Raw genomic sequence first — 144,179 nt, 5'->3', positions numbered from 1 at the left:
TCGTCCAATCGCCTGTGTCGTGTGTCTAGCGATTTCTTCCGCTGTCTGCCGTATGTTTCTTCTGGCCTGTAAGGCAATATACCGGTCATCTGCGGGTGTGGTTCCGCGTGGACGACCACTACTAAACCCCCGGATAGCTGTTCCTGTAGTTTGAAATTGTCTCCAAAGTCGTGAAACGATGCTGTGAGCAATTTCGAACTCTGCAGCCACACTTGTCACACTGCGGCCTTCCTCCAACTTCCCAATGATTCAACCTCGGGTAAAAGCATCCAGATGTCGTCTAACAGATTGATTATTCGCCATTTCTAGCTGAGGCAGCAACTCGGTGTGATTTTAACTGCTATACGGCGTGCAATCTCTTTGCCAGAAATACTGATCTTACACCGACAACATGCTTTATACTACTCAGACACTCCCCCATTACGTCTACCAGCATATCTGCGCATGTGCTACCGTACATCACCTTACTTAATCTCCTGATTGGTCTTTCTGTCCGCTCTGCCTCTTCATTCAACTGATATGCTAATTTTTCGACTTCGTCCTTAAATTTTGCACACCAGTGTAGAACTAAATTGTTAAATGATCTGCGACAACGCTTTAGAAAAAAATACCTCAGTTAACTGGTTGAAAAGCATAATGAAGAACGATCTCGGGAACCGGTAGTTGGAGAAATAGTACTGATGGGGGAAGATAACAAAAAACGTTTATTTTGGCACTTACAGAATTGATCCCTGCACGTGATTGAAAGATTTGCACGGTTAAACTAAAGACCCGGCATGGAACATTGGACCAATTAAACGCCTCTTTCTTCTGGAGATATAAGCCAATGACAGAAACATAATTCCTGACAAGAAACTGGGTGCAGAGGAATCTAATTCTAATGCTGGATGTACATTAAAAGAGAGAATTGCACCTGATAAAATGGTAATGCAAAAATATTTCTCCTCTGGACAACTTGTAAAAGCTTCAAAAAGACTTGATCTTTTAAATAATGTTTGTTCTGAGCTTGAGACTCAACCTGAGTCTCAAAGGAGGGGGAGGATGTTATGAAATGAACTGAAGTAATAACTAGAGTAAGGCGCTGTTGTTCGTGACGTTAGCCTGCGTGCTGAATGTTTCAAATGTTTTGCTTTTAGACAGAAAAAGTTTTTTAGAAAACTGATCTCGGAAGCGTAAGACTGTTATGATGAAAATAAAGAAGTGTTGGCTTATTAAGATTTTTTTGGTCTTTATTCATAATGCACCCAGCCTTCAGTAGAGGCAGCCCGCAATTGAATGAATTGTTTTGAATATATTTTATTTATATATTTTCTGTGTTCTCTGTAACAAAAATAAGTCTGCAGAAAATAATATGCTAGATCAAATTAGAAGATTAGGGAGCAGCGCAGTCAGCTACATTAATTGAAATGCCTTAGAATTAGTAAAGATAATTTTAGTCTAGCTTAATAGTGTCCGTTATACATTACTGGCTGTGTATCACAAGATTCGTGAAGAAAGCCAAGTTGTTTCTCTAAATTTTGTCTTGCTCCTATTGCGTACTGAATTAAGCCTGAATTCTATTAGTTTAGTTATTTACTATACCTACGTTTATTTTTTGCACATGCTTCAAACTAATCCGAGTCCTGAATAAATATATTCCCACATATACTTAAGGTTTTATCTAAGGCCAGCGCTCCATACGGCCTGGTGCAGTTCCAACAGGTCCTAAATTCTGCTGCAAAGCGCTTTCCTAAGTTCTAAATTTTCACCGTGCCCAAACTTTGGATCCCAGTGCTTTCCCTAAATCATAAAAACTTCTCATCCCTTAATTTTGCAGCTCGGTGCTTCCCGAAATTCCAAAAATTTCGTCTTCCCTAAATTCTGCCGCCCGGTGCCGACATATTCTGCCGCCGCTTCTGGGTGTTGCAACTCTCAGGGCTACAACGTGCAGGTTACAAATTAAATAATCACAGCAGGGATTATTAATATAAAGATTTAATATGGATATCTCACACAAGCTGAAAACGTTAAATTACTCTAATTAGTGTATACATATAACTGAGAGAAAAGGGATTTTCCCCGCTTAGTTCGCAATTAAAGAAGAAAATAAGAATAATAAAAATGTCCAATCAAATGCGGCGCTCCTTCTGTCGACTTTGCACAGCCGTTACGTAATCGTCTCTCTGCAACAGCCGTCTCCAACATCCTCCCCCTCTTTGAGTCAACTTCAGGTGGGCTCAAAGACACACAGTGCCTGGTCGAAGAGATCTAATCTCTGAGGCAGCTTGGTCACACGTCCAAATCTTGACACTTTAGCACCTTGCAGGATGTTACTAGAGTCATTTGAAGAATCATTAGAATCTGAATGCTCATTACTAGAAATAGTAGAAATAAGATTAGTAAAAGAGTTATCGTTTATGGGATCAGTGGGTGTGTCTGTTAACTGCACTTCCAATGGAAAGACTCGCTGAATGGGACGAAGCAGCGTACCAGCTTGAGTCTTTAGTTTTACAGTTCTCACCTTGCATCTTTCCCAGGAATTAGTCGAATGACCTTAGCTAAAGGCCAATGCATTCGTTTTTTGATGTCATCTCCTATTAGGACAATTTCACCCAACCATAACTCTGACGATAGATCCTTCTTATTTTGAACCAGAAGGCCTAAATATTCTTTCCTAAATCTATGCCTTAAATTATTAAGCAAGTTTTGACGATGTCTAGACCTTTTTCGAACACCTTTCGACTCGCAGAAATCTATATCGGGAACATCTAAGCTACGATTCTCGATGAGAAACATGGCTGGGGAAAGTGGAATTAAATCATCCGAATTTTCGGACAGATACGTAAGAGGTCTAAAGTTAATTAGTGACTTGCAGTCGAACAATACTGTGTACAACTCCTCGGTTGTAAGAACCGCGTTATCGAGTGTCCTCAACAGTTCCTTTACTACACGAACTAACCTCTCCCACCAGCCTCCCCACCAAGCGGCTGTGGGAGGATTAAAAGTACTATAAAAATTATGGTTCTGCGGCACGCGGTGTGCGGCGTGGGCGTGGTCAATGACGTCACACAGAGGGCGGGGCCAAAGGCAACGTCATCACACTAGAGGGGCGTGGTCACGAGTTGAGTTGAGTTGTTGGCAGACTGCTAATTGAGTTGTAGACCTCCTGCTTTTCATTTAAAGTTAGTTTTTTAAAAATTGGCAACGGGAGATATTTTCTGCATCTTAATTTTGATGAAATGGCAATGCTGCCCTCTCTTGACGAAAAAGTGAATTATATGTTTTTGAAATATATTTTTAAGTCTGGTGTTAAATTATTCAATGCGCGACTCTGAAAACAATGTAAAAGAAACAAATATAAAAAAGACTTTCCTTTAATGATAGAATGATGAAATAAAACTACAAGATAATTTGTTTTTTTACTCAATTTTATTCTGATACTTTTATCCTTTCTAGTTTTCCATGAAACTTCAACTTATTTCTTAGGTTTTCTGTTCATAATAACATATTCATTTACTGTCATATTTTTTTAATACTTCACGTTTCTAATTTGTAATATTTTATTTAATTTCCACATACTATTTTTTTTCATACCTTTCATAAATTTCAGCATACCCTGATTTTTTAACTTATGTTATATTTCACAAACGTTCCTGCACATGCTGTTTATTTGTTACACTACTTAATTTTAGATGCAATTTCACACGTTTTTAACGTTATAATGTTCAATATATTCTGAATTTTAACTTCATTTAATTTTTTTTAAACCATTCTAGTATTCTATACACACTTTAACTTAGTGGTTTGAAATTCTATTCAAAAAGAAACGTTTATTTTTCGTGATCTTAATTCTTTTACTAAATTTTCTACAGAATTTCTAATTTCTTTCACATGTTCAACAATATCTTCCTTACATTACCGAATATTTTTTTTAAAAACTTAAGTCTATAACTCTTAATTGCTTTTTTTACGTTCACGATTTCCCTTTTGTGTTTATATTTCTTAATTCTAGTTTAACTTATTTATTATAATGTTTTTATTTCCGTCTCATCACTTGTAATTCCAACATTTTATCCCTTTTTATTCATTTTAACGATATGAATTGTTTTCATTTACTCCATATTCAAACATTTCCTTACAATTTTTTAAATACTTGTTTTATTTTCCGATCATAATAGATCATCTGCAGGTTTTACTCAGAAATTTCCATTCACAACTTTACAGTTTAATACCATTTATATCTGTTTCGGCCACCAGAGCTCTCTGCCTGTCTGTTAGATATTATTTCGCAATGCGCAGATTGTATGCGTAGTTCGCATTTTGTTCTTGCATTCTTAAAACCGCTAATTGTAACTCTGTCGTTTTACTTTGTGCTGTGTTGTGTTCGAAAGTTCAAACCGCGAATAAAGGTAAAATTTTACAGTCCACTCGCAGTGATGTATTCTTAGGTTTATTAATTTAAAGTTAAGATACCGCTTCGCTATATTATTTGGTCGTCATACGCCGGAGCTTCGAGAAAAACCCGCGCTTGTGAATAAGAATTCTATGTGTCCGTAATGGAGTTGATAATGCATTTTCGGTTTAGAATTCTCAAGACTTACGGAATGGATACAGTGTTCGAGGTGAGTGAAATAGTTAACGCATTTTAATTGCATTTGAGATTTCCTTATTGCTACTATTGTTGTGTTTAAAGTATTAGTAAAATCGAGAATTTAGAATATTTTCAAAATGTCAGATATAGAAAAAAAAACGAAAGAAAATTTTGAAAACACAGTTAACTAAATTCATTGAGAGAATAGATTATGATAACTTAGATAATGCTGAAGCTGAATTAATCTTAGAAAAATGTAAAATTTTTAAGGAAGATTTTAAATCTCTATTTAGAGAAATTTATACAAATTGTGATGATGAAAAAATAGACACTTTCGTTGAGGAAGAACAGTCGATTTTAGAGAAAATTGAGGAGGTTCACTTAAAAATTATTCGTAAGTTAAAGATTTACAAGGTCGTAAATGCAAATGGCGACAAACCTGTCGTACCTGAATCAATCTCTGAAAGTTTAAAGTTACCGAAATTATCTTTACCCACATTTAGCGGAAATTTAACTGAATGGATAACATTTAAAGATTTATTTAACGCTAGTGTTCGCAACAATTCAAATCTTTCTGGAGCTCAAAAATTACAATATTTAAAGAGTTCTTTGAAAAATGATGCTTATCGCATTATTCAGTCAATTCCCATAGCTGATCAAAATTTCAATATTGCTTGGAATTTACTAGAAGAGAGATTTTCTAATAAGAGAGAACAGATATTTGCTTTTATTAAAAGAATTCTTAACGTTTCACAATTACAAACGGAATCTGCATCCTCGATATTAAGTTTAGTAGATAACGTAAACGAAATAACTCGCTCATTGGAAATATTAGATCAAAGGATAGATAATTTTAGTGATACTTTGTTGTTGTATATTATTTTGCAAAAACTTGACGTTTCGACAAAGTTGTGGTGGGAGCGTCAATTAAAAAAAAGATGAAATACCAAAGTTGAATGACTTGATAGAATTTTTGAAGAATTACGCTAGAACATTACAGAACAGTAAACCTTTAGTTAGTAAAACGCATAAATCAGATAAACCAGTGTATAATAGGGTTACTTCTCTGATTTCTAATTCTACCTGCTTATTTTGTAAAGAAGATCATTTTTTATACAGGTCTTCTAATTTTTTTAATTTACCAGTGCAAAACCGAATAGAGTTTGTTAAGACTAATAAACTTTGTTTTAATTGCTTGTCTAATGTCCATAAAGTTAAAATGTGTAAGAGTGCAAACACCTGCAAGCATTGTTTTAAGCATCATCATAGCATTTTGCATTTAGAAAATAATTTCAAACCAAAAAATGCATCTAGATTCCCTTCACCGGAAGCACAAGTGTTTGTTCCGAAATCGCAAATTAAACCAGAAAACAACTTGAGTGAGGGTTCTCCAACTGTTTGTGCAAACAACTATGAAAATAAACATTTTGGTGCCCATCCTAATGGTAAACGTAGTCATTTACTTTTGTGTACTGCTTTAATTAAGGTTCAAAACTCAAACCAGGAATTCATAAATTGTAGATGTTTACTAGATTCAGGTAGTGAAAAATCATTCATTCGTCGGAAAACAGCTATCAATTTAGGATTGAGCATAAAGGATTCGAAGATATTAGTGTCATGCTTAGGTACTTTCAATACAACTACTACTGGAGAAGTTGACTTATTGTTTACACCTCATTTTAATACTAATTACAGAATTTCAACATCCGCTTACATAATAGACAAAATTACAGGAAACATTCCAAGTGTAACTTTACCTTTGAATTTATATGAAAGTTTCGAGGATTTAACTTTAGCAGATCCTACATTTCATGAATCGGGAGAAATTGATATTTTACTTGGAGTTAATGTATTCCTTACTTTAATAAATGGCGAGGTAATTAAAAGGGGCAAAAATCTTCCATTTGCATGTTGTTCTAAGTTGGGATGGATAATTGCTGGAACTACACATTTTGAATTCCCAAACCGTAAGCAGGTTTCAGTCAATACGCTAAACGTAAACATGGAGGAATTAGTTAAATCATTTTGGGATTTGGAACAAATTCCCACATCGAAACCTTTAGCTAAAGAGGAAAGATTGTGTGAAAATCATTTCGTGGAAAATCACGTGCGTAGTGAAAAGGGTCGTTACTCAGTAAAACTGCCATTCAAGCCTAAAAGAAATGAGTTAGGTAATTCCAGACCATCAGCCTTTCGAAACTTTCTTAGTCTGGAACAAAAATTAATAAAAACTCCTGAAGTATATCAACAGTATAAAGACTTCATGTCCGAATATTTATCACTTGGACACATGGAAGAATTATCCGATGATAATCCAGATAAAGTAAATTTTCATTACTATATACCTCATCATCACGTGCTAAAAGAATCCAGTCTTACCACAAAATTACGCGTCGTTTTCAATGCTAGTGCCAAAACTACATCAGGGATATCGCTTAATGACACGCTAATGAATGGTCCCAAGGTACAAGACGACTTATTTACTATTCTTTTGAGGTTTAGATGCTATCCCATAGCCATTACTAGCGACTTATTGAAAATGTATCGACAAGTTCAAATTCATGATGAAGATCGCGATTACCAAAAAATATTTTGGAGAGATGATCCATCGAAGCCGATTAAAACTTACAGGTTGTGCACAGTTACGTACGGCACTACTTCCGCTTCATACCTGGCTACTCGCGTACTCAAACAACTAACAATTGACGAAGGAATTAAATTCCCAAAGGCAGCTGAAATAATATTACACAATTGTTATATTGATGATGCCCTATTTGGTTCAGACACAGTAGAAGACGCAGTAGAGTTAATTTCACAACTGAGTGAACTTTTACAAAAAGGTGGCTTTCAATTGCATAAATGGTGTACTAATGATCGCTCGATTTTGGAAACTGCTTTGAGTGCTCGGAACTCAAATTCTTCATGTACAGTAGTTGATACTAAATCAATAAAATTATTGGGTTTGGAGTGGTATCCAACGCAAGACGAGTTTACTTGCCACTTTGGAAATCTCGAAAACAGAGAGTGTTCTACTAAAAGAATAATTTTATCTTCTATTTCGAAAATCTTTGATCCACTTGGTTGGTTAGCACCTTTTATAGTTGCAGCAAAAATCTTGCTTCAAGACATATGGAAATTACAAATCTCGTGGGATGATCCCTTGCCAGATGAAATCAATCAAAGATGGAAAATCTATTGTGAAGATATCGCAAATCTTGAATGCATTCATATTCCTAGGAGAGTATTATTGCCCAAATCTACAAATGTAGAACTTCATTGTTTCTGTGACGATTCAGAGAAAGCTTACGCCGCAGTGATTTACTTAAAGTCTTCAAATCATTCTTCAATTTCGGTGCAGCTACTAACATCAAAAACTCGCGTAGCTCCCCTGAAAGTAATCTCTATTCCTCGTTTAGAACTCTGCTCTGCAGTTCTATTAGTGCATTTGGTTCAAGCTGTGCAGAATTCATTGCAAATTCATGTTGACAGTATTTACGCATGGAGTGATTCAATGATAGTTTTGTCCTGGATACAATCAGAACCAACACGCTGGCAAACATTTGTAGCCAACCGCGTTTCAGAAATTCAATCAGTCTTACCTTCATCGCATTGGAATCACATAAAAGGAAAGGAGAATCCAGCTGATTGCGCATCAAGAGGTCTTTTGCCTTCAGAGCTTTCTACTCATGACTTGTGGTGGACAGGTCCTCAGTGGCTTAATTCAAATAATATTCCGTTCTCTATCAACTTACCATTTTCAGAAGAGTCTTTAAGGGAACAACGGAAAAATATTTCTTGTTCAATTGTAACAGTCGCTTTGCAAATTCCAGTCCTTAATGAAGTTTCATCATTCGTGAAACTTAAAAGAATCATCGCATGGTGTTTTCGGTTTGCGAATAATTCAGCTAAATCTACCGCAAAAAAGATTAAGGGTTGCCTTAAAACCGAAGAATTGCAATATGCTAGAAATGCAATTGTTAGAGTAGTTCAAATGGATAAGTTTTTTAATGAATATAATCTTCTGAAAAAGAATCAATCGTTAAACTCAAATAGTAAGATCCTTTCTTTGAACCCGTTTATCGATAAGAATGGACTTATACGCGTTGGAGGAAGATTAAGACAATCCAACATCGCGCAGGACAGAAAATATCCTATTTTGTTGCCCAAGAAACATCACATAACACAGATTATAGTGAATCATTTTCATGAATCCCATCTTCATGCTGGCCCCCTGCTATTGCTATCAGTAATTAGTAGAGAATATTGGATAATCCACGCTAGGTCAGTTGTAAGACAACAGATTTGGAAATGTGTGAAATGTCATCGTGTACGAGCTAAAACATCTACCCAGATAATGTCTGATTTACCATCGTCTAGATCTAGGCAAGGTCGTCTAGATCTAGCAAGGCATCTAGGCAAGGTCGAGGAGTAAAACCAATGAAATGCTACATTTGTGTATTCGTGTGTTTTACTACAAGAGCTATACATATTGAATTAGTAGGTAATCTTACATCAGAATCATTTATTGCCGCTTTGAAGCGCTTTGTTTCTCGAAGAGGAAAACCAATAGAAGTGCATAGCGATTGTGGCACAAATTTTATTGCTGCAGATAAGGAATTGAAAAGAGTAATAAACTCCTTGAAGGAAAATGAATTGGTTAATAAATATTGCTCTACTGAAGGTATTAAGTGGATATTTAATCCTCCCGCAGCGCCACATTTTGGAGGATTATGGGAAGCTGCAGTCAAATCTACAAAGTTACATCTCAAGCGAACCATAGGTGAACAACTTCTAACGCAAGAATTTATGACATTGCTAGCTCAAATTGAAGCTTGTTTAAATTCGCGACCGTTGTGTCCACTGTCTGAAGATCCATCAGAATTTTCTGCACTTACGCCAGGCTATTTTTTAATTGGTACCCCGCTAACTGCCTTACCAGAAGAAAATTTACACGATCAAAAAATTCCTATATTGCAACGTTGGAAGCTTGTTGAGAAAATGTTTCAAAGCTTTTGGAAAAGATGGTCCAATGAATACATTTCTAATTTGCAACGACGTTCAAAATGGTTGAAAGTGCAACCTAATTTAAAGGTTAATGATTTAGTTATCATAAAGGAAGACAATTTACCCCCGCTACGATGGAAATTAGGAAGGGTGCTGGAAGTTTTTCCTAGCTCAGATAATATTGTGCGTATCGTGAAGATCAAAACCGCTAACGGAGTTTTCAAAAGGCCAATTCACAAACTTAGTGTTTTGCCTATCAATGATTAAGTTTTTTTCCTAAAGCATTATAACTTTGTACTTTGCTTTAGCTATATAAGTTCCTGAATTGTATCAAGGCTTCTGTGCATCTGTTTTGAGAATAATTTAGTTTCATTGCATAATTTCATATTATGTTTTCTTGTGAATATTTTAATGATACATTTTTGCATAATTTAATATTGTTATGATAATTTCATTTTGAAAAAGCTATTTAGTTTGAAACGATGTTTCAATGCCGGGCGGAATGTTTCGGCCACCAGAGCTCTCTGCCTGTCTGTTAGATATTATTTCGCAATGCGCAGATTGTATGCGTAGTTCGCTTTTGTTCTTGCATTCTTAAAACCGCTAATTGTAACTCTGTCGTTTTACTTTGTGCTCTGTTGTGTTCGAAAGTTCAAACCGCGAATAAAGGTTAAATTTACAGTCCACTCACAGTGATGTATTCTTAGGTTTATTAATTTAAAGTTAAGATACCGCTTCGCTACAATATCTAAATGTATTTCTTTCTCATATAGTTTTAAGGTCTTCAAAGTGTCTAACATTATGTTCAGTTCTAAATCTCGATTACCTTTAATTGTATTGATAATTTTCATTTCTAATTTTACAACCACATTCAGTGTTCCATCGACACATAACAAAATATTTCTTAAATCTTCCGATATTTAGTCTATGTCATATTTCAGTACTTCAAATGAATTTACACTGCTCACACTATTATTTTTTCATGTTTTAGAGACACTGACTATACTAATTTTACTATTTTTCCTTCACTAATTGCATCTATGTCAGCACTCATGATAAACTAGCAATTGTTTTGCATCACATGCCTAAAGAAATTCTTAAAACCAACTTTTTCAATATCGTACTCAAATTACTGTTTTCCAGATGGGAATTACCAGTATTCTTTGGTTTTACTCTGTTACATCTTTTTAAATTTTAACATCTTACTTTTAATTCTAACATACATCTTTTGAACAGTTTTTTCTTTTAATGATAGCCTTACCTTATTTGTTCAAATTAATTCTTTAATTAACCTTCTTTCAGTACCTTCATAATTCACTATGCAATGTCTTTCACTGACATTCTGTTTGATAATACTACAAGTTTCCTTAATTGACAAAAAGCGAATTATTTCTTATTTTAAAATAGAACTACTATATTTTTGCACAAACATTACCTTCATCAATTCAAGACACCCCTTAACCTGTAACTGACGTAGCGATAGGAAAGGAGCCTCTTATCATATGCTCTTTCGACATTTGAGGTTTTTAGAACTTCTTTGGCAAGTATATCAATACCATCAGAAAATATACTTAACATTTTTACCCAGTTTAAAGGCAACATACTCTTATAAGAATGGTTTTAGTTAAATTTATAAGACAAATAAACACATTTTGTGCTAAATAAGCATAAATAAACATTTAGATTCAGAATATTTCTTTTTAATCCGATGTAAGACTTGAATTTCATTCATGATACGAATTGTCTCTTGATTTTTTTTTTTTTTTTTTTTTTTTTTTTTTGTTTTTTTGTTTGTTTACCTTACACTAATTCTGGAAATGTAAATGCTTTTAGAGTTTTCTTTCAATAACGTTGATTTTCATTACTTCACTAACTTCAATAATACTCTTATTAGCTAATCTGAATGAAAGATTGTCAAAAATGTGACACAGTATAACTCTTACGAACATACGTACCTTTACCAGCATACAGATATTACCGATTGAAATGAAGAAAGATACAGATATTTTACTCCAATCTACATTAAATTTTAAAAAAAAAATATTTAAACTTTCATACATTCCAAAGGACAAACGAAAACTCAATAGATATTGTCATGTTTGTATATATGAGATAAAAGTTTTATGAATGATATTTAAAGTAATGCTTAGAACTTCATAAAAGTGAACATTCACTATGTTAATACACATATCATCAGTTATTTATATTAATCAATGTAATATTAATCATTACATGTACTATATGCATATATATTTAAAGTTTAATTGTCTTACAATTGAATAATTTACTATTGAGAGAAAGAGGTTCATATCTTGCACTATTTAATTCACATGAAACAAATTTTCCCATCAACCACATTGAACCATGTTTATTAAATTCGCCAAAGCTCTTTTATTTCTGCATTTTCACGCTCACGACACATTTTAAATGTAACTATTGATTACCATTTCAAACAGTGATATCATAACTCAGTGTAACACTACACCATAACTCCTTTTTTTCCCTACTAACTACAATTTTATATATTCAAGAAGTACATCTAAGACATGATCATTTTCTATGTTCTAGAAAATCGATTCAATTGCGAACATACTATTAAGACTTGAGATTTTAGAAGACTTGCATGTATTAACGATGTCAACGTTTCTTCGTTTTTGTAAGATTCGCATCAAACCATGTCGCATTCGAATGTGGTGTAAGAGATCACTTTTTCTTTTAAACACTTGTAAACAATGGATGCAATTTATAAGCAGAGAAGTATCATGCTGTTTCAAAACATCATCATCAGCATATTTCTGTTTCTTTTGACACCGGGAAAATTAAAAAAAAGAAAAGGTTCGTGAGATTTTCTTCAAATTCTGTTTTACTTGAAAAAATGTCCGAACATTCAATACGATGTAAAGTTTCATATTGTTTTAAATTCTTATGCTCACTAAATATTTTTTATCATGATTTACTCTTAAAAGTAACTTTATAAGTTTTCATATCCTTTTTACATGAAAAGAACTTGTGATTATTCACTACAAAATTCTAAGACGAGAAGCTTCGCGACTTTTCAAACCATAAACTTAAATTTCTTAAAAAACTTAAAAAATTGTTATAAAAAATAAAAATACATTCATTTCACCAAGAAGCTTTTCTATTTAAATACATTTATTTCTTTCCAAAGAACAAGTTTCTGTATTATACATAAAATATACTTAGAATTTTCTTTCATTAGTTAATATCAAATTAACAGCAATATCCATTTACTGACATTTGATATACATGTTTGCTTTAAAATTAAAACTAAAATTTCAATATAATTCTATTAAAAAAACATAAGGAAAAAAAATAGTCATAACATCAACCAAAGACAGAAATTTAAATAGAATAGCTGTACTTATATTAATGCATTTTTATAATCTTCATAACATTTCAATTCAAAAAAACTATCACAAAAAATCTTCTTATAAATTGCATCCATTGATTACAAATGTTTAAAAGAAAAAGTGATCTCTTACACCCCATTCGAATGCGACATGGTTTGATGCGAATCTTACAAAAACGAAGAAACGTTGACATCGTTAATACATGCAAGTCTTCTAAAATCGCAAGTCTTAATAGTATGTTCGCAATTGAATCGATTTTCTAGAACATAGAAAATGATCATGTCTTAGATGTATTTCTTGAATATATAAAATTGTAGTTAGTAGGGAAAAAAAGGAGTTATGATGTAGTGTTACACTGAGTTATGATATCGGTGTTTGAAATGGTAATCAATAGTTACATTTAAAATGTGTCGTGAGCGTGAAAATGCAGAAATAAAAGAGCTTTGGCGAATTTAATAAACATGGTTCAATGTGGTTGATGGGAAAATTTGTTTCATGTGAATTAAATAGTGCAAGATATGAACCTCTTTCTCTCAATAGTAAATTATTCAATTGTAAGACAATTAAACTTTAAATATATATGCATATAGTACATGTAATGATTAATATTACATTGATTAATATAAATAACTGATGATATGTGTATTAACATAGTGAATGTTCACTTTTATGAAGTTCTAAGCATTACTTTAAATATCATTCATAAAACTTTTATCTCATATATACAAACATGACAATATCTATTGAGTTTTCGTTTGTCCTTTGGAATGTATGAAAGTTTAAATATTTTTTTTTAAATTTAATGTAGATTGGAGTAAAATATCTGTATCTTTCTTCATTTCAATCGGTAATATCTGTATGCTGGTAAAGGTACGTATGTTCGTAAGAGTTATACTGTGTCACATTTTTGACAATCTTTCATTCAGATTAGCTAATAAGAGTATTATTGAAGTTAGTGAAGTAATGAAAATCAACGTTATTGAAAGAAAACTCTAAAAGCATTTACATTTCCAGAATTAGTGTAAGGTAAACAAACAAACAAAAACAAAAAAAAAAAAAAAAAAAAAATCAAGAGACAATTCGTATCATGAATGAAATTCAAGTCTTACATCGGATTAAAAAGAAATATTCTGAATCTAAATGTTTATTTATGCTTATTTAGCACAAAATGTGTTTATTTGTCTTATAAATTTAACTAAAACCATTCTTATAACAGTATGTTGCCTTTAAACTGGGTAAAAATGTTAAGTATATTTTCTGATGGTATTGATATACTTGCCAAAGAAGTTCTGAAAACCTCAAATGTCGAAAGAGCATATGATAAGAGGCTCCTTTCCTATCGCCACGTCAGTTACAGGTTAAGGGGTGTCTTGAATTGATGAAGGTAATGTTTGTGCAAAAATATAGTAGTTCTATTTTAAAATAAGAAATAATTCGCTTTTTGTCAATTAAGGAAACTTGTAGTATTATCAAACAGAATGTCAGTGAAAGACATTGCATAGTGAATTATGAAGGTACTGAAAGAAGGTTAATTAAAGAATTAATTTGAACAAATAAGGTAAGGCTATCATTAAAAGAAAAAACTGTTCAAAAGATGTATGTTAGAATTAAAAGTAAGATGTTAAAATTTAAAAAGATGTAACAGAGTAAAACCAAAGAATACTGGTAATTCCCATCTGGAAAACAGTAATTTGAGTACGATATTGAAAAAGTTGGTTTTAAGAATTTCTTTAGGCATGTGATGCAAAACAATTGCTAGTTTATCATGAGTGCTGACATAGATGCAATTAGTGTAGGAAAAATAGTAAAATTAGTATAGTCAGTGTCTCTAAAACATGAAAAAATAATAGTGTGAGCAGTGTAAATTCATTTGAAGTACTGAAATATGACATAGACTAAATATCGAAAGATTTAAGAAATATTTTGGTATGTGTCGATAGAACACTGAATGTGGTTGTAAAATTAGAAATGAAAATTATCAATACACTTAAAGGTAATCGAGATTTAGAACTGAATATAATGTTAGACACTTTGAAGACCTTAAAACTATATGAGAAAGAAATACATTTAGATATAAATGGTATTAAACTGTAAAGTTGTGAATGGAAATTTCTGAGTAAAACCTGCAGATGATCTATTATGATCGGAAAATAAAACAAGTATTTAAAAAATTGTAAGGAAATGTTTGAATATGGAGTAAATGAAAAAATTCATATCGTTAAAATGAATAAAAAGGGATAAAATGTTGGAATTACAAGTGATGAGACGGAAATAAAAACATTATAATAAATAAGTTAAACTAGAATTAAGAAATATAAACACAGAAGGGAAATCGTGAACGTAAAAAAAGCAATTAAGAGTTATAGACTTAAGTTTTTAAAAAAAATATTCGGTAATGTAAGGAAGATATTGTTGAACATGTGAAAGAAATTAGAAATTCTGTAGAAAATTTAGTAAAAGAATTAAGATCACGAAAAATAAACGTTTCTTTTTGAATAGAATTTCAAACCACTAAGTTAAAGTGTGTATAGAATACTAGAATGGTTTAAAAAAAAGTAAATGAAGTTAAAATTCAGAATATATTGAACATTATAACGTTAAAAACGTGTGAAATTGCATCTAAAATTAAGTAGTGTAACAAATAAACAGCATGTGCAGGAACGTTTGTGAAATATAACATAAGTTAAAAAATCAGGGTATGCTGAAATTTATGAAAGGTATGAAAAAAATAGTATGTGGAAATTAAATAAAATATTACAAATTAGAAACGTGAAGTATTAAAAAAATATGACAGTAAATGAATATGTTATTATGAACAGAAAACCTAAGAAATAAGTTGAAGTTTCATGGAAAACTAGAAAGGATAAAAGTATCAGAATAAAATTGAGTAATAAAAACAAATTATCTTGTAGTTTTATTTTCATGACATGATGAACTATCATTAAAGGAAAGTCTTTTTTATATTTGTTTCTTTTACATTGTTTTCAGAGTCGCGCATTGAATAATTTAACACCAGACTTAAAAATATATTTCAAAAACATAAAATTCACTTTTTCGTCAAGAGAGGGCAGCATCGCCATTTCATCAAAATTAAGATGCAGAAAATATTTCCCGTTGCCAATTTTTAAAAAAACTAACTTTAAATGAAAAGCAGGAGGTCTACAACTCAATCAGCAGTCTGCCAACAACTCAACTCAACTCGTGAACACGCCCCTCTAGTGTGATGACGTTGCCTTTGGCCCCACCCTCTGTGTGACGTCATTGACCACGCCCACACCACACACCGCGTGCCGCAGAACCATCATTTTATACTACTATTAAACTTCCAGATTATGCGTTGTATAGCCGTTTGCCTCAAAATTTTTTCCCTATCAATGTTACTAAGTTCTCTTTGCGCTCCTCTGAAATTAGTTCCCTTGTCGGAATAAATTATTCTCGGCCTCCCCCTTCTGGCTGCGAATCGTCTCAACGACAACAAGAATGCGTCGGTAGACAATGAGGAAGTCAATTCCAAATGAACGACTCTATATATTGCACATGTGAACAAAACAATCCAAACTTTTTCACCTCCCTTCACATACGAGGGTCCTGCCAAATCAACTTCTACCAGCTCGAACACCGCTGAGTCATAGACACGATCGCCTGGTAGAGACACCGTCTCGCAACCAGGAGACTTGGCCTTGTATCGATTGCATCTTACACAATTTTTTACGACTTTCCCGACCGCTCTTCTGCCCCTCACTATCCAAAATCGCTCCCTTAATATTCCGAGTAATATTTGGGTTCCAGCGTGACAATTTTGTAAATGATAATATTCTATCAGACGCTGGGTGAAAATGCACCGGTCTGGTAAAATAATTGGACAAATAAGTTCAGGGTCGTCTGATCGCTCTGTAATGCTCGTTTTCACCCTTTTTATACCTCACTGTCTGAAATGACACTCATATTGGGAATAGAATCGGCAGAGGGAAAATACTTATTTTGTACAATTTTTATAAGAGTTTTTTCGGCGTATTCCATCTCATGAACGATTAAATTTCCAGTCTCTCGAAATGCACGTTTACTTTTTGCGTTTTCCATAAACCGCAATATCCAAGTGACTAATTGAATGATGGATTGAAAATTCGGAAACCTAATTGTATACCAAGGTATTTCCTCTTCAACTGAATTAAGGTTACACAATCTGACCCTCCTTTTTTCTCGTTCTACCTCAGAGGTCTCGTAAGCCAAACGGTCTGGTGGTCAGTTGTTATTAGGTTCCAGGAGCCAGGATGGATTCTCCCACCAAAGAGAATCTGAAAATAAACGAGGGGAACTGCCTCTTGAAAGCATATCTGCCGGGTTTAAATCACCTGGTACATGGTGCCAACACTGAGAAGAAATCAGACTGTTTATTTCTTTTACTCTATTCGCAACGAACACTGACCAATCACCACGCTTTTTAATCCACCAGAGTGCTACCACAGAATCACTCCATGCAAATAATTTTCAAATCAGGCAAATCTAAGGCGGCGTATACTGAGTGTACCGGTCTCGCGCCAATGCAACAGGCCATCAATTCTAACCGGGGTATTGTCAGAGATTTTAGCCGCGCTATCCTGGATTTGGCTCTGATCAATCGAATTTTGACTCCCATGGGCTTTTCAGTTCTAATGTAGACACATGCACCATAGGAGCTCTTACATGCATCAACATTTATCTCTACATATCGTGGAAAACTAATTTTCTCAAGATATTTAATTTCATCCTGCCACTTCTGAAAAGTTTTCTGAATGCTGTCTGGCAAGGAGTCATCCCATTTTAATTTCATAGTCCAAGCTTTCTGTAATTGTAACTCTGTAATAGTAACTAACAAGGTAGTTGGACTCTAAAATCCCTGCGGATCAAAAGTTTTATGTACCATAGCCAAAATATTACGTTTACTTACCTCATTATCCATTGAATAATTAAGACTACATTTTAATGTATCGTTATCCAAATCCCATAAGATTCCAAGAAGAGAAGTTATACATGAACTACGGGAAATACAATGACCTGGAACATTACTTTCCCAACCCCGTAGTTTAAAACATCCCCGAGCCATTACTTCTGTAGCCTTAACTACAAAATTTTCTTCCTGTTTGATATCGCGAACCCCAGTGACACAATATTCAACATAAAACAAATGCTTTAATTTTGGGTCACATCGTCAAACTCGGCAGGAGAATTACCCAAGAGATGTTCTATCGATGCAGAGAGTTGGAACGGAGACGAACAAACGCCGAATACCACTCTGCAGTGCCTGTAAATCATAGGTTCTTCAAGAGTTGGAAGAAAAAACCTCAAATAATCTCTATGTTCTGGGATAATACTCAGCTGAAGAAATGCTTTCTCTATATCCGAGTTCAATTAAATTTAGCCCTCTATTTAAACTATCATTTAGGCATGGTTGATTTCTCTCTCGGACTGAAGCGCGAACAACCTTACCTTCATTGTCTGGCTAGTATGCTTTATAACAGGTCTATGGGGCAATAATAACTCAAATTATCAAATTCAGTTTCAGGAACCTTTTCTATTATTTTTAGTTTTTCCCATTGCTTAAAAACTACCTTATAGTCATTTCACTGATTTTCCTCATTAATTCGTTGACACTTTCTTTGATGTCTTTTAAAAGTCATGGACTTATTGTTAGGTAACAGAATTTCAGATTTAAAGGGTAGTGGCAATTCATATCGGCCATCAGGAAGAACATTTAAATTCTCTTTAAATTGCTTAACGGTGTCAGAGTGAGCAAGTTTACGTTTAACATCTTCAGTTGGGTCTGTTATGGCAATGGCATCTAAATTCCAGAGTTCGGTTACGCTAAGATTAGTGTCAACTACAGTTACACCCGAGTTCAGTTTCAGAGAACTGCCAGTAATAATGTCCCCAATGGCATCTGCTTCTAAAAGGAATTCAATGTCATATTCTTTAGCTTGCAAATCAGGCAAGGCAATATTTCTTTCTTTTAATTCCTTTAGGGTATTGGGATCAACTACTTTTGGAACACATCCACATATTTTGTTTTGAGAAAGTACTTCAAAGTTATGGTCATAAGTGCACTCAAAATTTCTTAAATTAACATCAAACACTAAATGGGAATGAGGACTTGTCTCTCTCCTCCCAAACAAACCGTGTATAATGGTTTGTTTCGATTTAGGACGCAGTTGCAAAAACGCGATAACCCTTTCTGAAAGATAAGATTTCTGAGAACCACTGTCCAAAATCGTATTATCTACCCTCAAATATTATTTTTAAAACAAGTGTTTGCAAATACACATTTTCATTAACAGTTGTCTGATTAGACAATACATTATTTCAAATAACAGTACTGTCAGTTTCATTTGGCTTTACAGGTTCGCTATTTGAGCACATAATGGTATAGTGAAATTTATCACATGTTAAACATTTTACTTTATTTTTGCATGCCCGTGAACTATGTCCAACTCGTAGGCAGCGAAACCAGGCGCGCTTTTGCAACAAAAGGTTTCGTTTATCTTCTAGACATTTTACGAGCAGAAAAACATTCGGCAGAATTGTGGGATTTCTCACAAAAAATACAACGTAAATTTTGCCTACCTGTATTGTCTTGAACATTTACCAAGGCAGCAGCTGTAGATCAGCCCGGATTATCACAATGTGGACGCGAATGTGCAGAACGTGAAGCTCCCAACCCGGTACGAGCGAGCTAAATCATTTCCTCAGTTTGCACTTCATTTTGAAGAAAGCACAAAAGTTTATCCAAAGGACGCGCACTATCTTGCTGTGACGCAGTATCTTCCATCGAGCGGCTTGTTTCCCACGCACGAAGAACAGTCTCTGGTAAACAGGACTCAACAAGTGGTTCCAAAAATTCTGCAAATTTTTCCTTACTTCTACCGAGGCTTTCGAGTGCTATAAGCATGCTCTCAAGTAAATCATAAAGTTCAGCTAAATCTACTTTAATCCGATCAGCAACATTTTTCATTACTATAGAAAGTAGATCCAGTATATAAATCTGAACCACTCATTACGGGTCCAATAGCGCCACCACAATTGACTTCTTCATCTCAAATAACATTACTAACAGATGCAATATCTCTGTAATTTCAGCCCTGTCTTCCGCCCACAACCCCATTGTATTTGAAATCCCCATTAATAAATACCTTCCGTCACTTGACAGAAGTATAGGAGTTACAAATTGGATCAAATACTCTGAAATTCTCAATAACTCCATACAAGGTAACCAATGCATCAACAACAAAGAACATTTAGAACACGAAGTGTCAAAATTTACCAACAGCATGAATTCTGCTTAAAGGAAGCCACCAATACTTTTTATGGGAACAAGCCTTTAATTTCCCTGCCTGCCGATATAAGAAATAGTATTAAAGAGAAAAACCGGATCCGTAAAAGATGGCAAACCACCAGGCATCCACAACTCAAACACGAACTAAACTCCATGCAAAAAGAAATCAACAGAAGAATCAAGAACTTCAAAAACCAAAAATGGACCAATTTCCTAAATAACCTAGCTATAGAGGACAATTCCCTATTTAACATTTCCCGCAAATTCAAGAAACCTTATAAACCTATTCCACCTATCCATGGACCTAGTGGAATTTCATATACAGAAGAAGATAAAGCTAAATCTTTTGAGGACTATATGAAAGATACATTCACTCTTAATCTCACTCCGTACGACAATGACCATATTGAACGAGTCAACCAGGTGGTCAATAACTTCCTTAATACCCCTGCTCCGTACAGCTTCACTTCCTTGACTACCCCAACAATCTTTGCCAACACCATCAGCGCCTTACAAACGAAGAAAGCCCCAGGGCACGATGGCATCTCGACCAAACCACTGAAACATCTTCCGATCAACGCTCTTACCTGCCTAACTAAGATAATCAACAACATTATCAAATTCGCTCATTTTCCTAACTTATGGAAGCAAGCTATAATAATTGTTTTTGCTAAACCGCAACAAAATCCAACATTTCCACAGAACTATCGCCCTATCAGTTTACTTAGCCACCTGTCTAAAGTTACTGAGAAAATCCTTCTTTTCCCCATACAAAAAAATTCACCCTTCCATGAATTTTCTCCCAGAAGAACAATTCGGTTTTCGTAATTATCATAGCACTTGCCAACAACTTCTTAGAGTTATCAACATTATCACTGAAGGCTAGAACTGCAAGCTTCCGACCGGTGCTATATTTCTCGATATCGCGAAAGCTTTTGACAGGGTATAGCATGGAGGCCTTATTTACAAACTAATCGCTCTCAATTTTCCAGATCATTTTATTCGCTTAATATCCTCTTTTCTCAGCAACAGAACACTCAGAATCAAAATCGGTACTGCTTACTCTACCACCAGACTACTCAATACTGGTGTCCCACAGGGGTCGGCACTTTCGCCGTACCTTTTTAATATTTATACACAAAACAACCCTAAAGACCCTTCTGTTCATCTTGCACTCTTTGCCGATGACGCCGCCATACTTACGCACAGTTATCGCCGTAAGAAACCAACTCTAAAGCTATCTCATAAAACTGGGAAAATGGCTTAACCTTTGGAGGATGAAAATTAACACTGATAAAACTAAGGCAATAATTTTCCGTAAAGGAAACATGAAATACTATTCTCCACCCCTGGATTAATAAAACCAAATACCTTGGAGTCACACTTGACCAAAAACTTACCTTCAGAACCCATTTCTGGTCCGTAGTACAAAAATTTTTAATCACCACAGCTACTATGCGACCTCTTCTTGGTAGAAAAAGCACCTTATCTACTACAAACAAATTAACTCTATATCGCTCCATACTGCGCCCAGGTCTCCTTTATGCAGCACCGATCTGGGGACATACAGCTAAAACCTATATTATACAATTACAAAATAAAATTCTACGAGAAATTATCAATGATCCTTGGTATATTCCCAACATCTATATTCACAGAGACCTTCGAATCGAACTTATTCTAGAGTATATTAAACGGTTATCGGTCAACTTCTTTTATTCAGTACAAACCCATAGTAATAGCCTTATTAGCACTCTAATACACTCCCCGCGTCCCAGAGAAAAACATCGTTACCCACGTGACATCCTTCCCACATAAGAATCACAACCTTAATTGACTCATTCACGCTAAACTGACTCTGCATTTTTACCGCCCGCCTTATAACGACACTGAACTTGACCCCCCTTTTTCCGCCGCCGTTAGTGAGGACCTCACTCTCTTTCATCCGCTTCCTATACTCCTTTCACAATTCTCTTTCTCCCCCCTCCCGATCTTTATCAGAAGTCGAGTAAAAAGATGTTTCTACATTATAACACTCGAGAATAAAATACGATCTGTAAATCTGAACCAAAAGTTCATCTTTGCCGAAGCGTTCTTTAAGTTGTACAATCTCCTTTGAATAGTTTTCTTTAGTTGACGGAAAATTTGTTACCAGTCTTGACGCTTTAGAATCTGCTACCACACATTGTAACAGATATTGAAATTTGTCTTCATCCACAATAGAATCATCTTTGTGAATTTTTTCAAACTGAGACCAAAAGGCAAGAAAGTCTTTCGGTTCTCCACTAAATTTCCTCAATTCAAGTTTCGGAAGCTTGAATTTTCTTTTTTTTTCTCGGTTGTTCTTCCTTCCGTAACCGAATTTCCCTTCTTTGCATTTTCTAACAGCGAACAAATCAAGCAGAACTTGTCTCGGTATTCTTCTGCTTTCAAAAAATCTTCCGAATATTCGTCTTAAAGGGCATCATCACTTAGCAACAAATTCGAAACTTCTTTTTGAGTTGTTTCCAAACGTGTGAATTCGTCTTGAATCTGCCGAAGCAACGTACTTACTTAGTCACTTCCTAAACTTTTGTTTTCGGTCTTCTGAGCTATATCTTTGCAGCACACCGTAAATGCTGTTCTCAGCAACTTTCGTTTTGCTTTCAAGACATTTATATCCATATATCATCCAAAAATATAAAGTCCTGTCGCGGACGCCAGATTTACTATGTTGCAACTCTCAGGGCTACAACGTGCAGGTTACAAATTAAATAATCATAGCAGGGATTATTAATATAAAGATTTAATATGGATATCTAACACAAGCTGAAAACGTTACATTAACTAGTGCATACATATAACTGAGACAAAAGGGAAATTCCCCGCTTAGTTCGCAGTTAAAGAAAAAATAATAATAATAATAAATAGTCCAATCAAATGCGGCGCTCATTCTGTCGACTTTGTACAGCCGTTACGTAATCGTCTATCTGCAGCAGCCGTCTCCAACACTGGGTTTAGGGTGAATAACATATCAGTTATTCTCAATTAAAATAACACTAAATTCAGTCTTTGGGCCTATTAGTTTCATTAGCAAAATGTATTTTTAGCATATGAAAAGAAATTTTTGTTGAATTTTTCTCGTCAATATTTCTTAGAGCATTTAAAAATCTATAATCATCGCCAAGCGTAATGTTAGCATAAAATGTTACCATACACTTGTTATTCAGTTACTAACATAAAAAAGTTTAGACATCACAGCATACGTTATTACTCAAGCTGTCATGTATTGCTAAATATGCGGGGATGAAAGCAAAATATAATAAATAATGACTCGCCAAGTCGGCGTCAGGGATGTAAAATAAGTGATTGTTTCGGTTTGAGATGTATGCCAAGTAAACACTTACCTACGGAGCCAAATTAATTATCTCACAAATTTATGCTTACATGATAGAAAAACCAAATACGCAGTCGTAAAGCATTAATAAACCGGAACCGTAAAAGATGGCAGACCATCAGGGATCCACAACTCAAACACGAACTAAACTCTATGCAAAAAGAAATCAACAGAAGAATCAAGAACTTCAAAAACCAAAAATGGACCAATTTCCTAAATAACCTAGCTATAGAGGACAATTCCCTATTTGACATTTCCCGCAAATTCAAGAAATCTTATAAACCTATTCCACCTATCCATGGACCTAGTGGAATTTCATATACAGAAGAAGATAAAGCTAAATCTTTTGAGGACTACATGAACGATACATTCACTCTTAATCCCACTCCGTACGACAATGACCATATTGAACGAGTCAACCAGGCGGTCAATAACTTCCTTAATAACCCTGCTCCGTACAGCTTCACTTTCTTGACTACCCCAACAATCTTTGCCAACACCATCAGCGCCTTACAAACGAAGAAAGCCCCAGGGCACGATGGCATCTCGACCAAAGCACTGAAACATCTTCCGATCAACTCTCTTACCTGCCTAACTTACCTGCCTAACTAAGATAATCAACAACATTATCAAATTCGCTCATTTTCCTAACTTATGGAAGCAAGCTATAATAATTGTTTTTGCTAAACCACAACAAAATCCAACTTTTCCACAGAACTATCGCCCTATCAGTTTACTTAGCCTGTAAGGAACTTAAGTTTTACTAACGTTTATTTTTATTTTAAATCTTTACTTTCACTTCTTATTTTCTACTTCCGGCCAGAATTAAAAGCGATAACTTATTTATGCAAAATTTGTCTGGCGAACGCCAAGTACTTAAGTTGTGGCTTTTTGCCAAGCGAGAGAGAGGAAGAAGTTAGTCGTAGCAGGCCGCTTACCTTAGCAGTTTTACTCAGTTGCTGGTCGCCTTCCAGGCCAGAGGTTTAATCCTCGTGATAATTTTAAATGTATGTAGGGTTTTTATTTATTTTAACTAACATTTATTTTAAGTTTAAACTATCTTTCCTGTCAATCCTAACTTTCCCCTGGAACTGCCAATGCCAGAATATGTAAATTTGAGTAGAACGCGCAAGCATTCAAATTATCAGCGGAAGTAGTATGATTTAAATAGAAGGAAACAAGTTCGGTGAGGGAGAGTTATTCTTACTTAGCGAGCGCGGAGGTAGTTATAGAGATTTGAAAAACCCCGCGTTGTGGCCTATGTGCTTGGCGGGAAGTAGTTGCAATTGTTCCAGTGAGCTTCAAGTCTGCTGAATTAGCAGCCGTATTGTAAAACGCGGTGAGTTAGTTATTTGAGAGAGCCTCGTAGTTAGAATATTGTCTTTAATTTCTTTTCAGGTTTTTATTTTTATTTTGACTGCCGAGTTGGCACCGTTTGTAAGCGTCAAGAGAACGCAATTGTAAATTAGTACGTTGAATAAAAAGGGACTTAAACCCTTTATAAGACTCTGTGGTTTATACAAGCTTTCACAGTCACCTCTTGGTTGCGTGCTAGTTAGAGGCGCGCAACGTTATATGTATTGTAGTGTTAACGGTTCTCTGTACAACATACGGCTTCCTGTTAATATAAGGCCAATCTTCCACGTAGGCCCTTGTTGATTATTCCAAAATTAAGTTAGAGTTTAGTTAAATATTTTTATATTCTTACGTTCAGACCACAAGTAGTTGGTCTCTGTATTCCGAAGTACGGAAATTATTGTAAAGAGTGAAAAATAAAGGGTTTCGTATACCCTTCCTGTGTATCTTGTCTACTTCCCACATTTATTAAACATAGCTTTAGTAAGCTCCCTGTTCCGAGTCAGGTCTGTGCATGTTCCCAAAGAAAGTAAGACGGAACATTGAACCTGATAGTGGCGCCCAACGAAGAAGAATAACCATGGCCGAGTTTCAAGAAGAACCTGTGCTGCCTGCAGAAGTGGCCCAGAATCCAGAATTGCCAGCTGCCGCCCTGGAAGGATTTGGTTACATCGTCCAGACCATGCGCGCTTCGATGAAACCAGAAGCAATATTTAATGGAAACTCACCAGTAACCAGTTTTTTGGAAAAATTGGAGGACCACTTCATGATGTATCCCGTGTACGAGTTCCAAAAAGTCACCTTAGCTACCAGCGCTTTGAGGGGCCAAGCGCTTAACTGGTTCAAATGTATAGGCAGAAGTCTCTTGGGTCAAGCAGGAAGTCACACCTATACTTACGAAAATTTCAAGACTGCCCTAGTAAAAGCCTTCCCTGTCGTAAGGGATAGTGCGAAATTAGAAACGGAAATTTTCAGCATATATCAGCAAAGAATCGAAAATCTCTCAAGCTTTATTTTAAGAAAAATTCACGTCTTCAAACTCTTGTATGGAAACCGTCCGGATCCTGAGATAATTCAAGTGATTTTGCCGAGGTTACTTCCCCAAGTGCAAGACTTTATTGAATTAAGGAATCCGACTACACTGGAAAAGTTATTTGAGCTAGCAATCCAGTTTGAAAGTAGAAGAACGGCGGACATTGAAAGAAGACGCCAATATCAACAACGAAACCAATTTGGTGCGCCAAGACCACAGCAAAGTCAAGCACACGGCTACGGAAGCAAAGCGAATCAGTGGGCAAGGAAACCCGAGCATTCAAAAACAGCCGGCGAACGTCGACAGTTCAATAGCAATCCAGGAAAAAAGTCTCAAGGCCAGTGGAAAAAGAAGGAAAGCATGGAAATGAAAAATGATTTAAACTAAAACGGATTTCTGCTGACAGGAGGGTGCTAAATCCGAAGGCCAAGAAAACCCCTCTTCCTTCAAGTTAAATACAGTAATGGTGAAAAATTTGACTCTTCCGAAGATTGAAGTGTTGGTGAATAATATCCCAGCCACCGCACTCCTGGATACAGGCGCGCAGTGTTCCTGTGTGGCAGAAGATATTTTTAGGAAGTATTTTCGTAAATATCGCATATATAATTCGGATAATACGACAGTGTTAGCTGCGCAAGGAGAAAGATGTAAGTGCATAGGTAAATTATCGCTATACGTCCGTATCAAGGACGAACAAGTAAAAATTATGTTTTTTATAGTAAAGAATCTGCAAGCACATATTATCTTAGGAATAGATTTTCTTTCAGAGGCAGAAGCAACGCTGGATTTTAATGAAGCGTCTCTTAAGCTGACGATGAAACCAGTTCGAGAAGAAAAAACGGAACCGCCAATGTTAAACCTTGACCACCTGCCTAAGGAAGAGCAACAAAGAATCCGACAAGTGGTAAGTGAATTTGCTTCGTTATTTAGTGATATTCCAGGATTTACTCAAGTTACTAACCATAGTATTGACACCGGAGATTCAATGCCAGTTCGCCACAAAGCATACCGGTATGATAAGAATAAAAAAAAAATTATGGAATGGCACATTACCGATATGTTACGTAAAAAGATCATGACGCCCATCCCAAGTAATTATGCTAGCCCGGTTGCGTTATGTAAGAAAAATAATGACTATCCAGTCGCACATCCGAAAATGTGGCGTTTTGCAATTGACTATAGTAAATTAAACTCCATGACTAAATATCCGGTATATTCGTTACCTATTGTTGAAGAAATTTTAAGAAACATAACTTCTACGAAATATATGACTACGTTAGACTTAACGACTGGTTATTTTCAAATAGGGGTTAGACCGGAGGACGTGCCTAAGACTGCTTTTATAACCAAGTCTGGCACTTATGAATTCCTGCGCATGCCGTTTGGCCTTTCAGGGGCACGGGCAACATTTCAGCGATGTATGGACATGGTGCTAAGACCTGTTCTTGGAAAGTCCACATTTATCTATTTAGACGATATCATTATTACTAGTGATAATCTGGACCAACATGTACAGGATTTAAGACAGGTGTTTTCTTTATTAAATGAGGCCGGTCTAAAAGTTAATGTCGAAAAGTGCAAATTTGCAGCCCCTGAATTAAAATATTTAGGTTACAAAATATCTCAGAAAGGAATCGAGACGGACGAATCAAAAATAATCGCTGTGCAAAAGTATCCGCCGCCAAATACGGCGAAGAAGCTCTCTTCTTTTCTAGAACTTTTCTAGGACCTATAATATTTTTCATATTATAGGTCCTTTATAAAAGAATTTGCAGCTATTGCTGAACCATTGTTAAAATTAAAAAGGAAAAAGGCAAGATTCTCGTGGACGGCCGAAGCCAGTAGTGCTTTCGAAAAATTAAAGCAAGCATTAACGCAAGCCCCTGTGTTGAAATTTCCTGAAAAGAATGAGAATTTAGAAATTTCAGCGGATGCTTCGGATTATGCGGTAGGTGCGGTACTTTCGCAAAATCAGCAGCCCGTGGCATTTTTTTGTCGAACTTTAAATCAAACACAAAGAAATTATTCCACGACTGAGAGAGAGGCACTTGCAGTTCTGTTAGCAGTGCAAAAGTTCCGAGTCTAATTTGGAAGGGCTCCAATAACAGTGTATTCTGATCATGCGGCGGTAACTAGATTGTACTCAGGGAAAAACCTATCCCCAAGGTTAATAAGATGGACACTCAAGCTACAAGAATATAATCTGGTAATCAAGCATACCCCCGGAAAGGAAAATATCGTAGCAGATGCCCTATCCAGAATAAAAATAGATGAAGAATGTAATACTGTAAAGGTGGCAATGCTCACAGCATGTACAATATATTCCCGAGAAACTGTAATAACCGAACTGGGTAAGGATCCTGAGTTTGGAAACATTTATGAGTATTTAAAGGATCCTGAAAATTTTAGCCACCAAGATATTGTGGCGATAAGAAATAGGGCGGCCCATTACGAACTAATAGATGGTCTATTATTTTATACAAAAACTACAAATTCCAACAACGAATTTCGACCTGTTATCCCAGCTAGTCTTAGATTAAATATCCTGCAGGTGTTACATGACAGCCCTTTAGCTTCTCATGCTGGTATTCGAAAAACTATCCAACGCGTACGCGAGGCAGTCTATTTTCCTGAACTGCAAAAGTTAACAAGGGCGTATGTCCAGTCCTGCCCAACATGTCAAGCAGTTAATTATATTAATTTCCGCCCGGCCGGGTTTCTAAATATTATTAAATCCGAATTTCCAAATGAAATAATTGGCATCGATTTATTGGGCCCTTTCCCAAAAAGTCAGTTAAATAAAAGTCGGTATCTCCTTGTTATGGTTGATCATTTTAGTAAGTGGACCGAAATTGTTCCCCTAAAACGAGCCTCCGCGAAATTAGTTACTGATTCTATTTTAAATAAATATATTTTAAAATACGGGGCGCCCCTAAAAGTTAAATCGGATAATGGTCCTCAATTTGTAAGTAATATATTTGAAGACATGTGCCAAAAACTGGGCATACGTCATTTGAAAATGGTCCCGTATCGGCAGCAATCAAATATAGCGGAACGGGTCAATAGAAATATAGTGAAAATTATTCGTAGTTATGTTAAAAATTTTCAGAAAAGCTGGGATAACTATGTCAATGAATTTGCTTTCGCCCTTAGGACCGCAAAAAATGATACAACGGGCAAAACTCCTGCTCAGTTATTTTTAGGCAGAAAGATTATAACGCCGTTAGATAAATTATTTTGTGTTCAACAAAGAGCCCCAGAATTTAAAATGGGTGATATAGAAAAATTAATTAAAGTAGCAAAAAAGAACACTGAAGTAGCACAAAGAAAACAGAAGCTCTATTATGATTTGAAACGACGGGGAGTAACTTATAAAGTAGGAGATGAAGTATTAAAAATTAAGCATTCACTTTCTTCAGCACCAGAAGATAAAACCGCCAAATTTTTTCCACGATTTGAAGGACCATATGTCATAGAAAAAATAACACGGTGTAGTGGTGTTAAAAGCCAGGAATGGTGAAACATGCTCCGCAAACATTGACCAAATAAAACCATACTATGACCGTAATAAAATGCAAATATTTAAAGATCTTTTGCAGGATCCGGCACGGCAGGCACTGCAGGCACAAGCTCCAGAGGTGGAACAACGACGAGCACAAGGACAAGCCATTAGGAGACAGGAGCAATTGAAAAGAAAGTTTCCCCGTTGGAAAATTGAAGGTAACAAGAAAAAGAAGCCGTTCCACCGACCAGAAAAGAGAGCTCACGACCACACCCAGAATGAAGAAGGGAGAAGTACGACGAATGCAAAGAGAGCCAGGAGAAATAACGGCAACTATAACCCGGCTCCCAAACGGAAGATCTACTCATCGGACAGGACTCTACGCAGCAAATGTCGCCTAATTGCGGAAGGACCACCACCGGCGGAGGAAAAGATACAAGGAAAATTTGAACGACCAGAACGAGGTCCAAGCAGGAACGAGAGAGAAGTGTCCCGGTTCCGCCAAGACCAGCGGCCATCAAACGGCCAAGACCACAGGCAGAGGCGAAAAAGAAGGTATTCAAGGGTGACCGAACTGGAGGGAAAAGAAAGCTCCTAGAGGAAGGCACTGAAGGGCGAGCCCGCACAAGAAGGAGGGTAAATCAAACACGAATCTTAGCTACCTTCCAGGACTGGGCAGAGAAAAGAATGTCCGAATATCACAAAGATAAGTACAATTTTATGTTACTTTGCAAACTTAAGTTAATCTTTCATTCTTACTGCAAGTGGCAGATTTCAAGACGTTTTACCTCATGTGAGGTCTACCTTTATCGCCAAAAAGGCGCGAAATGAGTTGTTACCTAGTTTGGTATTATGTTTTTCAATTACTCGCGAGTAAAACTAAAGTTGATGTATAATAGGAATGTGTAAATACTTGAACATTGTAACAGTTATTGTATAAATTTTATTTAAAACATTCTGGCAAGAAAGAAGTTTTAGTCGGAAAGACTTTTGAAATCTAGTGTTTCAGTGTAGAAGAATTGGCACTTGCTTGGAGAAGAATAGAAGTTAACAATGTACTACTAATGTATGTTTTAAATTGCGTAAAATTAACGGCATGTTAATATGTTCTTATATACAATGTGAACTGTTATTTTAAATGTTAAGAAATACTGTGATATGGTAAAAGTGAAAGTAATGCCAAAAATTTTAAACTTATTCGTGTGACTGAAAAAAAAAAAAGAGAAAAGTATTGTGAATATGTGTTAAAGGTTGAATGAATGTAGTTAGGCTCTCTGACGCTACACTTCAGAGTTAGCCACTTTCAGAATAGTACCTCAGGGTTTAGAGATGAAGATAGAGTGTGTTACGAGGTCTTGTTATGTTGAATTTTAACACGTTAGTGTTTTGATTGTAGGCGGCAGTGTTGAACACGTATACATAAACACATTCGTGTTTGGTGTTTTCTTTTACAACGCATGTCAAAGAGCACGGGCAGAGATAATTAAAATAAAGTCATGAATGAAATAAGAATGTTAAGAGAAATATAAATATTCATGTTACTTGCCATTTCATTGTGTAACATTTCATTAAACTAGTTTTCCTTCCAGATGTCTGGAAGTAACCAGATTTCAACTAAAAGCTCCTGTTTAGATGCAGTACAGATGAAAAGTAATTGTCCATGGAGCTGATAATGTAAAACCAAATTTTTTTTTTTTTTTTTTAATTTCTAGTTTCTAGTGAGAAATGTTTGTAAAAGATTGCCCTCGCGGTAGATTCTAGAGCTAAAAGTTTTCAACAAGGTCGTTTTAGACCTCAGTTTCAAACTAATTAACTCTGGCGGGAAGTATGTAAGGATCTTAAGTTTTACAAACGTTTATTTTATTTTAAATCTTTACTCTCACTGCTTATTTTCTACTTCCGGCTAGAATTAAAAGCTTTAACTTATTTATGCAAATTTATCTGGCGAACGCCAAGTACTTAAGTTGTGGCTTTTTGCCAAGCAAGGAAGAGGAAAGAGTTAGTAGAAGCAGCTTGCCTTAGCAGTTTTTACTCGGTTGCTGGTTGCCTTCCAGGCCAGAGGTTTAATCCTCTTGATAATTTTAAACGTATTGTAGTGTTAACAGTGCTCTGTACTACATACGGCTTCCTGTTAATATATGGCCAATCTTCCACGTAGGCCCTTGTTTATTATTCCAAAGTTAAGTTAGAGTTTAGTTAAATATTTTTATATTCTTACGTTCAGACCACAAGTAGTTGGTCTCTGTATTCCGAAGTACGGAAATTATTGTAAAGAGTTAAAAATAAAGGGTTTCGTATACCCTTCCTGTTTATCTTGTCTACTTTCCACATTTATTGAACATAGCTTTAGTAAGCTCCCTGTTCTGAGTCAGGTTCTTGAATGTTCCCCAAGCAAGTAAGGAGAAACACTGAACCTGATAACCTTATTAAAAACTTTCTACATATAGACAAGATGTCACAGATACCTCTCAGTTTCCGAACTAAATTACATGGTACTGAAATTCGGTGCATTTTCATGTGATTATTTTTGGCAGAAAGAGTTACCTTACGTAAATCACAAAAGAACATTGTTTTAATTCTTAATTAAATATAGCACTTGTATTAAATTGCTAAAATTCATTGTTAGGAAAAGCTCCCTCTAAGAAATTAGACACTTTTACCTTTTAAAGTGGAATTTTTGTGGTTTCCTCTGTGCATAATGTGGGCGCGAGTAAGTTTTTCTTAGAATGTCCTCCACGGAGGCATTCCTCCCTTTAGGCAGATAGCTCTCGCGTGCTTTGAAGGAAAAATAAAGCAAACCAAAACAAAAGCTTCAAAACTAGTGTTTAACATTTTTTTGGGTTCAAATACGCAAATTACTTAGAGATCTCAATTCGCATTATCAAATGTTATTATTTAAATAAATAAAAGCAAGCTGAGGATTTCCATTTAAGTTGTTTGTTTTAAAATAAAAAATAAGAACAGTAAGTTTTGAATAAATCTCGTCAACATCAAGCAGGGACAGGAACATGCCAATGTAAAATTTAATATTAGGCCAAAAAGAAACGCTTTCACGTAGATTTTGGATAAAACTTAATCAAATTCGCAGGTAGTCAGAGACAGGCCTTTCTTCAGTAGAGAGAAAAAAATGTTTCTGAAGTATTTGTGTATTTATTACATAAATGTTTTAATGCTTCCATAGCACTGCTAATCGATAAAATTTATTTGATGAAAAGTAGGAAGTTTGCTTTTAAAATTCCCATTTTTCAAACTTTTTCAGTGACATATGTGGCATCGAAAAACACGTCTGGCCAGGAGGCAAATTAATGGCTGAAACATTCTTAGAATTTAAAGAGGCAGCGAACAAGAAAATTTAGGGATGACGAAATTCTAAGAATTTGGCACTTGACAACGGCAAACGTTTTAGAATATAGAGAGCTACAGAATTTAGGCAGGGCAAAATATTTTAAATTTATAGAACATCGGTCAGTAGAATTAAGATCCCACAGCGATTGCACTGAGAAACAAATCGACCTGCTTCTCGATTATGCGGATGGACGCAGATTAACTTCCGAAAGCTCAGTGAAGCAAGAGCTATACATAATGCAGCTATTTACGATTTCTGCTATAATAAACTGAAATTTAATATAATAATTTAGCACTATATATCAGTTTACGAAAACATGATGATACTTTTGAGAAATTTTCTTTAATTCCCCAGTACACTAAAAAAAAAGTACGATAGATTATATAATGATATTACTAACAAAATAATGCCGATGACGCATTTAATTTTTATCTTTTTATTAATCTAAATAAATATGTCATTGAGTTTTCCATAACTTATAGTTTTGCAAATTAAAAATGTTCAATAATATAATATGTCATTATGGTATTATTGGTATGGTACTATTCAAGGCAAAGCACACGAGGGTTATCGGCCTAAATGGAGGGATGCCTTCGTGGAGGATTTTCTAAGGGAAACTGGTTCGTATAAACGTTACACATGGGGAAAACCACGAAAACGACCATGCAGCCAGCCCGTTTGCGGGATTCGAACCTCGGACCGAACTACCAGTGTTCAGCGTCTTTACCGCTCGGCTGCTGGTGGGTAATATGTGCTTATGAAAGCTGTGTAAAAGAAGAAAAATTCTTGCACGTTCGTCAGGCAGCATGCTTGAGGAAAAGGATGCGTTTGTAGATGACTTTTTCAGGGAAACTGGTTTGGTATATTCAACCTAAAATTCACCAAAATACCAACCAAAGAACGCATTCGCCGGAAATCAAACTTAGGCAAAACTACCAGTGTTCAGTTGCAAAAGAGAGTTAACAACATAAACAGGCAACATGTCTAAAATTAGTATTTATTGCATCCAACAGTGATATGATTTTCTGATATAATTTAATGGAATATCACTGTAAAAGAATATGAATCTTTTTTTTTTTTTTTTTTTTCTTTTGTAAGGAGATTTTTTTCCGCTTTGTTTTCAACATTTGGTTGAAATGCAAATTAAATAAATATTTACAAATGCAGAATATTGGATAGTTATTGATGATTTCGAGATTCAGTTTCTGAAATCCATTTCATGTGTCATTTCCTTAAAAAGTTGATACTGAAACCAACTTTCAAGAAGTAAAATGATTACTAGAAAAGAGTTTCCGATTTCTATCATTCTTTTATTCCCATTATAAATTTATCTCGTAAATCTTAGAACATTCTTCCATCCGTAAGTGATGATTTGCTTTCCGAGAAAATTTTCTGAAAGGAATAAATTACTTAGTCTTCAAACCATGGGAAAATCTTGCCATCGCCGGTACTTAATTCCCTTCATTTACTGAGATAACCTGCTTTGTTATAAGTATGTTACTTGTTTTCTGATTTTTACTGAATTTGCATGCTCAAAGCTTGCATACATCGCCATTCCCGGAAACTAGACAGTACCGAAAACATTACTAGACAGTCCGGTTTACCAAAAAATAGAGTTTATCTGATTCCTAGTTGTAAAAGCTGACAGTTATAAATTGTTATGTTCATGGCGACCTTCAGAAGGCATCAAATTACTTCAAAAATTCCGCTGCTATAAATTTTCAGACTGCAATTTTGTTCCTTTAAATTTTCGAAAATACCTATTTTTTAAGTATTTTTCGGTACTTATGTTAATATTGATACAAATAATATAGAAAGCACCAAACGTAGCTATGATGTATTTCAATTTGTCCTTAGTATTTTCTCACATATAGTATTAACACTTTGTCTACACGTTTCTAATGTTTCACCATAGTAAGCCTTCTCTTTCTGAATGTATTCAGTTTCTTTTCGCTTTCGTTTTCTGCTTCTTCTTTTTTTTTTTTAAATTTATTTAATTTATTTATTTAATGTTACCATATCCTGAGTTTTACTCTAGCTATTAGCTAGAGTAGCTACTAGGTAGCATTCATTATAGTACATTCATTATATTCATATAGCCACTAGCTAGCATTCATTATAGTACAAAAACTAATATATCTTGTCAATATCAACACATTTTTATCTTCAATAAAATCCACTAATTCGATTGATGCTGTAAAAATTACAATTTAATACTTTAGCCAATTATTCTGATTATAGTGATTTAAATTCGATTTTAGGTAACATATGCATTCTTTCAGAAAACGCGATATATTGAGCACCGCTGTTACAAGTAAATACTGTACATTCAACCATTTCATAATATGTAAATGTAGCATAACTTCTTTTCGAGTGCTTGCACTGAGAGTTTCCTTCAAGTAAACCTTAATGGAACTTTATTTCATGAAAATTTAGAAGTATTATAAAAGCCTCAGAATTATTTCCATTGCAAACATTTATGAATTATGCAGAAAAATATATAAGAAAAACATCAATGAGAAACTATTATCGAATATACATTTCATGACAGTAGTAAAACATTTTTTCAGTACCGACGGTATTAAAAAGCTCAATATTGTGATAAGATAAATAAAATAAAACGGTATTTAAAGTTTAATATTGTGATAAGTAAAAGTGTACTAATCTATAGCACTCATTTGATATTTTTGCCATTAGAACTATAATGCAATTCTAACTGTTAAAGTAACATTGTATTTGTATTAACTAGAAGTATAACTTCTTTTCGAGTGCTTGCACTGAGAGTCTCCTTCAAGTAAACCTTAATGGAACTTTATTTCATGAAAATTTAGAAGTATTATAAAAGCCTCAGAATTATTTCCATTGCAAACATTTATGAATTATGCAGAAAAATATATAAGAAAAACATCAACGAGAAACTATTATCGAATATACATTTCAAGACAGTAGTAAAACATTTTTTCAGTACCGAAGATATTAAAAAGCTCAATATTGTGATAAGCTAAATAAAATAAAACGGTATTAAAAGTTTAATATTGTGATAAGTAAAAGTATACTAATCTATAACACTCATTTGATATTTTTGCCATTAGAACTATAATGTAATTCTAACCGTTAAAGTATCAGTGTATTTGTATTAACTAGAATTATAATTGTAATTTCAATTAAATTTATCAGTAATCGTTGTTTCCTGCACCTTGAGGGAGACGCATTAATTTTTTTTCTATTATATAAAATACTGTCCTCAGAAAAAAATGTCTCTAGACATGATACTGTCTCCAAAATTAATGGATGAGGTGAACAGAAATAATCTTGGAACAGCCTTTGGGTAAGTGCTGCGAGTATGCGAAATGTAAGACTGTAATTAAACTTCGACAATCCTGGAGATCTACACTTTCTTAGAATATTGCCATTCGACAAATTATAAGACCTTCCATTTATCTTTAAAGTTTAAGCTATCTGTTATTGACTGAGAAAAGCTGGTAATTCATTGTAGTTACTTTGTAGTTAAAACTACAACTAATGCAGTTATAATTGTAATTGAGCCGCCCAGGTGGTATAGTGTTTAGGGAAGCCTGACTGCGATACCGAAGGCCCTGGGTTCGAATCCCGGAGAAGGCATGGCTTTAACTGTTCGTCCTTTCATAGGATGCGATAGTGGCCCACATATTAGACGCCTCCATAATAAAGTGACTGCAACTTCTGGCCTAGTATAGACTAATGGACTGTGTTGCACTGTAACTGTTCCCAATCTGCCATTGGGGAAAAAATTAAAAATAATAATAATAATAATTGTAATACAATGATTGTTCGAATTACATTATAAAACTTGTTTAAAAGCAATTAGATTTTACTTAAAAGCAATTAGATTTTTCGCTCAGCAGAGTAATAAGTCGTCTTTTGAATACTACTAGTTCAAATCGGATGCCAATTTTGGCAAACAATCTAAATGTTTAGATAGCTCCGTGGATTTCCTTATGTGTAACATGAATACAAATCATTTTATTTTAGAAAGTTCTCTATGAGTACATCATTCTTCTGAAACGTTTCGTTGCATTCAATTAAATAAAGATCTTTTCCTGCTTTTATTAACGGGTGATGTGAACATGAGCCAGTTTCCCTCAGAAAGTCCTCCACAGAAGCATCTTTGCAGTCTTTACCGTAATCCAAATAATATGACAATCTCAGGTGCATAAGATAATTGTACTTTTATTTGTTCTTACGTGAAACAATGAGGGAAAATAGTTCATGCAAGTACTTTCACTTGTAACTGAATAATGCATTTTAGCTATTTATGGAAAATGTGTGTTATGTTGAATAAAAGACCAATTCGTAATTTTTTCCAATGGCAGGTAATAGCCGTTTATAGACATTGATCACTACTAAGGCCGGTCATGTTATTAAGGAGGGAACTAATACGTGGGCCACCGTTGCCGCCTATGAAGACGACGAACAAATTACATTCATGCCCTATCCGGGATTCGAACCCAGGCTCTTCGGTACGGCAACCAGAGTCACGAACCGCTTTACCGTCTGGGCGGTAATTCATAATGAATGGATTTAGTAAAATGTGTAATACACACAGCAATAAAGCATACTGATTGCTGATTAGAATCCTTTTTACCAGCTAAAGCAATAGGTTGGATAAAATTATGAGACTTAGTTTAGTCCTTGATGATCTCCTTTCTGAAAAGAAAAGGATAAATGTAATTTTTATGATTTATTTCTTGTGTAATGTAAACAAGACAAGCGTCCCGTAACAAATCCTTTGCGAAAACATCCCTTTGCACTGGCATAAACTTGTAAGGATCTTAAGTTTTACTAACGTTTATTTTATTTTAAATCTTTACTATCACTTCTTATTTTCTACTTCCGGCCAGAATTAAAAGCGTTAACTAATTTATGCAAAATTTGTCTGGCGAACGCCAAGTACTTAAGTTGTGGCTTTTTGCCAAGCGAGAGAGAGGAAGGAGTTAGTCGAAGCAGGCCGCTTGCCTTAGAAGTTTTACTCGGTTGCTGTTTGCCTTCCAGGCCAGAGGTTTAATCCTCGTGATAATTTTAAACGTATTGTAGTGTTAACAGTTCTCTGTACTACATACGGCTTCCTGTTAATATACGGCCAATCTTCCTTGTTTATTATTCCAAAGTTAAGTTAGTGTTTAGTTAAATATTTTTATATTCTTACGTTCAGACCACAAGTAGTTGGTCTCTGTATTCCGAAGTACGGAAATTATTGTAAAGAGTGAAAAATAAAGGGTTTCGTATACCCTTCCTGTGTATCTTGTCTACTTCCCACAGTTATTGAACATAGCTTTAGTAAGCTCCCTGTTCCGAGTCAGGTCTGTGCATGTTCCCAAAGAAAGTAAGGCGGAACATTGAACCTGATAAACTCTTTGCTTGCTTTCCCTTAATCTTGCAATTTCATGTAATTTTCTTGTAAGTTCACATGTATATCGAAGATCATAAACATACATATTTGCTTACTAACGTTATGTGCATTTCGGTCTATATAAAATATTTCTTTTAAATAAACCCCTATTTATGCTGGTACCACAAACTAGAATATATGTAAGATGATTCAGAAGACACGAGAGAGAATATTAATATTTTTCTTATAGGTGATTATCCCGTTGTATTATTTAAAAACTCATTATCCAAAATGCAGAAACATTTCGAATATAATATTATTGACTGTAATTTTCAAATAATTTCTCGATTTCCCTAGCCTATGTCACTAAAATTATAAGGGGCAGTTGTTTTTCTGATTAAATAGTTACAATCATCTGCTGCGCAATTTTAATTAAGAGGTCATTACAATTGCATTGTAATTTTTATTAGATTATATAATTACAGTTATACTGTTTATTCAGTTAGATTTCACAATTAAAATGCAATTATAATTAAAATGCATTTACATAAATTGTATATATAATTAAAAATTGTTACATTGTAATTACAAAATAATTGCATAATATTATAACAAATACTATGTGTGTTCAATTGCATTCTACGATTACATTTGCAATTAAGATCATGATTTTCCTTGCTTACGTAACTGCTTTTTTCAGAAACAATTGCTATCCTAATTACATTATTATAATTACTTACTGGAGTTACAATGACAGTGTAATTGTAATTAGATTATATGATTGCAGTTGCATTGAATATGAAATTGGATTTCACAAATATAGAGTAATTGTAATTTAAATGAAATTACGTAAATTGTAATTGTAATTAAAAAAACAGCTACTTTTTAACTATAACTACTTAGTAATTGCATAATTTTATTACAATTGCATGTTACACTTAGAATTACAATTATGATCATAATTTCACTGTTAAGCAATTCTAATTGTCAGAGACAATTACTTTCCTAATTACGTAGTTATAATTACCTACTGCAATTGCAGTTCAAATTACGTTTTAATTAGCTAATTTTACCGTAGTTGTGATTAGATGCAATAAAATTTGTAATTGTAATTAGATTATATAATTATAATGTTTGTGATTATCATTGCCTTGTAATTGTAAGACTTAAGAATTAAAATACAATTACATACATTATTGTTGCATTTAAAAAGTACTTACTTTCTAATTGTAATTGCGAAGCTAATTACAATTTCAATATAATTGAAATCACATATTTCAAAATATTGTTGCAGTTTCTTGCAATTTTAATTTTAATTCCAATTACATTTTGCCAAACTGCATCTGAAATTTGGAGGATAATTAGGCTGGAAAATGAAAATTCTCTTTACGAACATAAACGTTTAAGTTTACTATAGCTGGTATAAGCACAGAACAGCTGGAACAGCTGGAAGTTTTGAATGAGGTATTTATTCCGAGCTGTTATTCAAAAACCTAACGATAAAACCCATTTGCCCCTAGCGAATAGATAGTTTCCTCTCCTCAATTACCTCCCGCAGAGAAAAATTATCACCTGTCAGTTTACATTAAGAGCAGAGAGGGGAGGGCACTCTGAGACAGGTCGTATATATGCTTTGCCGTTTTGTGCCAAGATTTAAGTTTACGTATATATGGTGCTTTGCCGCCATGAGGACCAAAATATTTGGACGCATATATGCTGCCTTGCCTCTATGAAAGCCATTATTTTCGAACGCATATATACGGCCTTGCCGCCTGAAGGGTTAAATAAAATAGCACTAAATTCAGTCTTTGGGAGTATTAGTTTCATTAACAAAATTTTTTTAGCATATGAAAAAATTTTTTCTTGAATTTTCCTCGTCAATATTTCTTAGAGCATTTAAAAATCTATAATCATCGCCAAGCGTAATGTTAGCATAAAAGGTTGCCATACTCTTGTTATTCAGTTACTAACATAAAAAAGTTTAGACATCACAGCATAAGTTATTACTGAATCTGTCATGTAATGCTAAATATGCGGGGATGAAAGCAAAATATAATAAATAATGACTCGCCAAGTCGGCGTCAGGGATGTAAAATAAGTGAATGTTTCGGTTTGAAATGTATGCCAAGTAGACACTTACCTACGGAGCCAAATTAATTATCTCACAAATTTATGCGTACATGATAGAAAAACCAAATACGCAGTCGTAAAGCATTAATAAACCGGATCCGTAAAAGTTGGCAAACCACCAGAGATCCACTACTAAAACACGAACTAAACTCTATGCAAAAAGAAATCAACAGAAGAATCGAGAACTTCAAAAACCAAAAATGGAACAATTTCCTAAATAACCTAGCTATAGAGGACAATTCCCTATTTGACATTTCCCGCAAATTCAAGAAACCTTATAAACGTATTCCACCTATCCATGGACCTAGTGGAATTTCATATACAGAAGAAGATAAAGCTAAATCTTTTGCGGACTATATGAAAGTTACATTCACTCTTAATCCCACTCCATACGACAATGACCATATTGAACGAGTCAACCAGGTGGTCAATAACTTCCTTAATACCCCTGCTCCGTACAGCTTCACTTTCTCGACTACCCCAACAATCTTTGTTAACACCATCAGCGCCTTACAAACGAAGAAAGCCCCAGGGCACGATGGCATCTCGACCAAACCACTGAAACATCTTCCGATCAACGCTCTTACCTGCCTAACTAAGATAATCAACAACATTATCAAATTCGCTCATTTTCCTAACTTATGGAAGCAAGCTATAATAATTGTTTTTGCTAAACCGCAACAAAATCCAACATTTCCACAGAACTATCGCCCTATCAGTTTACTTAGCCACCTGTCTAAAGTTACTGAGAAAATCCTTCTTTTCCCCATACAAAAAAATTCACCCTTCCATGAATTTTCTCCCAGAAGAACAATTCGGTTTTCGTAATCATCATAGCACTTGCCAACAACTTCTTAGAGTTATCAACATTATCACTGAAGGCTAGAACTGCAAGCTTCCGACCGGTGCTATATTTCTCGATATCGCGAAAGCTTTTGACAGGGTATAGCATGGAGGCCTTATTTACAAACTAATCGCTCTCAATTTTCCAGATCATTTTATTCGCTTAATATCCTCTTTTCTCAGCAACAGAACACTCAGAATCAAAATCGGTACTGCTTACTCTACCACCAGAGTACTCAATACTGGTGTCCCACAGGGGTCGGCACTTTCGCCGTACCTTTTTAATATTTATACACAAAACAACCCTAAAGACCCTTCTGTTCATCTTGCACTCTTTTCCGATGACGCCGCCATACTTACTAAAGCCTGAACAGTTATCGCCGTAGAAACCAACTCCAAAGCTATCTCATAAAACTGGAAAACTGGCTTACCCTTTGGAGGATTAAAATTAACACTGATTAAACTAAGGCAATAATTTTCCGTAAAGGAAACATGAAATACTATCCTCCACCCCCTGAAATTCTTGACGAAGAAATAGACTGGATTAATTAAACCAAATACCTTGGAGTAACCCTTGACCATAAACTTACCTTCAGAACCCATTTCCGGTCCGTAGTACAAAAATTTTTAATCACCACAGCTACTATGCGACCTCTTCTTGGTAGAAAAAGCACCTTATCTACTACAAACAAATTAATTCTATATCGCTCCATACTGCGCCCAGCTCTCATTTATGCAGCACCGATCTGGGGACATGCAGCTAAAACCAATATTAAACAATTACAAATTCTACAAAATAAAATTCTACGAGAAATTATCAATGATCCTTGGTATATTCCCAACATCTATATTCACAGAGACCTTCGAATCGAACTTATTCAAGAGTATATTAAACAGTTAGCGGTCAACTTCTTTTATTCAGTACAAACCCATAGTAATAGCCTTATTAACACTCTCAGACACTCCCCGCGTCCCAGAGAAAAACATCGTTACCCACGTGACATCCTTCCCACATAAGAATCACAACCTTAATTGACTCATTCACGCTAAACTGACTCTGCGGTATTACCGCCCGCCTTATAACGACACTGAACTTGACCCCCTTTTTCGCCGCCGCTAGTGAGGACCTCACTCTCTTTCATCCGCCTCCCATACTCCTTTCACCCTTCTCTTTCTTCCCCCACCCGATCTTTATCAGAAGTCGAGTAAAAAGATGTTTCTACATTATGACACTCGAGAATAAAATACGATCTGTAAATCTGAACCAAAAGTTCATCTTTGCCGAAGCGTTCTTTAAGTTGTGCAATCACCTTTGAATAGTTTTCTTTAGTTTGCGGAAAATTTGTTACCAGTCTTGACGCTTTAGAATCAGTACCACACATTGTAACAGATATTGAAATTTGTCTTCATCCACAATAGAATCATCTTTGTGAATGTTTTCAAACTGAGACCAAAAGGCAAGAAAGTCTTTCGGTTCTCCACTAAATTTCCTCAATTCAAGTTTCGGAAGCTTGAATTTCCTTTTTTTTTTTCGGTTGTTGTTCCTTCCGTAACCGAATTTCCCTTGTTTGCATTTTCTAACAGCGAACAGATGAAGCAGAACTTGTCTCGGTATTCTTCTGCTTTCAAGAAATCTTCGGAATATTCGTCTTGAAAGGCATCATCACTTAGCAACAAATTCGAAACTTCTTCTTGAGTTGTTTTCAAACGTGTGAATTCGTCTTGAATCTGCCGAAGCAACGTACTTACTTAGTCACTTCCTAAACTTTTGTTTTGGGTCTTCTGAGCTATATCGTTGCAGCACACCTTAAATGCTGTTCTCAGCAACTTTCGTTTTGCTTTCAAGACTTTTATATCCATATATTATCCAAAAATATAAAGTCCTGTCGCGGACGCCAGATTTACTATGTTGCAACTCTCAGGGCTACAACGTGCAGGTTACGAATTAAATAATCATAGCAGGGATTATTAATATAAAGATTTAATATGGATATCTCACACAAGCTGAAAACGTTACATTACTCTAACGAGTGCATACATATAACTGAGAGAAAAGGGAATTACCCCGCTTAGTTCGCAGTTAAAGAAAAAATAAATAATAATAAAAAATAGTCCAATCAAATGCGGCGCTCATTCTGTCGACTTTGTACAGCCGTTACGTAATCGTCTATCTGCAGCAGTCGTCTCCTACACTGTGTTTATGGTGAATAACATATCAGTTATTCTTAATTAAAATAGCACTAAATTCAGTCTTTGTTCCTATTAGTTTCATTAACAAATTTAGCATATGAAAAGAAATTTTTGTTGAATTTTTCTCGTCAATATTTCTTAGAGCATTTAAAAATCTATAATCATCGCCAAGCGTAATGTTAGCATAAAAGTTTGCCATACTCTTTTAATTCAGTTACTAACATAAAAACGTTTAGACATCACAGCATGAGTTATTACTGCAGCTGTCATGTATCGCTAAATATGCGGGGATGAAAGCAAAATATAATAAATAATGACTCGCCAAGTCGGCGTCAGTGATGTAAAATAAGTGAATGTTTCGGTTTGAAATGTATGCCAAGTAGACACTTACCTACGGAGCCAAATTAATTATCTCATAAATTTATGCGTACGTGATAGAAAAACCAAATACGCATTCGTAAAGCATTAATAAAAAGAAATGTTTGTGGCTTTGAGGTCCGGATTTTAGATCATTCCGGATAATGGACGTCAGAATTTCTTACTTTGTACTGTATATCATAACAGAACTGCTAACAGTCATTTTCACGAAAATCCTGTGATAAAAATATGAAATAGTTAACATTTTCTGAAACATTAGGATAAAGTGCAGAATCGCCCACTTATTTCATTGGCGTTTGTTTGGCGCTTTTTACAAGAGTAAGAAGAATTGGATTTTTGTCAATTTTCTTTGACTTTTTAAGTGAAGATAGGTCGATATGCACATGGATACCGAGTATGTGCAATTCTTAAAACGCGACGAGCTGTGGGCGATTCTGCACTTTCCCCGTACATTATTTCATCGCATTTCTCCATTTTTTGTTTTATGGAGGTAGATGATCTGGGCAGTTTACGGCTCATTTTTCACGGAATGTTTTCGAGAGCTTGCGAAAATATATAGTTTTATGTGAGATGCCTAGAGCTTCAAGGTTTATCATTCCTGATGAACCATTTAGTATTAACAATTTTCAAAGTGTAGAATAGGCAACATTTTAAATATGGATATGAATGCAAAACTACAAGCTGGACAGCGGGGTATAAAGAGACCACGGAGTCTTTATACTCTTTGAGCTGGTTGCATATAACTCAGTAAGGGATCACATAGTGTCAAGCAGACGAACAAAATGATGTCCATAGGAAAAAAAAAAAAAAGAAGAAGAAGAAGATTCCAAGAAACTAGCAAGTATTATCTAACAGAATTACTATGTATTATTGCTTTCAGTGCTATTTTGGTTTCTATTTTTACAGTGGATGAGGTACATTCCGAGGTGGGACAGCGTTCGAAATATACGTCTTATCGCTTCGCTCTCCGTTTCCTTGCGTTGCTGCCACCCTCGCTACTGTACCGAATTCATCGACCTAGCCTCACGGGCTCTGGGTTGTTTTTTTCTTTGGCTTTCGCCTCGCAGAAGCATCGCTTTAACTCCACTGCTGCATCCTTCGCTGGATAAAACAGGTCGTATTTTATTCTTTCTTCTGATTCTGTTTATTCACCTTGCTGATAAGGGTAGCTTCGGGTACGGCCTCTAGTTAGGCTTTTTTTCCAACCTATTTGCCTCACATAATTAATCAATATGACACAACAAACATAAATGTAACTAATAATAACACAAACATGGAAAATTCACCTCCAAACTCAGAAAATTCTCACATGAGACATCTCAATGAAGAACCCAATGTTCTCCAAATATTAAGTCATAAAATTACTTTATCCAATGACGTCAAAACTACCAGATCCTTGGTGGAAGATATCCAAGATATCCGTAACGACGCAAATGTGATTATGTCCGCTAGTGATAAAAAAGAACTAAACTTTCTCCTTGCAAAAGCCGTTAATGAACTGCGTATGCAGGAAAACGAGATGGCCAATGCAAAAATAAACGAATTACAAACCTCTAACGAAAAGCTCGCTGAACAATTTGAAGAGATTAAAAACTTCTGCTACATACTTCAATCCACTAGTGGTTTCAAAGAACAAAGAAAAAGAAAACTGCGCCATAGACAAACGGATTCTGACGCCGATGAGGAGCCTTCCCTCAAAACCAGCAATCGATATAAACAATTGTTGATTATTTAAGATTGGCATATATATAACATTCTCAAAAGAATTATCCACTTCTAACAAAAATACGTTATGGCAATATACAAAAAGAAAACTTTATTAAAGAAAATCAGACATAAGAAATCTTACCACATTCTACCAAACCATAATAATAAAAAACTCTCTCTTCCAGATACATTTTTAACTCATTCTTTTTACAATTTAATATCAATGTTGCCAAAATATTAAAACTTAAAATTATGCTTTATAAACAAATACTATCAATTCCCCCCTTATTTGTATTTAAAGATATAATTTTAATCAGTCAGTCATGTCCATACTTTAATAGTTCATCTTTTAATTTCACCCTAGGTAGATACTTTGTTAAAATATCCGCTTCTTGATTTTGTGAACACACAAACTGAGGAATGATTTGATTCATTTCATATTCATCCTTAACAAAGAAATATTTTCTATTAATGTGCCTTGAACTGCTACTTTGTTTTGGTTTTTTAATCCAATCTATTAATGCTTGACAGTCTGTTTTAATTCCTATTGGTTTGTCAATTAGATCATCTTGACCCAATTCTTCAAGTAAAAAGATATACCATTTAACTTCACATGCACATTCGCAGATTGCTAAAAGTTCAGCTTCCATTGTGGATAGAGCAACTATTCTTTGTTTGTTGTACTTCCAATTTATGAAATGTTTGCCTAATTTAATGAAAAAACCTCCAAATGATTTTCCATCTTCAGTGGTACACCAACTTGCATCTGATGTAGCATTTAATTTCCCATTGTCTGAAATATACACTAAACAAGTATTTTGTGTTCCTTTAATATATCTAAATATCCTCTTTACAACTTTCCAGTGTTTCTCTCTGGGATCTTGATTATATCTTGACAAATTACTTACTGCAAAAGCTAAGTCTGGCCTTGTGCCTGTTGCTAAGTACATCAATGAACCTAATGCTTCTTGATATTTTGTCTTCGACACAGGTCGTGAAGATGCTATGTCATCAAGATTTTCACCCAATATTCCTGGAGTCTTGATAGGTTTACATTCATCCATTTCAAAGTTTTTTAAGATTTTAGTTATATAGTTTTCTTGACTGAGTATAAGTTTTCCAGATTCTTGCCGGATGTCTATTCCTGGAAATTTTTGTGTTTGAGTGACTTCTCGTAATGTGAACGATTTAGATAGTTGAGAGATGATGTCATTTATCTCAGAATTTGAATTTCCAATCACCATTAAGTCATCCACATATACTGCTATGATAAAATATTTGATCTTATCTTTATAAATATAAACACACAAACTTTAGTCTAGTTAAATTCTTTTCTTTAAGAACTTTACATAATTCATCATACCAGCATTTTTAAATGAAGCTTCCGAGTACACTTCTCACATCTCACATCTTTAAAAATGTGATTTTGGCAACAATTTTCCTTTCTTATTGTTGTTGATAGATTTTTGATGAAATCGCATCATTTTGAATAGTTTCATTCTTTTAGAAATATGGGTTTGGCAACAATTTTTCATATTTCTTATGTCACTGTTTTTAAGAGATTGGCATATTTCATTGTCATTTTTATATAAATATAATATATTTTTATTGATTTTTTTTTATAAAGTTGTTCTGTGGAGAAAAATTCTGCGCGGAATTTTATGTTTTTTGAGTTGCTTTCATGTTATTTTTTTGCTTATTTCACTGTTTATAAGATATTGAAAAGTTTTGCATGATTTTTGTTCTTCTACGGAAAGTTGGTTAATTTTTTAATTAGGATAATTAATATTTGTATTAAGAGATATAGCTTATTTCATTGTAAATTTTTCCCTTGAAAACATAAGATAAAATATCATTAATTATACTTTGATTTTCAGAATTTTTTCTTTTTTGCATTCCTTTATTTTATTTATTGCTCATTTCACTGTTTTTAAGATATTGAAAAGTTTTGACCGATTTTTTTAGGAAACAAAGTTCTTAACCTCCTTTATACCATTTGAGTTCTTAAGATTTTGCAAAGGGAATTTGCTTAATTTATTTATTAGGATAATTAATATTTGTATTAAGGGACATTGCTTATTTCATTGTAATTTTGTTATACGCAATAACTTTTTTTATGAAGTTGTTCTGCAGAGTAAAATCCTACGCAGTTTTTAAATTTAGCGTTTGGAGTTCCCTTCAGCCATTTTTCCGGTACATTTAAAAGCCAGACGAAGGCTCGCAACGAAGCTGCTAATTTTCGAATAAATTGGTTTTAAAATTTACCCGGTAAAATTTTAAATTATTACGCATTTTTAACCTAAGTAACCTAAATCTGTATGTCACTGATTATCACCGGAATTTCAATGCAGACTGATTAAACTGCTATCACTAAAATTATATTCTGACAAATATCTGGTGCAATTTTCATTCCTTCTGAGATATTGTTGAAACATTTCGTATTATTTCTGATTTTCTGTATTTTTGTCATTAATTAAAAATCTTTAAAACCTTCAGCATTTTCCTATATTCTTCAACTGCATGTAACTAATAATTATTTTAAATAATTTCTTTTTTCCTTAATTATTACGTAGTTTTAAGAGAGTAATAAGCGAAACATTTGGGTGTTTTTTAAGGGTGATAATATTAATATTAAATTTGCATTTTACTTTTTCATATACATTCAAGATATTCAGAAAGGGAATTATAAATTGAAACCGTTTTCAGTGTATCATAAATTTATTGATTGAAAATAAAAATTCTTGCTTTCCTGTCCAAGAAACACTAGTAAATTTTATCTGAAATAGAAAAGATGAGACATATTAATAACAAACAAAGCAATTAATTTGGAAGTCAAAAAAACAAAAATCAGCGTTATTTTCAAATTTTCACAGGACTAGTTTCGATGGTTTTACCGAACCATTATCTTCAGCTGCAAAAGCGCAAATGAACGAGATAAGATATAATGAAAATTAGATTGTGAAAATTTGAAAATATAACGCTGATTTTTGTTGTTTGAATTCCAATTTAATGTTTGTTCGGCTTGTTATTGTATCTTAATTAAACAAAGCAATGATGTTACTTATTAGCTTACAATATAATTTATTCAATATGGTATTTTTGTAAAGAAAGAGTGTTGCTGTACATTTGGTAAAGTATAAATAAACATTTCATTTAATAATTATAAAAGTTATTAATTATTTAATAATTAATCATAAGAATATGAATAATTAAATATTTTTTCGGAGATCTATTTTCCGGCGATATTTTTTTTCTAGGGATCCCAGCATACATTTTTGAAGCATTATGCTCTAAATAAATGTCTTGTTTAAACATAGCATTTATTGTTGACAAATCTCCACCCAAAGGAAATACCTTACTAGGGAGGATATTCAAACAAAAATTTTTATTAGAATAAATATTTTCGTTATTTTAATACTACTAATATACAAACATTAGTTTAAGTTCACTATAGTTGAGTGAATAAGATTGCTGGATGTTGGTATTTTGTTGTTGGCAACCGAACAGTTTAGCTGCTTGTGGTCTTATATGATTTTCCCGATGCGTAACGTGAATTCAAGCCAATTTTATATAGAAAATTGCCCACGAAAGTGTTCTCTTAATGCAGATAACCCATGACTTCTTAAAAATTGTAAAATATAATCTGTGGATATTTTCCATTATACGATAACACGAAGAAAATGATTTCCTATACGAAACGTATGATCAGCTCTGTTATTGCCCGCCGTTTAATTAAATGCATCCATCTTATTCCTTACAATTTATTTTCCCTTTTCAAAGAAAGTTTGATTTCAGTAAAATGTACTATTTACAATGTGTCATTTTATTTTGCTCGTTTTTTATGCAAATATTCAAATTCAGATAGGTATTGCGTAAGTTCAGAAAGCCAACTAGTCTCCAAGCGGTAAGATAGCTGAGCACCGGTAAATTCTAGCGGCTGCATGGGGGGTTTAGGGGTTTTTTCATAAGTACAATTGATTGTGAATTAACAGTTTGTTTCCCACAAAAAAAAAATCTACCCCGAAGACTTCCTTTCCCTTAGACAAATAGGTCCTGTGTGCTTTATCATAATCCAAAATCTTAAGCGTAAAAATCTTTTATCATAGCTGATGATGACGATAAAATATTTTCTATCTGATGTGTCAAGTTAGCATAATTGTATATTTCTAACGAAAATTGTTTGGCTCATGTTACCCTATAATGAAAAAAAGATTCACATCGGTTTTTAGCTTAAACAGTATTTTCATTATTAATTATATCACGAATTTTATCAATAGTATTCTTAGTATTAATTGCAGGCATGTATTCAAGAATATAATATACACAATGCTGTGTCTAATGATTACGGCTAATTTTTATATAAAATTTTATAGTATAAAAATTTAGGTTCATAGGTCAGCCATATTTGAAAGAGTACTTGTGTATTATAAGAAAAGAGAGAGAGAAATTTAAGAATAAAAAAATTTACCACGAAGTAATATAAAAATGCAATAGAATACAAAAGAATACAATACTATTTCATGTTTTGTGGATATACTTGAAGACAGAAACATGTTTCAGCTGTATTCGTTCATCGGAGAAAAACTTTTCATATAAAGCTATTTTTTTCAAATCTTTCAATATACAAGTAATACAAAGGCAGTATAGGAATTTCTTTTCTTAATACCCAACCGAAGAGCTGAGGGGACGTACAATGATTAACATACAATAAGTGCCTTGAATTATTTTGCTTTACATGCAGTTTCCTTATATATGTAAAACAAAATAAACTTTCACCCATTCCAAGATTTCAAGAACTCACAGAGAGAGAGAAATATCTATAACAAATTTTATTGCTGTTTGACTGATTGCTTCGGAAACAACCAACTCAAGCTTTCAAGCTTCAAGCTATTCAAATACGAACGCTTCTCAGTAAAGCCATTTGGACCGCATCTGCTTTGTTAAAGAAAACCTTTTGGGGGTAAAAATCATCCACTTCATCGGGTTTTTCAAACAAAGCAGTCAGTGGTCCTGTTACTACCTGCTGACCTAGAGAAATTTCTCAGAAACTTTTGTTCGAAGAAAACGAGTTTTATATTTTTAAGAATTTCCATTCTGACAGCAAGATTTTGTTATTTTTCATATATAAATGAAAAGAAACTAATTTGTTTTTAATAAAGAAGAAAAAAATTAATAAGCTTATTTAAATTTTTTACACAGCACCGAGTAAGGAGACGAAATTTAATTTTCTTTATAAACATTTTTCTCAGACAATACTTTAGTGTTTTTCAAATTACGAGAATAGCGCGTTAGTGCATGCATTTTCAAATCAGATTTATTTAATTAATATATATGGATATGCCGAACAAGCACCCTTTCGCACACATACAGTGTATATTAGTACATACATAAAAATGAAATAAAATTTGAAAACAAGCAATTTAAAAACTACTGTATTAAAAAATTATTGAAAATTTGTTTTTACCTCATTTTTTTTTCGTTATATACATTTACTTCATTTTTTTATATGCATTTACTTAATTTATTTTCTTATATGCATTTACTTAATTTTATTTTGTTATATGCATCAGTTAGTGTTTTTGAAAAATTTTTAGATTTTTTGAGTATGGCAAAGGAAACGAGATCTATCAGCCGAAGGCAATGAATGTCTCCATGGACGACTTTTCGACTAAAACGTACTCATGTTCATGTTACACATAGGAGAAATCACAAAATTTAACCAGTTCGTTTGTTTGGGTTCGAATACGAGTCGAAATAGCGATAATCAGATATTTTAGCCAGGAGGCCATTGATTGGGTTTGACAGATTTGGAAACCTAATAAATAGTATTTAATAAATATAATATTATTAAGCGAATCGGATTTATATAAACCAAATAAAATTCTTATATCGAACACAACTAAAACTCGATATAACTTACACTGATAAACTGATGTGTAATAACACTGATAAATTAAAATACTAAACGGAATATACATTAATTCTACATAGATAATTTTTTGTAATGTATTTCGCTGGGAATGTCTGGCCGCAAAATCCTGATTATATATACCCTTATTTTAAGGTTATCACATATCTGATGGTTTGACTTTTACCTCAAAACACAAAGAATCCACAAAATTCAGTAAAATTAATAACTTTATTTCCCTGTTGAAAATTCTCTGAATCTTTTCAAATATAAAAGCACACGCGCCAAGCAGTTTGCTTTAAATAAATATATGCAGCAACGAGCAAATGCGCTTTTGACAGCAACTCGTTTCGAAAATCGAAAATTTTTCTAAATGTAAGAGATTTGTCGCTTAAATTAATTTTTCATTAAACAAAAAAACAAAATAGAATCGCATATTATTAAAAGAATTTTATTGATAATTCAGATTCTGAAAACAAGAACATTGTTGTTATAAAAAACAAAGAAAAAATAAACAACATATTTCATTCAACGGGGGCCAACTTTGGCGCATGAACTTTTCAACATAAAAATATTTGAAGCATGTTATGGATAAAGTTATGGATTATGGCATAATCCATGTTATGGCATAATCCATGTTATGGATTATGGCAAAGTACTCGATGGTTACTTGCCTAAGGTGAAGGATGCCTTCGTTCGAAGATTGCCTAACGGAAATTGGCTTGCATACATGTTACACATATGGAAAACTAAGAATATCATCCTGGCAACCAGCTCGTTTGCCGGGATTCGAACCCCGGACAGAACCACCAGTTGTTCCGTTAGACTCCGCTCAGTCGCTGGTGGGCTGTCCGATAACGGAAAAGTTCAAAATTTCATATTAGAGGAAAAGTGGTAGCATAGTATAAGTCGAAGTTATTGCCATTTCAGTAATGTGAAGAGATTTCAAGAATGTTTAATTATTTTATTTAGCTTATGACAAACTAAATAAAATAATTAAACATTCTTGAAATCGCTTTTCTTAACATACTGGTAGTTTGACCTGCATTCAAACCCCCGTGAACAAGCTGATTGCATGGGAGTTTTTATGGTTTTAGCTTTTTGTAGTGCGAGATTGTTTCCCTTAGAAAATCTGTCACGAAAGCATACCTCCCCTTAGACAGATCGCCTTCACGTGCATAATAATCTAACAAGCCAAACCAAACACAACCCGAGCGAGGACTCGTAGTCAAGGCACGTCATCATGAAAAGCTAACTAAAATTGGCTCATATTCACATTAAACATGCGCAACAAACATTCGCTAAAACTGGTATGCAGGCAATCCATTCATCAGGATTTGAACCCGCTTCAAACTATTAGTATTCAACGATTTTACCGCTACTTCGTTGGCGGACTTTTGTAATGTCTATAAGAAAAGTAATCGCAAGGACACAATCATTGCGTACCGACGGATGAACTTCGGAATTTAAAGAATAACTTTCATTCGTGCTATTGCTGTTAGCATTGACATTTGGACAGATGTTAATTTATTTTAAATTCTTTTAATGTAATTAATTTATATCTTTAAATAATTGATCTTCTGACTGTACTTTTTTGTGCGCAGTATATCTAACCCTTCCGTACACTAACTGTTTTAATTAATTTACACTCCATTAATTTTAAGAGATTTTATATCGATAGATTTCTTTCCAAAAATGTTTCAAGGATTACATATTTTATTCTTTAGATTTCAAAACATTTTGTATTTAAAATCTTAATAATAAAATTTTTAAAACAAATATTTCTAGAAATTCCTTCGGCGTATTCATTTATTCCATTTAGTTGAAGTTTCGAGTAGAATATCTTCCTTTCAACATTCATATAATTTTTATATGTCAGTTCGCCATTTCTATGGAGCATAGAGCCACACATACGAGTACAAAACTCAGGCATGCTGAAAGCACAGTTTTAACATTTAAGAATGTAAAAAGAAGAATATACCATTATAATAACGCGCATTTGAAATACGAAGGAAACAAGAAAGCTGGTTGCAACATTCTATATTTTTTCCTGACGAATCATAAATTGTAATCATTTTTCAATACAAAAATAAAATATTTGATTCTATAACATATAGGCATAAAGGCGTCCTCCGTTACAATTCTTATTTTTTCTTGTTTCTACTAAAATTCGGCAATGTACTATAACAACGTCGGAATCCTGTTTGACTTTCATTTGTATAAAGTACCACAAGGCAAACAGTTGTAAAACGATTTATCTTCTTTCGCAAACTTTTAGTCGGCACACAGATAATACATACCTGCTGTCTGACAAAGATACTTCACTCTAAGGACTTTTTCCTAAAGTGCTCTTCAAAGAGACTTCACACCCTATTAAGACCTTTGTGTCAACTGACAGCCGCCTGCAGAAAGGTAGGGGAAGGAAGACCAGATCCCGTCGTCTAAACACGTCTTAAGCAATCTTCGCGAAATTCGGGCTTCGTGTATACACGTCTTAAGCATTTTTCGTGCGATTTGAAATTCGTGTAAAGACGTCTTAAGCATTTTTAAAGAAATTCCAAAAACGTTTAAACACGTCTTAAGCAGTTAAAGGGTTAAAACGTTCAGCTTTTCCATTACTTTCCGGAGTATAAGGGGTTGTAAGTTCATGTTTAATTCCTATTTTTTCAAAAAATTCTTTTATATTTTTAGCTGAAAACTCACTACCATTATCACTACGAATTCTTTTTAGTTTCTTTCCTGTTTGTCTTTCTTCTTGAATGATAAGTTTGATTAGGGCTTCTGAAGTTTCACTCTTCTTCTCAATTGTTATCACAAATATGAAATTACTGTAATCATCTACCACTGTTAAAAAATAAGAACTTCCATCTATTGATTTGTCAATTGGTCCAACTAAATCTATGTGCCATAATTCTGAAATATCTTCAGATTGCTTAAATTTCACACTTTTATAAGATGTTCGTGTTATTTTACCTAATGTACAAGGTTCACAATTGTTTTCAGAAATTTTTACATTTTCTAATCCAATGACCAATGAGTGTTTTTTCATTTCTATGAGCCTTTGATAATTTATATGACCTAGTCTCTGATGCCATAGGACATCATTAACATAACTAATTTTAGCTTCTTCAACAATATTTCCTTCCACTTCAAATTTATTTCCATTTCTGTTAGCTATATATAAAATGTTTCCCTGTTTATTGATCACTTCTGCTTTATTTTTGGTAAAAATTACTTTTAAATCATGATCTACAATTTTTGATACTGACAGAAGATTTTTCACTTAAATTCGGTACTTGCAGAACATTTTCTACTCTCAAGATGTTCTTATTTCTATCAGTTTGCATTTTAATGTTACCAATACCAACTGATTTGATCATGGCCCCTTTTTCAGCCGTCATTATTTGTCGTTCTTCATCTTTAAAATTAGTAAATATTTCTTTATTAGTTGCCATGTGAGATGTGGCTCCTGAATCAATAATCCATTTAATTTTTCTATTCTCTTGTTTATTTATTTTATTATTTCCATCATTTCTATCTTGATTAAGATATGAGCTTTCTATTTTCTTAGATACTTCAAATAAGCATGTAGCTGATTCATATTCTCTTTCCTTGCTTGACATTCTATAAGTTTTATTTGTTACATTTCTCTGCTGTCGGTGTTCTTGTTTAGTTTTCATTTTACATTCAGTTGATTTGTGGCCGAATTTTTCACAACAAATGCACTTTATACTCTTATTATTATTCGACATTCCTTTATTAAATGTCCTAATTTTCCACAATTAAAGCATCTTCTTTCATATTTTGATTTTATCCAGTTTTCTTTTGCCTTAGAACTTACTTCTATTTCTTTTCCTCTTTGTTTATTTTTTCCTTCAGTTTCTTTTAAAGTTTGTCTAATTGAAGCTAGATCTTTCTCTTTTTTGCTTTTAATAATTTTAACATCAAATTCAAATTCCTTTCTAAGTCCTTCTAGTATGAAGTAAATTAATTCTTTATCTCTTATTTCATCTCCAACTTGAATACTTTTACTTTTCAGAATAACAGCTCTATTCATATAATCATCTACTGATTCATTTTGACTCATTTTCAGTTGAGCTAATTCTATTCTGCATTTGATTTCAATATCTTCTGTTCTTGACGCCATTTCATTTTTGATTTTCTCCCATAACTTCTTTGCGTTCTTTTCATTCGCATATTTTAACGCTTGTGGAGCTGTCATAGTTTGATTCATTATATTTCTTGCTATCGCGTTATTATCATCCCATATTTCCCAAGTTTTTATTTCATTTTCGAAATTAACATCATCCTTTTTATATGGTTTTGGTGGTTCATCAGCTTCTATCACACTTCTCCATATCTTTAAACTTCTTAATTCACTTTCAACTCTGTTGGCCCAAATAAGATAATTATCATCACTTAATTTTTCTATATGACTCAAATTTATCATATTATATGACATATTTTCTAATTTATATTCACTAATTATAATACAAGTCTAATTTATCTCTTAGAGAAATTGGCTATTTTGTTAAGCCTAAACAACATCAATGTTCTATCTGAAAGTTTATTAACAGAGGGGGCAACCACGCTCTGCTACCAAATATTGGTTATTTAAGATTGGCATATATATAACATTCTCAAAAGAATTATCCACTTCTAACAAAAATACATTATGGCAATATACAAAAAGAAAACTTTATTAAAGAAAATCAGACATAAGAAATCTTACCACATTCTACCAAACCATAATAATAAAAAAACTCTCTCTTCCAGATACATTTTTAACTCATTCTTTTTACAATTTAATATCAATGTTGCCAAAATATTAAAACTTAAAATTATGCTTTATAAACAAATTCTATCAACAATAAGAGAACCAAATAGACGACATGCATTTGGACAACGAAGATAAATCAGCCACTCAGCTCACTACCACCCCAAAAGACCAACCAAACAAAAATGACACCATTCTCGCAAATAGAAAACCAAAGTCCAGCCCCAAAACAAGCAGAATTGATAAAGTGCCCATTATTGTCGTAGATGACGTACCAAAAGCAGATGAATTCTTAAAAAACTTAAACAAGCAAACCGGAAAAGAGATAACTGGCACCTTAAAAGACGCCGCCTTGAAATACAGCCTGGTACCGCGCCCTCTGTCTCTGAAAGTATGAACAAAATGCTTTGTACCAAGGCCTTGTATGACGATCTTCGACGATTATATGGGCCAGTTTCGAACTAATCCCACTGTTTTATGTCGTATGTTCTTGTCGTGTGCATTTATAAATTTTTCAAGTCTACAAATTTTTGAAACAGCGTGCAAATGTAAAATTAAGGGAAGATTTCTTACATAATTAAGTACTTAAAATAAAATTGGAATAAAAGTAACTTAGGGCACAGAAATTAAGGAATCGATTCTCCCGTGTAAATGAACTTTGCAATGCGCATGTGTGAAAAGTCATGTGATCCTTTATCGCCATCTTTTTGTAGATTTGAGTGATGCTGTTTGTAAACGTTTAAGAAATATAAATATCATAATTGTGAAGCGCTTGTGCAATCATTTTTAATGTAATGGATGCAAAGAAAAATCTCAATAGGTAACTATATAACCTAATGTCCTTGCTTTTTAGAACATTTTTATGAAAGCACTAATTGTGATTTTTAAAAGCTTTTTAAATGAATAGCTCTATCGGCGACTAAAAACTTTTCTTGTCATCTTCATGCGTTATGTATGTTTATATGCATTATTTAATTTCCTTATTGTTTGAGAATTTTGTTTGTTGTCATCACGCAGGCAGTATAATCTACGTATGCACTTTGTGGGAAGGAATCGGCCGTTATGTTTTTTAAAAAGTGTTTTAAGCTAGATTGCTTTGTGTTAAGCTTAGAAGTGCAGAATTTTCCGTTCCTTGTTTAGCATCGGCGCTGAAAACTGACAGTGTTTTCAATTTAATAATGGTACTTGAAGATAACAGAAATTTTATTTTAAGATAAGTCATCTTCATCTTTTCTTGTCATCTTCATGCGTTATGTATGTTTATATGCATTATTTAATTTCCTTATTGTTTGAGAATTTTGTTTGTTGTCATCACGCAGGCAGTATAATCTACGTATGCACTTTGTGGGAAGGAATCGGCCGTTATGTTTTTTAAAAAGTGTTTTAAGCTAGATTGCTTTGTGTTAAGCTTAGAAGTGCAGAATTTTCCGTTCCTTGTTTAGCATCGGCGCTGAAAACTGACAGTGTTTTCAATTTAATAATGGTACTTGAAGATAACAGAAATTTTATTTTAACATAAGTTATGGTTTTGTTGAAATTGCTTTTTTGAAATTTTCAGTCGAGAAGTAATTGAAACACAAATAAATTATTTACTGTTTTACTTTGGTAACCTTAATTAATAACTTAAAATAACCTTAACTGTTATTTGATTGAGAAAAGTTTAACAATTAATACAGTAAAAGAATTTGTGCATAGTAGTGTTTTGAACCCATGAATAAATTATAATATTTGAGAACTTTTTAAAATCAATTAGTAATTTTTTTCATTGAAAGTATTAAGATAATGTTTACTTGTTATTTCCCCAGAAAATTATGAAATCAAGATAGATGATTTTGGGAATCATACCTTCAACCTCACAAAATCATTTAAGTGAAACAAATTACTGTACTTGCTGAACTCTTACTATACAAGATAAAAGTTATCACATATATTACTGAAAGTGAATACTTTTTTCTCCCATGATAATTTTGTTCTTACTCAATAATTACTAAAGAAAGCACTGTAAAATAATTTTGTGTAAAATTGGATGTAAGAAAAGCTAAATAAAGCCATGCCAAAAAGTCAAAATGGTCATTTATAGCAATAAAATTACAAAACATGTATTTTCTGAAAAATAAGCAAAATATTACATTATTGTATTATATGATTAATATACTGGTATTATATTGTTTCATTATTTATGCAGAATACCTAGATTAACTTGGGGGGGATATTAGCTAGTTTCTTTACAGCATGACTAATAAATTTTGCATATGCTACATTTTATTACTTCATTTTGCTTAGTTTGGTGTTCTCTTGTAGCATAAACTTAAGTCCAAACTCCATGCATACGTTGAGTGAATTATTGCTACATCTTGAACTGTAGTCTTAAGAAGGTTTAACAGATCTTTTTATAAAATCAGAACGGAATTATAAATGCACTTCTCATGCTTGACTATATTCAGCCAACCACTTGTGGTTATGTAAGTTACAGTCACTTTCAAGATTTAACTGAGCAGCATTCAGTTTTTTATGTGTTGGATATTTGTACCTGTAATATATACTACAAAGTATCATTGTTATTAGATTTGGCTATTAGATAATGTTACTTGAGTGTAATATAATAAACAGAATTTTTTCAGCTGTTTTTACATTCAGAGATGATAATGATATCATATGGCTACATATAGTATTTAAATTTTTTTGCTGTTCTATTGTAACTAAGATTCTGTCGTACATATTTAGTAAAATGTTTTTTTGATATTAAGAAAATATATAAATCTAACTTTTGTTTATAGTACAAGTCTCGTTTAATCTGGGGTTATTTACCATTCCTGCTTAAAAAATAATGTTTACAATAAATCTTTTTTAAAATTTTTATCATGTCATTCTTATATAATACTCATGATGTATGGATCTATATTGGGAAATATTGTTTGGCCTGTAATATTAAATTTTGTGAACCAAAATCTTATTTAACCAACAGAAATAAAACATAATTATAATATCAATGATATCCATATTCCATTCTGTGCATTTCTTCGCAGCTTCTTGGATCTGCAAATATTCTGTTTCTGGCTGTTTTCCCTCACTTTAAATTTTGCAAAAATATGAAAGATACAAATGTTGCCAATAAAGACTGGTTGCATATTTAGCATAATTTAAGCTGTTTATTTTATATTAAAGAATGATCTAAAAAAATGAATTAAATTTTGTAAAAGAATAAAAAATATAATTAACTGTTCCATTTTGTCCTTTATGCATCTATTTATAGAAAAATGGAATCTGGCTAGGGAACTTACGACTTATATATGAACTAAAAATTGGTATCTTGACAAAACTTGTCAGAATTTAAAAAGTGTATAGACTGTGATATTAGTGTATTAATCATACTTCTGTATACGTAAATGCAGTTTATAATTACCAGCATAAGTATCATAATGGATTTTATTAAAACGACGAAAACTAAATGCATGATCCTAGCATTATCAAACTACGGCTTTTTATCCCGTTAAGTATTGCTTGGGTCGTAACCAACACAAGTTTTATTTTTGAAATATTATTCCAAATAAAACAGGAAGCGTTAAACGATATGCATTTTAAACAGTTTTACTTTTTTATATGCATAGAAATGTTAAGTAGCTTTAAATTGTACTTCATTTCTGAAACGTCTGCGGTACTATTTTTAGAACAGATCAAGGACTTTAAAGAACAAGTACATTTTAGCAATATGCAACATTAATGATATAGTTCAAATGTTATTGAACAGCTGTACGATTTGTAACTGGCACTGGAAGAAGCAAAATTTATCTGATGATCCACTCTTCATTTAATGAATTAATAGAGAATGATACAGGGTGAGCTGCTGCTCAGCATGTTAGTTACATACGAAAGCTAAACAGGGGCGCAAGGGGGGCACCTGTCCCCAGGCGCAGAATCCAAGGGGCGCCAAACTGATGTTACGACATTTTAGAATTAAATGTTTTCCATCCTTGGCAAGCAGTAGGGGGCACAAAATCTTCAGTTGTCCCTGGGCGCTGAAAACCCTAGCTACGACTCTGAAGCTATACTACTTTCTTTTTTCCCACCGACAGTGAGGCAGCCAATCCACTGGGGCAGTTAGGCAAACTACTATTTGCTTGTACAAAAACTGTACTTAAAGCTTACAGCTTATTTTAAATAAATTTTGTATACTGAATACAGCTCCCCTGAAAAGCTCTGTTTTCTATCTTATTTGTTTTAGATTTCAGATTAAAGGAAAATAATCAGTTCTGTTTCTCAGAGACGGGATTCCTGCCTGTTTGTTTTTCGTGGTTTTCTACATATGTAACCCAGTTTCCCACTGAAAGGGCTCCACGAAGGCCCATAGCTCTCGTAAATAAATAGTGTAAAAAATACAAATTCACATAGATTTTATGTAAAGTAACATCGATTGATCAATGTGTGTCTTTTGCATTGAAAAGGGGGGAAAAAGAAAACTGCAGTTTTTGACACCATTAGAAGTCATACATTAACTCACCGGGCGGCTCGCATTCAAATCTATTTACGTCTCGAAAACTGCAGTAAAAATTAACCATGCTTACATTTTTTTTTTTTTTTCCCATTTAGAGTGAACCATAATAGTCCTGAAAATGGCCTTGTTAGATTTTCTTCCCCCCTCCTTGTAGGGTGATCAACAAGTCGTTTCACTTAAGTGATGGTTTCCTACTGTCCTTTGATTACCGCCTAGAGGCGATTAAGCAGATGGGCTGCTTTTGCCCTTACAGAGGAAGGAACACATTTTGTGTCCATGCTTTGGTTAGACGAAAAAAGATATTTTTTTTTGGAAATCCAAAACAGAAAAGGAAGTTTTGTATTGCCTTGTTACTAATTTTGTGCATATTTCTAATCTTAATTGCTTATCAGAGCCGTGACAAGATATTTTTTCACCTGAGGCAGAAAGGTCAATGCGCGTCAATGTAAATATAAAAATAGCTACACTTGTATTAAGCAAAAGTAATTGTATTAAATCAAATTGTCATAACTCTTATAGCATAATTATACCATAATTCTTGAAGTATTTTTTAATCGTAGTTTTATAAATTCAGAGAAATGATGTAGCCAATTATTTATAATTTTCAAATGAAAACGTTAAAAAATTCGTTTTTGATAAATAAGAAATAACACTGAAATGCATATTGTATTAATTTCCAGGTTTTCTTGCAATTTTTTTGGTTTGTTTTATTGATTTAAGTTTGACGAAGCCTATTTCTAAATCTTGTCAACATCAAGCAGGGACAGGAACATGCCAATGTAAAATTTAATATTAAGCCAAAAAGAAACGCTTTGACGTAGATTTTGGATAAAACTTAACCAAATTCGCAGGTAGTCAGAGACAGGCCTTTCTTTAGTAGAAAGAAAAAAATGTTTCTGAAGTATTTGTGTATTTATTACATAAATGTTTTAATGCTTCCATAGCACTGCTAATCGATAAAATTTATTTGATGAAAAGTAGGAAGTTTGCTTTTAAAATTCCGATTTTTCAACCGTTTTCAGTGCCATATGTGGCATTGAAAAACACGTCTGGCCAGGAGGCAGCCATGGCTGAAAAATTCTTAGAATTTAAAGAGGCATCGAACAAGAAAATTTAGGGATGGCAAAATTCTAAGAATTTGGCACTTGACAACAAAAATTTATTGGACGGCAAAAGTTTTAGGATGTAGAGAGCTACAGAATTTAGGCAGGGCAAAATATTTTAAATTTATAGAACATCGGTCAATAGAATTAAGATCCCACAGCGATTGCACTGAGAAGCAAAATGTCTAGCATCGACCTGCTTCTCGATTATGCGGATGGACACAGATTAACTTGCGAAAGCTCAGTGAAGCAAGAGCTATACATAATGCAGCTATTTACGATTTCTGCTATAATAAACTGAAATTTAATATAATAATTTAACGCTATATATCAGTTTACGAAAACATGATGATACTTTTGAGAAATTTTCTTTAATTCCCCAGTACACTAACGAAATGATGCCGATGACGCATTTAATTTTTACCTTTTTATTAATCTAAATAAATATGTCATTGAGTTTTCCATAACTTATAGTTTTGCAAATTAAAAATGTTCAATAATATAATATGTGATTATGGTATTATTGGTATAGTACTATTCAATTAAGCCGAAGCACATGAGGGTTATCTGCCTAAAGGAAGGGATAGCTTTGTGGAGGACTTTCTAAGGGAAACTGGCTTGTATACATGTTACACATGGGGAAAACCACGAAAACGACCATGCAGCCAGCCCGTTCATGGGATTCGAACCTCGGACCGAGCTACCAGTGTTCAGCGTCTTTACCGCTCGGCCACTGGTGGGTAATATGTGATTATGAAAGCTGTGTAAACGAAGAAAAATTCTTGCACATTCGTCAGGCAGCATACGATGAGTACCTGCTTGAGGTAAAGGATGCGTTTGTAGATGACTTTTTCAGGGAAACTGCTTTGGTATATTTAACCTAAAATTCACCAAAATACCAAGCAACGAACGCATTCGCCGAAAACTACCAGTGTTCGGTTGCAAAAGAGAGTTGAATCCATAAACAGGCAACATGTCTGAAATTAGTATTTTTTGCATCCAAGAGTGATATGATTTTCTGATATAATTTAATGGAATATCACAGTAAAAGAATGGGAATCTTTTTTTTTTCCTTTTGTAAGGAGATTTTTTTCCGCTTTGTTTTCAAGATTTGTTTGAAATGCAAATTAAATAAATATTTACAAATGCAAAATATTGGATAGTTATTGATGATTTCGAGATTCAGTTTCTGAAATCCATTTCATGTGTCATTTCCTTAAAAAGGTGATACTGAAACCAACTTTCGAGGAGTAAAATGATTACTAGAAAAGAGTTTCCGATTTCTTTCATTCTTTTATTCCCATTATAAATTTATCCCGTAGTTCTTGGAACATTCTTCTATCCGTAAGTGATGATTTGCTTTCCGAGAAAATTTTCTGAAAGGAATAAATTACTTAGTCTTCAAACCATGGGAAAATCTTGCTATAGCCGGTACTTAATTCCCTTCATTTACTGAGATAACCTGCTTTGTTATAAGTATGGTACTTGTTTTCTGATTTTTACTGAATTTGCATGCTCAAAGCTATCTAAATAAAGAAACGCTATTGTGAATATCAGGGTATGAGTACATATATGAAAGGGTTATATATATTTCAGAATTTCCCTATGAGCTGTTTATTCTTAGAGCAGAAAGAGGAAAAAGCTGGCATACATCACCATTCCTGCAAACTAGACAGTACCGAAAACATTACTAGACAGTCCGGTTTACCAAACAATAGAGTTTATCTGATTCCTAGTTGTAAAAGCTGACAGTTATAAATTGTTATCTTCATGGCGACCTTCAGAAGGCATCAAATTACTTCAAAAGTTCTGCTACCTTTTCAAAACTCTTATTTGAGACTAGCTGTACCCGCCCGGCGTTGCCCGTGCATTTAGAAAATGCAGATAAGTGAATAGCGCAGGAATAGTAGTGTAGGACATGTAGACTGTCTCTCTCTCTTCCCCCCCCCCACAAGCTACAAAAAAGAAAGGAATTGTAATTAATCGATTTAATGTATCGTCAAAACAGCAAACTAACGCTAGAATAAAGAAATCAATTGTTACAATCGAACGTTATTTAAAAACAAATAATAATATCAGTGAGTCAAAAAAAAACGTGATTAATTAATTATAAATAATAAGCTACAAAAAAGAAATGAATTGTAATTAATCGATTTAATGTATCGTCAAAACAGCAAACTAACGCTAGAATAAAGAAATCAATTGTTACAATCGAACGTTATTTGAAAACAAATAATAATATCAGTGAGTCAAAAAAACCGTGATTAATTAATTATAAATAATTTTTTTAAAATTTTTCTAATTCAAAAATCGAAAATCGGGCTTCGAGGTCTGGTGGCCAGCCCCTTTGTGCTTCCGTATAAAAAATTCCAGGTCCCTGCGTGCGATGAATAAAATGGACCACAAGGCCAATACTCGGCACGCCTTTCATCTCCAAAATTATGTCAGAGAAAAGGTATGCACTTATGAAATTTCTTCATTTTTCTGACAATTCATCGGATGTAATGTCAGAAGAGAATTTAGTTCCTCAAAAACTGAAGAAAATATTTAATATTTTCAGCATGTTAAATAAAAAATTTCAAATGTTTTATGTTCCCGAAAGAGATATCAGTATTGACGAATCACTGTTGCCTTACTAAGAGACGACTCTGCTGGAAGCAGTATATACCCTCCAAAAGGGCAAGATTTGGCATAAAAATGTTTCACCTTTGTGAATCAGCAAGTGGTTATATTTGGCATAGTATCATATATACTGGAAAAGACACCAGTTTTGATAGTAAATACAATGAATATGGACAAGTCTGTATTGTCACTGTTAGATCCTCTTTTAGACAGAGGATACTGTTTAACAGTGGACAATTCTCCTGAACTAGCTGACATTTTAATACGGCACGAAACAGATATATACAGTCGACCATCACGAAAAAATGTACCAGCGGTTTTAAAAGCAACGAAAGTTAAGAAAAGAGACATTATAGCTTTCCAGCAAGGGAAGATGATGGCACTGAAGTGGACCGATAAAAAAACAGTGTGTATGCTATCAACAGTGCATAACCCTGCAGTGATTGAAGTTAATAAACAAAACAAAATCGTGAAAAAGGCTTTTAGCTGTCATTGAATATAATAATACAATGGCTGGTGTTGACAAAGCAGACCAGTCACTTTCATATTATCCTTCTGCAAAAAAAACAGCAAAAATGTCATTACAAAAAAATGTTTCTTCACTTATTAAATCAACTTGTATGGAACGCATTCGTACTTTACAGTAAAAGGACAGGTACAATGTCTCATTTAGAGTTCTGCCTGCAGGTGATAGAAAATTTAATTCAGATCAATGCAAGGAAAAGTAATTACTGTCCTGCACCCTCAATCGGAAAAAATATTTTGCGCTTGAAAGGCCGACATTTTCCTAGTAGTTTGAAACAGACAGGAAAAAAAAAAAAAAAAAAAAAAAGACCCCTGTAAGGAAATGTGTAGTTTGCATCTTAAAAGTGGATAAAAATGGTAAAAGAAAACGAGGAGAAGTCATTATCAGTGCGAGAACTGTAATGTAGGATTGTGTAGCGAGTCTTGTTTTAAGGAATATCATACGAAGCAGTATTTGTGAACGTTTCTTCCTAGAAAATAATTGTGGGTGTGTTTCCTTGCATTTTAGGTATAATCTAAATGATTTTTTTTTTTTTTTTCACCCTAACTGTATTATTACACCCAAAGTGTTTTCTTGAAATTTGTTAGTTTGGTAAAGGAACTTTTGCTGACTTATATTGACTTATTTCAGAAAGCGAGTTCACAGAACTGTATTTTTAAAATTTTTATTTCAAATATTAATAATTTAGAAGTGTTATTAATTTTATTCTAAAAGCATAAGATTGAAAGTATTCATTTTTTGATATGCTGCGTTTGATTATTTTGAAATACTTATCACTTTTCATTGTAAATAGAAATCAGAGTTATGGCTACATTTTTATTACTTGAAATCTTCGTATACAGGTATATTGATATCAACGGTGAAATGAGCGGCAAATTATAAATATAACTATGATTCGTATTTATATGATTTTATGGTATATGTTTTATTATAGAAATTTGAATATATGTTTTTTTTTTTTTTTTTTTTTTTTTTTTTTTTTCTGCTTATGAAGTTCAAAGTGTTTTCATATCATACTTTCAACTAAAAATATAAAATTTAAAATGAAATATCAAACATGTGAGTTGTTAAAATGGTTTTGATTTTAGTATTTTGTTACCAATTAATTTCTATAGTATTTATTCATAGAAAAAAATTAAATGTCTATTCCTTTTTGGAACTTGAAAACTACTCTTAATTTCTACTCCTTTTAAGAACTTGAATAGTTTTGTTTAAATTTTATGTTCGTTTTCCAAATAAATAACAGACGATGCCGAAGGGCCTGGGTTCGAATCCCGGAGAAGGCGTGGTTGTAACTGTCCGTCCCTTCATAGGAATGGTGATGGTGGTGCCTTCGTAATTAAAGAGATCACTAAATCCGGCCTTGTATAGATGAATGGACTGGGTTACATTTGTAATTGTTCACAATCTGCCATTGGAAAAAAAAATAATAATAACAGGATTGAAATAATAATTATGTTCTTATGTTACTAAATAAACATTTAACTGATTTTTTCTTTAGATGACCAGTGTTTGGCGGAGAGTAACAATTTTGTTGATTGTACATATAAATTTGTGCAGTTATACATAGGAATGTACGTGTACTCAGTTTTAAATCACAATTGAAAAATTATTTGATCTTTTTAAGGGGAACAGAATCTAACTCTGAATGAAATTTGACAAACTTTGAAATTTGACTGCCTTAAAACGTTATCATAGGATTTTTAAAAATCGTTTTTATATGTGTAATTTTGTCTTTTTTTATCTCGTAGATTTTCCGATTAATTAAATTAGAATGTATTAATAAACCATGATGTTAGTTTTGAATTTGATTAGGAATGAATTATTTTATTTTTGTTTACGCCTTAAATTATTTTTAAACATTGCTTTATCTTTTGTTTTGCTACTGATAACACTCTTTTTACAAGTTTAAAAATTTCCATACCTGTATGTTGTGTACTTCGTATGAATTTATGAATAAGAAATAACTAAATCTTTTTGTGCAATATATTTTCAAAAATAACCCTGCAAATATAAAGTTAAACAACTTCCTGAAACAATATTCCTTTATAAAAATAGTGTGTTTAAGCAGATAAATAATAGCTGCAAAAATATCAGCATTTATATGACCATTGAACATATATGTGCAATCAGTACATTTCAACAGCATCAGTACTTCTATTTCTATTGCTTTCATTGCATACAAATATATAGTTAGATTTCAATACCATATGAAAAAAAGTTTTGTATCAATTGAAAAAAAAAAGTATGTACACAGATTTAAATGTTCTTATATAAGCTAAAGTATTCAATAATGTGGGTTATCCTTACCCAAAGCTAATTAATCAAACACAAAATTCTTTCTAAGTTTCCGTAAGCAGATTTAAATATTTATCCTAATAATTTTACTATTAAAAAAGAAAGGCCCCCTAGATTCAACTGTTTAGTGTAAAATTTTACCTCAGAATACTTTATACATTGACTTATTTGCGATTTACTCAATTTCTATTTTAATTAAGTGCTGAAACTTCTACTCACACTTTAAATTAAATAGCGATTCTTTTTATACTAGATAATAGAAATAAGGAAAAAATCGATATTATTGTGTTTCTAGCAATTAATTATTCTGTTCTGCATGTGATATTACGCAGTACACATTATTTACTTTATGAATGGGATTTCTGTAACAAAATGAATTATCTACATAACTGCATCACTTAAACGGAGTGCATAGAAGACCTACATAAAAGGAATTTAAGCTCTTTTTTTTTTTTTTTTTTTTTCCTAACTTCTGTGGTAATAGTAAATTTACCATTAATCCCGAAGGTATTGCTATGGTATTAGCGATTTTATTTATCCATTGTTTATAACAAGATGAAAAAAAAGAGGTAGGATAGTTCACAGTTCAAATATAGGGGATGAAAAGGTAACTTATGCCAAACTTTGGTTTGTTCTTTGCTAACAGGTCAATTTTGGACTAAGGACCAAGACGTTTAAATTACAATTACATCCACATAATCGAAAATAATTGAACAGATAATAGAGTGGAATTGTTAAGATTGTATTCAAAGGATTTGAAGTAGAGATTTCATCTATCGAAGCGTGCAGCATACAAGGGGTAACTACTAATGGAAGTCGAGAGATAGTTTTTCCTACTCTGTCACACCAGGGGGGGCCCACGAGCGATGCGTAGTGCAGGGAGAAAATTTTGCCACCTGCGCATGATGTCATGTGGGTGACAGTCGTTAGTTCTCGGCGTTTGTTTACATTCGTTGCATTTGATCTGTGATACATTTGATTTGTGTTGTTAATTTGCTTTTATAAGTAGTCGGAAATGGCAAGTTGTGCTATAGCGTTGTGTCAGAATTATAGAAGGAAAACTAAAAGTCAAGGCATCATATACCATCGTTTTCCAAGTGATCCAGAACTTCGTAAGTTATGGACTAATCGCTGCAAAAGAGCAGATAATTTCAACATCGAAAATGCCAGAGTATGTGCTCTTCATTTTACACCTGATGACTACGTATGAGATCTAAAGGCAGAATTGCTTGGTTCAACTCCTAAAAGGGTGCTGAAAGCCAATGCTGTTCCCACTTTACATCTTCCGTCATCATCATGTGAAAATAACTCATCAATAAAGTATATATGTTGTGCTTCAAAAACTGAACCTAATCTGGAGAGAACGTTTTCTAACAGGAATGAGTCATCTAAATTTATGCTAAAAAGGGATAGAGCAAGCAGGTGTCAGGCTCGGGGAACAAGGAAACGAGCATTGGAAAATTTAGCTTCCCTTTCCCCCAAAAAGAAAAAACTACAAGCTGATAAGATAGACTGTGCAACTCAGTTTACATCCAGTGACACATCTCATTTAGTTGAGCGTGTGCAAATCTTAGAAAAGGAAAATAAGAGATTAAATGTGTTGTGCAGTCAATTGAAAATGCAAAAGAAAATTATTTTTACTGAACTTACTGCTTCTCGTAGAAAATTGCGTAGCTATCAGAAAATGAGCAGGAAAGTAACAAGCAAACAAGTACATAGTGCAGTTAAAAAAATTTTAGGGACAATTTTTACGGACAATCAAATTCGCTTTCTCATGTCAAATAAAAAATATGTTAAGTGGAATGCAGATGACATTTGCAAATCTGCAACACTTAGGGCAGTATCCAAAAGATGCTATAACTATCTCAGACAAAAAATGGGATTTCCATTTCCTAGCATTTCGACTTTGAAGAGATGGGTATTTTGTTCATTTCGCTGTTCTCCTGGTTTGCTACACGATGTAATTCATGTTATGCGTGCTGGGGCATTACAGATGACAGACAAAGAATGTATGTGTGTTCTTTCATTCGATGAAATGAACGTGGATAGTAGAATCTGTTATGACCAAGCAGAAGATAAGATTGTTGGCCCACATAGAAATGTTCAAGTAGTAATGGTGCGAGGACTTCTTGCAAGCTGGAAGCAGCCAATATATTTCGACTTTGATACGCAAATGACGGCAGAAATATTGAAAGATATAATAGTAACATTAGCAGAAATTGGATATTATGTAGTTGCAGCTGTAGCTGACTTGGGTGGTAGAAATCGTGCTGTGTGGACAAAACTTCAGATTACTCATCTGAACAGCAGCTTTTCACATCCCCAGGACTCTAGTAAACGTGTGTGGGTGTTTGCTGATGTGCCACACCTTTTGAAACTTCTTCGTAATCACTTTTTGGATGACGGATTAATGCTTCCGGGAAATAAATTAATTACAAAAGAACCTATCGAAAGATTGATATCGATGGATTGCAAAGAAGTGAAAATTTGCCCAAAGTTGTCCGTAAGTCACATTTCTGTTAAAGGTAATGAACGCCAGTGTGTGCATTTAGCTGCGCAGTTATTTTCAAACCATACTGCACAAGGTAGATATCCGCTATCTTATACCAGAAGAAGAGGAAACTGCATTTTTTTTTTTGAATTAGTGAATAATTCATTTGATATTCTTAACTCCAGGAAACCTGTCTCTGATACAGTGTTATCTTGTGCGTATGGGATACATGAAGAAATCCAGGAGAGAACCTTAAAGAAATTTTATGCTTTTTGTGAAGACATGAGAGTGGGCAAGGCAAAGCACCTATTACCATTTCAGAAAGGATTTATGATGTCGATTACATCACTGCTGGGGTTATTTTCTGATTTGAAACAATTAGGAGTTAAATACCTTTTAACTTCCAGACTAAATCAAGATTGCCTGGAAAATTTTTTTTCCCGAATCCGCGGTCTTGGCCATTTCTATGATCATCCACTGCCCGTAGACGTGAAGTATCGAATGCGTCTTTTATTGTTAACTAATAATTCCTACCAGATTTCACTTTCTAACACATCTTCTGTTGCTCCTGATGAGGAGGAAGATGCATACATTACTTCCAACTTTTTTGGTAATATTTTACCTGACATGACTGAAGCTCTGAAGATGTTAGACGGTGAAACTGAGATGAGGGATATTGTTTTTGATAATTCTAGATTGACCCTTGCAAGTGAACCTGCAGCTGACTGCTCTGTAGAGGGTTTTCGGTACCTTGCAGGCTACATAGCCTACCGTGGAAGAAAATATGACCATTCTTTGGGAACACCTACAGAACAATTGCTCCATCTGCCTTCAGATGAACACGTTGGTTGGATAGAAACGCTTTCTCGTGGTGGTTTACTTGTTCCATCTGAGGAATGGTTAAAAAAAATAAGTCAATTTGAAGTAGTGTTTGTAAGTGAACATGGGAAAGATGGTCTTTCAAGAAATAATAACATTATGCAAACTATGTGTAAAAAAATTGCACAAAAGTTTCCTGATGTGCATAATGAAATCATTAAAATATATGTTAAGACACGAACATTTATACGCTTGAGGTATTTGAATACAGAAATGAAAAAGAAGAAAAGAAATAAGGCTGATATGAAAAAGGCACAGAAGTGGATTGCATCATCTTTATAACTCCTCCTCATATTACATCCTACTCATATATGAAGATACTTTTCAATAGCAGCCAGGACAGCGATTGATGATGATGAAGAAGTTCAAAATGTTAATGAAAATGAGTGTAAAAAATCATTGCCAGTTAAGTCAAATGCATATGATTCTTTACTACACAGTGTCGAGTTTGAAGATAGTGTACCAGAAAACATTTCCCATGCATTTACAAAGATGTGAGGCTTCTTGTGACATGATCCCAACAATCAAAACAAGCTTTCGTGTTTTAGGGAAAGTATTCTGCCACTGCAAATATCCTCTTCGCAAACATTTCACATTGGCAAATTTAATAATATTTTGTCAAACAATTTTTGGCATTTTAAAGAAAGAAACTTGCTTTAGAAGACTGTGTTGTAAAATTTATAAGTGAATACCATTAACATTAAGTACAAGATGTCTGAAATGGAACTGTAATGCTACCAGATTAGAACCATCATTTACTTCCAGATATGTTACAAAAAGGGAGCTACAGAATGTCAACAAAACATGCATACAACTTTAGGTACTAATGTTGCATCATATGAGACTGTGAATGTTTGATATTGAAAGTTCAAAAACAAGGGCTATGGCTCAAACAAGGACTCAAAACAAGGATTACTAATATTTTCTCAAACAATTTTTGGCAAAGAAAGAGATTTGCTTTAGAACAGTGTGTTGTGAATTGTATTAAAATATCATTGTGTACAAGGTATCAGAAAGAGAACTATCACACTACCGGATTAGAACCACCACTTACTTCCAGATATGTAGCAAAAAGTAAGCTACAGAATGTCAACAAATCATATGTACAGCTTTAGGTACTAATGTTATATCATATGACACTGTGAAGGTTTGGTACCGAAAATTCAAAAATAAGGACTATTACACTCAAGAAGCATAGTACTAGAAAATAGTGTACCAAAAAACATTTTCTATGCATTACAAAGATGTGAGACTTCTTACGACATGAAATGTCTTTCCCAACAATCAAAACAAGCTTTCGTGTTTTAATGAAAGTATCCTACCACTGCAAAAATCTTCTTCGCAAACATGTCACATTGACATATTTAATCATATTTTGTCAAACAATTTTGGTGTTTGAAAGAAACTTGCTTTAAAACACTGTGTTGTGAAATGTGTAAAAGAAATATCATTTATCATTGAGTACAAGGTGTCTGAAATGAAACTATTTCTACTATAGTTGTGTTACAAAAAGTCAGCTACAGTATGTCACCAAATCATGTGTACAACTTTAGGTACTACTGTTATGTCATATGAAACTGTGAGAGTTTTGTATTGTGAAATGTATAAAACAAATATGTTATCGAATACAAGGTGTCTGAAATGAAACTATTTCTACTACAGATTAGAATCATCTACTTAACTACTCCAAAATAGAATCATTTACTTAACTACTACATCTATTTCAACTACTACAGAATAGAATCATCATTTACTTCCATTTGTGTTGCAAAAAGTCAGTTACAGAATGTCACCAAATCGCGTGTAAAACTTTAGGTATTAATGTAATGTCATATGAAACTGTGAAGGTTTAGTACCGAAAATGCAAAAACAAGGATTATGACATTCAAGGAGCAGAGAACCAGAAAATATTTTTCATGCATTAAAAAGATGTGTGTTTTCTTATGACATGAAATGTCTTTCCCAACAATTAAAGTAAGCTTTCGAGTTTTAATGAAAGTATCCTGCCACTTCAAATATCCTCTTCGCGAAATTTCACATTGGCATATTTAATCATATTCTGTATATAGGATTAAAGAAAGATTTGAAATTCGAATCATATTTTGTATATATGATTAAAGATTATGCATTTTAAAGAAAGAAACGTGCTTTAGAACACTGTATTGCAAAATGTATTTGAAAAAGAGAGACTTGCTTTAGAACGGTGTGCTCTTAAATTTATAAAAAAATACCATTAAGTACAAGGTGTGTGAAATGGAACTATCACACTACCAGATTAGAACTATAATTTTCTTCCAGTTCTTTTGCAAAAAGTCAGCTACAAAATTTCGCCAAATCATGTGTACAACTTTATGTGCTAATGTTATATCAAATGACACTGAAGGTTTGGTACCTAAAGTTCAAAAACAAGGCTTATGATACTGACTGAAGAAGCAGATCACTCTGGCCAACCTACTGATGTTGATGAGGCCCACCTACGAGAACTTGTTGAATATCAATATGTAACCACTCAAGGGCTTGCGTATGGTCTCGAGAGAGTGAAAGCTGAAGAGTTAGACATTAGTGCCATGTCCATTAGTTGCGCTGAGTATCTCGTAGATTTGACGCACAAGTTCAATTACTGGGTACTGCGTGAGATTACTTAATCACACCTGCAGCCACATCTTGCTGGTGCTATCTTCCATTCTGCGCAGGATGTCCAAAATGTAGTTGATCTGCTTTTGAACTCGTGGCCACCAAGTTTATGTGTCGATGATTTTGAAAAACTACCAAAATGTTGACAGAAAATCATAGATTTGTCTGGTAATTTGTACCCGTGCTATATATACTACCTTCATGTTGTTGTTTTTTTCTAGTTTTATGAAGAACGTTTTTGGTGGAAAACTTTCTTTACAACCAGATAAAATAACTGACTATTTTTTAAATGAATTTATGTAGTTTTCATACATAACTTTTATGTAATTTTACATTTATTTTTCATTTTACTTCTATTTTAATTTTTTATCATAATTTTCCTTTTATGAAGTAGACTTATAGCGAGATATTTAATCTCAATGTCGTGTTTACCAATAGTGACTACCTGAATGATTAGTTGATAAATTTGCTTATCTAAGTTAATTCACATGCTTTGGTTACTTTCTTTACATCCCAAAAGTAATTCTATGTATTGAAGCAATGTCTGGGTTAAGCATTGAGACATAGTAAACTGATACATGCTTCAGAAGAAAGAACAATTTATCGGCCACACTATGATGCAAACATCGATGAGCGAGCGACATATTTCCTTCAATGTTGTTTAACTGATGCATATGCCTGATGTAATTTAATTGATATAACTAAGTGAACTTACACATACCTGACCCTGAAGGAAAACAAATCTGTGTATAATGCTGGAATACAAATAGCGAAAGAGTAAGTAAGATATTCTGTTCAGTGTTATTTAACTGCTGCATATGTTTTAATTTTGATTCCATATAACTAGTTTTTAATTATAAGAGAAAGAAAAATAATTCAGTATTGAACACATATTTTGAGTATAACAAAAGTATTTTAAGAAACAACCTGTTAAAAATACATTAGTCATTAAAAATATTTAATTTGTGTACAGGCTGAATTAAAAGTAACATGTGGTGGTGTATTTAATTATGGCAAAGCACACTAGGGCTATCTGCGTAATAGGTGTGATGCCTTCGTGGAGGACTTTCTCAGGGAAACTGGCTCGTATACACACTAAGGTGTAGGGCAAGTTTATTATTGTGCGTATATGTGTAAGAAAATGTATTTTAATTGTTCCATTTTTATTGTATGGAAGGAAGAATAGGATGCCAATATCAAAGATTATTTACCATAGCAAATAATCACGGTCAGGATAAATGTTATATAGAAATCTTGGGAGTGTAAGGGATTATAAGAGTACTTTTAGATTATACTGAAAATATATGCACTTCTGCTAAAATCTGAAGTGAATCAGTATGAAGTGACTTTAAAAATAATGTGATAAGTATACTATTTAAAAGTATAAATGACGAATATTAAGAAATTTGTAGAATTTTATGGTATTTAAATATGAATTTGTTATGTCAAATCTTTTTATATATATTTTTGCTTGAGATATGTAAATTAAACTGAAAATCACGATCATATATTTCTCATGGAATGTCAAAGTTCATTTGTATTAAAAAAAATGCATGAGCAATGAAATTAAATAGAATAATACTTTTTGATTATGTTTTTACCATGGTCTTAGGAATTATGCCATCATGTGTTCTGTTCAACAAAATTTCTTTAGTGCAAACAATACTACGAAAAATATTGAAAAATAGCTTGTTTTACAATATTTATTTCCCTCAATTAACTTAAATATCGTTTTTCATTTCCTAATGCTTTCCTTTATGATAAGAATTTAATGTTTACAATTATTTTCAGCATTCGTACGAATTCTGTGCATAAAATAAACATTGCTTTAACAAAATACTTTATCGGAAAGTATATACCCGGTATTTCCGGTGTATCTACCACATTTAAAATGATTATTTTGCTTTAGTTTACATTACTTCCATTACGAAAATCATGTAGCAGACGCGTCGGCCGATGCGTCTTGTCTCCCGGGTGACGTCACTACCAGCAACCAATGGCACGCTTTTTCCGTTCCTGGCCTAACCTTAGTATATTAAAGAACCTTGCTGTCACACATTGTTTTTAACAGCTGTAAGAACAGGCAGGGCATTCGTTGTTTAAAAACATGTTTTTCTTGTTCTCATCACACATTGTTTTTAACAGCTGTAAGAACAGGCAGGGCATTCGTTGTTTAAAAACATGTTTTTCTTGTTCTCATGCTTTATCTAGCATTCTTTCTATTCCCATTATTGGTGCTTGAAAAAGCCGAAAACCGCATCCGGTGTTTCTCTGTTTTTCAATGAAACTGTAATTCCAGCCTGAGCTGGTCTGAAATCGGATATTTTACTTTATTATTTAACTTTTTGTAATTTATTTAATTTGCTAATATTTTTATTTATTTATTAACATTTTATTTAATTTTAATCATTGACGTTTTATTATTTTATGTATGTATTTTTGTCATCATTCTGGACTGTCTTCCAGGGGTGTTTGTGCTCCGGGGAAACCCCGGAATTCCGGGGATTTTGAACTTTGATACCCGGAAATTCCAGGGATCGTCGTTCAAAAGGAAGTAGGAATAATAATGAATTATTTATTTTGATCTGGGTAATTTTGTTTGCTTTGAAAGCAGAAAACGCAAGGTCAGTGTGTGTGGTGAAAACTTTTCCTTTCTTTCTTCAAAGGCAGTGATAATGCGTGAAAAGGGGGAAAAAACTTTTTTGTTCTTTCCTTATTGCGAGTTATGACTCATTCCCCCGGTTCTCGGACATTCTCTTCTGGATTCTTTTCGGCAAGTAGGCGCGGCAGAAAAAAAAGGGAGAGACTTCATTTGACCAGATGTGCGATCACTTGACTCTAGGTTCAAAGGTCTTATCTCTCCTGGCGTGGCGCCAATAAGTAGAGAAGGGGGATTTTTCACCGTATTAGCTATTTGTCATTGATCGCTTCTCAACTTTTTTTTCTCCGCTGTGTAAAATTTTCGTTTCATTTATTGATGCGCGTGTAAATTTTTCGTTTCGTTTATTGAAATATTTTTTAATTTATGTACGCAAGAAAATTTCACTATGAAATTTCTCGATATAAATAGTGATATTATACAATTAGAAGAAGGTGTCCGGAATGCATTTAGGTGGAATTGGATTGAACGGAGAGATGGTAATGGGGATATCATCGGCACATAGTGCAAGAAAATAAATGTTGCTGGACAAGCATATTGTGTTTTTTGTAACTCACTGCTAAAGTATGGTGGGGAAGGATTCAAGGCTTTCACAAATCATTCTAAAACTGTGACGCACATAAAATATTCAAAGTGCATTAGACATTCAATGACTTTTAGTAATTATGCTGATTCAAAAAATACTGATAACTTACTGGAGACTGATGCTCGGCCATTGGATATAGTGACAAGAAAAGCACACCAAGAGGTATTAATAACTTCATTTATCGGCGAGAATTCTCTTTCTTTCAATGTAACTCCCAATTTAATTGAACTCTGCAAACAGTTGAGCCGCGATCAGACGGCACTAAACTCGTTGGAAAATGTCCAGGACTACTGCATGTTATAAGATGAAATATGGGCTCGCAAAAACTATTAAGGAAAATATCATTAAAACTTTAAAGGAGACTCCATTTTCTCTAAATTTGGATGAAAGTACTAGCAATGCTCAAGAAAGTATACTGGCAATATTGGTGCAGTTTTATGACAACAATCAAAATGAAGTTGTAGTTCATCATTTTGCATCTCTAAAGATGGAATCTTGCAATTCAGAAGCTGTTTTTAAAGCAGTTGTTAATACTATTGAAGATAATAATATTCCATGGGCAAACTTAATTAGTGTATTAATGGACTCATGTAACACCATGCGTGGAAAAAAAAAGGGTGTTGAAACCAGACTACGATCAAACAAAGCACCCCACTTATTAGATATTGATGGTGACACATGTCACACAGCTAATAACTGTGCAAAAAAATTTGCTTCATGTTTTGATAGATACTTAGAAGATTTGTTTGATGACATCTATTTTGATATGAAAAGCTGCAGTAAAAGAGAAAATTTTTTCAAAATCTGTGAATCCCTTGCCATTAAAAAACTTAAACCCTTGAAGAGACCAGACCATAGGTGGGTGTACATTTTATGTGTTTTAGAAAGAATCAAAGATCTGTGGGATGCTCTTATTGCATTTTATTTTCACTACTTGGATAAAACTGATAAAGTGGATTATTTTTCTTATGTTGAAACTGTATACAATAAAAGAAATACTTCTGCAGCTCAGAAAAAAATTCTTGAAGGGGTGTATTCTTGCTTGCATTCCCAACAACTCACAAAGGATGCTTTAGCTTGGAAAAAAAGAATACTAAATGGGTTATTTGTTATGCAAAACAAAACTATTGCATATGGCATTATATTCAGCAGTATTACCAGAGTTCAACACATATATTAAATTATTTGAAACAAAAAAACCAATGCTTCAATTAATACATTCCAGTATTTATAAAATGATGGCAAAATTTTTCTCTTTTTTTATGAAGCCAGAAAATATAGAGTGCACATCGTATAATGATTTATTAAAGGTTGATGTCACAAATCCAGAATTCCATCTACCTAGCAAAGTAATATTTACTGGTGCAAAAGCTTCCACTCTCCTGAAGAAATTATCAAAAAATCATCCAATAGCAAAAGAATTCCAAATTTCTCTGATGAAAGCTTATACTAATACAGCACAGCATATGAAACAGAAATTACCCCTTAAAAATTCATATCTAATTAGTTTTACAGCATTAGATCCAGAGCTAAGAGGTAAAACCAGTACAATATTAGCTTTTGAAAAATTATCATCTTTTATGTCCCATATTTTTAGTGATAATGAAAAGTCAAAAGTAGAAGCTGAAATAAGGTTATACCAGAGTGATATTGATATCACCAAAGAAATGCTCTACACATCTGATGAAAGTGGAAATCAAGTCAAGTGTACAATTGATAAATATTGGTCTAAAGTTTTTAATTTAAAAGATGATTTCACAAATGATTATAAGTATCCTACATTGGCTAAATTGGTCAAAGCCTGCCTTAGCTGCTTCCATGTCCCATTAGTGGAAAGTGCATTCAACTTAATGGATACACTTGTCACTCACTATAGAACCTCTCTTAAGATTGATTCCCTAGATGCAGTGCAGACTATTAAATATGATTTAATGGCTTCTAAAGAAACCTCATGTGAAAAATATGGCTCAAAAAATCCAATGACTGATCCAATTCACAAAGATCTCTTACTGAATATGAACAGAAGTTGGAAACATATCAAGAGGACTTAAAAACATGTATTTCAGATGAGTCACCTATAAAAGTCTCTGAAAAACCTTCTATATTAGCAGAAAAGCAAACTGCTTCTACCTCTGCATGTGCAGTTCTCGAGGAAATTTCTTCAACTGTAAATGAGGAAAATAAAAGTCAACCTTCCTGCAATTATGAAGTTCACCACAAAAGAAAGACAAGCCCACAAACATCAGAAAATAAAAAAAAAAAAAAAAAGCAGCAGAAATTAGATAATTTTTTTAAATAATTAATTCAGGTAATTGAAAATATTTACATAAAATGTAGTAGTTTATATGTTTGAAAATTTATGGTTATTAATTTTGCAAAAAAAAGTAATTCATTGAACTTTTATAATTAGGTCATTCAATACTTCATAATTGTAATTTTTCATTTCTCTCACCCCCCCCTTCTCGAAACTCCAAAATGTCGGTAGTAAGTCCGTAAAAGTTTCAGGGGATTTTTTGGGGTCCCACAAACACCCCTGGTCTTCCATAGGGCTGTAAAATTTTAGAAATTATAACCCTGCGTAATAAGTAATGTTAAACTACGATATATAGTTTTCCCTCTTCTTAAAATGCGAGGACGGCACAAATTAGACCCGTGTATTACATCTTTTCATAAATCAAATAAAAATTTAGAAATACAATTATCGCTTTTAATTAACTCAGTTTACTAAACAATTACAAATTGAATAAATTGAAAGCAAAATTAAAGATCTTAAACTCTGCAGAATGCTGCGTTTCTCTTTTAAGACGGCAGGAAGAAATACGCACGTTAGCGGAACCCAATAGAATGAAATGAATGTAACAGTGAAAAATTTTTAGGACTCTACTGAGGATGTTTCTAACAATAGAAATGCAGAACTAATGCTCGACCTTTTAATGCTATAATTCGTATCGAGCTGATTTATGTGTTAAGTAAATAGCAATGCAACTTTAAGTTTAGGAAGTAGACACTTGATATCATTTTTAATTAAAAGAAAAATAATAATAATAATAACAACAACTTTATGGCATTTCTAATTTAAAAATTATTTTAAATATTTAATTTTAAAAACTTTGATAGTAAAATTTTCATTGAGATTTTATGCTATAAATTTTCAGACTGCAATACCTTTTTTTTTAAGTATTTTTTGGTACTTATATTAATATTGATACAGATAATATAGAAAGCACCAAACGTAGCTATGATGTATTTCAATTTGTCCTTAGTATTTTCTCACATATAGTATTAACACTTTGTCTACACGTTTCTAATGTTTCACCATAGTAAGCCTTCTCTTTCTGAATGTATTCAGTTTCTTTTCGCTTTCGTTTTCTGGTTCTTTTTTTTTAAAATTTTATTTATTTGTTTATTTAATGTTACCATATCCTAAGTTTTACTCTAGCTAGCATTCATTATAGTACATTCATTATATTCATATAGCCACTAGCTAGCATTCATTATAGTACAAAAACTAATATTGCTTGTCAATATCAACACATTTTTATCTTCAATAAAATCCACTAATTCGATTGATGCTGTAAAAATTACAATTTAATACTTTAGCCAATTATTCTGACTGTAGTGATTTAAATTCGATTTTAGGCAACATATGCATTCTTTCAGAAAACGCGATATATTGAGCACCGCTGTTACAAGTAAATACTGTACATTCAACCATTTCATAATATGTAAATGTAGCATAACTTCTTTTTAAGTGCTTGCACTGAGAGTCTCGTTCAAGTAAACCTTAATGGAACTTTATTTCATGAAAATTTAGAAGTATTATAAAAGCCTCGGAATTATTTCCATTGCAAACTTTTATGAATTATGCAGAAAAATATATAAGAAAAACATCAATGAGAAAATATTATTAAATATACATGTCATTGACAGTAGTAAAACATTTTTTCAGTACCCACGGTATTAAAAAGCTCAATATTGTGATAAGCTAAATAAAGTAAAACGGTATTAAAAGTTTAATATTGTGATAAGTATGCTAATCTATAACACTCATTTGATATTTTTGCCATTAGAACTATAATGTAATTCTAACCGTTAAAGTAACATTGTATTTGTATTAACTAGAATTATAATTGTAAGTTCAATTAAATTTATCAGTACTCATTGTTTCCTGGACCTTGAGGGAGACACATTATTTTTTTATTTATTTTTATTTCTATTATATAAAATACTGTCCTCGGAAAAAAATGGCTCTAGACATGATTCTGTCTCCAAAATTAATGGATGAGATGAAGAGAAATAATCTTGGAACAACCTTTGGGCAAGTGCTGCGAGTATGCGAAATGTAAGACGTAAGTAAACTTCGACCATCCTGGAGACTACACTTTCTTAGAATATTGCCATTCGACAAATTATAAACCTTCCATTTATCTTTAAAGTTTAAGCTATCTGTTATTGACTGAGAAAAGCTGGTAATTCATTGTAGTTAAAACTACAACTAATGCAGTTATAATTGTAATTGTGCCGCCCAGATGGTATAGTGATTAGGGAAGCCTGATTGCCATACCAAAGGGCCTGGGTTCGAATCCCGGAGAAGGCATGGTTATAACTGTTCGTCCTTTCATAGGAGGCGATGGTGGCCCACATATTAGGTGCCTCCATAATAAAGAGACCATCCCATCTGGCCTTGTATAGACTAAGGGACTGTGTTACTCTGTAACTATTCACTATCTGCCATTGGGGAAAAAAATTTAAAAAAAAATTGTAATACAATGATTGTTCGAATTACAATATAACTTCAAAAGCAATTAGATTTTTCGCTGAGGAGAGTAACAAGTCGGCTTTTGAATACTACTAGTTCAAATCGGATGCCAATTTTGGCAATCTAAATGTTTAGTTATCTCCGTGGATTTCCTTATGTGTAACATGAATACAAATCATTTTATTTTCGAAAGTTCTCTATGAGTACATCATTCTTCTTAAACGTTTCGTTGCATTCAATTAAATAAAGATCTTTTCCTGCTTTTATTAACGCGTGATGTGAACATGAACCAGTTTCCCTTAGAAAGTTCTCCACAGAAGCAACTTTGCAGTCTTTACCATAAATAAATAATATAACAATCACAGGTGCATAAGAAAATTATATTTTTATTTGTTCTTACATGAAACAATGATGGAAAATAGTTCATGCAAGTACTTTCACTTGTAACTGAATAATGCATTTTAGCTATTTATGGAAAATGTGTGTTATGTTGAATAAAAGACCAATTCGTAATTTTTTTTTTTCCAATGGCAGGTAGTAGCCGTTTATAGACATTGATCACTACTAAGGCCGGCCATGTTATTAAGGAGGGAACTAATACGTGGGCCACCGTTGCCACCTATGAAGAGGACGAACAAATTACATTCATGCCCTATCCGGGATTCGAACCCAGGCTCTTCGGTACGACAACCAGAGTCACGAACCACTTTACTGTCTGGGCGGTAATTCATAATAAATGGATTTAGTAAAATGTCTAGTACACACAGCAATTAAGCATACTGATTGCTGATCAGAATCCTTTTTTACCAGCTAAAGCAATAGGTTGGATAAAATTATGAGACTTAGTTTAGTCCTTGATGATCTCCTTTCTGAAAAGAAAAGGATAAATGTAATTTTTATGATTTATTTTTTATGTAATGTAAACAAGACAAGCTTCCCGTAACAAATCCTTTGCGAAAACATCCCTTTGCACTGGCATGAACTCTTTGCTTGCTTTTCCTTAATCTGGTAATTTAAGTTCACAAGTATATCGAAGATCATAAACATACATATTTGTTTACTAACGTTATGTGCATTTCGGTCTATATAAAATATTTCCTTTAAATAAACTCCAATTTATGCTGGTACCACAAACTACAATATATGTAAGATGATTCAGAAGACATGACAGAAAATATTAATTTTTTTCTTATAGGTGATTATCCCGTTGTATTATTTAAAAACTCATTATCCAAAATGCAGAAACATTTCGAATATAATATTATTGACTGTAATTTTCAAATATTATCACGATGTCCTTAGCCTGTGTCACTGAAATTATAAGGGGCAGTTGTTTTTCTGATTAAATAATTACAATCATCTGCTGCACAATTTTAATGAAGAGGTCATTACAATTGCATTGTAATTTTTATTAGATTATATAATTACAGTTATACTGTTTATTCAGTTAGATTTCACAATTAAAATGCAATTATAATTAAAATGCATTTACATAAATTGTATATATAATTAAAAATTGTTACATTGTAATTACAAAATAATTGCATAATATTATAACAAATACTATGTGTGTTCAATTGCATTCTACGATTACATTTGCAATTAAGATCATGATTTTCCTTGCTTACGTAACTGCTTTTTTCAGAAACAATTGCTATCCTAATTACATTATTATAATTACTTACTGGAGTTACAATGACAGTGTAATTGTAATTAGATTATATGATTGCAGTTGCATTGAATATGAAATTGGATTTCACAAATATAGAGTAATTGTAATTTAAATGAAATTACGTAAATTGTAATTGTAATTAAAAAAGAGCTACTTTTTAACTATAACTACTTAGTAATTGCATAATTTTATTACAATTGCATACTACACTTAGACTTATAATTGTGATCACGATTTCACTAGGTTTAAGTAATCCTAATTATCAGAGACAATTACTTTCCTAATTACATGGTTATAATTATCTACTGGAATTGCAGTTAAAATTACGTTGTAATTAGCTAATATTACCATAGTTATGATTAGATGGAATAAAATTTGTAATTGTAATTAGATTATATAATTGTAATGTTTGTGATTATCATTGCATTGTAATTGTAAGATTTAAGAATTAAAATGCAATTACATACATTATTGTTGCATTTAAAAAGTACTTACTTTCTAATTGTAATTGCAAAGTAACTGCGGAGCTAATTACAATTGCAATATAATTGAAATCACATATTTCAAAATATTTTTGCAGTTTCTTGCAATTTTAATTTTAATTCCAATTACATTTTGCCAAACTGCATCTAAAATTTGGAGAATAAGTAGGCTGGAAAATGAAAATTGTATTTACGAACATAAACATTTAAGTTTACTATAGCTGGTATAAGCACAGAACAGCTGGAAGTTTTGAACGATCTATTTATTCCGAGTTGTTATTCAAAATCTAACGATAAAACCCATTTGCCCCTAGCGAATAGATAGTTTCCTCTCCCCAATTACCTCCCGCAGAGAAAAATTATCACCTGTCAGTTTACATTAAGAGCAGTGAGGGGAGGGCATTCTGAGACAGGCCGTATATATGCTGCCTTGCCGTTATGAGGACCAAAATATTTGGACGCATATCAGCCTTGCCGCTATGAGAGCCATTATTTTCGAACGCATATATACGGCCTTGCCGCCTAGAGGGTTAAAAAAAGAGATTCTTCTGTCTAGTAGAAAAGGTTATGCTATTAGAATATGACAGAGTAGATGTGTTCTATTTGCATAAGGTGAGGAATGCTTTTGTGAAGGATTTTCGTAGGAAAGCTGACTCGTATTCGCATTCCACTTGTGGAAAACCACGCAAACAAATCATGCGCTCAACATTTTCGCCTGGGATCGAATACCGGTTGAACTACCAGTATTCAGCTGCCACAGATAGGACTTCTACACTTACAAAGAGCCTTTCGCTTAAGATCTGATTATCACCTCTTTCCTTCCCCGATGTTAGGCTTTAGTCGTTATTAGGGGACGTTGTTTACTGTTGTTTGATTTCAATGAATAAAGGCAAAGCAGACAAAGCCTCTTAACCTGAAAGATAAAATGCCTTCAGGTAGGATTTATAGGAAACTGGTTTGCGTTCGTTTCATGCATTCGGATTTTGTTTATGTTTCTTTCATTTAGCTCAAAACATACGAGTACTGTCTATTTTAAGAAAAGAATGTTTTTGGGGAGTATTTTTTAAGGGTAAATTACTTGTATTAATGTTACACATGGAGGGAAAATCACGAAAAGATCTGTACAGTTAGCTCGTTGATAAGTATTAGGAGCCAGGTTTAATTACTGTGGTTCAATTATCTTAATCACTTGTGTTCTAATGGGCCTCACGAGCTTTGCATTTTTTGTTGATCAGGCTAATTTATGTCGAACTCGCACGAAATTTACCAAAATTTAAAAAACTGCTACCTGATGAAATATTCCAGTAATTTTGATGTATCAGAAATTTAGAAATACTATGTCAGGTTTCTGGAGTATGTGTACATGTGAGCATATAACATTTAAATTTAGTCATTTTAAACATAAATCAGATAGCATATCTTATATGATACATTGAGTAATCTTCGGTACTATGTAATTAATTCCCTAACTATGAAAGTATATGAAACTTAAATTAGGAATTATAGCAAATCATTCCATAGAAATATGCTATGCCAGTATTAGTCTAGAAAGGATCAATTGTGCGTAAATATTGTAGTAGGCATCTCAGGTAACAATTTGTCAGCAGTATAGATATCATTAATTTAAAGGAGATAATAGCGATATGTGTGCCTTTTGTTTTAGCATAGTTCTGCTCCCGTTACTTTTAAGCTAGACATATCACTTGAAATAAATTTCTTTCTAAAATCAGAGGGATATTATTAACAATTTTTCTTTATAAATATAAAGTTTATCCTTTATTATATAAATAATTGAAATGCTTAAATTTGGCATTCTAATAAATATTTTATCTTAACTTTCTGAAAAATTGAATTTATTTTAAAATGTATAAAAATGAATTAAATCCTGAATTTTTTTCAGTCTTATGATAATAAAATTTAGAATCATTAGTTTGTATATCCGTATATATTATAAGAAAGTATCTCATTCTTTTTTGAGGGCTCTTGTGATGTAAGTGATAGTAGATCGGACTAGCAGTCGGAAGGTCTGCGGTTCGTATCCGTGCGAGAGCATAGAGGTTTTTTCATATTTTCTCCTCAGAAAAACGGAATGTATGGAAACGTGATAGACAATAATTCGTGAACACGTGAATTAGGCCGATAGAGTCTCGTGCTTCTTCTCTTTCGCCCTATAAGAGGGAAAAAATAAGGAATTATGCCATTCTCCCTATCTTGCTACAAATGGATGTTCTTCTAATTAGAATTTGGAAGACATTGTTGGTAGAAGAATAATTACAGCACTGCTGAATTTTCGCATTTCTTGCTTCGAAAAAATCCAAGGTCCGCCTATTACTCCGCCTTTCGCAAATTTTTCAAATTTACTTTTTCTGGTATCGCTTTCCCATTACAGTATGTTAATCCCGTAAAACGTTTTTTACATAATTTACGTTCAAGTTACATTAAAACACAATTTTCGGAATTAAACTTCCTACATATGGGTTCCCTCTTTTTTGATACTTCTAGTAAAATTATATTTGGAGATAATATAATCAGTATTTCTTTAGTAAATAAATTATTATTATCTTACTTTGCACAAGTATTAGAACAACTTCTTTTCAAGCTAAGTCAATTTTAGATCATTCAACATATATACACCGCATTTTATAATTTCATTGCACAAAAGTTTTATACCTTAGTGAGTATATCTTTTCTAGTAGATTTCGTATTGCTTGAATTTTGAGGGAAAAGTAAAGTCAAGATTTTTACAAATAAAAACAATAAAAAAAAAGTACTTTCCTCCGTTTAGTGCTATATCTCTTTACTGACGTGTATGTGCGATTATGGCAAAGCCTCAAGGGCTATCTGCCTAAGGAGAGGGATGCCTTCGTGGAGGACTTTCTAAGGGAAACTGGCTCGTATACACGTTACACATGGAGAAAACCACGAAAACGCCCATGCAGCAACCCCGTTCGCGGTATTCAAACCTCTGACCGAACGATCAGTGTTCAGCGAGGCCGCTGGTGAGCCTCTCTTTAATGACGAATTAACACCAATAGATAGGCTGTTTTCTCCCGAAGGTTTGGCCTTTCTGTAAACGATTAGGGGAAACCGGAAAAGCAATAAAATTATTTTTCACTCATGAATCAGCATCTTCAAGAAGCATCGACTCCCAGTGAGTAAAAGCGACCATCTGGTAAGATGTATTTTAGCATAAAATGGTTTGTAAATCCAAATAACATTAATTTAGAGAAATTTTTATGGATGCAATATATAATTCTTAGATAAAAGCATAAAAGTAAGTAAAAGGGGGCGATGTAGGGTGTTTTTCGCTACTTTTAATTTTTAGAATAGGGCCCCAAACATATTATTGTCAACCCTGTATTTAGATTTGCTAACTTTACTAAAGCACACAATATCTATCTTCTAAGATAGGAATATTTCACTTCCGGCGAACTTTCTAAGGAAAATTTACATGCATTTAGGTTTACATATAGAGAAAACCATGAAAATTCCATACAGCTGATCTATTCCTTCGCTGAAAATAGAAGCCTAGAAGAATTGATAGTGTTGTGTTGCTTCAGCGACTAGATTTCTCACTTTGATTTTGGAATTAGAAATATAATTACAAAGATCTCCACTAGAGGAGATCATAATTCATTATTTTTTTCACACATATAAAATCTGGTTAAATATGTTTCCTCGTTTATAAATTACAGAAGTTTTATTTTCAATAATTCCTGATATTTTAAAGGAAAATTTTCATGTACTTATTTATTTATTTATTTATTTTTTTTTTCTTGTAGCAGGTTTAAATAGTCGTTGATTGAAACCACACTAATTTTACCTAACAATCAGAAAATGACACAAATGACGTGAACTCTTTCATAATTATATTACTCATTAGCATTAAAAAAAAAACTTAACTTGGGTTGAAGATTACCTCAAAAGAGTTTTTTTTTTTTTAAATTTCTTAATTTAGATGCCATACAGTCTGGTAATACATATCTTATAATACATAATAATAAGTCTGGTTATACTACAGCCTTATCAGTGGCCGATAAGACCGCTAAATATTAGTTGTTCCATTTGGATTCAAACTCAGACGAACGAATGCGATGGCTGTGTGGTATTTTTCCATGTATAGCATGATTATGAGCTATTCATTAGAAAGTCCTCTATGAAGGCATCTTTCTACTTAAAAGCAGATAGTCCTCGTGTGTTTTGCTGTATTCAAAATAATCCTAGCCATCAAACTACGACACCTGTCACTCTAAATCAAGATGAAAGTTTTCTAAACAAGATTTTTAAATCGGGCTGTGGGGGTTCCAGTGGCCAATCGCTAAAACCGCTGAATACTGGTAATTCGACATGGGTTCAAATCCGGACGAACATGCTTGTTCTATGAAAGTTTTCCAGGGTTTTTCTTTGTTCAGTGTGGATGAGATCTAGTTCCCCTTAGAAATTCCCTCCATGATAGTTTCAGTCCTCTTGCGCAGATTCCAAATCCATTAAATTTTCTTTATTAAATACAATTATAATTCTTTCTTTTTTAGAGAAATCGCAGGGAAAAAAACTGTAAACATCAAATCAAGTGCGATTACGAATATTTTAAAATAGTTAAAATTTTGAGCAGGAAAGCTTTTTTAATACATTCATAAGCAACTGATAATTAGGAGAAAAAACATTTTAAATTGGCATAAAACTTTGTCGATTTCTACAATAATCTATATAAATGCATTTTCAAAAACTTCTGCTGAAATATGAAGAGTTGTATTTGTAAAGTATTTATTAGTGAGATCTGTAATTATATACTCAGCTTTTAGTTTTCATAACCTTCCAGTCATCAGAATAAAGTCATTAAGCGTAAGGGATTTTAAAGAAAAGATTATTTTTACAAAATGACTCAAAATTTCCTGAGCTAGTATAAGTAATTATATAACTCAAATAATTAAATATTTGCGAAAATTTTGTTGACCTCTCTCAGTCTTACCAATATTTCTGTATAGATATAGAACATAATTAAATATCGATAATGAGTATCATAGATAGTGGAGGATATAGAATGAGCATCACAATATATAATTATGTTTGTCGCAAAAGCTGCCACTTTGATAAATGAACATAGCTGTCGGGAATCACATATGAATGTCACATACATGCTTTATAATACAAAGAATGTTATGAAAATGGTTATTTGATATCAGCATTTACTGAACTTTCCAAAATGTTAAAAAATATAATATTTAAGAGTCAGCAAGTTTGTTTAAAAAATTGTATGCATTTCAATCACTGTGTTTTGTCGCTATAATCAGAAGCTCGTCATCGATATTTAGACTTTTTCTCGATAAGCTACTGAGTTCGAATTTTGTACTCACACTGTTTACGGATGGAAATACGGCAAGGTAAACCGAGTTTTATAAAATTTAGAGGTCTTAAAATTTAATGTTGAAAAAATTTTTTGCACATATTTCCATTTAAAGAATAAACTAAAAATCTCACAGATTTTAAGTTTGCATAACTTTACAGAGCGTAAAATAGATTTTGAAATAAAATTTGCATAAAATTAATATAATTTCTGATTTTGGGCGAATTTTTAAAACTTTATACTTTTATGAGGTAAGAGGAATTTTGGAAGTAAAAGACAACCAAAAGGAGAAAAATAATTTGTCGTACAGATTAATGGGAATAAGAGCCCCTTTGAAAAATTCCTGTACAGTTTTATAACAAGAATAATAGATTCTTAATCGATCAAATATTAACGAAATCAAATAATCGAATCGCATTGTCAAAAGTATAAGATTTATAAATTTATCAAGAGAGCTGCACGTTTTTTTTTTTTTTATTTGTGATATATATTTGTAGAATTTTTTTAAAGAGAATTATTTAATCACGTGTTATCAATAAATTATATAATACATTATTTTTCTCATTTTAATTCATTAATAATTTTATAAGTCATAAATAAAAATTTATTTTATAAAAAATTTTTTATTTTATTCAATACTTGTTCTAAAATGGAAATTCTTAATTCCTTTTATATTGGAACTGGTAATAAATTTGTTTCCTTAGAGTCAGTGTAAGGCCTTTATCTCAAAACATCAAGAAGACATCTCCCGGCGCTAATGACAGCCATTACCCATTGTCATCAGGGGTGCACAGACCCTTGTCCCCTTAGGCAATGGGGGTTGGAAGACATACAAAAATACGGGCCAGACGTTTTTGGCGCATTTTTCCGCTATTACAAAAACACGGGAAGATCTGTTTTCGAGGGTACATTTAAACTAACAATAATCCGTCCGTTAAGAGACCTGCATCGTTAATGGGTTAAATATCTGCTGGCTTGTAAATAACTTTTTCATTTTTGTCACTTGAGTTATTGGTTGGTGCAGCATTTTCCTATCTTATCCAGTCCTCTTCTAAATAAGTTAAGCACAAAGACCTATGTTTATTTGGAGTAGAATATTGCACAAGCTGGTTGATGGCATAGCAAGGAAAAAAGAATTAGATTCTATTGATCCTAGGCTCAGCCACATTATGAATTTCCCTTTCTGTAACTTTCTGAATTGATCTGGATAGAAGATTATGCAAGAATGCTTGAAATATTTTAGTGTAAAATCTGCTGAGGGTAAATCTGCTTGGCGAAAATTGGTGATTTTTGGCGATTGGCCAACAAGGCACTATTTCAAGATGACCGCTACAGAAAACTAAAATAACAAGTCAAAGAATTGCACAAACTCTGTGTCCATGTACACATCGATCTATTTTCGCTTTAAAATAATCAGGAGTCAAAGTTAAAAAATAACATATAATGTCATAAATGTTAAAACTGAACAAATTTTGTAACCAATCGAAGCTCAGTAAACTGCATTTTAAATTGCACAATGAAATAACAAAAAAGGAAATACATGTTATCGCATATATACATTACAAAAAGGAAATATCGACTTGCCATATTTAGAAATTTCTGTGTCTTCAGTCTGTGACATACAAAATTCCTTAACAGCATCCAAAAACGTTCTAAAATTATCTGAACTAGAATATGCTACTAGAATGAACTAGAATATGCTGTCACCACATAAATTCACAAAAATAAGAGTAAAAAATATCCTCCATTGTGCCAGACTGTCAGTGGCATTTCTTCCACGAACCTTTCTTGCAACAAAGCCATCTAAACTATCTTCGCGTTCAAGCATATGCATTTCCTCTGTACAAACAGGACAGTTATAATGACTGCTACATAAACCTTCATTTACACACCAGTCAATTAGCCATTTTATGATGTAAAGCACAAAATAAGCAACATACTTCCTGACATCCAACACAGTAATATGCCCTTACAAATATTTTCCCATCGGTCAAATTCACCCCAGTCATGCAACCAGTCGCATCATAATTGGGTTTACATAACATTCAACAGCTCAGTTTGCCATAAATTAAACAACAATTTGGTGATAATCCAAAGGGCACCCTAAAATATAGACTAACCCTGCTGAGATTTGCATTGCGAGGTCAGAAGAAAGATATATCTCCAAATATTTTTAAAACTGTGAAATAATTTATAGCTAGCTACCATATTTTATGATAGTGATGCTAGCTGCAAATTCGAAGGTTTTTCTTCAATATTGTTGGTAAAGTACCTAAGAAGCATTTTCTAGGATGGACTATGGAAGTTTTAAAAGTAAGTGCTCCCTTTGACACTTTCACGTGGCTTCATGGCAGTTTCGAAAGTTGTGGAAAGGGTGAAATTATGACTTTGTACATGCGTAGACAATGTGGCACTCAGCTAAGATGATAGAACCCAGTGGACCTTTACTAATAGACGTTTTAGCCACAAAGAGCAATAGGCTTTTGGTTTTTTGGAAATGAAACATCAAGATGCATTAGCACTGCAACAAAAGAGTGTCTAAGTTGATGCAGCTGAGAAACCAAATAAAAAGTTAACAGCACTGTAATTACTAGTACTGATAAGTTTTTATTTTTGGGGGCAGGTATAAGGGGCCATGAGCTGGGATTTTTTTTTTTTCTTTCTTACTTTTTTTTTTTTTTTTTTTTTTTTTTTTTTTTGCAGGGGCTACTGGATTTTTTTAATTATTTTGAGTGCTATTTAAAAAAAATCATTGTAAACATTTTACATAACCTAATCACCTGACATAACTTAAATATGTAACACCATCATATTCAGCATCTAGAAGTTCCTTAAATTGCAGAGCAAAAGTTCATGTGATTGAATGTAACTCTGTTTTTATGGCCAGTTGCATAATATGATTAATTGATAATACTTTAGCATACAAATTTTGTTGATAAATCATATAATGGATAATAACTAAATCTTCTATTTTAATGTTGTTTGATTCTAATTTGTTTATTACAGTACAAAGTCCGAAATCCGGACATCCAATATCTGGAATGATCTAAAACACGGACCTCAAAACCACCAACAACATTTTTTTCATAGGTTTTATGTATACGCATTTGATTGCCCCCTCCATGCATAATAAAACATCTGGAGAGTCCCTATTCTTAATTTCACTTCCACACTAAATAAAATACCTTGTTATATTAAAGAAACAATCATTTTAGCATAAATTTGTACAATCAGTAATTTGGCTTCGTATCTGCTTGGCACGTATCTCAAACTAAAATGTTCCACACAGATACATCATTAACCTGACGCCAACCTGGCAAATCATTATTTATTATACTTTCCTTTCATCACCGCATGTTTATCAAAACATGACAACTTGAGTAATGACTCATGTAGCAATGCTTAAACAATTTTTTATGTTAGTAATTGAATAATAAAAGGAGTATATTAACCTTTTATGTTGGCATTATGCTTGGCGATTAAAGGTTTAAGTTAAATGCGCTAAAAAATGTTGACGAGGAAAAATTTCTTTCTATATGCTAAAAGACAATTGAAATTTTGTTGTTGATACTCAGACCCAAAGATTACATTTACAGCTATTTGAATTAAGAGTAACTGATTTGTTATTCACATAAACCCAGAGTCAGTGCCAGGACTCCTATGGTCGCGCCAAGTCACAGAATTTAGGACCCACAGAGACTGCATCAGGCGTAGGCTATCTCGTGCCGGCCCTGAATAAGGCTTAAGTATATGTGGGAATTTATTTATTCAGAACTCTAAGCCTTAGGCATGTGGAAATCATTAGTTGCCAAGCTCATGATGAATAGCCAAGTATGTATAGTGAAGGATAGCTAAATTTGATGATGATAGCCGCTAATTTTAAAGGTTTTAGGATATCACAAAACAAAAGTGAAATTTTCTAATTAACGGATTTTGTAAAGAAATGTGGAGAAGCGGTAATAAATGAAGATGATATAAAAGAAGTTTTTCATTGTTATGACAGTGCTTCACAGTCATCGATCAATTAATGAATGGCGAAATCTGTAGTATGGTTCTAGATCCAGAAAATACCGCTACCAATAGTGAAGAAAGTGACAGAGAAGTTACTGAAAACGAAAAAATTTCAATTGACAAGTTAGTCGGAATTCTCGATTACAGCAGTTACAGGACTTCAATAACGCAACTGAACAAGAGATTATGCCTATCTACAGAATTAAAGAATTGAATATTAGTACATAAAATGAAGCAACTTAAACAACTTAACATTGAAAGAAATGTTTAACAAGGTAAACAAATAAATAATAAGTTTTTTTGGTACTTCTCTGTTTTGACGGCACAGGCGAAAAAGTTGCTAATAATAACTGATGCCAAATGGAATATCCTCTCTGGTAACCTGTAACACATCATCTTCAAAACAAGTCGCAGACATTTCTTATCAGATTGATTGTTTCTTTCAATACTGGCATACAATTACATAGAATTTTTACCGGATAGTTTAATTGTATGCCCTAAGGCCATTTGCAGTAATTAAGTCAATTAGCATGCAATCACACCACTCGCGCGAAGGCGAAAATATAGAAAAGGCAAACTCAAGAGTTCAGTTCATCAATCCCATTGAGAATGCATTAGTGAAGTACAGCACTGCGGTTTTACATAATTTCTGAGTAAGCTATTTGTATGAATTGAAATAATTCTTGCATTTAAACTTGCATTCTAAATTAAGATTTAACTGGAAATTAATGTAAATTACTGTGAGAATTAGATTTTTGTAACGTAGTTTACATGAGATGATATCACTTGGGGTAACATGATATGAACCATTGAATCAGGATGTTGAACCATGAAAGCATAGTAAATTCTTAAATTAATGTCTTTTTACAAAATTTTTAATGATATTAAAATGTTTATGCCTTCAAAATAAAAAAATTCTTAGAACTAACATTTGCTAACATTTTTTATGTGTATACTTGTATATGGTATGTTGTCGGCAATAAAGTCTGCTTTGCGAGATTTGCGCCGGCGAAACGGAAAAGTACCCTTTTTTTGTAAATTTTGATACCCTTTAGATCATAAATACTTCATTATTTCATAAATCACAATTTCATATTTTTAATTTTATAATTTCTTCAGCCCATCTTACTAGATTTAAACTGATGATCTGATATCCAAAAAAATCCCAAATCTGGAATTGCTGAAGTCTCTACGATTCCTGATTTCGGACTTTGTATTTTAGTAAACTTACAGCTGCTTCATCTTTGCCAATCATAGCTGCTACTGTATTAGTTGATACTAAAGAAAGAATTTCTGACTGCAAGTCATTTTCGCATAAACAATTTTTGACAGCCTAGAAAATATCTTCTTTTGTAGTGTCATTCAAACAGATCAGGTTTAATAATTTCTTAAATGATTCCATGAATACTCCAAGTTGAGTTACACTGAAGAGCCAAAACATTATGACCAACTTCTCAGTAACGCGTTGCGTGACCTTTGGTCTTCAAATTAGCTGCAACTCGCTTTGGCATGGATGCCACAAGTTCTAGGTAGATGACTCGAGACAGATTGTACCAAATGTCTTAAGCTGCAGTCACACAAAGTTGAGATATTCTGATACCCATGATGGTGTTTGGGCTCTGAGCTGCTTCTTCATGACATCTCAAATGTTCTCTGTCAGGATAAGGTCTGGTGAGTTAGGTGGCAAAGACATTAATTGGAATTCATCCTTAGGCACTTAGAACCACTCACACAATTCGTGCCTTGTGACATGGGGCATTGTTTGTTGGAAGATTCCATTTCCAGTTGGGAAGACAGATGCCATGTAAGGGTGCAACTGCTCTGCAATTATGTTCAGATAGTCTGCAGCTTTATGGTTTGTTCTACCACAATTAAGGGTCCCAGAGCTACCCACGAGAACGTTCCCCAAAGCATAATACTGCCAGTACTGACATGACCATCAATATGATAAATGATAATTGATTCATCCAACCGAGCAACCGTCTTCCAGTTACCCATGGTCCAATCTGGATGTGCCTGGGCTTCCTGTAGGTGTAGTTAACAAGATGCTTGGTCAACAAAGTACACAAGTGGGACGTCTGCTGCACAGTCCCATATCCAACTGTGTGTTCCAAAACATTTTCACTTGGATGCGCTGTCAGCTGAGCCATTGTCTGGCAATGATTTTGCTGCACTAAGCAGGACAGTATCCTACGTCCTTTTTCTTTGATGACATGTGGACGTCCAACACCATGGCATCTACTGCTGGTTTCACCATCATTTATGCACTTTGCATAAATATTAACAACAGCAGATTAGGAACCATGCAGTTTCAGAGATACTCATTCTGAGTTTTTTTTTTTTTTTTTCCCACTACAATCTGCCTTCTATAAAAATTCACTTAGATCAGCAGCCTTTCCCATCACTCGCAAAGGGAAGTGCAAGAACCTAGCAGCAGTTAAATATCATATGTGCCCTCCATGTCATGCAGATGAATTTATTGAAAAATAAGGGGGGATGTCATGTTTTCGCTCGTCAATGTATGTCCGAAATGTCTGTACTTTCGTCATGTGCCAAACAGAAATATTTAAAATCTTGAATTGGACTGCACAGTTTTGGAACAGTTTCATTTGCAGTGTTGGTAATTCAGTGGCATACAGTTTGCCAAGATCAGGCCAGCGCCGAGCCTAATTGGCACCGTCATGCAAATGTCTAGCGAGCGCTTTTATACAGTGACGATATTAAAAGGAAACTGCTGATGGATAGCACTTAAAATGAAGTATTATTAACATAATAATATAAGAAATAAAAAAAAAATCATTTATCTTTCAGTTTGTGTAAATGTGCAAACATTTTGTGCTTTGTTAAAACCCACACTCAAACATATTTATTGAAGAATGATACATATATTTATGTTCTAAAAAAGTAACAGTGCAAGCTAAGCCAAATAATGCACTACCATTAGATACCAAATATATTGCTTAACACTATTTATTATCTTAACCTTCTAAAACCGGGCTTAAATTCTCATAATATAACCTTTAGGACAGCGCGATCCAAAAAACTGTTCCCTAATGAGAAAAGTCATTAGGGTGGTCATTTGTCCCCTCCATAGATACAGTAAAATTTACATGTTTGTCCACGCTGGGCAATAGTCTGGAATAAGTTACTATATTTGCGACTTTTTCGAGGTTTATTTTGATTTAATTAAACTAAACTGCATTTATTTATTAAGAGCAAAATGTATACAATATTTATATAACATTTACTAATTCTGATCAATCTCGGTAACAATTTGTGAATTGTATGTGAATTCTTTGTTTTCACCAGAAATTAGGAAAAGAGAACAGAACTTGACAAATTATAACAAATATGAACTAGCTTTGTATGCTTGCAGGTCAGAATGCAATATTTGATAATTTATTTTTATTAATAAAATAACAGTAATGAATAATTTAATGACTTCATTAATAATATTCATTACTTTTAGATGTTTAGAATATGATTCATTACTATTAGATTTTGAGATGAACTTATACCAATAATAAAGCTTTAAAACTTTTTTTTCATAATTACGCTATTGTAATATAAAAAAGAAAATCAGAGATACATTAGTTGCATTTGATTACATAATTTTAACAAATATTACTTCGGACTATCAGGCAAAGGAGGTATATCTGTAGAGAGAATTTTCTTCATAAAACTGGATTTTGTTTACGTTAGCAGTTAAAAAATTCTCCGAATACCTATATATGCAATCCATTTTATAGCTGCAATGTAAAGTGAAGTCTGATGAGATAATTTCTTAAATCTTTGCATTTTCGTGGTATCCTTAGAAAGAGAGATAGAAAGCAGTTTTAGTCCTCTTTTTAATATTTGTTGAGTAGAATTTTAACGTATGATTTAAGATTTTAGAAAATATAAATTTATCAAAAATGTTTTTCAGAACAGTTTTAAATGTCTACAAAGAATTCTACGTCAGTTTTCTTTCATACGCGGATTTCGTTCAAAACCATCGTGATATCCAAAGCTTGATTTTTCCTTGATTTTAAATGAAATGGATATGCATATACATAATAAAATAATACATACAAAATAAACATAATAAAATTTTCTAATTTATTTTGAAAAGATTAATCTTTCATACTTTCAAAAGAATAAGGGCATACAGGGTACTGACATTTACAGTGTAGGAAATATGTATTTCATATTTCTTTCCGTGATCAGAACGATTACCCAGGAATATTTTCAAAGCAAAATTAAGAAAATTATTTCCGACAAATTTTTCATAAAGTATCCTCTTATGTGTCTCTTTGATAAAGTGCGAAATCTTCTTGGCAGAATAAAGAATCAGAATGATGAACGGAGTGAAATAAATGCATGAGAAATAATTCCATAGTGCTGCAATTCCATGTAAAATCGTAAAATGAAACATTGAAAAATCCATGTAAAACTGTAATATGAAACATTGGAGAAAACTGCAATATAGTTTATTCACAATCACCTAAAATTTCTTAATTTATGTATTGCCGAATGATAAACATAGGTTAGAAAATTAAATTGGTTATTTCAATCATTTTTCTTGGTTTATTTTTTACGTGCCCACCAGCAGAGAGTGCTAAAGTGGCTGAACACTGGTAGTTTTCTTGGGTTCGAATCACAGCGAGAATCACAGGCTTCATGGGTGCTTTCATGGTTTTTGTCGTAACGTCGGTATAATCCAGCTTTACTGAGCAAGTCCTTGATGAAGACATTCCTCCCCTAATACAGATACTAGCTGTCGAGTGCTTTGGTGTAATCAAGTGAACGAACCAAATAAGGCCAATCAAATCCCAGAGAACAGGTTGGTTACATATGGATTTTTCCATTTTATTTACTTAAGAATGAATGAAAATCACAAAAGGATAAATGAGAGAAAGTTGCGTGCATAATAGAAGTTCGAACGGAGTTAACATTACTGAACAGTTTTATGACCTCGGCAGCAAGAAAGGCCAAAGTAACATCTTATTGAATTTAAGCCTCAAGTGTAAAGCAGGCCCTAAAAGAGTAATTTTGCCTACTTTGTAAAAGGAGCTTTAGAAACATTAAGCTAAGATTAATTTTTAGAGTCGTTAGGTTATTTTGATACTGGAGACGTAAAAAATGAGCAATGCCCTCCTTGGGACTCGAACCCGGACCTCTCGAAACATGCGCCGAGTGTGCTAACCATTACACCGCAAAGGCATGCTGGAAGAAGAGAGAAAATACCTTATGTACTTGCCCTTTTAAAGGGCGACAGGGGATTAGGAGACCCAATAGCTAAATCGTGGTGGTGAGGAATCACCATCCAACACCTTTTAGTTCGTGCACCACTATAGAGTCATTAGGTTATTTTTGAAGCAGAAGACATGAAAAAATGTGTAATGCCTTCGTCGGGACAGGATCTCTCGAAATACTCGTTAAGTCTGCTAACCATTGCACCACGAAGGCATGCAGAAAGGAGGGAGAAAATATTTTATAAGTTGCCTCAAAATATGAATGCCTTCGTGGAGGAATCCACCAGATGAAAGAGCAGTAAAATCACTAAATACTAGTAGTTCAACCTGGATTAACATCCAGACGAACATGAGAGATTTCGTGGCTTTCTTAATGCATAATTTGAATGCGAGAGAGTTTCCCTTAGAAAGTCTTCCACGATAACATCCCTACCCATAGAGAGATAGCCCTCGAGTTGCTTTTCTGAATTAATTAATGTAACCGTAGTCGAGGACATTTGGAGAGAAAGCGGTTTATAATCACGTTACACATGGGGGGTGTGAATCCTATGAAGCCTGTTTATTCGCTTGTATTGAACCTATATACTGAACTGTTACCAAATGAAATTGTCGATAGTTTTATCTACATAACAACTGAGTGTAGCGATGTAACTAAATCCCATATTTACTGGCGTAAGGGAAGAAGCTTAAATATCAGACGGATTATTTAATTAAGTTTAATAGTACTATTTACTGAAAAGTGATGTTTCATGAAAGACTGACAGAACCGGCTCACGTTCACGGTTTTTAACGGGAAAACTACGAGAAGGATCATACAGATAGCTCATTCACCGGTATCTTAACGGAGTTGATTTCACATGAAAAATTCAGAGTTATATATTCAATGTTACGTTCATTGTGATCATCTGAGTGTAGTTTCTTTTTTTCCAATTTTTGGCACTTATAAAAAGGCCTTTAATAGAGACATGCTCTATTAGTAGTAATTTTTTGTTTTGTTTTTTGCTATTATAGAAAGGCGCTTTCATTTAATTAACTATTGCCTTTTTTTTTTTTTTTTTTTTTTTTTTGAGTTAACTGTTTTTCTGAAATGACATGTGATAAGCTTCAAAACAGTTTATGCAGAGTGCTACATCACATGCTTTACATATGACAGTTGATCTCCGCTGTAAACCTTTTGCAGAACAAACAGCACATCTTCGTCTTTTCTGTGTATCAAAAGGGAAATGGGAGCATAGATACTTGCATCGTTTTTTTCGACTTGATGGAGACTGCGTATGGGCTTGAACAAGATCAGAATAATGAATCAGCTCTCTAATCAAATTCATGCGAAAAACTTTGTGATTTTTTTTCGATATTGCTTATTTTGCTTAGAATGTACGCGTTTAGCACTGTTAGGTCAAGTAGATGAAAAAATAGTTTTTTCGTCCACTTCAAAGTTCTTCTGCCAAAAGTATAACTATTGGCCATGCGATCACTTAAATCAACATAGCCCATATTTTTGTTGTAACACGTTAGGATCTCGGGCTTTATCTGCTCATCGGCTGTAACCATTGGATTGTGCATATTTGACAGCATGAAAACGTCACGCTTATCTTTCCAGCGTAGAGCTGTCATCCCATTTATGAAAGACACCGTGGTTTTCCTCTATTCAATTTTCCTTTGCTTACATCTTTTGGGAAATGCTTCCTATTCGGACGAATAGTTCCACGTAATTTATTTTCATTTAATAAATAAACGAAAAGTTCTGGCGTGGAAACGAAATTGTCCATAAATAATTTATGACCTTTGTTTCTAGTAGTGCCACTCATTTCTTTAACGACATTGTAAGACGCTGAGAAGTTGGGATCCTTAGATTTATCTTTCCCAAGGTAAACTTCCATATCGTAGGTGTACCCTTCCTTATCAGCGATCTTGTATAATTTTATACCCCACTGCTTGCGTTTCTTTGAGATATACTGTCTAAATATTACTTGCCCTTTAAATTCGACAGTAATTTCATCTATCGTGAGTTCTTCTGTGGGGCTGTAAATCTGTTTATAAGCTGTTTTTAAATGATCAAAAACTTTTCAAATTTTCCATAGTCTGTCATTATTCATAATTTTATCGGGTTTTTCTTTCTTGTTTTCAAAATGCAAAAATTTTTAAATCATTAAAAATCTGTCTCTTGACATTACCTTACGAAAAAATGGTGTGTCAATTAAATCATCTGTGGACCAATAATCTCGAATGCTGTCCTCTTCAACATGTCCCGTGAGTAAGACTAATTCAAAAAATTTCTGAAGTTCATCAGATGTAATTGCCGTCTAGTCGGTTTCATGCTTTCTTTTTCCGCTTATATCTGGCGGCAACTATAAGATTTGAGAAGCATATCAATTAGTTTCTATGGTTAACATTTTAAACAATTCATCTGAAAAGTATAACTTAAAAAAATCAACAGCAAGATGAATTCCCGAAATTCAGTTTTTATGCCAGGTTTACCAGTAAAGGTCAATATATTTGCTTTGTCATGCTCACTTGGCTGTCTCCATTCAAATAAATTATTAGCGTTGCTTTTGAATTTATCGGCAACTTTATCTTCATTAAAAGATTGATTAAAACATATTTTTTCTGTATCTGAACAGTCCGAATCTGTATCAGCAAAAGTTTCCTCTTCTAAATCTCTTAGCAACTTATTAATTTCGTCCTGACTGAGACCTTCGAAACGAGGTGCCATTATAAGAAGTGAATAAGAGCGCGAATTACACAGAAATCACGAGAAAAAGCTCTAATGATTGAAAGAGAGATAGCATCTGTTTTATTCTCAAGCACATTGGCGCGAGACGAAACCTAGCCAAAGAGATAAGAAGTAGGAAACATTACATGGCCAGAGGCTGCTCTGAAGAGAAAACTAGACTACCCAGAGAATCTAAAGATAGGCAATTACTCTAAAAGGGGGAATGGAAAGCTTGGTACAGCAGTTGTACCAAGCCGGTTTAAGAGCAAGTAAATTTTGCGGTACTACAGTTGTACCGCCGGCTTAAGAAAGTTAAAATTAATAAATTAATTTACGCATGTAATAAATTTACACCGAATAAGTTGTTGTTAGCGTCGTTTACAAGAAAGTTCAAATTGTGAGTACAACAGGGCACAAAAATGCTCTAGGGATATATCCAAAATTATTTTCTTCACGCTGACAACATTGAAAGAACATTCCATAGAAACATCAAGTAACCATCTTTAGAAGACATCTTTTATCTTAATTATCTCACAGCATCATGTGCTTGATATGTATTGAGCTTCTCTTTTACTCAAAATTTGTTGCAATTTGTTACACCTATGTTTTAAAATGCGTCTAATGGCATTGTCATTGAAAATGTTTATGGTGTAGCTCACTGATGCTTTGTAAAAGTAATATCATTGCTTTAAAACTTAATATCCATAAACATTTTGAATGACAACACGTCTAATGGCATTGTCATTGAAAATTTTTATGGTGTAGCTTGCTGATGCTTTGTAAAAGTAATATCATTGCTTTAAAACTTAATATCCTACTCCATTATGTATGAGTTTTACAGATTAGAACAGTGTGGTTACCCTAGGGCCAGTCAAACTCAGGAAGTATCAAAGTATTGGAAAGTGAGGGCCAGAGACATAAAACAAAGAAAACGAATTAGATACAACTTAAGACACAATAACACGCCGAATAAATACTAATTCAGAAGTCAAACAACAAAAATCAGCGTTATACCTACAAAATTTTCACAGGACTAGTTTCGATGGTTTTACCGAACCATCATCTTCAGCTGCAAAACCGCAAATGAACAAGATAGGAAATAATGATTAGATAAGATAAGAAAGCCTGGACAAGAATAAGCAAGTGGCGCCATCTGTTGGCGAAACCAGAGCTAAAACATAATTTCTCTAAAAGCCGAAGGCAAATTTGGATTGGAATTAGGATCGTTAACTAGAACAGAAAGATTTTTATGAATGTGAAATGCCTCTAGAAAATCCAGTTCTCCAATGGAAGATGTTTTTTGAATAATTTTGGCAGCAGAAAAATTGAAAGTGTGATTTTCGGACCAACAATGTTGAGCAACAGAAGACTTCTGTGTTTCCTTTTTTCTAACATAAGCCTCATGTTCTTTGATGCGAAATTTTAAGGCTCTCTTAGTTTGGCCAATGTAAATTAAACCACACTGGCAAGGAATCCTATAAATACCCCAGGAATTCATATCCGGAATGGGGTCCTTGAGTATAGAAGTTGGAATTTTATTGATGGGAGAATAAACAACCCGAAAGTTAAATTTTTGCAAAATATGTGCAACTTTATAGCTAATTGATGGAAAGAAGGGAATGACAACAGAATTTTTATAATCTCCTAAAATAAGAGTGTGGCTTTTAGTGTGTTCAGATGAGAATTTTTTAACTGCTTGATTAATAATGTTGGGTGAAAAGCCCCTGTCAATAGCTATTGCTTTTAAATAATTTAGTTCTTCATCAAGGGCTAATTTGGAGGAGGAAACTTGAAGAGCACGGAAAACATAGGAATAAAATGAAGCTAACTTTTGTTTAGTCGGATGACATGATTTAAAGTGTGGTGGAAGCAAACCGATGAAGGTTTACGGTAAACTGTAGTACTGAAGTTGGATGTGTTACGTGTGACCAGAATGTCGAGAAACGGAAGAGAATTGCAAGTCTCAAGTTCAAAAGTGAACTGAATAGCAGGATCAATAGAATTCATTGTTGAAAGAATTTATTGCTCAGTTAATTTAGTTTGATTTTTGCACTGTTTATCATGCCTTCATCCGTTAATCGTTTCACTAAATTACGCCTGAAACGGCAAAAATTCCTGAATCATCTTGACTTTTTACTTAAATGTAAATGTAAAAAATTGATCCCCAATTTTATTCAAATCAAATCTAATCAAAAACCTTCGAGTCGCGTTTCAAGAATTCTGTTAAATTGCAAGCTTGCCTTACTTCGGTCCGTGATAAGGGATACACGTCAACAATTGTCCAAAATTGAACATGAACTCTATAAGCTTCATCTGGAACTCGCTAAATCATATCCAAAATTCACTACCCTTGAACAAAAGTCTTGGTCTAGAACGGAGAATGCAGTTAACCGTCATAAAAACACCCTTGCAGTTAAATTCGAAAAACTTCTTTTACAGTCTTCCAGTTCAAGTAGTTCAAAAAATCTTCCCATTGTAAACATCAAGCAAATAGTTAATATTTCTAATGTTAGTCTTTCAGAAGAACAAGAGAGAATTCTAAAATATAATTTTAACTTCTCACAAACCTGTAAACCCTCGATTCCAAAGATTTTGGCTCCTATCGAAAAAGCTTTCAAGTTCAGTAAAGTTTCAGATTCACAGAAAGAAATGATTAGGCATCTTATCGCTCATAATGTGAAATTCAATAATAAACCTTTGAAATCAAATCTAACTGCGAGAGAAAGAGCTACAATGCGCGAAATTCATTCTAACCCGGATATTATCATTTCAAAGGCCGACAAAGGCGGCCAGATAGTTGTCATGGATAAGAACACTTACATCGATGGTGTCACTAAACTCTTAAACGAAGGACCATATAATCCGATCCCTAAAGATCCTTCACCTTCGGACTTATCCAAAATAAAAACTTTCTTTTGATGTAAAATCATTATTCACCAATGTCCCAGTGGAGGGTGCATTAAGATGTCTAGAAACCAGACTTCGCGAATTTCATTTCTCTTGCATCGAAATTGAGGAGCTAATTTCTCTCACTCAACTCTGTTTGAAACAAACACATTTTGTTTTCCAAAATAAATATTACAAACAAACTGAGGGATTAGCCATGGGAAGCCCCCTCAGTCCCATACTGGCTGATATCTACATGCATTATTATGAATCAAAATTGTTTGAAACTTTAAACTTCCCGGCATGGTTCCGCTACGTAGACGATACTTTTACCCTGTTTGAAGGTAATAAAGATGATTTAAATAAAGTTCTTTCAACAATGAATTCTATTGATCCTGCTATTCAGTTCACTTTTGAACTTGAGACTTGCAATTCTCTTCCGTTTCTCGACATTCTGGTCACACGTAACACATCCAACTTCAGTACTACAGTTTACCGTAAACCTTCATCGGTTTGCTTCCACCACACTTTAAATCATGTCATCCGACTAAACAAAAGTTAGCTTCATTTTATTCCTATGTTTTCCGTGCTCTTCAAGTTTGCTCCTCCAAATTAGCCCTTGATGAAGAACTAAATTATTTAAAAGCAATAGCTATTGACAGGGGCTTTTCACCCAACATTATTAATCAAGCAGTTAAAAAATTCTCATCTGAACACACTAAAAGCCACACTCTTATTTTAGGAGATTATAAAAATTCTGTTGTCATTCCCTTCTTTCCATCAATTAGCTATAAAGTTGCACATATTTTGCAGAAATTTAACTTTCGGGTTGTTTATTCTCCCATCAATAAAATTCCATCTTCTATACTCAAGGACCCCATTCCGGATATGAATTCCTGGGGTATTTATAGGATTCCTTGCCAGTGTGGTTTAATTTACATTGGCCAAACTAAGAGAGCCTTAAAATTTCGCGTCAAAGAACATGAGGCTTATGTTAGAAAAAAGGAAACACAGAAGTCTTCTGTTGCTCAACATTGTTGGTCCGAAAATCACACTTTCAATTTTTCTGCTGCCAAAATTATTCAAAAAACATCTTCCATTGGAGAACTGGATTTTCTAGAGGCATTTCACATTCATAAAAATCTTTCTGTTCTAGTTAACGATCCTAATTCCAATCCAAATTTGCCTTTGGCTTTTAGAGAAATTATGTTTTAGTTCTGGTTTCGCCAACAGATGGCACCACTTGCTTATTCTTGTCCAGGCTTTCTTATCTTATCTAATCATTATTTCCTATCTTGTTCATTTGCGGTTTTGCAGCTGAAGATGATGGTTCGGTAAAACCATCGAAACTAGTCCTGTGAAAATTTTGTAGGTATAACGCTGATTTTTGTTGTTTGACTTCTGAATTAGTAGATACAACTTACTAATTTAACACATCACTTTATTTTACAGTCGAGAAACCAATGTGATGATTGGCACTGCTTCTCTGATACAAGTTTATCAGTGACTGCTGTAACTTCAGCAAGGCAAAGTCTGAGGTTCAATTCTTTTTTTTTTTTTAATTTATTTATTTAATTGTTTGAGAGCAGATAAAAACACTTTTACATACAGATGTACTACCAAATAGCAGTAACATTTGCAGAGAGAATTTAAGCGGTTTAGAGAATATTCTTTAGAAATTAGTTTCCAGAAATTTTCAGGGGCACCATATTTGTTTTTCACCTAGAATGGGTCTGCCTGAAAATTTGAAGATAGCAACTTACCTCACTCACTTGAATCTCCATAGATTGTTTAACCTTCCTAGTGGCCGAGACCTTCAACTAAAATCTCTTCATCTCAAGTCTTGAAAAGAAACCAGATTCTACTATTTCTTCTGCCCATTCTGTATCCAGATTAAAGCTAAAAGCGGCAGACGTTTCGCTGTCTTTAGTTGCTTTCCCCCCACTCAAATGACCGTCGTTCAGCGGGGCGTATTGATGTGTCCATTTCCTTTTGTCCAGCAGGCTCCCGTTATGGCAAGAAAGATTTAAATGAATGTATTCCAGATTTTAGTGGTTATCGCCTTGTTGGCTGCGTAACTAAGCAGATTTTAAACAGCGTACGTACTTTATGAATATGTGTTTGAAATTGATATTGCTTTGCGTTTTTAGTTTTTTATTTGGAAAATTATTTACTTTTATGTCTCCGTGTTTTACTAAAATATTTCACAAAATCTGCATAAAAATTGTAGTCATTCCTCATGCAAAAATTTATAAAAAATTACGTTTTGATTCCACCATAACTTTGTACCATTACTCATTTGTATTACGTAGCAAGAAGAAGAATAGAACTAATAATTATGCCCAGAGAAATGATACGGTCATCAAAATTTTCTACTCATCGCATTATACAAATAAAAACGTGCACAATTTATATACTAAATAAAATGCATTACGTTAGCCTATAGTTTAATAAACAACAAATTTTACTTATTTTATCTTTTAATTACTTCAATTTATATTCTAATCAATAATCTTTTCTGAATGACGTTAACATGAATATTTTCCAACGACATTGACTTGAATTATTACTAAATCTATTTGAGATGAATTTGAATTTCAAAAATGTTTCTTTACATGGTAACTTTGAACGTTGATCACAACGAATTTATATGATAGAATATTAAATTAAAAATTTTTCTATACCATTCAGTTTTTACAAGTTCTGCATTTTTCTTTTTTTCCTACCAAAATCTTAACTTTAATTCTCAGCTTCCTATTCATCGTTATTATAAATACTTTTTTTAGATAAAAATAAAATATTCTTTGCTACATTAGGACCCTCAATGCCTTCCCCCCGTCGCTAGAGAGATTTACGGAAAGAAAACTGTGTCATGAAGTAGAGTGCAATGATAAAAGATCGTCTAAAGTGAAAAGCCGGCACATAAATGAACTCCTTTCAGATAAACTATATTACTATCTAGATTTTTGAATGATTTTATTTATTAAAAATTCCTTTTCCATATTAAAAGTTTATAATGATGATTTTAAATCATGTGCTCAAAAACGATAAATTACTTGAAATTTTTCTAAATTCATACATACGCACAGAAAACTTCCAAAATATAATTTTTTTCACTTTCTTTTATTAATGCTTTAAGTATTTTTAACTTAAAATGAAAATTAAGTCTAAAACTATCGTGCGAATAAACGTGGAACTGGGAAGAATTTTGCCTAATTTAGTGCACTGAAAAAATCTAATTTGGAATTAATTGTTTCTCTTTAATGCATAGCCAATAGATTGCAATTTTCTTGATCTAATTTAATCCTATCAAAATTCTGTTCTAGTAACGCTTACAAAAGTCTTGTTTTTTTAAGTCTTGAATAACTTCTGAAACATCCATAAACAGTATTATTGGGTTTGATTGCTTTTTTAATTAACTATAATGAAAGAATATAAACTTTCCCGAGTTTGCAGCGCACCTGTTATAGCATACGAGGGCCTAAGGCAAAGGACGCATACGAGGAGGGAGGATTTTTCAAGGGCAACTAGCTCGTGTTCGCATTGCTCATGCGAAAAAAAAAAAATACAAAAACGTCTTAAGTAGCCACCTCATTCTCTGGGATTTTAACGCCGGCTTAACACAATTACAGTACTCTTATTCACTCTGCCAGTGGTTGGCCTTTTACTAAGGCTGGGAATTTTAATAATATTAGTATTTAGTATTGCAAAACATTTACAAATGAAATTGATGCTTTCAAGGAAAAGTTTAATTGAATTACGTATTCAATCTATTAATACCGAGAAGAAGATAAAACTGAAAGCATATTGATCAAATATCAGGTCTGTCTTCTAAATTGGGTATTAAAAATCATTCAAGTGATTGTTATAGATTTGTGCATATTGTATGGATTTTTTAAAATTCGCAAACCGAAATTGCGGTAACACCATTAATTTCTTTCGACATATTTCATCCTCTGAAAATTCTCTATTCTGAAAATTTCGTTCTCTGTTTGAAAATAAAATAATGATCTTGTTAACAGCTGTACGAAAAGTGAGAAGCTCTTTTTTTTTTTTTTTTTTCCTTCTCATTCACTGCTTTATGACAGTGTTTAAGCAACACTTTTTACAATACACTGTAATAAAATATGTATAACATTTTTTTTACACATACGTATTAAACGACTACGTTTTTATACTGTTTAGATAATCACTAGACGTCTGTGTTTGTAGACAGATTTGATAAAGTTAAATGGAAATGCACGGAAAAGCTATTTACCTTGAGGTAGACATCTTTATAGAGAGACTTTGTAGGAAAAATTGCTGGTATTCACGTCACAACTGCAGTTTTAATGAGAAGAAAAAATAAATAAAATCTGAAAACGTTTTCAGATTTTACATTACGCCCAATTTTAAGGTTTTGTGTGTTACTTTCATTTATTAAATATCATGTTCTTCGGACTTAAACCATAGAATTCAATTCAACAGCAATATCGCAAAATAATTTTAAAATGAATGTATCATTAGAATTTCCGAAACACAGTCTCGAGCGTTGGAGATAATTCCCCCCCCCCCTACAATATTGTCATTGCTCACTTTGAAATCGTTGAGTTTGTTTATCAAGAATTCCTTACAGTGTTCCAAAATATGAAATCGATAATAAAACAAATTCCAAATTAGGGTTTCCAGATGACCATATTTGGTGGAAGATTACGTTATTCAAAATCTGATGTCTCTAAGTACCATTGTTTTATCACAATGCGAGAAACATACATACATTTATGAAGATTCTTCATTATTTAATTTCTTTAAATATAATACAGGGCTGTAATATTTGATGGCAACTGTTTGAAAAGTGAATCGACGCAAAATGCCAAAACGAAATTAATAGCCCTTCTGGGCTAACGCCCTTTGGAATAATAAAATATTTTTATTCGGATTTAAATTGCTTATTATTTGTAAGATTGCTGTTATGAAAATTAGTCCATTTTCCCAAACATATACGAAACAATAAGCTTTTTAAATATATGTTTATTATACTATAGATTACTGCGGGAGATGAATTCAGTTATCGCCTTTAAAATATGTAGTGAAAGATCCATAAGTAGCTGGTATTGGTATAATAATAACAATAGTTTTAATAATAAATGAAGTTAAGGAAAAGTTGTATAGAAAAGAATGATAATATTTATTTTATTACTCGTTTACTTCTATATTTAATAAAAATCACTCTGCTCATTACTGTGCTTACTTAATAAAGTTCAGAACCTCTAACATATGATAGCATACGTCGAGGCGTTGCAACCATGGCCGGCGCTAGGCATTTTACCGATCGGCATAACTTTTGAAGGTTTTAAATTTTGCTTTCCGGTGCATTACTAAATTAAAAAAAAATTTTCAGCTTCTAAATGCCTCTGCCTTGTGTATTACCTAAAGTCCAAAATTTTTGCCATCCCTAAATTTTGCTGCTCAGTGTTTTTCTAAATTCTAAAAATTTTCCCGCCTTTTTATTCTACCGCTCCTGCTGTGACGTCAGTCCTGGTTTCAACGAGTATCAGTTTAAAGCTTACGATTATTTAAAATTCTTGTAACATGTTTATTATTCTAGTATTTCCGAAAATAAAGATGTTTCTATATTTATAACGTTAATATCAGTCTTATGCTGTCAAAAGTCTGTGATTAAAACATCTCTTGTATATTTAAATTTTCAATACTATACCAATATGCTTATTACTATACCTTATGCTATTAAAACAAATCTTCATTAAATGTTAAGGTACGTTCAATCATTAACATTTTTAAAATTTATTTTAATGATTCTGTTCAACTTATTGTGTTGCGGATATTCGATTCTAATTAAAAAATAGGAACTTTGATTAAATACTCTGGATTTATATATTAGCTTCAAACTGTCAAACCAGATTTTAGTTGAAGAGCGGTTATTATTCAATTATTTTTATTCTCCATTTCAGATATTAGATGAAGAAATAAATTCCATTTTTACTTTCAGTACGTGTTGAAAGTATTTCTGCTGTCTTGGCTAATTCGATAGCAGTATTAAAAATTCGAACAAAACATAGATGTTTGGCGACTCAACAGTTATGTGCAGCAACCCCAAAATAACAAGCTAAATTTCAGAAAAGCGAAACCCTTCCCAGCAGGGAGCCTATTAGTGCAATCACTCCCGTCGAAATTGCTGGGGGAAAGAAATCCTAACGCAAGCGTATATATGCTTGCTGGCCGCTTAGAGCAATATTTTGGTTGGACGTATATATGCTTGCTGGGCGCTTAGAAGAGGATTTTGGTTGGACGTATATATGCTTGCTGGCCGCTTAGAGCACAATTTTGGTTGAACGTATATATACGGCTCGGCCACTTGGAGGGTTAACAGTGCAAATTTTGGTTTTAGTTAGTCAAAATCTCGGAAAGTGTCTTGGAACTCTTTCTTGATATCAATTGTTATTTCATGAGACATATTAAAATTTGTGTCATTGTCTTCTTTCAGCTGCTGACAAGATGGGAAGTGTGCTGTATTATTTGCCTTCATTCCAATTTGCATTGCATCGAGTTTTTTGCGGAAGCTGTCAGTATGTCCATTAAAGCTGGGAAATATTTTGTTTTCTGCCTTGTATTTTTAGGCTTAAAGCATATAGATGGGATGTTAAATCTATCAGAAAAGCAAGATTATTTAAAAACTGGATTTCTTCCAGTTTTTCTTGACATTCATGGCCAGTGTTTTCTTTTTTGTGAAAAGCAAGAATTTCATTCCTCAACCCTGAAAAACTATTGCAGGCAATTTCCAGCACTTAGCCAGTATACTTCACATTACATAAAATGTCACCATACTTGTCTTCCAAATTGTCCAGGAATGCAGTAAATGCTCTCTGTCCTTGAACTTTATTGCCTCCCCTTATTAAATTTCTAGTATATACAACAGTTTTTATTGTCTTACTGAGCATTATAATTTTTTCACTCCTAGTGGATAATGCAATGGAAAAACAAATATGTGTGCCTTTTTTGTTTACTCATTTCTACTAACCCAGCTTTATGACCAACTATTGCTTTATTTATATCTGTTGCAAAGCTAGAGCACTTCCCCAAATCTTCATATTTAGAAATGATACTATCTGGTACGTTGAATATGCCTGTTGCCTTTAAGTCCTTCATTTATTGTTCGGACAAAGATAAGGAATTGGCTGATGTCAGCTATATCTATGCTCTCATCTAGAGGTAGAGAATAAAATCCACATTTTTCCAAAATGCCTTTGAGAATGCCTGATACTTTTTTACCCGTTTTATTAATTATTCTACTTAATATCTGATGAGCCGGATATTTTTTAAAAAAAAATTTAGCCATTTTATTATCTGTAAAGGAAGATGACATTTTCGCAGCATATCTTTTAATGAGCTCACCATCCCTAAAAGACATTGTACTTTTAGCTGGCTGTATATATACCTAATGCCTTCAAACAAACAGTGTTAGATGGTTGCTGAAAGATATTTTTCTGTCTATTTAGTTTCAGCCTCAAATTAATTAACACACTACTCCTGGCTCTTCCCTGGTACTGGTGGTATTTTGATTTATGCAAGTTGGTATAGCGTCTTCTCACATTGTACTCCTTGAAACACTTAAGACCTGAAAGCAGGTAACACATTGTGGTTTATCGTTATATTCAATGGAAAAGTAACTTTCCTGTCATTTGAACTGAAATTGTCGGTTCTTATTTTCAACACACCTTTTTTTTAGATCTACTAAATGAAAGTGAAAATTGAAACATGTATGCCACAGCTTATAACATTTGAAAGTATAAAGCTTATTATAGAGGAAGCCATTATAGGAGAAATGAAGTATTGCCACTGTTGGCAATTTCCTTGTTAAATCTTCTTTTTTGTATGTCGGGCTATGTAGCAGGAAGAAAATAATGTTCAGTATTGGTCACTCTATCGTGTATTGTTGTTGCCAACACTGTTGTTGGTATTTCCTTAAATTTTACTGAACACTGGCAGCTACTTTGCATCCTAAAGACTGTTTTACACAGCCTGTTAAGCACAAATACAGTTTATTCTATTTATTATCATTTATAGTAGTAAGAAGGGTATACGATTTTTTCAAATGTTTAATCCAGTTTTTTATTCAGTAATGAAGGCAAGTGCCAAAGAAAATGAAAAAGAGAGCCGTATAAATTATCCTTATTCTCTAATCCTATGTAGTAACACAGGATTAGAGAATAAGTATAATTTTCCTCTCTTCCTTTTCTTCTGAAGGTATTTCTTCCGCAAACACCTTCTTTGTTGCTGTTTCTGAAGTTGTAGTAGTTCTTTCTTGTAGAGCTCATTTTGAAGGCTGTCTAGTAAATTTTCCACATCATACTTTTTAATTTTTTACACCTTGGCTTGTCTAGAGACACAGTGTCATAGACAGGAAAAAAAATGTCCCGAGTTCCCATTTTCTGATTATGATCGTTATTTGCTCTAAGTCAAATTCATGGTCTTGTAAGTTACTTATTCATGGTCTTGTAAGTTTACAAGTTTTGTTAATGAAAGTTAAGCAACGGAAAATATTAAAATGATGTTTTCAGAACAGTGTTGTCAACTTACTTGGAAAACCTTTGAAACCGGGGAAAGTCGGGAAATTTAAATATTTTAATCAAAATTTGGAAAAGTGAGGGAATTTCGTACGGCAATCCTCCCCCCCCCCAAAAAAGTGATTTTTTGCACCAATATTGGAAGCAATCGCTTTCTTGGCGAATAATATATCACATGAACGTCATTCGGGCAGCTGCATGAACATATAAGGTCCATGAGCAACTGGTGTAGAGCCAATTTTCACACTTCCAATCAGATTGTCTTTTAGAAAGGCAAAGCAAGATGTCAGAACTTCTGTTCCTTCTAATAGCCTTTGGAAATATCTGCAAGTCCTGAATGGGAGCATACTGAAACTATGCTCGTCTGAAGATACAACAAGATTTAGAAGGGTTAAATTACCCTTTATTTCTTACAGTTTACAGCCGTTCTCGCACTTCGAGATACAAAGACCAGCACTTAGGTCTAAAACATAGAAAATAAGAAGTAAAACTAAAATTAGATACTTTACAAAGACTGGTAATGCGAAGATTTGCCTTTTAACTCCATGTATCTAGTTAGCAGAATGAAGAAAAGTATAAAACGTCTTCAAGTATCAAAGAGAACTAAGTTCTGGCCTTAAAGGCAGACAGGAACTGACTGAAAAGCACGTGTGTGGTAAGGTAACAAGAAGTCTCTCTCTAATTCACTCTTTTGGCTAAAAGCCATATCTTAAATACTTAACAATTTGCAAGCTCATTTGCTTAAACAAAACTAATTGCGCTTATTCTGGCCGGAAATGGAAACTAAGAGAGGATAGCAAAGTTTTAAAATAAAATAAATGTTATTAAAACTTAAAATCCTTACTACAAAGTTTTCAGTAACCTCGATAATCGAGATACTCACATGTGCAGTGCATGTTGAATGAAAGAAAATACTTTCCCCTTTCTCGTATAAAACAAAATTGGGTCAATCCTTACTATATGGTATACACTATGATGGTGGTGACATTATGATGATCAGTAAATGGGGCATTTTGTGTTGCCGACAATTTTCAAAATCATGCCACAGCCGTACCGTATACTAGGATTTTACCACAGAATTTTTAAATACCTTTTTTGTCATTTTGCTGTAAAATCAAAAAAAAAAAAAAAAGGTAATCGGTCATCTAGGCTAGCCATTTAATATAACTATATTTGCCAAAATATTGTTGATTATTGTAATTCAGTTTTTAATATTTAAGTAAATAACCTTATTTTAATGTTATTTGTGTCATTAAATGTAGCTTCTTCCTACTAAATTTATTTATCATTAGTTAATAATACTTTCAGATTTCAGGAAATTTTCTTTGGCATACACCTGAAACTAATTCTAGCAGTACGATGATATACTATCATGAAATATAATGCACATATTTTTGCTTATATATGCTGCTAAAAGAACATAAAATACCTGAATTTATTTTAAAATACCATTAAACAGACTTCTTTCTTTTGTTTAGCTGCAAAATAACTACAAATAAACAACAAAAAAAAAAAAAAAAAAAAAAAGACATTTTTTATTCTAACATTGGTCAGATTCTAATTTCAGTCTTCAGTGGAGGAAACAACTATTATAGGTGTAATAGTAACGCTTTGGGGATTATATACAGTCAAAAGTCGTTAATCCGGACTCGTCGGGACTTCGGCGATTCCGTATTATCGATTTTTCCGGATTATAGATCATCAGTTTAAATCTCGTAAGATGGCATGCAGAAATTCTAAAATTAAAAATATGAAACCGTAATTTATGAAATAAAGGACAATTATGATCTAAAGGGTATCAAAATTTGCAAAAAGAAAAAGCTTAATATTTATTTGTTTACTTTATTAAACATTTCTTTCAATGTAAGTTGTTTAAGTTTTGCTTCGTTTCATGTGATAATACTTTCTCTTTAATTCTATTAAACAGACATAATTTCTTGTTCAGTTACAAAGTTCCGCTGTTCAAGTCCTATAATTGCTGTGTCGAGAACACCGACTAATTTGTCAATCGAAATTTTTTCGTTTTCAATAACCTCTGTCACTTTTCTTCGCTATCGGAAGCGAATTATAATGACGAGGAACTTGTTTTAAATCATATCAAAGACGGAGCATATCGAGATGAAATACTACATTTGGTAAGGAATTATAAGCCAAATAAAATAAAAACATCTGCGCTGAAGATAGGGATAGTGCTGACGGATCAACTTCCAATTCATTACGCGCCTGCCGCGGCGTTCCCCCCGCCGAGCAGCGTGAAATTGATAAACAGATTTCGGATTTCAAAACATACTTTCACTTTAGATCCTTCACATATTAACAAATATATATCGGAAATTCTATTTGATATAATCGAAAGTTTAAGCTTACTTTTATAAAATTGCTCTTACAGTCTGCAAAAAATAATAAGCCGGATCCAATTCGAAAATTAAGGAACAACGCAATCATCAACATTAACTGAAATAGATAATTAGATAATTTTAGCTTATACGTCCCTTATACATAAAACGCGCATGCGAAAACGTATTCTGCACTTGCACACACTCATATGCGCAGTCGTAAAAGGTCTTACGCGCACGCGTACACGCCTATGCGCATGTGTCAACGCGGCGCATGCGCAGAAAGTTTTTAGTTTTGAGGTCCGGATTATAGATCATTCCGAATTAACGACTTTTGACTGTATATGTGTATATATGTCATAATAAAGGCAAAAGGAAAAGACGGAACACTGTAGATGCATGATTAGACCCATATTGAAGAAGATTTTGATTGCGTAGTATGCTAGTAATGCTAACTTGGTAATATCGAAAGAACTTGGCAGTCGAGGCAGTTTTAATTCCATTTTTATTTTCAACTGATATTTGTGGCCACAATCACAGTCGTGCCTTTCCACAGAAGATTTACATTTTTGATATTGTTGAGATAGAAAGCAAGCCAGCGAAATTACATCTTACCATCGTAAAGAGCAAAGCTGAAGTGCGTAGTTATGAAAGATGGAAGCACGGCGAAGAGAAAAGTTTTGATTTATGATGACAGTTTCAGTTTCCAATTATTACGTCATCAGAGCTGCCATAGAGTGATCTAGAAATGACACAATGCAGAGAAGTTGTTACAATTTTAGAATAAAGAGGAAGAATTAATGTTTATAGTTTAAACTATAATTTTGATTCATATATTTTTATCTTACATATTCCCCCCCCTTCAAAAAGAAAAAGACGTAGCGACAGAGAAGCCTTTTTAAAGAGAAAGAGTTAAAACACTAGCAAATGTATTAAAAAAAAAACCCACCATATAAATCATAAAATTTTTGTCCTGTAAAGTAGAATTTATAAATATCAATTTTTTGAAATGTTTAATTTTTAGAGTCCTATTGAATTTTTCAGCATTTCAGTCCAAAAGTCTTTTTGTTTGAGAGTTCACATAATCATAATTCTTCAGGGAAGGTTCTTGTTATCACAGAATATCACAAAATAAACTTTTACATAATTATTACTTATAATTAAATGCACATAAATATTTATGATATTAATTTTCATATTGATAAATTATAATTTAACATCATAAATAATAGGATTAAGATTTTCAGAATTTATGGTTTCACCGTTATTATCTTTCAATTACAATTCCTGTATTTGACCAACTGGAAGGCCTCGCAATACTTCTAAACAAACCATATCCATCAATAGGGCTGTCCTCTTGAACTAACCAGTGTGTTCTATGCACTGGTGGCTCAGGGTGCCTGGACAGTTACTTGAAAAGGCCTCCTCCGTTCCTTGCATAAGGTAACTGGCCTTTGAGAACTGCACTAATACATTCCACAATAAACAAATATAATAATAATAATAATATAAAAATAATACACACACTCATAAAATGAGAGTCTCCAAAATTATCTTGAAGAGAGTGAAGGGAACAACTGTACAGAGGTAATTACAGGCCTCTGCTTAGGAACCCAGTACTCCCTCAACATACACTATACTTAACATACAATCACCCATAAATTTAACATGCATTTACCATAATTTCATATTACGTGTCTGTAATAATTTCACTTATGTGTTACACCTACTTCATTTTTAGAATAATTATAAAATTCGTATTCAAAATTCTCAACAAAATTTCAAAAACATAAAAACACCTTAATATCCTTCCCTATGAATAATTTAAATAGCTTAAAATTCGTTACTTAATTTGCTCACACATAATTATGAAAAATAAGAAAAATTAATGAACAAGAATTTCAGATTTTCTCAAAACAAATTGCAGACATTTTAACCAAAGTTGAAATGAAAACTATAGAATCCGCAGCACATTAAATAATTTAGTTCCTGAGCTAGATTCACACGAATGTAATAATTTTTGAGCTGTTGAAAAAGCGGAAGTGCAAATAATTTTCTGTCTCACATACTTGCAAACACTAACTCAGATCGACCTTGAACCCACTGTAATGCTGAATTCCTAAACGGTAATTCACTAAAGATTTAAAACACTTTTTTTTTTTTTTTTCTAAATATTGTAGAGATCGGCGAAGCAAATTCACTATTCCTTTTAACTAGGCATTTGAATTTCTCAATTTATCGAGAGATTACTTTCAATCTGTAGAAGCACTTGCAAAACACCACACAGAAGAATGATCTGTTATTTTTTAAACACTGAAAAAACAAATTTGATGATTCACTTCTTTCACATTATTTTGGATTTATCACAAAACGATGATTTGAAGAGGTGACCTAAATTTTCCATTGAGGTTTCAGGCTACAGGAAACTATCCTACCGGCTTAATTGGCATAATAAAAGCAAAAGGAAAAGACGGAACACTGCAGATGCGTGATTAGACCCATATTGAAGAAGATTTTGATTGCGTAGTATGCTAGTAATGCTAACTTGGTAATATCTAAAGAACTTGGCAGTCGGGGTAGTTTTAATTTCATTTTTATTTTCAACTGATATTTGTGGCCACAATCACTTGGCACTCTAGTCATGCCTTTCCACTGAAGATTTACATTTTTGATATTGTTGAGATAGAAAGCAAACCAGTGAAATAACATTTTACCATCGTAGAGAGCAAAGCTGAAGTGCGTAGTTATGAAAGATGGAAGCACGGCGAAGAGAAAAGTTTTGGTTTACAATGGCAGTTTCAGTTCCCAATTATTACATCATCAGAGCTGCCATAGAGAGATCTAGAAATGATGCAATGCAGAGAAGTTATTACGATTCTAGAATAAAGAAGAAGAATTAATGTTTATAGTTTAAACTATAATTTTGATTCATATATTTTTATCTTACATATGTATATATATACATAGTCATGTTTAATTGGCTAATTTTTGTGCTTTCAAGTGGTACCATAATTAATTTACCTCTCAGCACAGCCAAAGTGCACTGTGCTAATAAACTGGAATTTTCTTAAAACGCACCTGGAAAAGTCAGGGAATTCCATTCTTCTGTGAGAGTAGCAACCCTGTCAGAAGTTCTTGAGTGTATGTGGTATTGGTTATTTCAAAATACTTTTGAAAATGATATGTTGCTGGCTTGAGTGTTTGTAACCTGAGATGACATTTGTCATCCAGGGCCTCTTTTGCTTAAATAATTTGTTTGGGATATGAGGTTTAACTGTATTTCTGAAAGAAGGAAATGCAGGAAAGACCTACAGTTTGTGAATTTGCTTCAAAAATTTCAAGTATTCTAATTAATGAGCCTATGCTAATGCAAAGAGACTTGGTGAAATAACATTGCAGGTGAATGTGAAGGGTGACTGTTTTCTCACTGAAGGGTTGCATAAATTGTGATGTTAGTATCGAATGTTACATCATGTTGTAAATGGAGAATACAAAAATATCTCAGCTGAATATATTCAAAATTCAAGAATTTAGCCAAAGAAATATATGATACGAGCTAAAAATATTTTCAGATTTGATGAAATGTCATTTCTTTCATTTCTTACTTTGAAAATACCTAGCTTCTAAAAATGTTCAGTATCGTAATCAAAATCACTGTTAAATTTTGAGCAAATACTGATAAAATAGAAGACAATACTTCTATTCACAAGAATGTTACACAATATTATACACAAAAAATAAATAAATAAATAAATAAAAAAGTGCTTTAAAAAACTTGATAAAAGGGTATATTAGAGCAGATATATTTCCAGAATGCCTGAGGAAAACTGATAAAGGGATAAAAATAACTTATTATATAAAATTTATTTTTTATTTTTGTGTGCATTATACTATTTAATTCTTGTGCTTTTAAAAATGAAGTATTTGAAGTTATTTTGAAACATAAATATTTTAAGAAACAAAGTAGGATGATAAAATTTATAAATATTATAATAATTCAATATGTGCATCTCCTGTTAAAGTCAAATGTTGGTTGTACATCTTTCTCATTTATATAGCTAAAATGTTACAGTGAATCCTACAGTAACCGTTTTGCTCGTGCATAAACTATGCTTTAAATTATGCTCTAAAGACATAGTAAAAATATAGATAGGCCGTAGCCATGCCTTATCTGCACGAAATTACAGTAATTTTCATTTGAGCGTAATAAATTTAAATCTTGGTTTAATTGGAAATTTTTTAGAGTAAAAGACAGGGGTATTTTAAAGTACTTTATGTAAATTGATATTTTTACCTTACATTTTAATGCTGTGATCTAGTAAAGATATAATACTTAAGCTGTATTATATCTTTATTAGTTACAGATTCATTTTTATTTGTTACCACTTTATCCAGTAGCAGTTTATTTGCTCTTATTTTTAAGAGTTTTCTATTTTTTTCCCCATTTTTTAATATATATCTGTTATAAAAAAGGGGAAAAAATATTTGTAAAATATTTAATTATTGTTTGAAGATGTTAAATATGTCTGTAATGTAAGAAATAAAGTAAATGAGAGATGGTCTTGCCAGCTTTTCTTTTCTTTTTGTTCCCTGTGAAAATTTAATTTAAAAAACAGTAAAGTCAAAAGTCGTTAATCCGGACTCATCGGGACTTCAGCGATTCCGGATTATAGATCATCAGTTTAAATCTGGTAAGATGGCATGCAGAAATTATAAAATTAAAAATATGAAACTGTAATTTATGAAATAAAGAACAGTTATGATCTAAAGGGTATCAAAATGTACAAAAAAAAAAAAAAAAAAAAAAAAAGAGAGAGAGAGAGAGAGAGAGCTTAATATTTATTTGTTTACTTTATTAAACATTTCTTTCAATGTAAGTTGTTTTGTTTTTTATGTGATAATACATTCTTTTTAATTCTATAAACAGACATAATTTCTTGTTCAGTTACAAAGTTCTGCTGTTCAAGTCCTATAATTGCTGTGTCGAGAATACCGACTAATTTGTCAATCGAAATTTTTTTGTTTTCAATAACCTCTGTCACTTTCTTCGCTATCGGAAGCGAATTATAATGACGAGGAATTTGATTTAAATGATATCAAAGACGGAGTACATTGAGATGAAATACTACATTTAGTAAGGAATTATAAGCCAAATAAAATAAAAACATCTCGCCTGAAGATAAGGATAGTCTGACAGATCAACTTCCAATTCATTGCGCGCCACGGCGTTAAAGATAAACAAAGTTTAGATAAACAAAGGATATGCCTTTATCCATTTTTTGCAGCAATTCCACTTTTTGTTTGATGGACATCGGAACATGCTTTCGCTTTGTAGATCCTTTGATAGCTCCAGAATCGGAAATTCTTTTTGACATAATCGAAAGTTCAAGCTTGCTTTTATAAAATTGCTCCAACAGTCTGCAAAAAATAAAAAGCCGGATCCAATTATAACAGCGCCATCTGCAACATTAACTGAATTAGATAATTTTAGCTTAGCTTATACCGTCCGTTATACATTAAACGAGCATGCGTAGAAAGTTTGTAGCTTTGAGGTCCGAATTAACGACTTTTGACTGTATAGTAGTATTATCAAAATAAAATGAGGTGAGCACTGTGTCATACATAAGCTACAATTTAATTGTCTGATCCATTATTCAGACTGTGCTTTAGCATTTTGATATAGACTTGAACAAGATTACAGTAATAATTTAATTATAATAACAGTAACATCTAATATTATTTTAAAGTGATGTCATTATCGAGTTTTGCATAATTAAATTCATAACATTGTTATTGCATTTGATGAGGCATTTACGAAGGGGGATAATAAAATTCCATTAATCTGTCTTTTCATTGCATTGATAATTTGTGATCTCATAAGGTTTTTAGTACATAAGCATACAGAACCATTTCTGAAGTTCTGTCTCAAATGCTAACATGCAAACATGACCTTTTTTCATGTGTTTAAATATTTGTTTTAAATTAATTGCTTTAATTTGATTTAAGATCAGTATTGAAAAGCTAAACGCATCAGTATATAATTTAATAAATTAAAAAATGTAATAAACAAAAATTATGAAACATGTAATAAAATTTTTTAAAAAATTCATAATTAAACCTTAGAAACTTAAATATATAAATGCTACCTGACTTCAGGGATGATGGAGATAAACTCATCATATAATGAAAGTATCTTGTTAAAAAAAAAAATTAACAGGCTTAATGTAATGAAGTCTAGCCTACCTCATATGCTAAATAAAATCTATATTCTAACCTGCTTCAAATATATTCAAAAGGCTTATATTTGCATACAGTCAAGTAAAATCACTTAAAGTCCATGTTTATAATTAAAGTATTGAATATCTTATTTAATTTATTGAAGTATTAAAGTTTAAAAAAAAAAGGATCGAATGTGTGGTAACTTAGCATTAATATGCAGGAATTTGCAAGGAAAAGTATTAGGTTTATCACTGGCAGAACTTTCATCCATAAATAATGCATGTATTCATATATTGTTAGCTCTCAGAAGGTGAGAATTGAAGCATTATGAGTCAGACACTATCAGTGCAAGAATGTAATTGCAGAATGTAAATACCATGTGTATGTTACCTTTCTGAATTTTTAATTAAAACTAATGTATGATTTTAAACTTATAGCAGAAGAACAAAAAGATCTTCTAAAGGTGCTGAAGAAAATTACTGGGATTGTAGTGTTTGTACATACAGAAATTCAGCTGAAGCTTTCAAGTGCTTGATGTGTGATGTACGTAAAGGAACGTCTACAAGGTGAGAATAAATATTTGAATTTAAATTTCTATGAAGAAGTGTGTGTTTTTTTCTGCCCAAAAATATCTAAAAGGATGTTGTGTGAGGACACATGGGAGGAAGTATTTGTTTATTCTTTTGTATTAATACTCATGTAAACACTATACATCTCGTAAAAAATGTTTGTTTATATTTGCATTTTGTGTTATTTCATGAATATTTTTGTTTCATCACTTCCATTTTTTCCGTGTATTAATTTTCTGCCTGTTGTATTTATCATTCATTAACTACATTATTACCATTCGTTAGTTTGGCACTTTTCAGTGGACTAACTATACTCAAAGGTGTTTTACTGAAATTTGATTTTTGATTAGATGCATAGAATCCAACTACTGCAGATTCTCTAGTTTCTATGGAAATTTTTTAAAAACTAAGAGCTGCAAAAATCCGGGGAAAACAATAGATTTTACAGAAATGGAGGAAGGTAAGTGGTATGCAAAATAGGACGAATTTACCAACTGACTAAATGATCATGACATCATGTACTACATCCCAAGTTGAAAATCGTGTTGATTGGAAGAGGAGCAAGTCATAGATCTGTAAACTCTTAACTGTTAATCTTTCTAATCAAGCACCCTGCAGCAGAGGACTTGTTTACCCTACAGGTAATTTGATTCCATTCATTTTGATTGTGGCAAGAAAACGTAGGATATTTTTACTGTGATTGAATTAGAATCTCTTTTAATTTGTGATATGCTTCTTCAGAATAGAAATTTAAAGACTCATTCTTCAGAATTTCAGAGCATTAAAATATCTATAAAATTTCTGTAAATCATGCACATTTCATTGTCTGCAATAGACTATTCATTTGCGCAGAGTAGAAATGATATCTATAAATAGCATATTTTTCTCAGTATGATAAAATCAAAAGAAATATTTAATTTCTTCATAAAAGGTAATGAAGCATTGATTATACAAGCTAAATGCTGTTTTGTTTGATTTTTAACTGAATACATCTTTCCAATTTCAATTTTGAACCATTCTAAACAACTTGTTGTTAAAAAGATGATGTTTTGGGATTCTGCCACAGTAAAAAAAAATTAGTTGTAGTCATACCAAAAGTACCGTAATTGTGAAAATGCTTCAGGAAGTACTGCTACCAATATTTTTGTATTGTAATTACAAAACAACAAAATTAGGTAATTAAGTAATACAGTCAAATGTCTTTAATCCGGACTCGTCGAGACTTCGGCGATTCCAAATTATCGATTTTTCTAGATTATAGATCATCAGTTTAAATCTGGTAAGATGGCATGCAGAAATTATAAAATTAAAAATATAAAACCGTAATTTATGAAATAAAGAGCAATTATATTCTAAAGGTTATCAAAATTTACAAAAATAAAGCTTAATATTTATTTGTTTACTTTATTAAACATTTCTTTCAACGCGTGCATAGTCGAAATTAGAAAATTGCAACCAGAAAACTATTTGATTTGTATTCGTGATATTTATAATGACGAGGAATTTGATTTAAATCATATCAAAGACGGAGTACATCAAGATGAAATACTACATTTAGTAAGGAATTATAAGCCAAATAAAATAAAAACATCTGTCCTGAAGATAAGGATAGTGCTGACAAATCAACTTCCAGCTCATTGCGTGCCGTGACGCCCCCCCCCCCCTCCTTTCCGCTCGCAGAGCAGCGTGAAATTGATTTTGGTTAGAGATATTTGGGAATTGGAATTTCCCAGATTTGGGAATGGTTAGAGAATGGTTCCAGTTTATTTCCTATCCAGAATCTAGTCAGAAATTAAGTCAACATGTATATCATTATGCTTGATTCAAATTCTGGTTATTTTCAGGTAGGCATCAGGCCTGAGGACAACTGATGAGCACAGTGAGGATGTGTGAGAAGCTTTTATGTCATTACAAGAAGCGGGTTTAAAAGTAAATGTGTCCAAATGTAAATCTGCAGCTAAAGAATCTTGTTATTTAGGTTACAAAGTATCCTATTGAGGGATTTAGATGGAGACCAAAAAATAATTTCAATTAAAAATTCCTGGCCATCATGTAATGGTGAAGAAATAGGCATTGTCATTTAGAGTATTGTAAAAATTGCAAAGTTCTTGTTAAATTTTAAAAAGAAAATATTTAGTTTGTCAGTGGAAGCAAATATAGTTTTTGAGATATGCAAAAAGGATATGCAGCTACCAAAAGAGAGACATTAGGGGTTCTGTTAGTCATTCAGTATTTCAGCAAAAAGCCAATAACCTGTTGTTCATTGAGTCCAAGAGAAAGATTTTGTCCTGTATAGTTTATCACGTGTTTAGTTTACCACGCCATTACTACTACCTGCAGCTGAAATTAACTTCAGTTCTGCTATCTGGAAAAGCTCATAAAAATTTGGGGACTTGAGCCCAAACTTGCACTTATTTAAATTTTACTTTAGCATTTGTTTCTGAATTGAGTTTTGGAGATCGATTTTTTTATTATTACTGAGTTTGTATAATTATCAGGGTAATTAGCAAACAAAAGGTTTAGTTTAAATTTTCACCTGTGTTTGTTTCCTGGTATTCTGTTTAGATATTAAGATAGAGCAACAAGTCATCTGGGCCATTTGTGTTCTAGAAATTGGTATTTAAATTAATTTGGATCCATACAAAATTGAAAATTGTTATATAAGATTATTATGCCTTATGATTTAAAATAATTAAATTTTTATGCAAATAGGCCATAGAATAAAATCCATGACAGAATATGTTTCTAAAATCTCTTTACTACCTTATCTTTCACATATGCATTTTACGTTATGTAATCAGATAAATATCTTACCTTACTGACATTTTTCATTCTGCAAGACTATTTTTTATCTTACCTAAATATTGATTTGTATCCATTGTTTATTTGGGATATTTTTCTTCTCCTACCCTCAATATGGTGAGTGTTAAATGCAGCCAAATGGGGACTTTTAAATCTGCAAGCTTCCCTCAAGCAAACTGGACGCTTTACTATCATGATACAGTTCATTTTGCTTTTCTGCTCACATGGAGAATTGATTGATGCAAACCTTTATGTGATTCAGATGCCTGGAGACAAAAGAACTTCACTTAAAAGTCTATCTGTTAGATGTCTAATAATCATCATACCAAAACTAAAAAAATTATGCAAAAACTGAATCGTTATGGGCTCAAACTCTGATCAGAATAATGCAGGATAAGGTACAATAATGAGCAAATTGCAAGGAATCAATCAGAAAATTGCAAATCAGCAATGTGCAAAGAACGTTTTTGCAGAGAACTATAGTGCTTAGAATCTGTAACTGATAACTAGTAACAGATTTACGCATTCTATGGCCAAAAAGAAATGCACATGTGCTCCAGAAAAATAGAAATGTAAATTTGCAGCAAAATGAATTTATGTAAAAATAACAAAAATAATGTATATATCCACTATGTGCTGAATAAAACGATAGGCTGTACAGCTATATGATTCAGTAAAACAGTAAAATGCCCAGGTGAACATGTACTGTTGAACATACTGTATAGCAAAAACCTAACTTTGATATCAGAAGTATGAAACTCCTGAGTTAAAGAGAATAATGCAAGGTCAGTTGGATCTGTTAAGTGTATAGGCCTCAAATAATACTAACAATATAGAAAATATTACATGTATAAGAATAATGTAGCATGTCATCATATTCAGATGTATATGTAACAAAAGTAATGTATTCTGTGAGGATATGCAATAAAGAAATAATTTGAAACTGAATTAGGTGTAATTGTATGAAGAGTTTATCAAATTGAAAAATATCAGTGTGTCAAATAATATTGTGGGCAGGGCAAATAATGCAATACTTGATGGAGTTTAGGCGTGATTTCACATTGGGAATATTGTGAACAATAGTGATGTACTGTAAAAATTTAGAGTCAAAAGTAAAGTCCCATCCAACTTCCAAAAAGCTCATCACTGGACAAGAAAAACACATTAAAATTGCAATACACCAGGAAGGAATGATCTGATGAACATCAAAATCACATGAAAGGAAGAAGAACTTTGGAAAAGCAAATGATTAGTATTTCAGTGCATTAATATGACTCAGGAGGAAGAAACAATATCTAAAGCACAGCATTTAAAAAAAAAAAGTTGTGTAGTGAATTTCTCATTTGGAAAGTGCTTTGTAAGGTTGGAGTTTGCTCAGAATATCGTATTATGTCTCAAATAAGAATAGGAAACTTACCAGCAAGTTCTGAAATACAATAGAGGCAGTATCATTGCCTATCAAAAGTGTAGATATTATCGTTCTGTGATATCGCCGGTCACACTGGTCGACATCCAACCACTGTCATGCGAATATGGAATCAGTGGATTGCTGATGGTCATATTGAATGGCATCTCTCCCATGACCAATGCCTGAGAGGACAAACGTATTGTGAGGTCAGCCCTGTAAAACCGTACGACCACATCATGGACCATTAGTCAGGAAATGGGTATCTTTGAAGCATTCCCAGTATCAGCTCATAAGGTGCATCGCCGTTTGCGTGGACTATTTGCAGGGTGACCGTTACTTTGGCTTCCCTTGACAATGCAACATAGAGAGATGGTCACTCTGGTATGCCATGCGACAAAATTGGGTACAGGAGTGGCACAATGTTGCCATTTCAAATGAGTCCTGTTGCTGTTTTTCCATCGATTTATGATTTCATTCAAATCAACTTCTATGTTTTTATGAATTTCGCAATCATAATCAGAGAGGGTTAAAGTAGTCGATTAAAATATTATGAAATTGCGTAAAGATCCCTCCAAATGTTGAAAAGACAGCTTCGGAAAGCAATTTAAAATGCTGTTTATCTAAAGTCATGAAAAAATTTATGTTTATACAAATATCACATAAAGTAGGTGATTCCTTCAGACCTATATCCTTAGCCCACTTGTGGAAGAAGCAGTTTGTTGTGTCTGTCTCATGTAAGTATGTTTAACCAACTTAATTTGCTAGACAATACGTATTGTGAACCAGAATTTTGGAAGGTGATTCAGTTCAAATAGTATCCATTCGTAGAGCGAGTCTAAGGTTAGTAGCATATTTATGGAGTTGGTGTCAAGTTAAGGAAATGGTTGAAGATGCTTTGGTCAGGGTCATTTCATGAGCTGTGATCTCAGATAATGACTTTCCTTCATCCTTTGAAACAGATGTTAACCTTTTGAACTTATAGTTCAAACACCTGTAAATTCCTTAAAAAGACAAAGTTTCTCGGGCCTTATTCTTCAGTCTTTGAGAAAGTTCCTTACTGCTTGTAACCGTGGTTCTTGTAAATGTTCAGAGGCATGAATTTATTTAAAAAAAAAAAAAAAAAAGGAAAATGTAGTGATTATTGACTAAACTGCTAGTGTCTTTGAAGTTTTAACAAGAATTACTTGTATTACATTTTTATTTTAAAGTTATAAAACTTCTCAATATTTTGTTATTTCATAGGTATTTTTAGTCTTTTAGTTTTATCAAATCCCCGTCTCATCTTTTGTTAAATCTAAAACTTTTCCCCATAGACTTTTATGAATTCATTTTCTTAAATTTACAAAAATTCACTCTTCTAAACTGAGAAAACACTGTCCTCCCCCCCAGTGGTGGGCACTTGCCTATAGCGGCATTGGCCACTTCTAAGGCCAGAAGTGGTGGTCATTTTATTGTGGAGGAACCTAATAGGCGGCCACCATTACCACCTATGAAGGGACAGACAATTTTACCTCCATGCCTTCGCCAGGATTCGAACCTGGGTCCTTCAGTATCACAGTCAGGCTCCTCTAACCATTATCATCTGGGTGGCTAGACAACACCATGTAAATGTTGAAGTTAATAGAAAAGGTACATACTGTCAAAGTTCTTGTAATTTTTGTTTTGTTTTGCTGTATATGTTATCGAAAATATCCAAATTGTTAAAATTTTTTTGAAAGTGATGATTAAAAAATATTTAATGCTACAGAAATGATATACAATTTTAACCAGTATGAAAAACCTGAAATTTAAACTTTGCAGAAAGAGTTAAATTTTTAAGTCTAAATAAATGTTTAAAATTTGCATGAAAATGTAATGGTTAAGGTTATCAGCACAAACAACTTGCAGGCACCTTTTTCACACATATGGAATGTGTGAGTATAAGACAGTTGTTTTGGCCCAAAAAACTTCTACCGTTATAGGGCTTGAAACTAAGTTGAAAAGTAGTGGGATTGGGGACCTGCTGAGTAAAGTCAAATTTCTATTATCTGCGAATTCAGGTTCAGCCTGGAGCTAGATAATTATTGGCTACTGATCCAGAGAGAACCTGGCACTCAATGCTATTAAGCACTTATCTGAGAAAAATTGCATCTTATTAGAGATGATATGCTTGCTGTGACAGGGATATTGACCTGTATGTCATTTAGAGTAATTTCTTATTGGTACAAGGATGAAGTTTGTAAATAACTTGCTCATGTCTTATATTGCTGCTATCAATGATTCAGCCTTTTCTATGGATGACAATGTTCTACCTCATCGAGTGCACTTTGTGAACTTAAAGAAACAATACGGAATATGAAGTGAACATTGTGCTATCCAGATTTGAACTCAATTTAACAGGTTATATATTAGGCTTATGCATTGCTGTTAGACCACAACCTCTATTGAAGTTCTTTGTAAAAAGCTTTCATTTGTAAAAAGCTTTTCTTCAAGAATAGGGAAGAACTCCCTAAGAATTTTGACTACCTCATCAGTGAGAGTTGAGGAAGTTCGTCAGTGCTTTTTTTCTTTCAAAAGTTATAAATAAAAATTTTTGGCCTCACTTTTGTTTACAGTAAATCAGGAATTTCCATCTTTTGATTCATTTCTTCCTCTCTTTTTTTATATTGTGTTGCATGGGGTATCTGTTCTTGCTAAATCACCTGCTCCTCTAATTTTGTTAAGCAGTGTTTATATTTCATTAGTTAAATATCATGTCATAATTATTATTTGATGTAAAATACTATATCAGCATTTATTTGATTTATAGGAAACCCCGGATTAATCCACAACTTGTTGCTCAGCAAGTTGCCCAACAATATACGCAATCTCAACCAAAACAGAAAAGTTCAAATTTAAAACCTGACAAGGACAAAAAGTCTTCTGGTGATAAAGCTGCCAAAAAAATTAGGTAATATTTTTATATTCACTGTAATATACTGTTAACTTTAAGAAAGTAGTATGTATGTATCTATTTACATACAGGTATACAGGTAGATTAAAAGATGTATTTCAATTATCAGGATATTAAATAGGCAACTAAGATAATCAGTTGATCAAAAATATTTAGGTTTGTGCCAATAATGGTAGCTTTATTTATTTATTTTTTTTTTTAAATTATATCGTAATGTGACGATTCAGATGCATTCATGAAAAATAAGAACTTGTTTTATTATAAAAATGCAAATAAAAATTGTTAGTTTAAATATGATGTTCAAAATATAAGTGGAATAATTTTTAAACAAATTATTTCATTTATATTTTGAGCATTATATTTGACAATTTATCTTGCATTTTCATAAGCGTTGTTGTGATTTATACTATACAAAGATAAAAAATTTTGCACATTTGTCATAACTATTGGAAATTAAAGTTGTACTAAAATTGAGGTTAAATACAATCATTAACCCTTTAACTGCTTAAGACGTTGGAGTTTCCTTTAAAAATGCTTAAGACGCCTTTACACGAATTTCAAATCGCACAAAAAATGCTTAAGACGTGTATACACGAAGCCCAAATTTGGCAAAGATTGCTTAAGACGTGTTTAGACGACGCGATCTGGTCTTCCTTCCCCTACCTTTCTGCAGGCGGCTGTCAGTTGACACAAAGGTCTTAATAGGGTGTGAAGTCCGAAAAGAACACTTTACGGATGGGTCCTGAGAATGAAGAATCATTGTCAGACAGCAAGTGTGAATTATCTTTCCAATGACTGCAAGCTTGTGAATGAAGATAAATCGTTTTACAACAGTTTGCCTTGTGGTTATTTATACAAATGAAAGTTAAACAGAATCGCTCGTTGTTATAATACATTACCGAAATTTAGAAGAAACAGGAAAAAGTAACAATTGTAATGTAAGACGTACTTTTTAATAAACCATCTATTATACAATGTATTAAAAGTTCACTACAACATCAAGAACAGGATAAAATATAAAATGTTGCAAGCACCTATTTTGTTTGCTCTCGTATTTCAAGTGCCGGTGTTTCTAATGGTATATTTTTCCTTTTTACATTTTGAAATGTTAAAAATGTGCTTTCAGTATGCCTGATTTTTGTATTCGAATATGTGGCTGTGTGTTCCTTGTAAATGCAAACTGACGTATAAAAATTTCTTGGATGTCGAAAGGAAGATAGTCTACTCGAAAACTTCAATTAAATCGAATAAATACATATGCTGAAAGAATTTCTAGAAATATTTGTTTTTTAAATTTTATTATTAAGATTTGAAATACAAAATAGTTTTAAAATCTAGGGGGAAAAGTACGCATTTTTTGGAAAGAAATTTACCGGTATAAAATTAACGGATTGTAAGTTAAGTAAAACAGTGTATCGAAGGGTTAGATATACTGTGCACAAAAAATTTGTCAGAGGATCAATTAGCTAACAAATTAAATTAATTACATTAAAAAATTTCGTTAGAAAAAAAACCTCTCCAAATGTCAATACTGATAGCAGCACTACAAATGAAAGTTATTAAGTTCGTAACTTAATTAATCCTTTGGTACTCAATAATTTTGGCCCACTAGCGGCCGAGCAGTAAAGTCGCTGTAGTTCGGTCTGAGGTTCAAATCCCGCAAACGGCCTGGCTGCATGAGCGTTTTCATGGTTTTCGCCAAGTGTAACGTGCATACGAGCCAGTGTCCATTAGGAAGTCCTCCATGAAGGCATCCCTCCTCTTAGGCAGATAGCCCTCGAGGCTTTGTCATAATCACATAAAACCAAATCAAATTAAAAACCAATAACTGTGTGTTCGCGATTACTTTGCAAAGATTTTTGATAAAGATTCAAGAAAAGCCCACAGCGCCAAAGTAGAAATTGGCAGTTTGAAAAGAGTTTAAATCCCGGTAAATGGGCTGGCTACCTGGCAGTTTTCGTGGATTTTTGCTGCCTAATAAGCCAATCTCATTTAAAAAGTCCTTCACGAAGATCTCCTCTGAGTGCTAGTCCTCGCTTGGGATTAGGTTTAGTTTGGTTTGTTAGATTATGATAAAACACGCAAAGGGCGACCTGTCTAAAGAAAGTATGTGTCGTGAAAGACTGTCGAAGGAAAACTATCTTGTACCCGTGTTACATATAGGTAAATTCACGAAAACGCCCATGTGGTGAGCCAGTCACAGGGGTTTCAATCCGGGTCAAACTATAATTATATTAATAGTCCTTGTGTATTTTATCATGAGCTAAATAAAATAAAATACAATGCCACGAAAGTCACTTTATGCTATTGAAATGGCAATAATTTCGTATTATACAGGCCATCATTTTGCGTCCATTATGAGATTTTGCTCTTTTCCGTTATCCAAGCTAGCCCACAGCGGAACACTGCTAGTTCTGTCCGGGGTTCAAATCCCGGCGAAAGGATTCTGCATTGATGCGTCCGTGTTTATCTCATGTGTCACGTGTACACAAGCCGGTTTCCCTTAAAAAGCCCTCCACGAAGGCATCCTTCCCCTTATCCCGCAAACGGGCTGGCTGCATGGACGTTTTCATGTAGTGTAACGTGTATACGAGCCAGTGTCCATTAGAAAGTCCTCCACGAAGGCATCCCTCCTCTTAGGCAGATAGCCCTCGAGGCTTTGTCATAATCACATAAAGCCAAATCAAATTAAATAACCCTTGAGTGCTTTGCAACAATTAAATAAACCAAACGATTACTACATAACATGCTTAAAATATTTTGTGTTTAAAAGTTTATGCGTCAAAGTTGGCTCCCGTTAAGTGAAATATGCTGTTCCTTTTTTTTTCTTTGCTTTTATAGCAGTGTTCTCGTTTTCAGAATGTGAATAAAACATTTTTAAAAATGTGTCATTCTATTTGGTTTTTTGTTTAATGAAGAAAATGAATTTAAGCAACAAAATTCTTATGTTCAGAAAAATTTTACCATTATAGACATGAGCTGCTGTCAAAAGTGCATTTTCTTACTAGCGCATTTATTTCTATAGAGAAAATTCTTTTGTGTGTGTTGTCCTATAACTGAAAAGATCCTGAGAAATTTGTATAGGTTAATAAAGTTATTAAATTTAAATAAAAAATAGTTATTTGTGGGTTATATGTATTTTGAGGTAAGAGTCGAAACACGAGGTATGCGATGAATTTAAAATAAGGATATATATAGTAAGGATTTCGCCACTAGATATTCCCAACGAAATTTGCTAAATTTTCCTGTATATAGAATTAATGTGTATTCCGTTTAGTATATAAATTCAGTGTTATAACACTCTCCTTTATCAGTGTTATTTTTTTTTATATCGAGATTTAGTTACATCCGATATAAGCATTTTATTTTTGTTTTATAAAACTGGTTCGTTTATTAGTATTATGCTTATTAAATACGATTTATCAGGTTTTTAAATCTATCAGACCCCAACCAGTGGCCTTCCTGGCTAAGACCGCTGATTTCTACTAGTTCCACTTGCACTGAAACCCAAACGAACAAATTGTCTGCATGGTTGGGTTTCATAGTTAAATAAAGCCCACCACGGTGACTAGTCTATCCTTTAGACAGACGATCTCGTTTGTTTTGCCATATTCAAATAATCAGACAAAATTTGAGAACAAAGACTAGTAAATGCATATACCATAATAAAATAAAATAAGTGCATATTACAAAATAAAATAAGTGCATATTCAAAACTAAAATAAATGCATATAACATAAGAAAGGAGATCACAACAAATTTTAAATTATTTTTTTAATACACTAATTCCTAAATTGCACTATTTTCAAATTTTATTTCATTTTTATGTATGTATTAATGCATATTACAGGCGTTTACGAGTGCGCGTAAGACCTTTACGGCTGCGAATATGTTTGTGCGCATGCATGTTTAATGTGTAATGGACGGTATAATGTTGCAGATTGCGTTGTTCCTTAATCTTTGAATTGGATCCGGCTTATTATTTTTTGCAGACTGTTAGAGCAATTTCATAAAAGTAAGCTTGAACTTTCGATTATGTCAAATAGAATTTCCGATATATATTTACTAATATGTAATTTGTATCTACAAAGCGAAAGTATGTTTCGAAATCCGAAATCTGTTTATCAATTTCACGCTGCAGATTGGAAGTTGATCTGTCAGCACTATCCTTATCTTCAGGGCAGATGTTTTTATTTTATTTGGCTTATAATTCCTTACTAAGTGTAGTATTTCATCTCGATGTACTCCGTCTTTGATATGATTTAAATGAAGAGCCTCGTCATTATAATTCGCTTCCCATAGTGAAGAAAGTGACCCAGAGGTTATTGAAAACGAAAACATTTCGATTGACAAATTAGTCGGTATTCTCAACACAGCAATTATAGGACTTGAACAGCGGAACTTTGTAACTAAACAAGAAATTATATCTGTTTAATAGAATTAAAGAGAAAGTATTATCACATGAAACGAAACAACTTACATTGAAAGAAATGTTTAATAAAGTAAACAAATAAATATTAAGCTTTTTCTTTTTGTAAATTTTGATACCCTTTAGATCATAATTGTTCTTTATTTCATAAATTGCGGTTTCATATTTTTAATTTTGTAATTTCTGCATGCCATCTTACCAGATTTAAACTGATGATCTATAATCCGGAATCGCCGAAGTCCCGATGAGTCCGGATTAACGACTTTTGACTGTACAAATATTATGCTAAATATGTATAAAATATCTATAAAATCTAATAAATACAGGGTTGCCACGCTACCTGGAAAACCGGGAGAACCGGAAAATGTCAGGGAATTCGAAAATTGACCAAACAATTCAGGGAAAAAGTCATGGAATTTAAGTATTTTTGTCAAAACTGGAAAAGTCAGGGAAGTTCATACAACAATACCGCCAAAAAAAGCAATTTTTGCGCCAATGTCGGAAGAGATAACTTTTTTGGCGAATTGTGTATCATGTGAGTGTCATTCGGGCAGCTGGCATAGAGCCAATTTTCGCAGCTCCAATTTGATTGTCTTTTAGAAAGGCAAAGCAAGTTTCCCACAACTTTTGGTTTCCAGTATTCTCGAGAATCGCATGTGCAGTGCATGAACTAAAGAAAGTACCTGTTCTCGTATAAAAAAAAAGTGGGTTTAATCCTAGTACACGGTACCATGGAGGTTAGAATCAAAGCATATGTGTTGTAAAGAAGGAAAACCTCTCTGCAACAGACGTGGCTCTGTTCCATCATAGAGGGAAACAGCTGTGCATGCGTGATATATCTGTCGCCAAAGCTCGAAAGCGGTGTCAAAGTTCGAAGGTCACGTTATCAAGAGTTCATAAAATGAATATCGTTTAAAATTTCTTTAACCACTTGCGCTAAAAAGACGTGTCACGCACGTCGAGATGCTTTTGTCTCAAACCACGAGCACCACGTCGATAAGCATTTATCGCAAAAATGAAAATAACGTGGTGCACACGTCTCCTAACAACGAGATTGTTTATTTCTCGAGTTACAGCTCTGGATTGCACTCGCAGATGCGGAGCAGCGTAAATGAGACACTTTACTGCTTGTTATCTTTGTAGTGCACGGCACCGCAACCATGAAGTTTAGTCTACATTCTTTAGTTCTAGACGTCCTTTAGTTAGAATAATCTCCATGTATGGTACAATGGGATTTGGTGACATGATGATGCGCAGTAAACGGTTCATTTTGGTCTTAGCGACAAGTTTCAAAATCATGCCAAAGCGTTACCGTATACTAGAATTTTACCGCAAAATCTTTTTAAACCTTTTTTTTTTTTTTTTTTTAATAAATACCTTGCCATTTTGCAGCAAAATAAAAAATAGTAATCAGTCATCTAGGCTAACCATGTAATATTATTCGCTAAAATATCGTTGATTATTCTAATTCAATTTTTAAGTAATTATCTTTATTTTTATGTTATTCATATAATTTAATGTTGCTTCTTCCCTCTAAATTTATTATTAGTAAATAATATTTCCAAATTTCAGGAAATTTTCTTTGGCATAATCCTGAAATTAATTCTAGCAGTATGATGACATACCGTCACGAAACTTAATGCACATATTTTTTCCTTATGTATGCTGCGAAATAAATATAAAATACCTCAATATATTAAAATAGATTTTTTTCTTTCGTTTAGCTGCAGAATGTCTGCAAAAAAAGCCTTATTTTATTCCAGATTGGGAAGATTCTAATCTCATTCTTCAGTGGAGAAAACAACAACTATTATATTTGTGTTTTCAAGTGTTGAGGTGCCTTTTAAGAACATACTCACACAAATTAAATTTACCTAAAATCTAACCTAACTATTTAGCATTGCATTGTGATTTATAAGGACCAGACTAGCCTCGTCTTGAACTGGTGATGATCATGAGTAATAATTAAATAAAACATACATTCGTTATCCAATGTATATACTATCTTAAATTTTATTAAGTTTCTTAAGTGGAAAAGTAAACAAAATTATCAAACAAAGTATACCAAGAATAATTAAGAATAAATGTCCTCTGGGATTTATTGAATAATTAAGTGAATTTGCTGCACAATACAAGTAAATACCATAATTAATTTAAATCTTAGCACAGCCAACGTACATTACGCGGATAGACTGGAATTTTCTTGAAACACACCTGGAAATGTCAGGGAATTTCATTCTCCCGTTTGAGTGGCAACCCCGTAAATATCTATAAATAAAAGAAATTATTTTTAAAAAAATAATATCTGCATGTAAATGAAGAATATAGAAAAATGTTGAAAGATTTAAAGATTTTTAATTTATGACAAAAACTTAATAAATCAGAAATAGTATCAAATGCAATTGAACTATAAATATTGCTTTCCAAATGTTTCAGGAATCTCACAGAAAGAATGAATATTGCACCAGATATTTTTAATATGGATTTTATTAATAGCAATATAACCAATCTGCATTGAAATTCATATGATAATCAATGACCCAGAGATTTAGGTAATTTAGATTAAACATTAATAATAATTAAAAAAAAGAGCGGGTAAATTTTAAAGCCAAGTTTTTTCAAAATAAGAGCAAAGAAAACTTTTAAGATAGTATTCGCACATGTACCCTGCAGCATTCAGACGGTCATCACGGAGAAACGAGTCTTTTGCAACTTTCTTGACAGCTCACATCTACGGGTACTAATATTTATGGTAGTAATCCATCTCACTTACAGTCGAAACCCTTGATCAAGTGTTCTGGGAGGGTAACGAACTAAAAATAGCAATAGCTGGCATTTATCAGAGGTTTAGGGTTATTTTCCTGACATTTTAAGGGCAGCCTGGTCCAAAATTAGTGACATTTTTAAAGGTATTCGTAGAAAATCACTCGACAGGCTAAGGGTTAATAACTGTAAAAAGACTTTAAAAAAAAGCTCTTATTTTCTCGTAATGACATTATAAAATGAATTGGTACTTAAGAGCCTCATTATATAGTGTAAATGGTCCTGGCATCCAAATGCTAATGTAATTTTTACTGACTAAAATTTATGTAAAATATTTTTGTATTTAATTAATGTAAAAAAAATGTTTGGCCAAATTATCATTTATGTCCATTTGAAGATAAACTGCAGTTTTTATAATGTCAGTATTTAATTTTTATCTACTTTGATGCTCTTGATGCTCGCTATCTGTTCCTAAGATTTGTCTGGTTGGGCTCATTCCAAGGATAAATAAAGCATCTCTCTCTCTCTTTTTTTTTTTTAAACCTTTGTTCAGAAAGTACTTTATTCATTTCAAATCTGATATAATTTTACCCTTAGCTCTTCTGTCTTCCCATTGGTGAACTGTTACCATCATGTTGAGAAATGTGACTGTTCTGTAACCCTCATCTTTAAAAGAGAGATATTATAGTGTAATTTAGAAGTTTTACATTGTATTATATAAATAACTGTTTATATTCTTCAGCAGAATTAAAAGCCCCCCCAAAAATGAATCCTTTTTTAGGGGGGGAGTAGTAGTATGAACGTACATCATACGTTTCTAAACCAGCAATCAATCTGAATTGCTGTAAACTGAACCACCATAAAATTAAATATACCTGACATATAATAAATCTTATTCTTTACTATTTTCCATTTTTCATTCAATAAGTTTTGTTCTGTTGTCTGTAAATATGTACTTTTATTAATGACTAATCAAGTTACTAATCATGTACTTTTATTAAGTAATCAAGTTTTTCTACATTTTCCCATTTATTTATTTTGAAAATGCATTCTTCTAGCTACTAGTTCATAAGACTTAAGTTCTTGAATACTTTTAAAATTAAAATTAAAAACAGTTAATATAGGACATGCATCCAAATGATCAGAGGTGGTAGTTTGCTTGGAGAATAAAAGATAAGTCATAGTTGCAAGTATGAAATCATAACCAGTCAAATACGACTTAAACGAGTTGTAACAACATCTTTATGAGAAGCCAGGATTCAATACTAATTCAAACAAAGTATTTTGCTGAGCTTTTTCATCGATTGCTCCTAATGAGTTATGACTGTCAATAATTATATGGCATCCAGAATCAGAAATATAAATTATATCTTTATGCATGTTTTTCAGCATAACTGGAAGATGCCCAAATTGTTTGATTTCATTGTAATGAAGGTAGATGAAAATATTTGCATTATTATGCATTACTTCTAATTTATTTGAAGTCAAAAGATCTATCCTACCTTCATCATAATTTTCCAAATAATTGGACTGTAATTTTAATATATGTTATGAATTGTATATATTAAAATTGGGAAAAAAATATGAAATAAGATAAATTGCTGAAGTCGTTTGGCATAGGCTGAGAGCCTCTAACAAGCACAGATTCTGAAAGGATTCTTATATTTACTCATACCCATTGAATCACCAGCATGCTAGCAGTAAAGTCACTAAATATTTGTAATTTGAATTGGGCTCAAAGGCTGCATGTGTATTTTCATCATATGTAATGTAGATGAGCCAGTTCCCCTTAGAGAGTCTTGATGGCATAACTTCTCTGAAACAGATGGCCATCACATACTTTGCTTATGGCAAAGTGTGTGATGGCCAACCAAACTAATATCCATCGTCGTTTTAGTTCCACACCTGTAGTTCATGAAAAGTATTAAATGTGGATACCAGATTATTTTTAATTCTAATTAAGTTGCTATTAATTTTTTTTTTTTTTTTTTTTACTTTGACAAAAGTCTGAGATAATAATTCTGGAATGAATTATAATTCAATGTTTCATTGGTCAGATTAGCTTCAATAATAATAATGATGATGATTCTTTCCTAAGAAAAAGCTTAAAGAAATTCTGATGGACTTGCTGATTTTTCTGTTCATCATCATCATGTTAATGTTTTTTCCAGTGCAGTGTGTTCGGTGTGAACACACCAAAAATATTCCCTCTTTAGACACTGAAAATAATCGATAAATATCACGAAAACTACACTAATGGTTGCTTTTAATCTCTTTTATGAATAATAGATGGCAGCACCACACAAGCAAATCATTAATGTTGAGATATATTCTGTTCTTAAAGGCACTGATGTTGTTCGAAGAAATGTTTGATTTTTTTTAAATATAAAGAATATCAATGAAAAAAAAATCTTTATATAATTTTGTTGTTCGTATGCTAATCTGCCTATTTTGTATTACTTTTAATTTTTATCTTCGAAATATTGCACATAGTGAAGTCTTCAGTGTATGGTGTGTTTGGACTGCTAAATCTGCTACAGAGATCAGATTCTACTGTTTTTAAATCATAGACAAAGTATTTTACTGTAATACGTACTTCACAGCAATGCTCACCTATCGCAGCTCGTGCGGCTTAGTGTGTTCACTTCGGACACACCCACAAAATGGAAACGGTTTGTGCAATCTTTGTAAAATTATACCTAAATAGACTACCTACAAATTTTTTTGGTAAAATTCCAACTTTAAAGAGTAGCGTGCCGGAAAGGGTTAATTTTTGTATTCTATGTAAGTGAGTAAATTAGAGTAAGGTTTCACGAAAAGAAAGAGTTTTTATTGAATAAAATTGGAAAAATATATTACATGGTAAAAATCTGAGTTTTTAATTTGCAAAATATATATTTTTCAAAGTCAGATTTGTCCACCAGCATTCAAGTGGAAAATGCTGAATGCTGATATTCTATGTTCAAATGTCAATGAATGGACCTTTTTTATGATTTTTCTCAGTAACTAACTAGAACATGAGGCAGTTTCCTTTTGAAAATCCTCCACAAAAATATCCTTTTCTTTAGAAAGATGGCTAAGGATAGAGGTTGTTTTTTGTAATTAGTTAAATGAACAAAGTGAAAACTTTTTAAGAAATTTTTAGTAAGTAGCAATATTATTATGAATGTGAATTCTCAGACTCTTTTGTGAGTATTTTTAAAGAGATAACATTGAATTGTATTAAATCAAAATAAATTATGTATAATAAAATGTGACCCCTCAAAAAAGGAGTGTTTAATCTGAACTTCTGTAAAAGTGGCATTTAATTGTATTAGTCTGATGTGGCCTTTTATTTACAAGATTTTTATTAATTGCAAACATAGCTGTTAATATTATCACTTGTTAATAAAAACATTTATTCATTCTTTTATGATTGTGTTTCAGACCAAGATTAAAGAATATTGACCGAAGTAGTGCTCAACAGAAAGCTGTCACTGTCAACAATGTGACTGTTATCATAACAGAATTCCAGCCAAAACGTAGAGTGTCATCTGATAATGCAGCAAATGGACCACATAGTAGCAGTGGTAATAGTACAGATAGTAGTCAGTCAGATTCTGCCAGCCACAGTGAGGCGCAAAATGGGGATATTCAGTCAGATCGGAGGTGATGACAAAAAATTTCCCCATTTTAAAACTGGTCTTTCGTTTTTATCATTGTTTAGACTTTTTAAAATGTTGTACAGATGGGACAAAATGGAGCACTTTTTAACTGCCTAATCATTTTTCACAGAGGTGTGCCAATAACATCTACTATTCTTCATCATCAGTGACAAAAACTGTGATTTATTTGACTATCAAATGATAGCCTTGACTCAGGCAAGTGTAGAATACAGACTTCTGCAAATTATCAACTGCCATTTTTTAAAAGAGAAGATATTGAACTTTGGTTTTTAAAGGTGAAAATTTACTTCTTTTTTAAATATTTATTAAAAAATATAAAATTTGGCAGATTTATAAATATGGAGGAGGATTGAAAAGTGTCTTGAACTCCCTAGAAATCTATTGATGGGCAAAATAAAACATGTACTTTTTCATATGTTTGTGTTTTAGAAAGGACAGATGATTAAGGTATTTCTTTCATCTTGGCACCAGTTTTAGTGTATTTTATATACGAAAAATACATTTTCTGGGCATGTAATCACTTTTGGACAATTGACTTAACTCTCTCCGCTGAATTTTTAGTTTCATTACTGTTCTTTCCAGAAATTAATATCTTCCTGCATCATGCGTTTAGTGGTACAAGGACAATATGATCCTTTTTTTTTTTTTTTTTTTCTGCTTAGTTACATTATTGAGCATTCGTTGCACATCGTGCAAAATTATAATTTCTCTTATATTAGTATAATATATTAAATCATTTCAAACATTCATCCTCTGTGTTTGCAGGTGGATTCATTGGCAGTTCCAGATTTCCTGATAGTTGGGAAGCAATTAAAAGTTCTAGAATTTTCACGTATTGATAAAATTTATATTGCCTTCTGGAAAGAATTACTTCATTTGGAAATGTGCTGAACGATTTAGTAATTTTGGTGACCATGCCCGGATGGCTGTGTGATAGGAAAATAGATTGCCATGATGAAAGAAAAATTAATGTCTTGGTTCCCTCTTTATTTCTGGTGCAAAAATGCATTACTTTTTAGTTTTCTCTCATAAAATAAGTTATATTTTCAGAAGTTTGCCTGAATGTTTTGTCTGTAAATTATAGTTGGAAATTTATTTAATTAAGGAGTATTTGAATACGTGTGTTCCATTTAACTGTGACTTTTTTTAATTTATAATTTTATTACACTAAGTTTTAAGATTGAATGGCCATTTGTATTTCTTTATGGTGCCTTGAATCAGAGGAAAGAGTTTTATTTATTTATTGATAATATTTTTAATTACACATTTTGAGTATTTTCAGTGGATTTTTAATCATATTTTATTCTGTAGCAGTGTTCAGTGTACGATGATGAATTTTACATTCAAATTTTGTTGGACATTTTGTGAAGTTTAGTACTTTTTGTAATAAATTTTAGACTTAGGTACCATATTATTCAATATAGTTTTAAAGCATATATGTTTATTGTGCTTCTGATTTCAAAATATTTTAGCTGCTATCATTAATAATAATAAAGTTTTAATCATCAGTTAGGGGCATGAGATTGCCTAAAGATAAAATATAAAAATAAAATTATTACAAATTATAAAATTAAATTATAACTGTGTATTATGAGTTCAGTACATTTTATAGTTATTTACATATGTATCAGGTGGCCAACATTTTTACCACAAATGCTTAGTAGATGCCAATAATAGTTTAATTTGTCCTAATAAAGAATTTAAATTAAATTGCAGGTTAATAAGTTACATAATGGGGTGTTTGCAGCAATTAAAGGACATCTGGAATTGTTATGCTGAAAAAATTTTAAAGCACTCTTAAATCTTTGTAAAATCTCAAGGCATTGTCAGAGTCTTAACAGATGACTTTTCATTAGTCATTACCTAGAATTTTAAATTTAGCAAATTTATTATGACCTTTAGTGTATTATTGTAGCACTATTACTATCCTTACAGTTAACTATAACATAAAGACTCTTCAGGATACATTGAAAATACAATAATATATGGGGAACCTAACCGATTGAATGCCAGAATCGCTACAATGAACGGTAAGAAACTTGTTTGGAATCTAGGCACTGAATTAAATGGCTATTTTTATTTTGTACAAATGGTATTTCAAAAGGCTCATAAACATTTCTAGAGCACTCAGCCTAATTTCTTATTCTCTTAGTACATTTTAAATGAATTTAAAATTTGTTGCCGTAATAGACATGTTGGCATTCCTGATATGTATAAAAAAAGTACATAAGTTATGTACTTATAAATTTCCTAGTTCGAGAGGATGGGGAAAAGTCATATATTATAATCAATCATCTTTATTTAATAATCCATTGAAATTTGCATTTTCTGCCCAATATATAAAGTCTACAACTTTTAGCTAGTTATTTATTTCTTAGATGGCACTATCAAAATGCTTTTTTTAAATATTGAAAATAAGAATACATAAATAAAAATTATTCCTTAATTAATTTTAATAATTAAATGTTTTAAATCCATTAAATTTGAATTTATGTTCTACCAGTTTCTTATAATTACATGAAACAAAAGCAGGAGAGGCCCTTAACATATTTAGGACCAATGTCACATACGCATGACACAACAATTCCACTTCAACAAAGCTGCACCGTCATGAAAGGGTTAATTAAAAAGTAACTTTTACAGCATTATTACAGAACTTTCCCAATGCATGATACATCTTGCATCTAAAAAAGCCATCATTGTCCAGTGTTGATCCTTGTGTTGAATTATTCCACACGCAGCAAAACTATTAATTTGGATTTTAATTACCTACCTATTATTGCTTAATTTTCTTTTACATTTCGCATTTGTAATTTTGTTTTCATCTATATAGTTATAATTTTTGTACTTTGCATTTTCATTTATTTCTATTAATGTTATAGTCATTATTAATACATATTAAAAATTAGCATATTAAGTACATAACTTCAAAAACTGAGATCATTATATTACAATACGGATTTTATATGAATTTTTTTGTAAAAGCAGGCGTAACTGGTGAAAATGCGTAGGCCGGTGGAGACTTTCCATTTCGTGGGATTCGGTTCCGTGGCTGCACTTTGTTCTTCATGCGCTGGTCTTCAAGGGGTTAAAAAAGCCTTTTTTATGAGTTGTTCATTATGGATATTACACAATATAAGGAAAACGTAATCATCATTTTTATTAACGGATCTTCTGCGAGATAATGTGGAAACATCTGTTGTGTGTACTTCACATGTTGTGCAGAAATCTAAATTTTAATAGCTTTGTTAAAAAAACTTTTAATACTCAGTTGTGTGATAAAATGGTGGAAAAAAGAAATGATTAAAAAAGCAAGCAATTTTAGTGGTGCCATCTACAAAATAAATAAATAAGTAAAAGCAGTAGATCACATACTACATCATTACCATATTTTATTTGGTATTTATATACATATTATCCCATCCCTAGAAATAGTGGTGCTGCAAGCTTGCTGTCAGAAAGCTTCATGGGTTTACGATAGCAAATATGATTGAATCTGCTTTTAATATTATAAAAAAGCAGAATATAATTATAGCTAATTTTGAGGGAAAATTAATGGTAAATATTTAATAATAGTGAATAAGTTATATTTACTGCAAACACTTCTTTTTTAGTTTGAGAAAAATAAATATTTTAAAGTGCGACCAAGTTCCACTGAAACTGCAATCAACAAAATATTTTGTTTGAGCTATTATTTACTACCGTTTCTTTTGAAATTTAAACTTCTTAGCTATTGTTTATCAGATTTCAAACACAAGCCCTTGTAATTTTTATTCTACTCTTCCAATTGTATAATTAAATATTTTTGAAAATTTTGCACATCAACTTCCACCATTGACAGCCAATCCTATATTCAACCGCCTCTCCGAAGCTGAACAAGTAAATGCAAATTTTTCTCGAGCAAAAACAAACATAAAGGGATGGCATAATATGGAAGTATTATGCTTTATTTATTTGCCAATGTAACTATATTTAGAAATGAAGAAAAGTCTCAAATGTTATCTTCTGTACACTTTTTTCTACTTAATTATCTATTAAATATGCACTCTTGTAAGTGAACATCAACAAATTTAAAAAATTTAACAGTTAGAGTTGTGCTTTCTTTGCTGTTCACAAGTAATAACTTGAATTTCAATAAAAGTGTTAATTATGTAAACTCCATGATAATTAAAATTAAACTTTTGTATGCAAATGACATGTTAATGTTTGAGTGTTAGAAGAATATCAAAAATTTACTTTTTCTGTTATTGCTGTTCTGCATTTTTTAAACCCCTTTTTCTATTTTAGTTACAGAATTTCATATTGTATTTATTTTAAATATAAAGTATTGTATTTAAAGTGTGTAATAAAATTGTAAAGAACTGAAATAAACAAGGCATTTTTTAATATGTTTTAAGATTATTTAAAAGCTTTACACTGATTTTTTTTTATTAAAAGCAATATTGAATGTATTATTTCAGCTCTGATATTATGAAACATTAAATATTCCCAAAATTGTAGTAAATCAATAACGGAGTTGACTAATTAAAAGGCCACAGAAGAAATCCTGTTGTCATAAATTCCCCTTGTTGTAAAAAGATCACATTGATAAAAGCATACACAAATAAATGCTGGGGATTATTGGCTTTAAAAATTTACATGTGTATTTTAAAAAGTATGTCATGCTAAATGAAAATAAATGTTCAGTTTTTGTTCATATTCATAAATTTTCAATGTGGCTTTCTCTGGTTACACAACATATGTCTACATGATATTTGAACACAGTTAACAACTGTGTTAGCAGCTTCCTCCTACTTCTATAAATGTGTTGATAATACAATTCTTGAACTCAACCAAAGTTTCTGGAAGTGAGCAGCTTCATCCTACTTCTATAAATGTGTTGATAATGCAATTCTTAACCTCAACCAAAGTTTGTGGAAGTGATGGTGTGTGTATA

The 144,179-nt window shown here is 32.8% G+C and overlaps 1 protein-coding gene across 2 annotated transcripts; it reads left to right on the top strand.

Moving 5' to 3' along the window:
- Positions 1–56,691: 56,691 nt before the first annotated feature.
- Positions 56,692–143,949, top strand: RYBP (ring and YY1 binding protein). Of its 2 annotated transcripts, none has more exons than XM_085824549.1 (4): positions 56,692–56,985; positions 121,113–121,241; positions 128,243–128,383; positions 139,005–143,949. In XM_085824549.1, the coding sequence occupies exons 1-4, from the start codon at positions 56,960–56,962 to the stop codon at positions 139,228–139,230; spliced, it is 522 nt and encodes a 173-aa protein (XP_085680675.1). In that variant the 5' UTR covers positions 56,692–56,959; the 3' UTR covers positions 139,231–143,949. The 2 variants fall into 2 exon arrangements, with proteins under 2 accessions (XP_085680675.1, XP_085680678.1); XM_085824552.1 differs by lacking the exon at positions 56,692–56,985 and adding an exon at positions 114,176–114,204.
- Positions 143,950–144,179: the final 230 nt, after the last annotated feature.

The sequence above is a fragment of the Stegodyphus dumicola genome, chromosome 1 (genome assembly GCF_044657685.1).
Source record: "Stegodyphus dumicola isolate Sdum_Otavi_A_Nest chromosome 1, ASM4465768v1".
NCBI lineage: Eukaryota > Metazoa > Arthropoda > Arachnida > Araneae > Eresidae > Stegodyphus > Stegodyphus dumicola.
The sequence above is the reverse complement of the archived record's forward strand: the minus strand, read 5'-3'. Positions and strand labels throughout refer to the sequence as shown.

Bases quoted from the DNA above. Each gene is read 5' to 3' on its own strand.
- RYBP (XM_085824549.1), top strand. From the start codon at position 56,960: ATGGATGCAAAGAAAAATCTCAATAG. The intron at 56,986-121,112 runs GTAACTATATAA...TTAAACTTATAG, and splicing joins GCAAAGAAAAATCTCAATAG to CAGAAGAACAAAAAGATCTT. The intron at 128,384-139,004 runs GTAATATTTTTA...ATTGTGTTTCAG, and splicing joins AAAGCTGCCAAAAAAATTAG to ACCAAGATTAAAGAATATTG.